Below are 144,179 nucleotides of genomic sequence, written 5' to 3'. Positions count from 1 at the left end.
AGGGGTGTCCCCCACATAGGGGAACCCCATGCTCAAGGAGTGCACTCCATAAGGAGAGCCGCCCAGCATGAAAGAAAATGCAGTCTGCCCAGGAATGTCACTGTACACACGGAGAGCTGACACAGCAAGAAGACGCAACAAAAAGAAACACAAATTCCTGTGCTGCTGACAACAACAGAAGCAGACAAAGAACACACAGCAAATAGACAAAGAGAGCAGACAACTGGGGCTGAGGGGAGAAGGGGAGAGAAATAAATAAATAAATAAATCTTTTTTAAAAAATTGCTTGAGCCCATCCACTTCTCCTTTTCTTCCTTTTTTTTTTTTTAGGTAAAGTATTTTTTTTCTCTTTATTTTTTTAATGTTACATTAAAAAAATATGAAGTCCTCATATACCCCCCACCCCCCTCACCCCACTCCTCCCCCCATAACAACAACCTCCTCCATCATCATGAGACATTCATTGCATTTGGTGAATACATCTCTGAGCTCCGCTGCACCTCATGGTCAATGGTCCACACCATAGCCCACACTCTCCCACATTCCACCCAGTGGGCCATGGGAGGACATACAATGTCTGGTGACTGTCCCTGCAGCACCACCCAGGACAACTCTAACCCCCAAAAATGCCCCCACATCACATTTCTTCCTCCCATTCCCTACCCCCAGCAGCCACCATGGCCACTTTCTCCACACCAATGCCACATTTTCTTCAATTACTAATCACAATAGTTCATGAATAGAATATCAGTAAGTCCACTCTAATCCATACTCTATTCCTCCATCCTTTGGACCTTAGAATGGTTGTGTCCACTCCACATCTATATCAAGAGGGGGCTTAGATTCCGCATGGATGCTGGATGCAATTCTCCTACTTTCAGTTGTAGGCACTCTTGGCTCCCTGATGTGGTGGTTGACCTTCTTTACCTCCATGTTGGCTGAAACCTTTTATTTCTTGATAAGACCAGCTTAAAAGTTTGTCTGTTTTGTTGGTTTTTTTTAAACAAAAAGTTCTTAGACTTTAAACACTGTTTTCTAAAACATGGATATCTACCTTTACTCTTATAACCCTTTTCACCCTTATTTCATTAAGGTGCAATTTGTTCAGCACTTTCTAACTTCTTCACCTAAATTTCATAATTTTTAAATTTAAGTACACATTTATTTTTAAATTAAGGTAAAACAAATTGGACAATAGCATGATAATAGATTGAGAATATACACTACAGACTGGATAAATCTGAACATTTTACTCACCTCATTTCTGCTTTCCCTTGCTGAACAATTTCCATTTGGCATGTGACACAATACCAGTGAACATAGATTTCACCAAACTCAAATTGAAGGATGTTTCCAGTGAAAAATTCATAGAAAAGTGACATCTTAGGGGAGTAATTTTTGAACCACTTTAAAGTTACTATTTACAATCATGAACATAGTGCCCTTTTGGCCCAACATGAGGTAAGTTAAAAAGTGAAACTAATGGATATAACAAACAGACATAGAATTTCTTCATTGAAAACAGGACCCACCACAGTGAGTCTAATACAAATTATTTATGTAGACACACATTAAGCTATTTAATGTTCAATTTATGAACTTGAGTTCCATACCACTACATCTGCCCTGATGTTTATGATGACCCTTATTTAATGCTTATGTGTTAAAAGCTCCCTAGCTGCTCCTTAGAAAATAATAAATTGATTAATATTAGAAGCAGCCACCTATGGCACAATGGAGTGAAGCATTTCATAATTCTTTTAAGGCATTTGATTTATCTAATAACTGTAATGCCCTTTATGTCCAAGACAACTTTTTTTTTTTCATGGAAATAGCACAAAAAGCTTTATTGGCATATGCTCTGAATAACCCTGACATATTTCTCACTGAATATTTTTAAGAATTTTCTTTCAATTATGCTACCAAACATCACCAGAGCCCATTTTATTTTTGTACCCCAAAAGTCTGGATAGCTACATCCAATTGTCTAATTAAAATGAATGTAATCTTATAGAAATGCTTGTTAGACTATAGTCAAGAAGTATGAAAAAAAAAAAAAAAAGAAGTATGCCATCGGGGGCACAGGTGGCATTGCCGGGAGTAAATGAGAACAGCCCAAGATGGAAACCTTTTTCATTTCCCAATACAGATCTGACTAAAAGCCCAACTAAGGATAATTTACAAAACAGCATGAAAGTTGACCCTGATGATACTTTAACACATGAATCTTGTGTTTAAGTGACAGACTGTGGAAGACTTGCCTCACTCACCTTATGAAGACACTGCATAAACAAACATGGGGTGAAATTCATAAATTACATTCAAGTACAGTGAGTAATTCATCTCTAATGACCACTCCCTCTGTGGCACAGTGGTTAAGACCACAGCTGATAGGCCCATTTTTCCTGTGTCCAAGTCCTGCTTATTCTGTAAGTCACTCTGTGACCCTGAGGGGTTATTGAACCTCTCTATGGTTCAGTTTCCACATTTGTAAAATCAGGCTAATAATGGGGCCAACTTCATAAGCTTGTTAAGAAGACTAAATGAATTCACTTATCTAAAGCCCTTGCAACAGTGACTGCCTCAGAATAAGGACACTGTTTTGTGTTTTGCTTTTTAGTGAGGCTACCCATACCTCCTCTACCTTTGTTCAATGTTCTAACATATATAATACCTGGATACTTAAAGCACTGAGCTCTGTAAATCTGAAAAGATATTCATATGCTAAATAAATTTAAAAAAACAGGTTTAGGGTTTCTGCTCTTCAGACTTCAGAGGAAAGTGGCAGAGATGAGAGAAGCAGGGATTTGGTGTCTGACTCTCTGGTATTCAGGTCTTCTCAGACTTCTCTAGTTACAAAAAGGGATTCCAAAACAACAATAAACAGAAAAATTAGAATCCAGTCATTCCTGTCTGGCTGATCAGATAAGGCAGGGTAGAACAGGAAACTATAATTTCCTGTTCCAAGTCAGAAGGCTGCACAAACTCTGAGGGGTTATCGGCACAGTACTGTGAAGTACTGCCTTCTGGCCTCAGGACTTCAGATCTGAGGACTCAGATGCCTTATCCCCTCATTTCAATCCCTGATCCTGCTTTCTGTGTTCTAGGGGCAAAACCAATCAGCCTTCTGTGCTATAATCTTACCCATAATGTTGACAATGCTGAGACTGTGTCACCCTGATGAGGGCTGCCAACACAACAAGGGACATGAAACTCTTCAGGCAAACCCTGAGGGCAGGGCATACAATACCCTTCTCAAAAACCTACAGAAATTGATGAATGCACAACTATGTGACTATACCAAATACCATTGATTGTACACCTTGGATGGATAATATGCTTTATTAATAAGTATAAATAAAATTGGTTTATTTTAAAAAGCATACAAAAAGAATGCATTGCAATTTCTGTAACTCACTCTCCCTAGATGTTAGTTTCTCTGTCAAAATCAAATGGCTATAAAGAGTCTTACTAAAGTCATAGTTCAGGGAGAGCACTAGGCCTTCAGATCAGGAAGAGAGAGCAAGAGCAAAGGTTTAAGGTATAAGCACAGTGCCAGACAGATAGCAAGTCTTCTATAAATGTAAGCTGTTGTTATTATTATTATGAGCAAAGAGATAAAGAAGCCATTTATAAGGACAGAAGAAATGAACTCCAGGGGATTTTTCTAGAGCACTGGGAGAATCAAACCACCTTAAGAATAGTGTAAAAATAGTTGGTACTTAAAGTGAATGGAACAACTGCAGAAATTGGACCACTTTGGCATTTCCATAGGCAGTCGGACACATCTGCACCTTCAGTTTATATTCTGCTTGATCCTTGACTTCGGGATTCTTCCAGATGGCAGTCACTCATGGTACCAGACCAGCTTGACTTAGAATCTTGGCTCACACTTCCTGTCTTATTCCATTTAGACTTGGTAACAATGATCCAGATTGTCTACTTCATGAATAGCTTATAAATTCCAAAGTTAACACTAGTTAGGAATTGTCCCATTATTCCCCCTGTCTGCCAAGGTGGGGTCCTTAGAATTCCTATCACTAGAGACCAGAAAAAGAAGGCCCCAGGAAAAGACAGTGGTGTCTCAGCACTGCCAGTCTGGTCAAACAATCAAGGATTAGCAACATCTGAAATCCATGTTAGCTCAAACAGAAACTGTGCTCCAGGAACAATGGACCTAGTTTTCACCAATCTTAGGTGAGGAAGAATTACATATTTGTATTGGAACTCCATTGTACAGTACTGAAAATTATTTATTTTGGGTTCAGTCATCCTAAGCCAATCTTTTTGAAGCTTTCAGACTCCAAAAGAGTGAATTCTGTGTGAACATTTCATCAAAACTCTGATGTATAAAGTGGGAAAAACAAGTAGAGTCCTTTACTTAATGCTTCCTGAACAAGAATTTCCAATCTGTGAGATGGTACATATTCAATATGAACACCCTCTGGAATCTATTATTACCTTCTATTGATATAGTGTACCTTTTTATTTTACAAAATTGACTCCAGGATCACCTAAAAAATGAAAATTACAATGTTTCTGACCAGTCTCTTCACTATAGTGCCTGTCCCCACTTAGAGTTCTTTCTCATATTATCAATTATTTCCTTCATAGATTTTTATGGTGTTTTGCAATTTTTTGTATATCTGTTAACTTATTCATTGTCTTTTATGCTGTGTAAAGTTGATTAGAGCAGAGATTTTATTTATCTTGTTCAATACTAAATTTTCAGCTTTAAATACAGATCCTAGCACTAGGTAAATGCTCTACAAATGTAAATTAACCTGTCCCAATTCCTTCATGCTACATTTACAAATGGGCAAATGAGACTTAGAGGAAGTATTTGATGTGCTGGAGACCACACTTCTGTTCAGTGGTACAGCCTGGGATTGAGCATTAGGATCCTGACTCTTAGGAGTTATTTTCCTTTCTACAGGAGCCTGCCTCTTTCTGTAAGTTATAGAAGTTCTTGTTGGCAGTGGATGTGGCTCAAGGGGTTGAGGGCCCATCTCCCACATGGGAGGTTCTGGATTTGGTTACAAAAACAAATAAGCAAAACAAATGAAAAACCAAGACAGTGAAGCTGATGTGGCTCAGTGGTTGAGTGTCGGTGTCCCGCATATGAGGTCCCTGGTTCAATCCTTGGCCCCAATACCTTAAAAAAAAAAAAGATGCTTATCAACCCTGAATGCACATTAAAATCAATTGGGGAGCTTTTAGAAATGCCAATGCCCAGGCCGCACTTCTGATCAATTTCTCAGAGTCAGTATGTTTAAAGTTCTCTGGAGGTTTCCAAGGTGCACTAATATGGAGAAACATTGGTGTGTGTGCACGTGTGATTGTGTGTGTGTGTGCATATGCAGGAATGTGCATGGAGGTCAAAAGTTTGAATTTAAGTTAGGAGACAATGAAGAAGCAAAGCTATATTTAGGGAAGGCTTATCTAGTAGCTTTGGGCAGATAGAGGCTGAATCTCAGCAGAGACCAGTTCTCTTAGTAAGTTCTCTTACTAAGGGGTTGCACAGTTCTCTTAGTAAGGGGTAAAAAGACATGAACTCAGGGTAGCAGTGACAATATAATGGAGGAAATCGGGAATAAATGTGAGACACATTGTGGAAGTATCTGCCAAGATGTGGCAACTGATTGGATGTGAATGCTATATGGAAAAAAACTTGAGTGAGCTCTGAGAACTGTGCCTAGCCTGATTCTAGGAGTAATTTGTTACCCACATGTGGTAAATTAACACTTTGAGTGACAGTGTACCAATTTGCAAATTACTTCTTTCAGATCATTAATGACTGAAGAGCATAATCACCATGGCATTATTTTTATTGGCATTAGCATTAATAAATATTTCATGAGCAACCAAAAATTACAGTGCCTATATTTTGAAGAATAGATATTGCTCCAAAATATGAAATCCAAATCTCAGGCTATCACCAGTGCCCAAAATTCTCTAAATATTTATAAATAAAATAACAATTCATTTGAATGGACGATTAATTGAGATGAGTTGCAATTATGCTTAATGTTAAGTAGTTTTGTTTGTGTAATTAGAAATTGGAGGGACTGAAGAATTGAGCAGCATGAAATCTATCAACAATTTAACTGTGTAACATTGGGGGAGTTTCATAAACTGCCTAGGTCTTAGTTGCCTTATCTGTAAAGTGTAGAAAATAATATTTTGCCCATCTGACAGCAACATTCTGAACCAGATTTTCCCCCTTATTGGAAGTCTTCAAGCTAGCAAAATATGAAGGTGATATAGTATGGAGAGAGCACTGGATGGGAAGTCCAATGTCTTGTGATCAGTGACTTTATTGAAGAGGATGAGAAAATAAGACTAGATAATCTCTCATTTGCATTATAGCTCTAAAATTAAAAATGCAATGTACATGAATTATGATACCTTCAGGATATTGGGTGTAATAAAGTATCCAGAAAAGCTAGCATATTGGATGTCTAGAAAAAATAGAAGACAGTGGCATAGATCTAAGAAAGAAAGCAGAGGAGTGATAGAATTATTCTCTAGTCTTTCTTCTACCACAGATTGTATGAACACACCTGAGGTAAGTGGTGGCAATGCAAAACTTTCTATAATGTTTTTGATTTTTTTTTATAAGAAAGATTTTGTTTCCATCTTTAAATTTAGGAGGCCAGGCCTTTGTTTTATAGGAAATTTTAAGAGAATTTACAAGAGAAGTCTTTTGTTCTGTACAAATGCCAGGGAAGCAATAAAGAAGGCACTTTATTTTGTGGCATTTTTGCAGATCCCTTTTCACCATGCTTGGGTAGACATGTAAGTAAAATAAATTAATGATTTAGTAGGATTGAACTGATGAAGTGCAGCTATAAAGACTGCCAGGTATAGGAATAATTCAGTCTTTTATTTTAAGCCTCAGGAAAGCTATAACACCAGAGGGAATAGTCATGCCATCAGCAAGACCATAGCAAAATGCCTTCACACCATGGAAGGTGCTCAGCCAAATTTCTCAAGGAAATATGAAGTGAGCCAGACAAAATATACTAAGTCATCAAACATCAGCAGAACAGGTATGAGTGGCTGGTAGAGCACCACTTCCCTGATACGTATCATTTCAACAAGCAAGTCAGGGAATTATATGCAATGATATGCAAATAACTTAAACAATAATAATAATAAAAAACACTAGCATCAAGACTGCTCCTCCAATAAGGTCACTTTGAGAATGAAAAAAAATTAAATAAAATTCTTAAAAGCATGATGCTGGCAAAAAGGACAAAGTTATTTTATAGGAAAACAGAAAAAAACTGAAGTTTGGAGAAAATAAATAAATTCAACAGGCTTTTATTGCGCCTCAACAATGTGCCAGAACCAGGCACTTCAGGAGTTTTTGTGGTTCTATGTTCTGGAGAAAGAAAAACAGGCCATGAACACAGTGAATTAGATAGCATTTTAGAAATGAAAAGTGGACCAGGGTCAAAGCTCCCAGAATTTGGTTTCACTCAGGGAAGAACAGAGATAGTCAGGATAAGCCTCATTGAAAAAGTGAAACATGGGCAAGACTGAAAAAATCTGAGGGCATTAGCCAAGTAGATGTGGGGGCAGAGCCTTTCCAGGAAAGAACACAGCAAGAGCCAAAGTCCAAAGATGAAAGTGTTTATGACAAATTGAGGAATGGCCAGGAGTCTAGTGTGGCTAGAAATGCAGGAATGAAAGGGGCAGGGGGCGGTGTAAGCAAAGAGGGCAGAGAGCAGATCAGATTATATAATCAGTTGAGCCTGGAGGCCATCTTGGAAAGGATGATGACTTTCACACTGAATTTTAGGCAGAGGAGTGACATGATTGACGTACAGGTATTTGAACTGGTGCCTTCAGGATAGACTGGGGATGGGTAAAAAGTAACTTATTAGGAGGCTGTGGCAGAATAGAAAAGGAGCAGCATAACTCTCATAGTGATATACTCTAAGCTGGATCTATATAAGGAAAGCACTGTGTGGTATGTTATTTGTACTGGCTTCCCCAGATTGCCTCATACCAAATGGATATAAAACATAATCCAGTTTTGAAAGGGAGGAAGAGAATTGTCCAAATGAGAAGATTCTGCTCCCTTCTCTTAAACATTGCCTTCAGAAGGCCCATCATATTCTTAATTTGAGTACTTTCTTTTTCCTCTGAATCCAAAATTACATTGCTGGTGCATTCCTCTAACCCGAGCTCTGATTCTACACCTCTATTCCATTGGTAGTTTCCATTTAGTAGTGTGTTCATTTTCCCAAAACAATTTTTCCAAAACTTATCTTCTTGCCCCCCACCCCAATTTAATTATCTTAATCATGAGTCACAAGTCTGCCAGTTTCTGACTTAAAACCAGAGCTCTAGCTGATTCACATCTCTTTATCCCATATATCTAAGCAATCATTGAAAGGTATTAATGACTTCTTCATAATAGCACTTACAGAAATTGTTGATGTTCTTTCAACTATGTCCATCACCTAAAACAAGGTGCAGCTCATCCTTGTGTTACTGGAATAGTTTCCCAAGAGTTACACCTCCATCCTTTAACACTGTTATTGTTGACATCCAACCCCCCTCAAAAGTCTACAATGTATAAACAAGAATTGAAATAAGGTGCAACTAAGTGTACAAATAATGTTAGAAATAACAAAATTTAAAAGTCAATAGTTTTGACAGCATGAAAATTTAAATTATGGTCTATAAAAATGTATTGATTTAAAAGACAAGCAGGAAAAGTAAATGCTTTCAACAAAGAGATTCCATGTTGCCATAATCTGGTTGAAAAACTCGTTTTAGTGATGACATTCATTGTCAGCGGGGTATTGATAAGAGGTCAAATGGGTACAGCCTTTTTGAAAAGCAATCTGGTAATATTTATTAAGAGCCTTTAAAAACACCCAATGGCAATATATTTAAATTTATATTCATTTTATTAAGGAAGGAGAAAATAAAGGGAAAATGTCCTTATAAATACGTTTTCAAATAATTATTTATAGAAACAAAGAATTGCTCAACACATCATTTTTAAAAATTATGACAGATTGCCATAATTATTACACAACCTTTAAAATACATAGTTCTTAAAAGTATTTAAATCTTAAGAAAATATTCATAATTTAATGTAAAATTATTTATGTGTAAAATTATAAATATAGTATGTATTAAATTCCTACTGTTGCTACAACAAATTACCACAGACTTAGTGGCTTACAACAACACTAAATCTTTTCTCTTACGTTCTAGAGGTCAGACATCTAAAGTGGGTCTCCCTGCGCTAAAACCCTGGTGTCAGTAGGGCTATATATTCTGTTCTGTAAGCTCTATAGGAGAATTCCTTTTCTTGCCTTTTCCAGCTTCTTGGGACTGCCCACATTATTTGGCTAAGTCCTGCTTTTTTCTTCAAAACCAGCAATGGCAGGTTGAATCTTTCTCATATCTTTTTATTCTAGCATGGACTCTTCTTCTACCTTCTTTCATTTTAAAAGAATTTTTGTAATTACATTTGGCCCACCTAGATAATCCACATCTTTAGGAGATTCTGAGGAAGGGAGATGGAAGAATAGGTGTTACATGGGATATTCTGAGGACATCAGAATTGTCCTGCATGACAGCAATGAAGGATATTCATCATTTTACATTTTGTCAAAACCTATAAAATTGTTTTGTGCAGAATGTAAACTACAATGTAAACTAGAGACAATGGTTAGTAGTAATGCTTCAATATGTGTTCAGCAATTGTAACATGTACCAAAGTAATGAAAGATGTTGTTAATGGGGGAAAATGTAGGAGGGAGAGGAGGTAGGATATGGGGAAATTCCCTATATTTTTGATGTAACATTTACGTAATCTAAAGCTTCTTTAAAAATAAAAAATAATTTTAAAAAATCCCACAGCACTGCATTCCTTTCCTTTATCCTCTCTCCTCCTGTTAACAGGCTCTTCATGGTCTATTTTCCCTGTTTCAGCTTCCTTGTTTTTTTCTCATTTCTGCCTTTAACCTCTACTACTCCACCAGTACCTACCACCAGACAGTTTCCATTGATCTCCTGATGTCAGATCAAATGGACTACTCTTAATCCTCATTATACTCAACAGTGTTGACTGTATTCACCTTCTAGACACTCTATGTCCCTTGACTTACATGACTCTTCTTACTGGTATCCCTTATGCCTCTGTATCTTTATGGTTTCCCATTTAAGCTTTGATGACTAGCTCTTAAGTGTCCACATACTTTCAAGGTGTGAGTCTGACCCTCTTCTCTCTTTACTTCCTATCCTCATCTTTTATGATCTGTATGATTAAAATTTTTATTAATGAAACTCTCCAGTTCATCTTCCTTGCCATATATTGCCAAGCCATAGTGAAGTACTAGAGACATATAAAGTGTTCTGATTCATTCAGCTTGCCATGTATTTGGTCATTTAATATTTACTCAATTTAATGATGTAGATGTATCATTCTCCATTTTATAAATGGAGAAATTGAGGTTTAGTTTAAACAATGTACCCATGAGTATTTAACTAGTAAGTAGAAGGTTATCATGAATCATATTCAGGAAAAATGGGTTAGATATGCACAAAGCAACATTTATAAAGCCTGAAATCTTGAGATGAATGGAAAAAAACATAAATAAGGCAATATTATTTACTAAAATTAGAAACTGTCTGCAGAAAAAAAAAGCCAAGAAGACACATTTAACAGTATATATGCAAACTATACATACACACAATATAAAATATTAGAATGGTTGAGTGGGAGAACGAGAGTGGGGTATATGGATAAAAGAAAGTGAAGGAAAGAAGGAAGGAAGGAAGGAAGGAAGGAAGGAAGGAAGGAAGGAAGGAAGGAAGGAAGGAAGGAAGGAAGGAAGGAAGGAAGGAAGGAAGGAAGGAAGGAAGGAAGGAAGGAAGGAAGGAAGGAAATGAGATGGAAGGAAGGAAGGAAATGGAAGGAAGGAAGGAAGGAAATGGAAGGAAGGAAGGAAGGAAATGAGAAGGAAGGAAGGAAGGAAGGAAATGGAAGGAAGGAAGGAAGGAAGGAAGGAAGGAAGGAAGGAAAGAAACAAGAGGGGCCTACAGTGAAGCAATTATGATAATGTGCCATGACATGGAAAGAGAGAGAGAGAGAGAGAGGCAGAAAGTACAAGAATGTGTTTGTCAGAGCCAAAAGTTTTCTATCTATGGGGATTTTCAACATTGGAATAAGTTATTAAGAGCAATTATGACTTCCTCTCTGAAGTTTTAAAACGTAAACCTGTGATACTTTGTGCACCTTACTGAATGAAAGCAGTAGGTGCTGAAACAACATTTTAGCAAACCTTTCCTTTATGAATCGTTAATGCTCTTATGGTTCACTAGAGAGCTGAGAGGCAGTTAATATTGTCAGTTTATTCAGTGTTTATTTTCCAATTGTATTATTTGTCCATGACAAGTTTATTTCTAAGCATTAGTTCTCTAACAGTGTAAGTCTCAGAAACATAGTTGTTGGGTATTGAATTGGCTTAATACAGTTCCTCATTTTCTTTCAATAAAATATCTCTATCTCCTTATCTCTATCTCTTTATCTATCTCCTACTTTCCCAAGTTCTTTAATGATTGTAAAAGTCTTATGATGAACATGAACTATTAAGTAGATGGTCTTCCAAAGCCTACATTTTTTTTAACTGTATAGGCTTATTCTGGTTATCATTAAATTTATTCCTAACTTCTAGAGTAATCAAAGTTATGCTAGCTTAGGCAGATTGTTTTCATTATATAACCTCAGCCTATCATTCCAGGAAATACTATGAAAGAAAGGACAAAATGTAGCCCTGAATAACAAAGTCACAGTAGAAAAATCCTATATGCAAGAAATTTGATCCATATTAAATTATTCTTCATTATGTTTGTCAACATTTTACTTCCCTTTGTGTTCATTTGTGTATGTGTTTCTTACCAACGTGACTGACATAAGGAAAATATTGAAAAGGCTATATCTAGTCCAAAAAAAAAAAAAAAATTCAACATTCTCTTTCTTTGTTGTTATTGACTGACTAAATCTGGTTCTAATACTGAGTGGAATTCACAAACATGACCCAGGGGCACAACGGAAACCAAGTCAACATATTTCCCAAGGTATTAAAACTATCAGAAGGAAGTTCTAGTATTTCTATATACACATTCAATGCAAAATGAATCAAGATATGATGTCATGCTTTATTGAAGTATTTATTTTCATTAGAATTTGCACAGCTCTTCAAGGTCAAAATGACATGAGTCTTTCTAGAAAGTAAGAGATTAAAGTTGCATAGATCATTCTCTACTGTTTAGAAAACAAACGATGAATTATCATGAAATTGGGACATAACTCCAGGAACTGGATAGTCAAAATTCAAAGAACAGTGACAATATTTCTCTTATAAAAGCTTCATTGGGAGAAAGTTAACTTATGTGATTATGTTGGGGGAAAAAATGCAAAGACCAGCACAGCCTCTCCTTTTTTCTTTCAGAAGTTACGGAGGCCTTTTTTTCTGCAGCGTGATTTCCTGACATCCCCCTACTCTGCCATTCTACTAAATTTCCTCTCAAATCTTCTATACAGCCCCCTCCCACATACACAGGACAGAAGTGGAACAAGTGCAGAAGAAAATGATGAGAGTAATGCCGAGGGAAGACAGCAGTGTGTTTAACATCATAAGATCAGAGGGAGCCCAGAAGCAGAACCTAGAAAAATCCTTTCACAGCATGCAATATAGAACAAAAATCCCCAGAAAACTCAAATACTACTATTATCATGTTTGAAAACAAGAAAGCTAAGAAAGGTGACAAAAGGACCCAAGAAAGGATAGTTCATACTTTCAGCCACCTGAGCATGGGGTGGAAAGTTTTCATCAGAACCCTTTAATTCTTTCCTTTGAAGTATAAGCCCAATCAAGACAATAATGTGTCCTTGAACCAAAATGAATCCTGTATGATAGACTCTCACTCTGGGTGATAAACAAAGCTTTTAAAGGCATAAACTAGCTCCATAGGTGCCTTCACTCTCTCCAAGAAAGCTTTTGATTAAAATAAAAATGTATATAGGAGCAAAGTTGAATAAAGGCATACAAAAAGTTTCATTCTGTTGTGAAAAATAAACATGAAAATGAGACCTCTTTGATACTTCTACAAGGGTACATAAACTGATCAAACCAGACAGTAAGAAAAGAGGAGAAAGAACAACTTCCCTTCAACCACCATAAGATTTTTACTTTTAGGAGAATAGCGAAAGATTGAACTATCTAAAAAACTCCTTTCTACTCTGTTACTTAACTTGCTCAACAACAAATAAGAACATCTGTTCTATAGGCTCAGCTAATAAAGCTGAAAAGAAAACTAAAGCTAAAGGCAGCTTATGGCTTTCTGAGCCACAATATATTTCGAAGCTACTTTCCCAGATGAAGAGATGAGTACTGGTGCAAACTGAATGAAAAAGCAGGTGAGAAATGGAAGAAAATGGGAAACAAAGGGAAGGAAAAGAAGCGGAATTTCAGCATAGAGAGGAAGTTCTTGAACTTTCTCCTGGCTCATAGCTATAGAATGCTTTAGAGAAGGAGAAGAAGAAGAAGGAGAAGGAGAAGGAGAAGGAAAAGGAGAAGGAGAAGGAGAAGGAGGAGGAGAATCATCTTTGGTTGACTAGCAAAAATGGGAATATGGAAAAATGAGATGTTGTTTAAACAATGAGGAAAAGCAATTATGATATTATAAATTTAATCTCCTAGGAGAATGTTCTGTTGGAGAGTAACATAAGCAAAATTTTCTAAAGATAGCTGTCATAAGATGATTTCATAGGCACAGCCACTAGAAGTGCAACTGTTTTTTTCAAGATTTCTAAATAGGTAAGAGAAGATTCAGACTTGAGGATATTGTTAATACACATACCATTTAATTTCTCAAAGTGTACTGAAATATGTAAAGATAGCAGAGAATAGTGCCACATCATTTACTCAGATTTTTCAAAAGCAAATTTTTTTTAATACAGTCAATGAACTATTTGAGGCAGAGAGAAATTGAATTTGGATGAATTTAGTTTGTTTATATTTTCCTAGGAGAAAAAAAAAAGGACAAAAACTACACAAACCAACATTTTTAAGCTACTACTCAAGAGTTCTGCTGATGAATACATGGTTAGAAATAAAGTAGGTTGTTTTATCTTTTTCATTTTTAAGTTATATTTTAAAATTTTAATTGTCAAAATTATGGAAATGCTGAAACACTAAAATGTAAATAAGGTAAAATCATAAAATTGATTTGCAAAATTGCTTTTCTGCTTATCATTGTGCACTGAAAATAAAGTGAACATAATAAAATGCAACAAATTGAACTGAAATTCTTCTACAGTTCAAATAATTGAGCCAATCCCTTAAATCATGGGCGATCAGATATTAACAATTCTTGATTTTTCTTAATAGGAGACTAGTAAGGCAAGAATAATTTAAAATAATATTCATTATCCAAACTTATATAAACTAATATTTTCATATTTTCCCTATCAAATAGTTCTTATTTTTCAAATTAGAATGGCTAAAAATTAAAGACATCTGTAAATACCTTAACAACAGAGACTGTGCTTTTAAAAGTTATTTACAATATACTTTGTTGTTGAAAAATTTTAAATGCTTGGAGGAAATATAAAAACCATCTTTGATTATTAATGTCCATAAGGAAATCATGCTCAGTACATTTAAATGATATTAATTGCTTTATTCAAATAACTTTAAAGGTTCAGAATGAATGATTTTTGGTCATATTTAATAATATGAATATAAATGCATCATTAGTTTTAAAATAATTTTTAAAATCCCTGACCTATACACAATCATTTTTTCCTGACACTAAAAGTAGAAATTTGGAAAATACAGATTATTAAAAGAAGTCTGTAAAATCATTTAAAGTATTTAAATGTCAACAATTAGAGACAACCATTGCTAAATATTAGTACTGAGTGAGAGAGAGAGTGGAAAGTAGACAGAGAAAGGGGACATTTTACAAGATTGGGGATCTACTGTAAATACAGTAAAGTATTCTTATATAAAGTATATTCATATCTTGTCCTTAATACACATTACAACAATTTTCCTAGTTAGCCATTTTGACAAATAACTCTGTTTTGGGTCTTTAATACATAGTCATTTCCATTTTCACATATTCATTTCACATATTCATTGCTCTTTCTTATTGATTTCTTCCATTGCATTTAAAACTAAAATATCACTGAAGATTTGCACAGAAGAAAGCAACCTAATCAGAGTTTAGGAACAGCAATTTTCAAACAACTGCACTCTCCTGAATCCCTTCATACACTTTTGAGAAATCTTAAGAATTTTTGTTTTCATGTACTATGTCTATTGACATTTTCTAAATTAGAAATTAAAACCAAGAAAATTTTTAAAAATCTATATTTATTAATTTATTTTAAAATAAAAATAAACCCATTTTATATCAATTCAAATTGCACATTTTTGAGAAGAAAAAACAAAAAAAAATATTTAGGAGGAAAAGTTTCATTGTTCTACATTTTTGCAAATCTTGTTCTTGTCTGGCTTCAAAGAAGAGAACTAGAATGGTATTCCAATATCTGCTTTGCCATTCAATCTGTTGCAATATGGTGTTTTGGGTTAAGTATAGAAAGAATAGCCACACAAGGATATTTAGATGGAAAAGAAAAGAGGATTATAGTAGCCTTTTCAAATAATTGTGGATATTCTTCTTTGATTTCCACCAAAAAACATACAAATGTAAGCTTCTTAAAGGTTAGTTGCAATGTGGAATCTGAAACCATATCAATAAACTTTTTGTACTGTTAAATTAAAATCCATTGACATATCTTGTACTTTAATTTTTTTTCCCTGAGTTACTGGGGCTGGGGGTCAGGGATTGAACCTGGGACCTCATATGTGAGAGGCTGGCACTCAACCAAACCACTGAGCTACATTGGCTCCCCCAAGTTGCTTTTGGTTGTTTGTTTGTTGTTGTTTGTTTTTTGGTTTTTTTTTTTAGGAGGTAACTGGGATTGAACCTGGGACCTCATATGTGGGAAACAGGAGCTCAGCTGCTTGAGCTACATGTACTCCTCCATACATGATTTTTGTTTTTAAACTGCCTTTTTTTTTTTTAAGATTTATTTTATTTATTTACCTCTCTCCACCCCCTTGTTGTTTGCACTTGCCGTGTCTGTTCATCTTCTTTGTTTCTTTAGGAGGCACTGGGAATTTAGCCTAGGAACCCCGATGTGGGATGGAGGCACCTAATTGCTTAAACCACCTCTGTTCTCTGCTTTGTCGTGTCTCTCATTATGTTTTTTTCTTCTTGTGTCTCTTGTTGCATCATCTTGTTGTGTCAGCTTACCATACCTGCCCATTGTGCCAGCTTGCTGTCTTCTTTAGGAGGACTGGGAACTGATCACAGAGCCTAATCACTTGAGCCACATCCACTTTCCTGTACATGATTTTTTAACATCATTTGTCTTCTGGAAAACTTGGTTCCCTGAATTATGCAGATCTTCTAAATGTTGACACATTTTATTATACAATATTTTAAAATCATATTTATTATTATCATGAGTGATTTAATCAGAAAAACTTTTAAGTCTTGCATACAAGTTTTCAAAAATTCTAATTTTCACTGGAAAGTTCAAATTTCATTATTGGCAACAAATAGTAACAGTTGTTTTCCTTTAAGTCACAAGATTACTTCATGCTTTTTCAAGAAAATGTCTCCCAAATGCTCAATTTTGAATAACTAGGTTTGTCTATTTGTAGTTCTTTCTAATAACAATAGTGAACCATGAACAAAGTGGCTTGTTCAACTCACAATTCAATCACATAAATACTTTTCCTCATGACAACCATTCTATTGTGGCAAGCAACAGAAATGTTTTTCCAATCTTGTTAAGTAGAATATTAAAAAAGATTTGTGCCTAAGGGTCAAGAATTTAATAAAACTAATAATTTTTACAGCTCCGTCAAAGATATTCTTCAGTGAAAATGGCACCTCCTTTTAATACCTGCGTTTTACTCATGGTTGCTTGTGCACCATGTATATATCAACAAGGCAAAAATGTCAAATAATGTCTTAATATCTGTGATCCCCAGGAGTCTGTGGACTCTACTTTGAGAATCGTTGTCTTAGAGAATCTTGCCTGCAGAATACATATAATTTTTGCAGTCCTAGTCCTCATTGTTAAAATAATAGTTTGGTTTATTTAACATGTAACATTAATCCAAAGGATTTTTTAAAAATCAAATTGGCAAACATCCTCCTTCTTGCCTGGATCATGATTGCTGTTTATGTGAAGGGTCCTTCCAGACAGGCTGCTTTTGCTGGAGGCAATTCTCTCGTCTCTGTTAACAGCATTGTCTTCCCAACCAGTCTCCCTGCATCTAGTCTTTTCTCAAGATAGTCATCACAGTGATCCTGGTATTGGTTTCCTAGCGCTACTGTAACAAATAACTACAACCTGGGTGGCTTAAGACAGCAGCACTCTATTCTCACGCAGTTCTGTAGGCTAGAAGTCTGAAATCAAGGCGTCCCCAGGGATCCTTCCCTGCCTTTTCCTACCTTTTGGTGATTGTTGGAAATCCATGCCTTCTTTGGCTTTAGACTCATGGCTCTGATCTCTACCTCTGTTATTACATTCTCCCTGTGTGTCTGCCTCTGTGTTTTCTCTTATAAGGACACCAGTCATTGGATTAGGAGCCACTCTAATCCAGTATGATCTCATTTTACTAACTGCTTCTGCAGAGACAGCATTTCCAAATAAGATACCACTCAGAGTCATGTGGTCATGACATTTTGGAGGACATAATCCAACTGAGTAAAATCCTTTCAGAACATCAGTCATACTTCCGAAGAATAGAGTATGAAAAGGGAAAAAAACAGTAACTTTTCACGGGAGAACCTTCCAAACATTACCTTAATCAAGTGATCAAGGTTAACATCATCAGTGATGTCATTGGACAATCACAAACTCAATATGGTATGATAGGAGGAACACTTCGCCTCCATGGTACTCTTTCCCCAAACCCATAATTCCAGTCATGAGCAAAACATCAGAAAAACCCAGATTGGGGAACATTCTACAGAATAATCTGGACAGGAGTCATCAAGGTTCAAGATCATGGAAAATAAGCAAAGATCATGGAAAATAAGCAAAGAGTCTCAAAGACCAGAGGAGACAGAGGAAACATGATAATTCAAAGCAATATACACTGTGGATTGGACATGGAAATGAAAAACAATACTAATGGATAAATTAAAAATATAGTTAAGAATAATATATGAATGTATTTTTTAAGTTTTGACAAATATACTATGAAAATGTAAGATGTTAATAATGGGGGCAAATTGGTTGAGATAGAAAATCTTTTAAAAGATCTTATCTTATTTGTATAGAACATAAAATCATGTTGGGAAGAAATTTTATGTCTTTTTTCCTAAGATAAGCATCTAGGTAAAGATGTACTTTTGATGTTTATTTTTTCCCCATATGAATATGTGGGTTTGCTGTTTTTAAAGATATATTACTAGAGAAATGGCAATCTAAGTAAAAAGTACACAATATTAGAAGAGAAAGTCCTTCAAGGTCTGATTGCATTGTCCTTCACTAATTGTGCCTAACAATTTATTCACACTTTGAAACCTTTTTAAGAATTATGTTTTACATCATTTATAAATAACAATAGAAAATTAAAGGCTATGCTATTGTGTTTTGAATTACTGTATTTCTTAAAAGACACATGATTTTCTCCGTACATTTTCTAGAATTCTAAATGGTAAGAAGATTTCATTGTATTCTGAAACACATTCAAATGCCATTTCTTAATTTTTATTTATTATTTTGGATCCACATATTAATATGAAAAAAGCTGAAGTTCGATTTTTAATATTGACAGAACTGATACACTTAAAAACTGAGCATACTAATTCTCCATCACTCCTGCCTATACTACTCTTACCTCCCAGAAAGTTTGGTCTGGATTCTGGTTAATTGTTACTTTATAGACCTGACAGTGATATGTTATACATGACTAGTACATGAGTGGGTTTTTTTTTTTCATTTTATTTATTTATTTTTAATGTTACATTAAAAAAATATGAGGTCTCCATATACTCCCCACCCCCCTCACCCCACTCCTCCCATATCAACAATCATGGGACATTCATTGTATTTGGTGAATACATTTTTGGGCACTGCTGCACCACATGGATAATGGTTTACATTATAGTTTATACTTTCCCAGAGTCCACCCAGTGAGCCTGGCAGGACATACAATGTCTAGCAACTGTCCCTGCAGTACCACCCAGGACAACCCCAAGTCCTGAAAATGCCCCCACGTCATATCTTTTCTTCCCTCTCCCTGCCCTCGGCAGCTACTGTGGCCACTTTCTCCACATCAATTCTACATTTTCTTCCATTACTATTCACAACAGTTCCAGAATAGAAGAAGTAACTAGAAAACGACCTTGAATAAAAGGGTCTACTCAGACCAGCAGAATATCTCAGCCTACATGCAATAGCAGGTGTTAAAAATGGTTTTTCACTTTGAATAAAAGGGGGAAATGGAAAGGACAAATAAGTTTATAAGGCTATGAGCCTCTAAAAAAGAGTTGGGAGGTCATCAGAGGGGTTGCTCTTACTCATCCTTCAGCAGTATCCCAGAGACAGCCAAAGTAAATAAAACCCCAGGTATTGGTTCTTCTGAGGGCTACAGAGACCCACAGGTTCTATGGTCATGGCAGATGGAGTTCAGTGCCATGTCAGTTGGCCCTATTTTGGAGTTTGTGTCCCTGAGTGTGATGAAGTTGGACTCAGAGGTGATCTTTTCTAACAAGCCTTTCCTTTTACTTTTACTGGACCTGTGGTTGGCACTGGGGTTTGGTGTATATTCAAGGGACCTGAATCTCTGGACTGTCCATGTGATAGCCAGGTCCTGAGCCTCAACAGACTTGCAACTCCTACTCTCTGGTTTATTGGACTTTCCCCAGCCAGCTAACAGGGAGATGAAGAAGGTTAACCACCACACCAGGGAGCCAAGAGTGCCTACAACTGCAAGAAGGAGAATTGCATCCATCATCCATGTGGAATCTAAGCCCCTTCTCAATATAGAGGTGGAGTGGACAGAACCATCCCAGGGTCCACAGGATGGAAGAATAGAGTATGGATTAGAGTGGACTTACTGATATTCTATTCATAAGGTCATTGAAACATTAAGGCATGATAGAAAGTTCTGAGGCTAGAAATTCAATCAAGAGTTTCATAAAAAGCTATAAATTTGCTCAGAATAGAAGTTAAGAACTCCTTTAATTAAACCCAGCTCAAAACTAATTCTAAACTTCAATTGTCAGTTTATAAACTTGGGAAAGAATTTCTTTGTATGCATTTCCACAGCCCTGTTTAAATGAGCTTTTATTATATTATATTTGCTTCCAGTCAAGAAAGCATTTCATCCTTTGAGGTCCTCTTCTGCCCCAGACACATAGCAAATGTGGAAAACAAAAGATTAAAAATATGAAACTCAAAATACATGTATCTGAGCTCAAAATAAGCTAAACAGCTCTGTGGAAGAGTGAAACTGACATACAAAGTGGTAAGTGGACCTGAGCCTTCAGATTTGCTGGGCTTCAGACACAGACACAAGTCCAGAGAGCAGAACATCCACTTGCCATGATATGATGAAGATTCCGTACAAAATGGGTAAACTGAATCAGCCTCAGTTCTTAAAAAATGGCCAGGGTATTATTTCTTATTCCTTTGAAAGGAGGGTGAAAATAATTGTTGCAGAATACTAGGGACTATGGTTTATTTGATGACACCCATCCTCAGAGGCAGAGAAAGTAGACCCAGACTTGAACCAAGCCTGAGTCCACACCAGATGTTGGCTCAGTGCATTGATTTGACAGATGGGCAATTAGGAGCCACTGATCATCAACCTAAGACCTGATTCTGGAAAGGGGGTCCAATGGGGGCCAGATGGAAACAAATGGAAAATTTCTAGCAGTAGAAAAGGAAACCTGGAACTGAGAGAGAAAATAAACACTTCTTTTAAGATGATAATACAGAATAATCAAAACACCTGGAAAAAACTACCATTAAGAAAGATAACCAACAAAATCAAAACTCAGAATAGGAAGTCACATCAAATGAAGTGAAAATAATTGAACAATTTGGCTGTGACTTTAAAAGTTTGTTCATTCAATAAATAGCTCTGGGAAAACTTTTGAAAAAGAAGAATCTGTTCTCTTAGCCATTAAAGACCAGAATAGGGGAATGGATAAGTAAATAGAAATAGTATCTCCCTCCATAGCATAGGACAGGCTTGTTTACGCTGCTATATAATTAACATAAATTGTCTCTCCAGGGCAAAGGCAAAGTAGGCTTGCTTACTGTCATTATAAAATATGTGCGTTCCCTAAACTTGAGTAACCCAACATATAGCATGTATAAGCACTGCCTGCATCACTCTGTGGGAAGTGAACTCAGGAAACTGGTGGAGTTGCTGACACTCTGATTATTGTTATTGCTGTAATAAAGTCCTTTGTCTCTGACCTAGGAGTCTCATGCATTCTGCCACCATCCATTAAACACTTTCAGGTAACATTTAGCTTGTTAATAGGGGAAAATTTCAGACCCTTCACAGTTTTTGACACTGTTAAAAGATTGAGGTAAATCTCTACGATATATGCAGAAAAATCTCTAAGACATACGTTAAGGAAAAAAGCTCCCCCTAATATGTATGCATATATGAATATATACATATGATTATATACATATTCATATATAAAATATATATGTAGTATAAACCTATCTGTAAATGCAAAACTACACAAATAATATGTAAATATTAAAGACAGTTTGGGAAGGATATATACCAAATAATCTAAAATGATCCCTTATGTCCTGAAAGAGAAGCATAATTTAGGATTGGGATTGGAGGTGGGTGGGACAGTGAAGAGAATCCTGAGGAGTAAAGAGTTCAAGCAGCTGGCCTATGGTTCATTCAGTTTCCTTGTACATAGGGAGCACCCCTGAGTGAAAAAAATAAGGAAAGTGACTTGATCTCATTTCCATGTGTGAACTGAGTTGCTACATGGTACGCTATGGCAACATAAACTCAAGCACAACAGAAATTTTGAGCAAATCACCATTTTATTACTTATACAGCACAAAGGGCCCAAAAGAGCAGGGAAAAAGATATCCTCACAGCAGGGCCCCAGGGGAGGCCAACTGCTCAGGTCAGGGTCAGGTCAGGGTCAGGTCAGGGTCAGGTCACGTTTGGGTTGGGTCAGAGTCCGTGAATAGTGGCTCCCAAACCCCACTTTGTGTTGGAGAGAAGAGAAAAATCTGTGCTGCCGGAGGGCAGGGTATTTAAACACTCCAGGGGGAAGGGGCATGCCACTGAGAGCTCCCCTGGTAAGCAGCTAGGCTGTTTGTTCCCAGTTTCCAGGTGGTCGATAAGACCTCACATCTCCCCCTGGGCTTTGGAATGGAAACAGAATGAAATATCTGTACACAATAGCAAGGGGGTAGGGGGTAGAGGAGGGCTGGGAAATTGTCACTAAGGATGTCCATGACATCCTCAGCACCTTGTCAACTGGACCTCCATGTAAATAGACTAATGATATTTGTTAGAAGAAAAAGAACTTATCTACAGAATTCCTTTAGTAGGGTTTCCCTGACTAAAGGATTAGTCATTGAAAATAAATCTAGGGTCAGTGGATTTATGAGGCATTACTCCATGGAGAACATCACACAAATTACAGAGCTCTTTAGGATATAAAATGGAAATGTTTCATAACAAAAATTTTCCTGACCATGTAAAGTAACACAGCAAATCCTCATTAGAAGGCTTTTTATATTATTCTGGACCTGAGTTAACATGTCGACTACAAGCAGGAACTGCAGGGGCACATGATATTCCAGACCTTTCTCTGCCTTATCTTGCTACTCAATTGCTTGTAAAATTATTAGTAAAGTTTCTAAAAATTTATTTTTTATTTATTTCTCCCCCCTCCCCACCCCCCAGTTGTCTGCTCTCTGTGTCCATTTGCTGTGTGTTCTTCTGGGTCTGCTTGTATTCTTTTCAGTGGCACCAGGAATCTGTGTCTCTTTTTGTTGCATCATCTTGCTGCGTCAGCTCTCTGTGTGTGCGGGCAGGATACACTTTTTTTGTGCTGGGTGACTCTCCTTACAGGATGCACCCCTTGCGCGTGGGGTTCTCCTATGAGGGGGACACCCCTGTATGGCATGGCACTCCTTGCACACATTAGCACTGCATGTGGGCCAGCTTCACCACACAGGTTAGGAGGCCTTGGGTTTGAACCTTGGACCTCCCATGTGGTAGGCAGATGCTCTATCCATTGAGCCAAATCTGCTTCCCAGTAAAGTTTTACACTGGGTAAAATATTTGATTTACAGTTCAATAGTTTATTCCTTAACCAACTACCTTCCTGAACTTCTCTGCCCAACTATTGTGTTCTGATTGTTCTTGACAAAGTCATTGAAAATTTAATAAATTTTTTTCATTATCATCATATATTTGCATAATTAAAGTTATGGTTTGCTTCTTTTTGTAATTTTTTCTTGGTTTCTGTTATATCATTTCTGTTATTTTTCTACCTTTCTGACAACTTTTATCATTTAATGATAATTTAATTTATCATTTACTTTATTCTAGGTACTTTTCACATAATTCCCACTTACTCTTCACAAAACCCGTGTGTTATAGTTTCTTTGGTTGCTTAAGTATACTATGCAAAGGGATGGCTTAAACAATGGGAATTTAATGACTCACAGTTTTGAGGTTGGGAAAAATTTCAAATCAAGACATCATCTAGGTCATGCTTTTTCACTGTACTACAAAACACTGTGGTATTTTGAGGATGGCTGCCAGTCATCTTGGTTCTTGGCTTGTCACATGGCAAGGTACATGGCTGTCTCTTCTGGCCTCTCCCTTTACTTCTGGGTTCCACTGATTTTCAACTTTTGCTTGTTCTCTCTGTGACTTTCTCTCTCTCTGTCTACATTTCATTATGCTTATGAAGTAATCCAGTAATAGGATTAAGACCATCTTGGGCCACACCTTTACTGAAGTAAACTTATTACAAGGTCCAACTTGTAATTGGTTCACACCCACAGGAGTGGACTAAATTTAAGAGCACATTTTTCTAAAGTACATACAGCTAGCTAGCTCCAAACCACACCCCCATACCCAATCTAATTGTTATCATCTCTTTTTATCTATTTTATAGAGGAGCAAAATGAGACTCACAGATTGCAATAATTCATGTAGTCAGTGAGGAGTAGAGTTTTGATTAATCTCCAGGATTTCTGATTCTGAAATCTGGGCACTTAATACTTCTTTTCCTGCCTTCTTCTCTTTCTCTTAAATGTTGTTTTCCCAAATTTCTATTCGTACCCTTCTATCCCCAGTGTTTCAAGCTCACACTACGGTAGGGGCTCTGTTGGCCAGAGCAGGTGCAGCTTGGAAGTGCAGGTTGTTATCACCCATGTGGGCAAAGTTGACCAATAGCAGTAGGAGTTTGTGGATTAATGTCCCTGCCTCCTGTCCTCCTGGTACACTTTTCTGGGAAGCAGTCTATGCTTTTCTCAACAGGCAGATGGAATTGAGCCCAGGGCCAAAAGTGGCAACCTCAGTAACACTCTTAAATTGACTTTTCTTCCTTGCCTGTCTTTCCCTGCTCCCTCTCTCTAGACCCTCTTCCAAATAAAATAAATACAAATTCTTGCTTCAGACTTTGATATCAGGATAACCCTACCCAAGCTAAAATAAGTGTCAAATTTACTTTTCTACCCCTGATCCCTTTTCCGAGCTCACATCCCACATGTCAAGCTACCTGAATGGCATTAGAAAAAAGAAAAACAAAAAACAAAAAAAACCCCACACTTGACCATGGCTCATATTTTGTGTTTCATGTTCCATCCTGTGACTCTCATATAAATTGTTTTTTCAGTCATATAAAGCATTCTCTGGCCTTAGAACATGATATGTTCTTCACAGCTCCATACATTTGTATTTTTTATTCCTTCTTCCTGACCTGTCCCCCTTCCTTTCCATTGTTTGCCTGGGAAAGTCAAAATTATCCTTCAAAATTCGCTTAAATGACATGTCTATCATACTTCCTGTTCATTGCAAGCATAAATCTTCTGTAATACTATATAACTTTTAGACTTCTCTAAGTCTTCTCAAAATGTATTTTAATGCTTTGCTCATGTCTTTATTTTCTCCAGTCTACTGTGTATTCCATAAACACACAGACTTTGATTTACCTTGTCCTCCCAGTGTCTAGAAGAAAGTGGCTATTTAATAAATATGTGCTAAACTTAAAGAATGGTACTGGGAATGTCAAGGGGGGAGTAGATGTTGAAGAAAAGCAAAGAGAAAATAGGATGATGCAATGAGGAAATATTTATAAGCAGGCAGTTTGGGAGAAAGAAAGGGTGATGGATGAAAATGGAGCTCAAGTAAAATGAAAGCCAGAAGACATAAGAACAAATAAAGTCACAGACAAAATACCAAGAGAAGAGAGAGACAAATAATGTAGACACGATTTTCAGGTTCAGGGATATGGCTGTGGCTAAAAATACATATATATACACATATATATCTGTATATATATGTGTGTGTGTGTGTGTGTATAAATATATATATATCACAGATCATTAGTGCTGAATTTCCTAAGTACTGATGCTATTTAAATAAGCTGCTGCATTCTTGGGATTAATTTAGTTTAGCACATCAAGTTGTTATTTAAAAATTATCATGAACATAAATGCAATATGTACACAATAATGTTAAGTGATTTAAATGTTTTCTATTTTGAAAATGCTCATAAACTACAATTTCTATTTTAAGAATCTTGATGCTCTAGGCTTAAATCTCAGAAACAATGAACATCAATGTATATTTCATATTTTATCTGATCTAAAAGCTAGAGCTAGAGCTCGACAAGTAGTGCTATTTGGCTGCCAAAAGTCTCTGATACTTTCACAAATAAAAAACCCAATGTGCTCCATCATACAAATAACTTCAGAGGCAATAGATTTGATTTATAGTGTTAATTCCCCATGCCAGACTATAGTAGGCAAGTAGAAAAGATTTGAGACTTTTTTGATTTTAATATAGAAGATATGTTGGAGAGCTACCAGATCTGCTATGATAGCCCAACTTTCTGAATTCATCTGAAGAAAGATTTCTCATAGTTCTAATAAAAATACCTTCTTTTTAGGCTGTCCTGCAATGATGTGGAAGTCTGTTGTGCCACAATTTGATGTTCTATGAATCCTTTTTTTTTAATACACTGCCAATGTTCTCTATTAATATTTTTTTAGTATAGTATAATTGTATTTATCTGTTTCTCTCCTGTCCATGTCTTATTATTTGCCATGGGTTCCCTCTTGGAAGAAGACAACCAGAATTTTCATGCTAATATTATAGCCAGATTTTGCTAGAAAAAGGTCATCAAACTGTCTTCATATCAGTTAATCTGGATGCTCTTCCAAAAAATTGTCCTCAAATACTGACCATTTAGATTCTGATAATGGAATGTGGATATGAGTGATTATGTTAAACAAGGAGATATGTGTGCATATATACATACACACATATAAAAAATGTTCTCTTTGTATCAATATACAGAAGAAGCTCGTTGTTTTCTGGGATCTTTTTTTTTTTTCTTCATGTTAAACTTGTAATTTTATTCAGGCTTGATTTGATTTTAACAAATGTGTCGGGAAGAGAGCCTGTAGGAAAGGGTGAAGCTGGTGGAGACAGGGCCCTCCCAGATGCCTGAGGAGGGGGCAGATCCTCTCCCCTCTCCCCTTCTTCCCTCCCCATCTAAAGGGGTTTGGGGAGAGATATAGGCAGGGGAAAGGGCTGGTCCCCAGACTGTGGGGATGGTGCTAGGGGTAAAGGGCTACAGAGACAGGGATAAGTAGGGGAAGGCACAAGGACAATTGGCCAGAATCCATAGCTTTCTGACTCCAGATTAAATTTAAAACAAAAATAAAAACACAACAAAACAAACCCTAAACCACAAACAGCACCACCCCGCTCTCCCCCACCAGGCTGTAGTGTGAGGGAAGAAGAGGAGGGCAGTTTCATCACAGCTCGCTCCTGGCCAGGGGAGCTGGCTGAAGGGCAGGGCATCCCCGACTATTTGAGGGGATAGGGGAAGAAACCAAAATAAAACATCAAATAAATCGTGTACGAGGAATCCAGCCAGACTCAGGTCAGAGCTGGGCCAGGCTGTGGAGGGAACCTCTGCAGGCTCCAGGATCACTCCTCCATCACCACCACCCTGGGAGCCAGTTATTTTGCCATGGCCTGTATTGCAGCAGCTGCCTCCTCTGTCACGGCCACCGCACCGTGCTCAGCATCACTTCGCAGTTCAGTCTCCTGGCCAAGGTCTCCCTCAGGCAGACGAAGGTCCTCCCTCACCTCCCCGCTGCCCTGGAGCAGCGATAGATACCCATTCTGGATGTCAGTCCGCTGGAAGTCCTTCCTTTTGATGTTGGGGACATCCATATTATAAGTTGAGGGGCAGATAGCTCCATATTTCTTCCCAGTAAAGATCTCGATACCAACCAGGTGAACCCTGGCGTGGCTATGCTGGCCAGTCTTGGCAGTAGGCATCTCAACAATCCTACGTGGCTGCTCTTTGAGCACCACAAAGCCTTTCTTACGTAACGCCAAGCACTGCTTTGGGAGGTGGCTGAAGCACCTTATCTCCTCTCTCAAAGTCCAAATCATCTGCCATTTTAAGAGGCTTCAATTCCTCGGGAACACACCAACTCGACCCCATCCTCTCTCAACAAACCTCTGAGATCGAGGCCGCCACCACCTCTACCCTTCATCTTTTTATAATTAGCTTATCTGTGTATGATAGAAACTTATACTTCTACCTGAGTTGGAACCAACTGAAAGATAGAAAAAGCAAAATGGAAAGTATAAATGCAATTTCTAGACCAAGAAAATACTATTGACAAGTTGCAAATATAAAGTTAGAAAGTGATTGTCTGATTTTTATTGTGCTCTTTTGACACAGTTCAATATACTTTATTAATATTCCTCCTATCATAATTTTTTATATACATACCAGTTTCTCCCATTACCTGGTAAGAGTTCCTAGACCATAAACTATCCTAGCGAATTGATTCCACACTCCCTCAAATACGACTTTTCATAAGTCAAGTCCTTTAAAACTACAACATTTCATATATTTCTCAGACTACATGTCAAATCATTATCACGCAAACATAATACTTTTACTACTTTCTTAGAGCATAGTGTCGAAAGGAAAAAAATTAATATATCTGTGCTCCATCTACATTAATGCAATAGTGCAATATTGAACCACTTTTATCTGTCACATTCCGCAAATGAAAGTGGTGGCTAAATTTTATGGTAGTTAAACTGTGAACCTTGCACAAAATCTCACCAATGTGGATGTGGCCCTTTGGTATTATTAGGATAGGAGTCTTTATTCTGCATCTTAGACTTTAAAAGTTGCTATGGTTATAAGAAACCTATCATGTGGTCATGTCTACACTGTAAAATCTTTCTAAAGTGCACAGCAAATTCTTGATAGAACGCATGAGGTTTTCGAAAAATAGGAAATTTCACCACACATTTCTCAGGCAGACTATAGAGGAGTCTACTCTAAGCTTCCCAAAATGCTGTGAGTAAACTTGTCAACAGTTCTTAAGTTTGGAACAATGTGCCTATTGTTTGCATCTCCTACTGTCTACTTCATAGTGATCTTGTACTTTATACACAAGGGACATGAAAATTCTACTCTTTGAACAAAGGTTACAGTTGGGCATTTTGAGGCAAATATGACCTATGTTAGAGTTCAGTTAAACCTTTTGGGGAAATATACCATTAGTTGATAAAAAGAGCTGTAGATAAATAACTTCTCATGCTATTGTGTTTAAATGGCTTAGGAAGAGATTATGTTTTAAATATCCTTAAACTTTTATTGAGTGTGCAAGAATCCTTGCTGTGATGCTGATAAACTCCTTGTATCACCCATAGTCAACAACAGCTTTTCTTTAGCTGTCTTGATTAAATGAGTGACATTCACTATTTGCAAAATCCCCCATGGAGTAACTTGAGCTTGCTTGTGCCTAGCCACAATACCAGTAATGACATGATTCTGAGGGGATTTGAAATCCTATCTCAACAAATTCATTTCTGTTTTTCAACATATATTCAAAGCCATACTTTGGCATTGTAATGTGAATCTTGACAGGGCTAAGGTAAATTCATCTTGCTAAACTGAAATGTTTCTGGCAGATGTCTACTCTGTAACAATCAAATTGTGTGTACTATAATATATGACAACCACAGTGTTACTTCTGCTTGTAAAACTTACAAATATAATACTTTATTAATGCAAACTCAGAATGTAATTTTGCAGTGTATTATTTAGCCATAGTTTTTCATTGAGAAAACTTTTGAAGAAAAGCTACCAACTTAAAAGTAGTGGGAACTTTTTAATGACTATAGAAAAGATACAACTTTTTCATCACAAAGTAATTCCGGCATTTTGATACTTTTCAAAATCATCTACTTGTTGAAATTTAAGAAAGCATAAGTTAAATGTTTCTTCTCTTTAAATATTAACTTTGTTCCCCATGCAAATTTAGTCATTGTCCCAGGCTGATGCTCTAATTTAAGAAGAAATTATTAAAATACAAATGCTAACAAAGTATTTTAAAAGCAAATAGGTTTTTGGCTAGCCCCTGCCTAATTACCTGTACCACCTATAAACTTCAGTACAATTTATCATATTTTAGATCTAAGCATCTATATTTAAAAATTTTGAATTTGCTTTGTGAATTCAAATATATACATTGATCTTTTAATTATTAAAAAATAACAATTTAATTCCATGATCCTTTTATAATTTATTGGAATTAAATTAGAAAACAATTACTGTATAATACAATACAAAATAAAATAAGGCCTATTTGGATGATTATACAAGAATTTGGAAAACATAATATGTGATGCACAAAACTTAAGATAAATCAGGCAACCTCTTGGGGCCAGTAAATGCCATCCCAGACTAACATAAAAATCGGGACATGCCCAAATTAAAATTTGACTCATGTTGTGTCAAAAGACAAAGCTTAGCAAGAACACAACTTTGGAAGATTTACTAACTAATTTTAGAACTGCTGGAGGCTGAGCAAAGAGATTTGGGTTATACCTGTATCTAAGACTACAATTGGACCTGGACATATTTAGTAAGCCAGTTAAGGAATGACTCATTAAACCAATCAGTTAAAAACCAGTAATTTATTAGTGACCTGTCAATTTAGTTCGAAATAGTCAAACTATTGTGTGTGTGTATAACCTAGTAAAAATAATTTTTCCTCTTTCTCAGGTATGCTCGGTAATCATCATCAAGTGTTTCTTAGTATAACACCAAATTTTGCACATTATGTTATTCATATTTTATATATATTCATTCATTCACTTACACATTCAATAAATATATAGTTGAACACCTATTATATGCCAGCCATTCTGGATATCCTTTGTCCATGTCTCTTTGCTCTTTGTCTCCCTCTCCCTTTCTCCCTACTACCCCCTTACTGACACACAACATTAGCATATTAGCGAACTAGAGATTTTACTTTGGCATATATCTCATTAATTCATACTACCAGTCCCGCCATGTAAATCGTGATAGGAATTATGATGAAATTCCTAATATCCATCTATATTAGTCAAAGGGGTGTCAATGCAAAGTATCAGAAATCTGTTGTCTTTTATAAAGGGTATTTATCTGGGGCAGAAGCTTATAGTTACAAGGTCATAAAGAGTAAGTCATTTCCCTCACAAGTCACGTCCCTCACAAGTCTGTCACCACGCACTGGAGCAAGATGGCTGCCAGTCTCTGTGAGGGTTCAGCCTTCCTCTTCCTCTCAAGGCTCCATGGTCCCAGCTTCTTCCAACTTGAGCTGTAGACTGGAATAACGCTAATATCTCTTCCTAAGGCTTGTCTCTTTCCAGGCTCAGCTACACTGCTATCTCCACAAGGCCAGCTATAAACTATCAGGGGAACTGCTTGGCTCCCTTCCCAGGCTCGTGTCAAAACTCAGCTTTCTCTTCTGTCTTGTCATTTTCTGTTTGAGTGTCCACCCACCAAGGGGGCAGGGACTCAACATCCTATTGATATTGCCGAATCAAAGCCCTAATCTTAATTTAATCGAGTAAAAGTGAAACCACTGAATTTAATGCAATCAAAGGAACAGACTGATTTATTTCTTTTTCGAATTCATCAATAATATCATGACATACCATGCAACTGCAGACAAAGCACTTTCAAATTGACTCACTTAATGATGTTTGTGGCCTGAAACATGAAAACACTTCAATACTCCTTTGGACCTGATTTTTATTTAACATTTATAAAATTGGTTTTGTATGCAAACACTGGGTTAACATGTCCATTCACCTGGAATAGTCTTTCCAGAAATGTGTTTAATTCAGTTTCTCACCCCCAGCTGTCCCTACAGCCAATTCCCTAGTTCAGACCCTCCTTATCTTTTGTGTAAATGAATGCAAAATCTTTTAACTGCCTATCCAGTACATTCTTAACCCCTTCTAGTCCATCATCCTTACTACTGCCCCAGTATAAATATGATCAAAGAATATATTTAGTCTTGCAACTTCTTTGATTAAAAACCCTCTGAAGTCTTCAAATTGTCTACAGGACAGAATTCTGAAGCCTTTGGTGGTGAGGCGTTTAAGATGCTGCCCTGTCAGACTTGGTTCAGTCTCTTTTGGCTACCCCTTACTCTCCAGTCTGTCCAAATTACTGCAACCTCAGAACTTTGTTCCTCTGGCTTCTAAAGCTCTTTCCTCTTTTCCACACTTGATGAATATTTACTCCTTCACTAAATCCCAGTTTGAATATTTCCTCTTCTGAAAACCTTTCCTGACACTTCCAGATAGCCTTAGTCACTCCTACCACTCTAGTCCCATAACAATCATGCCCATCTCTATTATAACTTTAATTCTATCAAATGAACATGGGCTCTTTCTCTTTAAACTGAGAACTCTTAGTGAAGAACACCTTACTATTACTATTCCTAGAAGAGGGCCTGTCATAAACAGGTGACCAGCTCCTTGAATAACTGGGTGGATATTCAGGCATCAGTTAAAGTGTTGCAGGTTTACTAACTTGTGATTGAGGTAGATGTCTAAGGCTTGATACTGGACCCATCTTAGGTTGAAACTATTTAGTCAGAGAGCTAAGGAAATCATATTAAGTGGTTTATTGCCAGTGGTTTCATTAATATAGAGTCCTCAAATAAGACACTTCTGGGGTGGGGGTTATTTTCCATGCTAGAATTTCTACTGTGGGTCTGCTTAGGTTAATAGTGAGTCATTTCAAGTCCTGGGGAACAAAGAAAGTCTTGTCACCTCTAGAGGTCCTAAAGCTTTAGATTACTCAACACTAAATTTTGAATCATTCATGATGATATCCTCCTTCTTTTCTTACCCACTTCTAACTTGTTATAGTGCCAAATGGAGAGATGTGCCATGGGAGTTGTGTGATCATTGAACCAAAATTGTTAAGGAAATTCCTAGGGCCTCTATTGCAGTTCTTAGAATACCAGGTTTGATTAACTGTCCATGTTAGAGAGACAAAAATATGCAAATGATCTCCAGGATTTACATTATTATGATAAATCTTAGAAATGATGGTAAGATTGGATTCAGACAACATGTACAGAGCTCTGGTAGGAAAAAGATGTCTCACTCAAAGGGCTTAATTGAAGAGAGGTTAATAAAACTGTCTGTTTACTGAAGATCAGGTAGTTGTAAGGGAACCCACAAGGCAGACTGAAGTGCCAGGGACTTGCAACAATGGCAGGCCCTTCCTGCCCCATGCCTGAAGGGGCAAGGGGCAGGGAGCTGTAGCTGTCGAAGAGGACATACTACACAGCATCCCTCATTTGGGAAAACACTGCCTGGAAGGAAAGGGGCCAGAAAAGGAGTGAGAAATTAATATCCTGACTTCTCTTTCCTTTACAATCTGATTCCTTGCCACTGATTACCATTAGCCAAAGTCAACTGGAAGCCAGAAGGCAAAGGAGCCCAGCACAAAGCAGACAGAAAAAGAGAACAGATCTGGACGGGCAAATGGAGAGTGAACAGCACACTATCTTGGGAAAAACATCAACCCTTGACTCCTTGTCAATTTAGAAAAAAAAAAGGACATTGTTGATACATAGACATGGTACTAATGAGATATTGAGGGGTGATTGTCTTTTGTGTCAATGTGTATCATGAGAGATTTGTAGCACCAATAGATATGACTTTCAGTCTCCTTTAGAACCCAAGCCAAGATTGGAAAAATGAAAGATGAGAGACAAGGCAGGCAAGACTTCACATCAACCCACCCAGCTTCACCAGAGCAGTTGTGATTTAATGTATTTATTGTATTAAGTTATATGTCAGATTTCATATGAAAAATATCAGTCTAATGAAAAGATCCAGGATTCTGTTCCTGGAAATGTGTTACCAGCTTTTTCATGTGTAAAATGGAAGTAAAAACATAAATCCTAGATGAATCAGAGGGTTCTAAAGATCAAATGAGAAAATGGGTATCATCTCCTTTAAAAGAAAAAAAAAAAGCTAAACAGGCTCTAAAACTGTCAGGCCCTATCACTTCTGGATGCTATCTTAGAAAGCTGGTCCCTGGGTGTATGCTTGCCAATCATCACATCCTCTCTTTTTGGCTATCTTTCCTCTACACGTGGAGCACTTCACTCAACTCCAACTTAAACATCACATACAAAGGAAAGATAAGCAGTAAGAAAATCCAAATGAGTTGGCAATTCCACTGCAAGTTAAAAAGAAAGAATGAGATTCACATTGAACTCCGTTTTCTTGGTGCATAACTCCCCTCTACATAGGTCCTATTAACTTCAAAGGGAGCTCCGTGCATGTAAATGATTATATTTATTGACTGCGCCAACTCCTTCTTATCCTCCAGGCACAATTAGAAATATCATAGAAAAATGTATGCCAGAGACTTGGTTCCATATTTGATATTCTGTGGGAAATTTCCCATGGTTACAGATGTTAAAATTTCTGCCCAATGGTCCAGTTATGAATTCGTAGTCTCTCCTCCTCTATTACCCTTAGATTTATTTTTTCTATTATTTTTGGTATTGTTTCTTTTTAAATTAAAGGAATAAATATTCTCCTTGGGTCCAGGTAAACTGGCAGTAAAGTCTTGGCTTGTTGTACAACTTGGTATAGTAATAAAACTTACTGCATATTCCCACTCTCGCAAGGAGCTGTTAGTGCTTCCCTGAGGTTAACTTGTTAACACTTTGAGCAACCTTTTCCTACTTGAAGCTCTCTCTGAAAATTGCTGGTAGAGAGCTTCTAGGAACTAAATTACTGGATGTTCAGTTTAATATTATATTCACTAAACCATTGTATAATAACTTTAATGTTTACTGTAAATTCAGGCCATTATCAATGTTCTTATTAGGTGGCTATAAACTCAGGCTTCTCCAGCTGAAGTCACCACAAGCAATGAAAACAGATCCCAGCTATATGGAGAGCTGCACTTTTCACACCAACTTGTAGTTTGTTTACTTTAAATTCAGTAGTTTCTTGGTTCAAGCATCATGGAAGTTTCTTTAGAACTGACCCTCTGGCAAACTTAACATTCCCACTCTTACTTCTCAGTGAATTTAAGGCCCTGTAAGTGTTATAGTGTAAGTACAAGTGTAAAATGACTGCCCAGCAATTTTACAAATATCATATATCCAAAAGGGCAGATTAACTAACCTCATGTTTTTTAAAGTGATAAAATGGGAGAAAAGGTAGAAGTCTTATAAATGAAATATCTAGAATTATTAGGAAAGATAAAGTACATAAAACAAAATGATAAAAACCATTACCGGAAATGTTCCCACTTGTGATGATGTGTGGCTTGACATACACAAGGATTTTTTTTAAACTGCTTTGATAAGCAATACAACTTACAAAGGATTCATTCTGACTAGCATTATAGAAATTCAAATAAAATCATATCAAAGTAATTTGGATCTATTTTGAATTATTCGTAAGAAATAAGGATAGTCTAATTTTAGTAAATATTTATAGAGTAAAACAATCCAAAGTATATATAACAATCAAATTTCTAGTGAAAATGTGTGTAAGTAGGTTTATTTTGAAAGGAGAAGTCCTACTCCCAGTGTCATAACCAATTAAATTCTCCAGGTAATGACCCCATTTGCATAGTGAGCAGAACCCACAAGTGGGAATTTTAATGGGCACACTACCTGAGTACAGTAATTGAGAGTGACACAACTTGAACTAGTTTTGTGCTTACCCCACTGAAAATTCTACTCATATTATTTTTAATGTCAAGCTACAAGTCAAATTTCAAGATGATGGATTTGTTCTTTTTTAAGCACTGAGTTTGAATAAAAGAAATGCTTTAATTCTGTTATGCATTGCATATCTTTGCTTTAACTAATCTGTAGTTCTGATTCTCACCAATGCTTCATTTTCTTTAGTGATTGGAATTTAATTTTATTCATTAATTTGTGAATAATTAGATAAAAAATAATGTCCTCAGTAGCGAAATTGCTTTTGGATTGTGATTTAATGTACTTTTACCAGAATATGTATTAAAGCTGGCATAATAGTTTACTAAAATGTAATTGTGTAAATATGCCCAATTATTCTTTTTGATGATCTAAGAAAATTGAATATTCTATGCATTTATGGGTATTTCCCTCCTCCTTCACCCCAAGACCAATAAAACACAGTTCCTGCCAAGCTGATCACAGTTGTCATCTAAAGGTGTTACTTTTAAAAGATATTCTCCTTATCTCAGACACTATTCATGTCCTTGAAAGTATTGTGCATTCTAATTTAGGGATCATATGATGTCCACATTAAATTATACAATAAAGGTGATTTCAAGATTCTAAGGCAGACACACATGATGAACTATGCTTTCTAGGTTTTGAGATGACATTTTAAAACTTCTTTTGTTTCACTCTAAGATTGCTTGTGATACTGTTTGCAGGTGTTTGACACTACTCTGCCACATCTGTAATTGGCATAGCATCCAGCAGACAGGCTCTGTACATCTTTACACTGCAACCTACCAAGTTAAGAAATGTATTGGTTCAATATAAAACAGCAGGCTGTTTTTAGACATAGTTACTAGTGCACAAGCTTTAATATGGCTTGGCTTCATCCTATAATGAGATCTTTTGGTTCCCTGCTCAACAGGCTTTTATTCCTCTGCAAAAGGCTATGAACTATGTCAAGTGGATCAGCTGCTTTTGTACACCCTCTTTCTTGGCTTTGGAACGTAATTCCTTTGCTTCTAGCCCTTTATGCATCAGACAGAATTTAAGAACCTTTTCAATTTTTCAAGCTAAACTTAGGAAGAATTTGTTTGAATTTGCTTTTCATCATTTTCCTAATAATTACATTCTCAACTAAACCTCACACAAAGGCTTTCCTGGATGTTAACACCTAATTGCAGAACTCTACTTTGTCTTTGACACATATTTTCATACCTGGGGTTGGTAATGTGTTAAAGGGTGGCTTTCTAAAATGATTTCTTCACCATCACCTTGCAAGTAAATTGATGATTCCCTTTTAGACAGCACTGAGGTGAGGAATGGAAGGGATGAATAATAGACAAATAAACAATGGAACTAAAAACTACTAGCCCCAGTTAAGTTGACAGGCAGGAAACTATCCCTGTTAACATTCAGCTGCTTAGGAGCAATAGTTGTAGCCACAATGGAAAACGTCAAGTGATTGTCTCAGCTTGATGAAGAACAGGGTGGTGCAGATTTCCAGTTGTTGAGAGATCCTGCATTCCAGGTGAGTCTCTGCCATGACTGTATTCTCATGGTTATAATACTTTTCATCTCCAGATTGTTTACTGAATTCATTAAAATTTGATAATACATACAATATTTTGATCCACAGTCCTTTAATGTAGAGGTAGGGGTTATCATTCATTGGGAATTTTGCAGTGAGAAAATATAGGGTGGATTTAGTCACAATGATAGTTTTTGTAAAACACACTCTCCACATCGGGGCTGAATCACAATGTTATTCCCTCTCCACAACCCCTTCCATTTTAACCAGAATCTCTAAAACATTAATAACCTCACTATTGGAACTGTTTTCTCATGGATGGTGCCAAACTGCTTCCTTGGGTTGAAAGCTCCTTAGGGTTCTGTGACTGCCTTGAGGTGCCCAGCAACAATCCACACACAGAGAAAACACTCACTATAAAGGTACTGGTTACAGGGGAGCACAGAGATGAAGAGTTTAAAGGACTCCTCTGGGATTTCCAATCTTTGATTAAAAGATATAAATGCTAAGTGTGGAATAAACCTTGACAATATATTAACCACTGTTTAAAACAAAAATATCATGCTCTACTACATTAGTGCTAAAGGAAGAGAAAAATGGGTAATATACTGTTTGGTGAAATTTTATCTTGCCTGTCAGATTAGATGTAGCAATCCAACAGGCCAACAAATCACAAGTAATTGGGAGGGGCATAAAGGTCTTGAATAATTTGAGAAATAATCTTATTAATAAATAAACTTATTCATTAGCAGTTGGGTAAATCTAAGATTTAAACTAGAATTCAAGAAGGTAAGCCACAGAGTCTCTTTTCTGGAGTCTTATTTATGTTAGGCAGTGATGTTTGACATTTATAACATTAGAATCTAGGGCACAGATAGAGTATGGATAAAGAATGGAAAGTTATTACATAAGGTTGCCTTGGTTACTCTTTCAACTGTGCAGATAGTACTACTTCAGATGAAGAAAATGGATACTGTTGACAGACTGTGAGAATACAAAAATTAAAGTATTATTTTCCTAGAAAAAGAGGTTTCTCCTTAATGAAATCATACTACATTGTCTTCTTAGTTAAATACTAATGATAAAACATTTCCTACTAAAAATTGTGGTACTCAAGATCATAGAAGTAAATTGGATGATTTACTCTTGTGTGATTTTCATTAAATCATTAAAACCAATCTCATAATTTTAAAAAGATTTTTAACCTGGTGTTTAGTATCAGAATATATGAAAATTGCAATTATTTTTATAAGTTGAGAGATAATTTCAAAGTAAATAAAATCATAAATTTAAAAATGCCCCAAAATTATATTTTCATTATTGTGAATTTTTAAAAGGAGTGCTATGTTTTGAGGTCATACATCAACTATTATTTGTTGTATAAATTGATCTGAATTTTTCATTGTTCATTTATAGGCATGAGTCCCATGATTTTCATAAAGATACTAGGAAATCTTCAGAAAGCAATATAACAATATAAAGAAAAGGCTCAAGTTTTAAATTATAGTTGAATTCATTCAAATATAAATCAATTAATATATCAATTAGATATAAAAGTATTTAAAACACACAATAAGAAGTCATTTTTTAAGTTTCAAAATAGTGTATTCAGGATAATACCAGTCCTATTTAAAAATGTTTAATATTAAGTTTCCACATTTTAAAAGACGCCAAATCTGTAACTCAAACTACAGCACTGTTTCATGAAAGACATATAATTCAATGAAATATTTCACATACAGAAATTCTTAACTATATTGAAACTATTTCACATTTGCCTACTTTTATTTTTGCAGTTTTAAAAAAATTATAAAAGGAGCTTTAAGAAATGACTGGAGTAGACAATAGAGGAAAAGTATTGGAATGTAAATATGAAAATAAAATTCCACTATTCACTAATGTTCTCTGTTACAGAGAAACATTATTTCAAAAGTGCTAATATTTTCATCACAAATAGTAACAGAATATATTTAAATAGTAGACAAACCACTTGGTTGAACAATTTTGCAGGAAAAAAACAAAATATTCCAACAATTTCAGGTCATTAGAAGGTTTTACATGTCTATACACAGGTGACACTCTTATATACTAATACGGAAGCATAAGTTAAATTTGGTATATGTAGATTTTCAGATTCTGGTTACTATGAAACAATAAAAAGCTTTGCTTCTGTTTAATGTAACAAATGAAAGACTCTTTAGAAGAGGAAGAAAAAGGCAGCCATTTAGTAGAATTCTATTTAAACCCAACAATTTAAAGTTATTTTGTATGTATAAGCAGCACTTAAAAGGGGATTCAAGAGTTTTGCCAACCTTTTCATTTTTAAGCCCTTTAAGTAATGATATAAGTAGAAACTAGGCTTCATCTCAAAGGAAAAACCATAGGTGGTCTTCCTATGCTTTAGGTATAAAACCTCTCTTAAAAGGCTAGGTTTACTAAAGGCTTCCTAAAAATATGCCTTTTTTTTTTTCTGTTATCAACTTGAAAGTTCAGAAAAAATGAAAATAAATAACTATTAATTAAAAAGTATACCTTCAAACCTTCTGCAAAGAGTTATATTACAGCAAACCAAACTACAGTTTTAGAGAGACCAAACTTAATAGGAGTGCAGATAGCAGGGAAATTTACTCCTTCCATCTGTACTACACAAAATTCTATACTACATCTCTGCCTCAAGAATTATACAATGAGTCTTGTAACTGGCTTCTTTACACTCAAGGATTTTTATTATCTGCATACTGGTTTCATTTAATATAACACAGTGATATTGAAAGCTGGTCCCAGTAGCGGGTATCTAGATTTCCACTGCACTGGAAGGAATGGTTTGCATTTAAGGTTAGCTGTGTTTACAAAGTATAAAATAAATCTGGTTAAAAAAAAAACAAACCAAAGAAGACAATCAGACGACACTCTCCCACCCCCCCAAAATGAAGACTTAAAGTTCTCAAAAAAAAGAAAGTATGAATAACTCAAAATCAGAAAACCAGAATACAGGGATTTCAATTTATAAAAAACCTCATTTCAAAGCAACTTATCAAAAGTATTCCACATTCTTTATGAAATATAGCTATTGTAATAAGGCATTTTGTTTTCGTCAAAAGCTTTATCATAACATGTTATTTCTTAGAAAAGGCACATTTTTAGTTAATTTAAATTTTATAGTTTAAAAAAGTGTTATATTCCTCCAACTAAAAAAAAGTAGTTAAGGCATGTTTTATTGAACTGGCTAAGAGCACACATGGTCCATGTTGTCCAGCTAAAACACTGCCCTGAATCTAAACAACCCATCCAAGCAGCAGATGAATTCTTCATCAGAGAAAGCCACCTCAAAGGCCACATCCACCCTAAAAGTCTTCCTGACTGTTCTGGCAACAATTAGCTACTCTTTTCTGTGTATTTCCATTGTCTTTTGGGTTCATCTCCCTTATAACCCTTACTTCATTACACATTGTGTATGTTTCATCTTTTACATGTCCCTTTGTTCTGCTAAACTGCACACTTTTGTGAATGGGACGCATCTCCTTAATGGATCATACCCAGTAGAAACTCAATTTTTCTGCTGAACAAGTAGGGGAAGTGGAAAAGGGAGCATGGAGATCAACACTGGCTTTCCAACTATTGCGCGAGCTTGCTTCCCAACATTTTCTTTAAAGTAAAGAATGCTTAATTTAACCATTAACAGATAAACATAAAAAATAAACTGTCTAGCTTAAATACCTACTGAGAAATAATGTATTTGGAGTAAGCACTCCTGAAAATGGTTAGAAGAAGTAAAAATATTGAATAAAAAGGAAGACATGTAACATTTTTTTGGTCAAAATGTAACTTATCAAGAACTTAAAAAGTAGTAAAAATTTCACATATTAAACCATATAGATTTAGTTAGACAATAAAGTTTTCAGAGATTACTTAAAATAATGAGTTAGTGCAAATACTGGGTTGCTTCATGAGAATCTTACTATGTGCTTTTTCTCCCTTAAAAGAAAAAGTTTAAAGTACTCTCCAGTTATAACACAAAACAAAAGATAAATATTTATGAAGGAAAACAAATTCCACAGCATTCCATACAGATTTCCAAACAGTCTGATGATTCACAACAGGCATCCATGATGCCACAGTCCATGTCACAAGGGCAGTTACAGTCATCCCCCATTTCATCTCCACAGCAACAGCAGCAGGCCTCCGAGGTGCAGATGCCGCAGGAAGCTTGTCCCAGCACAATATTGCAGAGGGTCAGGAATTCACAGAACAAGCATGCCAGGATACAGTGGACGCAACAATCTTCATTTTCCAATTGTGAGGAGACCACAGAGTGAGAAAAAGAAGAAAACAAAATATACATATACATATTAATCATCCAATGACTAAATAATAATTGGTTAAAGTATTTAAATAATCCATGACCCAAATAACATGCAGCCCTAGAGGTCTTTTGTGAGCTGGAGGCTCAAAAGGAAGTTAATTTCTAAATAAGCTATCTTTAGAAACAGATATGCATTTGAAAAATGTTGCAGATCTGTGTGCAAATGTGTGGTGTTGGATCATGACTTTCACCCATTTCTCGGTGCTTTTTACCCATCTTCCCTATTTCCTACTGAACTCTATAACTCTAGACTAAAATAATCTCATGACATTTATTAAAGACTGTCAGACACAGAAATTTCCTTCAACTGTTCCACCTACTTATTCCAAAACTGGAAAAAAAGAAATTAAATATGATATAGTCAAAGCATTCTTGAATAATTAATTCAATAATTAAATTTGTTTACATTAAATGGGAATCACTACATTTTACTTTCCAATAAATCTGACTCATATTCATGGTTTCAAACGTTTTTGATTTCACAAGAATTAAACGAAAACAGACTCTGGATGGGTCCCATCATCAGTTCAGAAATAGTTTTTCCACCTAAATTCTAAGAAAAAGGATTTTGTGCCTTAGTAAATGTGAATAATGACATAGTAATACTGTTTTACCACTTCCTGTGGTGCCAACGTGCTTTACAATTGTACTCCATGAGACATCTCTAATGATGCCGCTCTAAACAACTATTTTTATACCAAACTTCATGAACTGACACAAAAGGTAGAAAATCAACCAGATTATAAACTAATAAATTTAAAATGCCATCTTCTAAAGTTCTGTCCTTTAAATTTTGAGGCAAATGGGAGGAGTAATTGACTAAAATGTCTATTTCTGGAGACTTTAGTAAATATAATAAAATCATTAAAGATCAATGTTGTAAGACATTTGTCTAATTTTGGAAATATTTTTGATTTTCTGCTGAGATTATTTCTGGATTATCATTATTATTTTGTACTTTGTACAATGCAAGTTTTATGATGGGATTGCATTTCCTAGAAGACACAACAAACTCCTCCACCATCCCACTGTCACATGACCTTTGTGTTTCTGTATCTGGCTTTAAAACTGAGTGCCTTTGATGCAGTTTCAGCAAACTGAAAACCAAAGATGGAGGGGAAAAAAAATCATGTTGCTTGGCAGCCCTCCTATTTAAAAGAAGGTTTCTTTATATATAATTCATGTAACTGCATGTAGATGTGATCTGATGAAATTCTTTTAGCATCAATGTTAACAAACCCTTAAGGTGAAGAAAAACAAATATTCCCAAGTACCTGAAACAGTCTCTCAAACTCTACAGTAATTACTCCAGGACTATTTCTAAACAACTTTTCATAAACATCCCAACACTTTAAACATCCTCTTGGTTTTTCTGCAGTCTTTACAGATCTTAGGGGGTAAAAAGAGGAAATGTAGAAACGTCTAAATGCCAAATGTGCAAAAAGAGGGGAGGATCAGAAAAGAGCTCAAAAGGGGAACTCCAGAGTTATTTGTAGAATTAAAGGTTAGAAGAACAGATCAACCCTCAACCCTTTCTTTCATCCTTTCCAATGCCAAAGTCACTCTCACATGTATCAATTAGAAAAACACCACAGAGTTATAAGAATTTCCAGATATCTTCATCTTTTCCTAATGTTGCTTTTTAGTAACATCCAATACTTTTGGAAGAACTATGAAATCAACTGAAATGTATCCAAGTCCATGACTTTGGAAAGTTCTGGGCTTCTGGAAGGTGTCAATGGTTTCCTTCTTTGTACATTCTTTATACAAACTTTTATACCAATATCTGTCTTACAGGTCTCTGTTCATTTGAGCTTACCCAAGACTATATTATCCTCATGATTTATTAAATCATTTAAATGTTATAAAGAACTATGTTTATTACCATTATTTTTATTAAGAAAATAACATTTAACTGAAATCAAGCCAAGTCTTTTCAATGTGTCTTCAAAGATCTATATTAACTAATTACACCACCACCTCACTGAGACGTTAGCATTCAGTTCCATTTAAATTTTAGAATAAAGAGAGGGACACTATAAAAACTCACTTGACATTGAAGAACCTTTCACTGAGTGTTCTTTAAACCACAGGGACAGTTATTGAGCATTTACATTCTTTATATAATTATCCTAAAATACACTGTATATAGAAATCTACATAATAATTCTGTACAGCTTAAAAAGGAAAGAATGTTTGTCTCACCCAGCCATAGAACTAGAGGGCTATAATAACTTTGAAGCCTCCTTGGATTCTTTCCTGAGGTGTCTGTTTCTTCCTCTCCAGAGAAATAATCATGACCTTGAATGTTGGGTGAATCTTTTCCTTGCTTTTCTTTGTAGTTTTACATCAGTGCAAGTGTAAACATCCTTGGTAGACTTATCAGAAAGGAAATCTTACCATATGAATTCCTGTGGTTTGTTTTTTGTTTTTTTTTTTTGTATCTGAGATTTACTCATGTTGATGCAGGTAACTGGAGTTCACTCATTTTCCAGGTGTATAGTATTCTATTGATTTAATATGCCACAATTTATTCATCCATTCTACTATTTACACGTATTTTGGTTACTACCAGTGTTCTTGCTGTTCTAAACACAGTTATTTTAAACATTTCTGTGCCAGTCTCCTAGAGTACACATTAAATAACTAGCTAGCAGTGGAACTGTTAGATTACAGGGCTTGCATATGTTTGATCTTATTAATACCAAACTCATTCCCAAAGTAGTTGCTCCAAAATTTACTCCCACTAGCCAAGTATAAGAGTGCTCACTGCTCTATACACTCACCAATCCTTGAAATTGTCACACTTTAATTAATACAAGGCAATTTGTTGAAAATGAAATGGTATTTCATGGTGATCTTACTTTGTACTTCCTAATTTGCTAATAAGTTTGAACATCTTTTAATGTTTTTTGGCCACTCATGTTCCTTCTTCTTTAAAATGGGTATTTACACCCCTCACTTTTCTACTGAGTTGCTGCTGGTTTTACTGATTTGTAGAATTTCCTCATATATTTAAGATACCAGTCCTATGAAAAATATGACTGTAGTCTCTCCATATGCAGCTTTTAATCAGTTAAAATAAAATACAATAAAATAGGAGGGAGAAGGTTTAGTTTTTAGACCTTGAGTGTTTCAGGTGATGAGGAAAAATCCAAACCAAATCATGCAGTTAGCTGGAGACATGGACTTACATGACTAAGGAACTGAAGTAGCAGATAGTCAAATTTGGCAAATAGGTAAAAAAGGAAAAGGGGACACTAACAAGATTTGGGAAAAGTGTAATCACAGGTGTTAACATGTGATTCAAAACAAGGAATAGGAAAGCTATCAGTAGTCAGGAGGGAAAGTCTGGTCTGAAAGCAGCAGCCCTCAGGAGGAAGACAGTCATCCTATGAAGCAGGATTAGTACTAACCCCTAAAATGGCTGAAGTGGACTGACAGAAAGTGAGGAAATTTGCCCAAGATCATACAGGCAGTCAGTGGCAGAATGAGGATCAAAACACAGCAATTTCCCTGCAGAGTCCCTGCTCTCATCCAACATGTTATGTTGCTGTCCCAGGGGTGGGTTGCTTCTACCGTTTGGTTGACCTTCCTGAGAGGTTGATCAGTTATAAACCTATAACTTTCTGCTGACTGCCTTTTCTTGTCTATGTTTTCAGCCTTCATTCACGTTCCTTCTCCTTTCTAGAGATTATTCTGCATTTCCATTTTAATGAAGAATTGACAGTAAAACCCTTCAACAAGGAAGATCAAAGCCACGCTGACTCACAGACCTGATTGTTAAAATAGACATAAGGATAGAGAGCCTACAGAGAGATGATGCCTCAATCAAAAGAAACAAACCTGTAAATCTAAAACACAAAAATTAAAGTCTATGGTTATATGAACAAGAGCAATGTAGATATTACATAATAACCATGGTGGTAAAATATTTGGTGATAACAGAAGCCTCAAAAAATCAAACTTTTATGTAATATATTAAAACTTTAAAAAATAATTATCTTCTCAAACATGGGTCTTACATATAATTTACTAGAAAAGCACTTTGGACTACTCTGAAAAACCAAGTTGATTCAAAGGCATCTACAGAAACCACAAACCAAACTGCCTATTAGAGATTATAGTAATACTAAACAAGGTACACCTATAGAATCACTTACCAGAAATGCATTCATTTTCTGTACTTTAGAAGTAGGAAATAATATTAACCTAAAAAAACAAAACAGAAAAATGGAGCCCTAAATTCTATCCAATCAATTTAATAATGTGATTTTTTTTCCTTGCTAAAAAAAAAAAAGTTTCTTTCCAGTTGTGTTGGTATGAAGAAAAGTTTGATTGTAACCTGAGGTAATGAGAAGGTTAAAATAAACTGAGAAGAAATAGCTGCACAGTTTCCAGCATCCAGCCCTTACCTTCCAAGGGAAATGAGAGTCATAAAAGGTGTTAAGATGACAATTTTATTTAAAGCAAAAATATATATAATATTATAAGAATTAGCAAGCCCAAGGAGAGAGACCTGAATAGAGAAACAGACTTTAAAGAAGATGGATCCTCTGCATGTATATGGTTCATTGTCAGAAATAATTCTTTTTTGCCCTCTCTTCTTAAGGTTTTCTGTTCTTAAGGTTTTTAGTTTTTATGGTTTTATTCAGTCATGTTTAAGTTTTTGCCAAACCCATTTAACCTTTGAGACACCAACTAGTTTCTGGGAAGGATGACTGTCCCACCCTGGGCCAGGCAGGAATTGCACAATTCAGTGCACAATTGAGCACAAGACTGACAGCTACTGTGAATTTAGGAAACCAAAGGAACATAACAGTAGTCAAGTAGCCAGAAAGAAAGAATCAAAGGAAGTCTTTAACGTAACATTTGAAATAAAAACTATTATGAATTGCTGCAGACACAGCCCTCCAACAAAATCCTTCTGGGCCTATGGAAGGTCATCAGTGTTAAGCCCATAGAGCTGGCATATCTGAAGAACTTGTAGCTTCTACACTCCAGTAAGGTCACCACTAAAACCTACTTAATTAGCACCTTAGATGAATGGTAAAGTATCTGTGACTGATCCAGAGCTCTTTTGGTTATTAAAATGTGACTGAAGATCAATTTTCATAAAATTCAGTTAGTTTAATAATGAAAGTATCCCAAATTGATTTACCCCATCAGTATGTGGCTAATAGATCTTACATTAGGGACACAAGAGGAAAGCAGTTTGCTATAGTGAAAGGGAGGGTAGCACAACATTGTGAACATAATTAACAGCACTGAATGAAATATTTGAGTGTGCTTAAAGGGGAAATTTTTAGGTTTTATGTATGTCACTGCAATAAAAATTAAAAAAACAAACACATAGGATGTACAACACAGTGAACCCTAGTGTAAACCATGGACTATAGCAAATAGTACAGATATAAAAATGCTTTCAATTGTAACAAATACATCACACTAATGTAAGGTGTTAACAGAGGAGCCTATGGAACTCTCATTTTATGCATGATTTTTCTGTAAACCTACCACTTCTCTAATTAAAAAAAAAACCAAAACATATTTGTATAACAAACTCAGCTCTACCATAAACAAGTCTCTTATCTTTCTTCAGTTTCCTTCTTTTAAGATGTGGTATGACAGGTGCTCTGAGTTTCTTGGAACAAAGACAACAAACAGCTGTATATGGAGTACAGGGAAGGGGAGAAAGCAGTGAATTCTGAGAATAACCCTCAACCCATTTTTGAACAAATGCCAATATAATGAGTTTTATCATGAGTAATCTCTAATAAAAAAGTTTCCTATGACTTAAAATGTACTGACATTAATCTGGTTCCCATATCATACGAAATATACACTAAGAAACAAAGGTTCATTAGCACTTAACAGGCCAACAATATGCCAAAATGCAACTGCATATTAGAATAAAGAAGTCAGACTTATGTGCAATTACTAATACAGGAAATTACCTTGAGACCAAACCTAACTTTGTAGCTTTAGAATCAGAACTACAAAATTCCCCCAGTGCTCCCAATTCTTTAGCTGCTCAGGCTCACACTTGACCAGTCGGATAATCAGTGGTGATGCCAAGTGGCGACTCACTGCACAAGTGTAACCCGATGTGGTCCAGGCATTCCTTTTCTCTGCCTAGGGACTTGTATTTACTTCACCGCGACTGTTATTTCTCAGTACAAAATCAAAATGCAGGCTGAAAGTGGGTTTGGGTTATCCTGAATCAAAGCCAAGATGACTAAATTATTATCTAGCCTCTTTAAAAATCCAGCTGTGAGGGACGAGACACAGACATCCCTGGGGAGTTCTGCTCCTCAAGTGTGTGTGGAGGTGGAAAATATTTACTAATACAGCACGGTAGCTCAGCTTCAAGTAGCTCAGTGTCTCCAAGCCAGAGGATGCAAAGCGTTTCTGGCCTATAGCCCTAGACTGACCTGCTGCCTGAATAAATTGGTCTGATGTGTGCCTCCTACACAGAACCTTCTGGCACACTGGTGTCTCAGGAGGCGTGCATCTTAGCCAGAATATAGTCAACATTTTCCTAGTGGGGAAGAAAGTAAGATAGGTCAAAGGTAAAAAGAAAGTTAGAGAAGAGCTACATTTTCCACTGCAAAACAAAGAAGACCACACTTAGGGAATTGAACAATGTCTTTAATATTATCTTTCCTCTCAACAAACTCAAAAGACCCTTGGCAAAAATCAGTACTTCTCTCCACCCTCTCCCTGGGAAGAAAAAATTCAGTAATTCATTCCACATGTCTAAATTTTGGAATCCATCCTCCTCCTAGGAGAAGTGCATTCATATTGTGAATTACAGTCAACTCTGGATTAGCCACAGCAAATGTAGAACACGGATTTTTCACTTCTCTTATTCATTTATCCTACCACCTGACCTGTGAGTGGATTCATTAAATATTCCAAACTCTTAGAGAGATTTGTTCCAGCAATTTTTGATAATGACTTAACCATAGCACTGGTTAAAGTAGCCCTTTCCAAAGAGTTGCATTTCACAAATCCAGGAAGATAAATATACCAGGAGACCTTTTGTTTTCCAGGAATTTTACATAGGCTCACAAGAGGAGTAAAAAGCTCACTTGATAGCAGTGTTTGTTTAAAATGTTTTGCACCTAAAGTTAGTATCTGGGCAGAAAGGAGGAAAAGAAAACTTAAAAGCTAAAAAATATCAATGGAGTAAATAATATTTACATTAGCTTACTGACTCATTACATTTTAAGACCACAAATTTTATAACTAGATAATAAACATACTGTCTTCATGGTACTATTGAGAGGATTAAAAGTGCTCAATAAAGGATTTAACATATAAGTGCTTACAAAATAGTATTAATGCAATGATGGCAATGATAAAATATTTATTTTAGGAAGGCCAAATCTCTCTACCTACCTATGTTCCATTCACCCTGGCTACTACACCAAAACTGGGCCAATCTATTTTTATTGAACCTAAGGAAGTGCTTTTAAAGACCTTGCTCACAGCTCAAATGCTTGAAAAGTGAGAACAAAGAAGGCAACTCTAGAAACAAAATTTGCAGAAAACTGAAGCAGAAATCTGCCTAGGAAAGGTTAGTAAAGCTTGTGTTTGGCTGCAGCAAGATTTTAAAACAGTAACCTATTTTTTCCATAGTTCAATGATAATTCATTTGTTTTCTCAGGCAGATAAACGGCAGAAACAGAGTAAGACCACAAAACTATGCAATGCTGACTTTACTGAGTTGGCCAGTGGAAATAACTAATACAAAAAGTTTAGTTGTTGTCAAAATTGAATATAATTTCTGGAACACAAAATCAATTGAGATTTTAAACACATTTTTCCTAGAAAGAGATAACTTTAGCAACAATTGCTAAAGTTTGTAACAACCATTTATAATTAGGGTAGAATATATGAAAGTACTGCCCCAGTTTTAATGAAAACATGTTTGTATAAAAATGATCCAAAAATCTCTCCCAAGTGTTTAACTTACTTTTTTTCCCAATTTTATTTTCCCAACTGTTTCTATTTCACAACTCACATTTGGCTTCCCTCTTTATTTGCCCTTGGTTTAAACATTGTGCAAGTTATATTCCCAAAATAAATCAACTTTTTTTTTTTAAGCCACACTGTACCCACTGGGGTGATCCTGCAAAGGTTACAACAATGGTGATAGTGATAGCAAAATAACACCCTGGCTATGCCAGATGCTTTTTAGTTACTGATACTGTCCTATTACAAACAGACCCACGGGGCTGGCCAGGTCACCTATGACAGGTGGTCTCCATGGCAGCGTCAGAGTAAACAAATGCACTGAGAAGGCTGACAATATCCACAGGCCTCAGAACATGCACAACAATTCTCCAGGCACTTATGACTGAGGAACAGCGAGTCCAAAGGGCACCTTTGCCATCCAAGGGGCTGAGAGGTCCCCAGCAGGGACTGCTTCTACCGACAGCAACCCAGCAGGAGGTACAGGCCTCCCACAGGCATGAGGAGCCGCGCCTTGAGGAGGCCTGCATTGCGCTCCCAGCCCTGACAGAACAAACAGGCCCCAACCAAAGCAGCACAGCAGTCTCACAGAAATGCCAGGCAAGATGAAGAGGAACTAGCAGAGACCAACGTTATGGAGAAAAGAGACGCCAAAGCACGCTTCAAAGCAGTGCACAGGAGGTAAATCCTGTTATTTATGGAATTAATTTGTGAACCAATGATGGCATTGTTACAATTTCCACATTTCTCCCTCTCCACCCATGTTATCTATTAATACCATTTGATGTTTTTTAAGGCAGTATCACAAAGCTCAGATGAACAGGACAGCACGACCTTGCAATTATAAGGTATAAATATCTCCACCTTAGTTTAGTATACAAACAATTCTGGAGCCAAGAAAATCTATGAATGTTTTGTTTACCAGTACTCTAAAATTGACAGAAGCAGATAAACCTGGTTTTCTCATGTGATGAAAATTTTGTAGCCTTGCATATTACTTTAAATTGTGGAAAGGATAAAAATAAAAACGCTCTTACTGAGCTGCCCCCAATCCTCTTCACTCCAACTGCCCCCACCCCCCGTCATTACTGTATACCCAGCTAAGTTTTTCTTAAGACACAGCTCAATGTACTTTTACCATTTGGGCAGGCAAATGCCACAACTACCAAAGTAATGCCTTAAGTTTTTGTGGTGGTTATTGCCATTTGCAGGCTTGATTTAAGTCAGGCTTCTAGCAACAGGGAAATAACACACTTGTGACACAAAATAAAGGTGTTTCAATTTATGATCAGATTGATAGCTTCAATGGTGTCCCAGATGGCCAGATAGTACCTGATCTATGCAGATCTTGATACCAGAAAATTAAGAACTGCTTTCTAGTCCTGGCTCTGTCACTAATTGGCTGAGTGACCTTGAACAAATTATTTCACTCAGTAGCTACATACATACATACAATGAAGGGGAAAATTATTTTCAAATTCTTTTCAATAATTGAGTCTATGATGATATAATCTAAAATTACCCATAACCAGTAGATTTTTAAGTCCTGCTCAGGATGTTTTCTTGGCCTTGCAAAAGGGCATTAATGGGCTTAACACAATATTCAAAATATAGCAGAAAGTTAATGCCAAACTACTAGCTGAATAAAAGTTGGCTAAGACCCAGGAGCAGATGTGGGACCCACAGAGGTGAAGGGTCTGATCACCTTATTGCAGAGACTGAACATGAACCTATTATTTAGGCTTCAAAGGGAAATGGTCAAAGTATAAACTGTATACCCTGGTCCAAGGAAGATGTTAGAGTTGTGTGGCATTAGCCACAGAAGACTTTCTGGAAGCAGTGAGCTCATAGGAATTGGGACATAAATACAGCCCTCATACCTGACCCAGAGGCAAGACCTTGGTAAAATGTTCATTCAATAAATACACGTTGAGCACTGGATACGTGCCAAATGCTGCCCAAATTGCAGAGCAAAATCTCCAGGAACACAATGGCTAGTTATATATATTTTTAAAATATTGTAGGAACTGTTGCAAGGGAGATGGACCCATAGTGCTAGGGGAGAAAGTAATGGTTAGAATAGCTAACATGGTAAGTGCCTCATAGGCATTATCTTTTCATCACAGAGAATCCAATGAGGCTTATTTTATAGATTAGGAAACTGAGGTTCAAAAAGTTCAAATAACTTTTCCGAGATACAAAGCTGCTAAGCAGAAGGTCCAGGATTAAACTAGATCTGTGTTATTCCAAACCTGTTCTCATCACTAAGATATACTGCCTACCTATTTTCTTACTCTTTTTTTTGATTTCAAAACCTTTTAGGGAAGTGGATGTGGCTCAAGTGATAGAGCTTCCGACTACCATATGGGAGGACCCTGGGGTCTTCTGGTGAAAAAAAGAAAGCGTGCCCGCATGGTGAGCCAGTGCCCATGTGAGTGCCCACATGGTGAGCCAGTGCCCACGCAAGCGATCATGCAGCAAGATGATGTCACATCAAAGAGAGAGACAAGCGGAAATTCAAGGTGAAGTGCAGCAGAAACCAGGAACTGAGGTGGCGCAATTGATAGGGAACCTCTTTCCACAACAGGGGTCTCCAGGATCATATTCTGGTAAATCCTAGAGGAGAGAAAATGAGAAGGGAAGACAGCACAGACAGCAAAAACAGCAGCAGAGCAGGAGGAGGGGAAGCGAGAAAAATAAATAAATCTTTAAAGAAACAAAACAAAACAAAAAAACTTTTATATAGTATTTGCTATGTTCCAGGCACTGTTCTGAGAAGTTTACAAATATTTATTCAATTAAATTCTTATAATGATTGTATAAGGTAGATGCTACTATTAGCCCTATTTTACAGATGAGGAACTGAGACACAAATGGAAGGAACATCCAATATCTAATTCAGACTTGTAAGATGGAGCTCTCAGGGGTGGGAGGAAGGTGATGAGGGTGGAGAGAGGACATGAGGGCAATTCCTGAGCTATGGCTTTGTATTAGTCAGCCAAAGCGGGTATTGACACAAAGTACAAGAAATCTGTTGGCTTTTATAAAGTGTATTTATTTGGGGTAAAAGCTTATAGTTACAAAGCCCTAGAGTCCTGCTCAAAGTTGCTTTCTCACCAAAGCCAGTTGCTACATGTTGAAGCAAAATGGTTGCCAACCTCTACAACGGTTGTTTTCCTCTCTTTTATGAGAGGCTGGCACAGGGCTTGTTTCTTTCCAGGCCTTCTCAGCTGCTCAGCTGCTCTGGTCTCTTCACAAGGTTAGATGCAAACTATCAAGTGAATGGTTCATCTCTCTCTGGGCTGCAGGATAAAAGTTCTCTCCTCTTCTGTGTCTTTGGAGCTTTCTCTCTTTTCTTGTATCTTCTTCTGTAAGTGTCCATTAACATCAGCCCACCAAGGGAGTGGTGGCTCAATCTGAGTTAGGACCTACTGATATAGTCAAATCAAAGCCCTAATCTTAACAGGTAATTTAATCAAGACATGTCAGCTGAATCTACAGCATTCAAAGGGTATCACACCCAGAGGAATACATTAGTTTACAAACATAATCACTCTTTTCTTGGGATTTGCAAATAATATCAAACTGCCACAGTCTTAAAGAAGAAGCATAAGTTAAGTGAGAAAGCAAAGTTGTTATCAGGCAGTGGGAAGGCTATGTCTCCATACCTATGCAAAGGTATGGAGACAAGAGTATAAGTAGCTTCAGAGATGCAAGTGGCTCAGTATTGTGGGGGTAGGGGAAATCCAGTAAATAGTCTTCAATTTTCCATCTAAGAAATGAGGCGGCAAAGACATTGTGCAGTGACAATATAGTGGCAGTGGGGTCAGGCAGGGTAACTTAAAGGGGACAGAATTAGCAAGAACTGATAAGACACAGCATAAGGAGGTGATAGGAAGAGTTGAATGTAACTGTGGTTTCTCTAGCCATTTACCAAAGGAAGAAATAAAGGAAATTAGTTTGACCTAAAACATTTAGAGTATGAGACATGATATGTCTGTGCATATTCAAGTGGAGATGGCCAAGAGGTAGTTGGATACACTGGGCTGGAGCTTGGGAAGGAGTCAGATTTAGATTAGATAGTTAAGGTGTATCTGAAGCTCTCATAATGAATAAAATTACCTACTATTCCAGGGAAAGTGTACAGGATGAAAAGGGAAGAGATGCAAGTGAACAATAACATTTAATGAAAGGACTGTGGAAGAGGTACAGGAGATTACAAGATTTCCCAAGGGAGTAGAAGCTCTAGGAGAGAGGTGTGTCACAGAAGCAAGAAAGAAAAAAGTTTCAAGAGTAACAAATGCTTAGTTTAACCAGAGAAATTTCAGTGATGCGATAGGGATAAAAGTGAATTGCAATGGGGTAGAGAGTGATTGCAAAGTGAGGAAGAAGAGGCTACAAATGCAGATATCTTTTCAAACAAACTCTCTATGAAGGGAAGAAACCCGAGGGATGCAGAGTGAAGGAGAAGATAGATACCCACCCTTACACATACCAGTCACACATTTTAGATCAAGAGACATTGGGTGTTTCTTCTTCTCAGGGAAGGGATTAAAACACAAGATAGAAAGGGATATTCAATGGAATGAAAGGAAGGATAGGATTTGTAGTAATGGCATGCATGCCAGAAAAACTTCTTCTCTTCCTTTGAAATGGGAGGTAAAAACAGGTTCAAGTTCAGGTAAATTTGTAGGTTGGACCAGGGTTATAGAAACCCTGAGGAAATGGTGGGCTCTCTTCTCCCTGTGGACAGTGAGGGAGGTTGTAGAATGTGTCATTTTAAAAGAGTAATAAAGTGAAATAGCTGTTGAGGAAAATGGGAGAGATAGGCCTGCTTCTCAGTGTTGTTCACTGTTGTGTCTCAATACCCTAGGAGAGCGCCTGCCATGGAGTGAGTGCTCACAAATTATCTGTTGAATAAATTAGAGACTGTGTTAGTCAGCCAAAAGGAGTGCTGATGCAAAATAGCAGAAATTGGTTAGTTTTTATAAAGGTTATTTATTTGGGGCAGGAGCTTACAGATATCAGGCCATAAAGCATAAATTACTTTCCTCACACAAAGTCTATTTCCACGTGTTGGAGCAAGATGGCTGCTGACATCTGTGAGGGTTCAGGCTTCCTAGGTTCCTCCCTTCCTTAGGTTTTTTTTTCCTGGGCACACGTTTCCCTTTTCCTGGGGTTTGCTTCTGTTTCCTCCGTGAGCTTACTTTCCGGGGCTCCAGCTTAAGGCTTCAGCATCAAACTCCAACATCAAAAACCCCAACATCAGAAAACCCCCAACTCTGTTCTTTGCCATGCCTTTTGTCTAACCATAACTCAATCATGCCCAGGTACAGATCAGATTACAAACATAATCCAATATTTCTTTTTGGAATTCATCAATAATATCAAACTGCTATAGACATATAGGACGTTTGTTAAGGAATTCTGAGAATCCAGTTGAGGCCAGAGACCACACATTTACAGTGATAAAAAAAATTTTGTCACCAAGTTTTCTTCAGTAGCACTCAGCTCCCTGGTATAGAGAGAAGTTCAAATGACAATCTAGCTTTTTGGTTCTGAAATGTAAGTATGCCAGAATGGCATAGTTGCAAGAGAGTTAGGGGTTTTGTCAAGAGATCCAAATCTGGATAAGGAAGAAAAAATGGGGTAGGGGGATAGAGGGAGGGAATATACACACACAGACACCATCACACACTATCACACACATATATTTTGGCATGTTCAATCAGGATTCAGGAGTCAGTAGAGGTTTCTATTTATTTCTAAATGTGCAAATTAAAAAGAAACAGAAAAAATAAAATCAATGGCACAATTTAAAAAAAGAATCTAGTGCACAGGGCTGGGCACACGGCAGACTCTTAATAAATACCAGTTGACTTGGTATAATTCATTAGTATGGCCTGGAGTAAAGATTACTTTTGGTTTTACTTTAACTTCTCCTGTCACTCCACAGAAAACATTCTCTAGGAGATAGCTTCTATAGATGTTGAAATGTTCTTTCTAAAATAACTACCCTTCTGTCATTCCAAAATGCAATTTTTGCATCCCTCACTGAGCATAATTATTAGGAAAAAAAATAAACTTCAACTTTCAGTGTCAACTTTAAATTATGTTATGTTATAGGAATATTATTCCCCAAGAGTTCCAGTTCCTCAGTTTGATTTCCCAAGAGAAGTAACAGGAGAAATTTAGGCAGATTTAATATGTCTTTGGAAAACTAGTATATTAATCCATTTTGCTCTTTTCTTCCAATTACCTTCACATTTCCCCCGTAACCCTGGATTTCTCAGTCTTCTAGAGAGACAACTACTATTTATTGGTATGAATATTTTCTCCTTCAAAATGGGGAGCATGATTAATTTCCCTGAGCAAACTGTTTTATAATCATTCAATTCTATTCTTCTAATTGCCTCTTAGATTCACTTGAGAGGATTCTATCACCTTGCATTTTCCCTTCTCCAGTCAAGTTTATAAGGGATAGGGGAACCAGTACAAATTATCAGGGTCCTGTCATCAAAGAGGGGGCCTGAGGCCACACTATGTAGCTCATCAATTCAAATCCCATTGGAAGATTTGCATAGGAGCCCTAAAAAGTATTTTCAACCAGTTTGTTGACTTGGAAACATTTCCTTTGTTGCTTTTTTTTTTTCTTAGTACTTATTTATGGAGAGTTAAATTATTACCCAAATTCTGACATGTAAAAACCATGAAGCGAATTTTCTCCATTCCTCAGCATCCTGGAATTGCTAAATATGCATTGATGAATATATGTCATTAAAATGTAAACGTGAAAACAACAGGCACTTTGGAATTTACTATTTTAATAAAGCTTTTTAGGGTAGAAATTTGGATAACACCTTTATTCTTACCATTTCAATTTAATGTGTACAAAAAAAAAAGCTATTTAAAAAAAATCTTAAGTCTCTGCATTAAGAAAACTGCATACAGAAATGTAAATCTAGAAAACAAGCATGCTATAAAATAAATTATTTTTACAACAAGAATAGTCAGGATACAGGAGCGCTACAGCAGAGATTCTTAGTCTTTTTGTGTGCCATGACACAAGGTAATGTTTTTAATCCATAAAATGAAATTAATAGGATTTCAAAGGAATTATGAAGAAATAATTATGCTGAAATAGTTGTTATATTATTAAATGGTATGTTAAAATAGTTACTAAGTATTTCAGTAAATATATGTGTTTCTGTATTTATACATTAGTAACAAGCTCTAGGATTGATCTGATAACTATTATATTTTAAAAGCAGTGATTAGTAAAACAATATTTCATGATCTCTGCAACTATAAAATATGAAGACACCAGTGACAAAGTCACAGGTACTACTAGTGCTGCTGAACTTTGTTGTCTATATTTATAAATGAAGGACATGCTAAATTTCATTTAGTTTAGATTAGAGAAAGTTTTGATTATTTTTTCTCACCCAACTCATGAACCACAAAGTTAAAAACCCCTGAGCTTGAGAATCATGGGTGACTATTTCAGATAGTGTCCTAGAGTAATCAACTTAAATCATCTATATAAAAATAATTCACTTTGCAAGTTTTTCAGAAATATAAGGACTTTATGCCAAGAGGTCCCATCTATCCTATTTCACATTTTACTAGTTAAGAGTAACATATATTAATTATAAAAAATCCTCAAACCTATAATAGTTTAACATTATATAGAGATACTAAAATTACTAAAGCCATTTCTAAGAGAAATTTAGTATTTCTATGTTATTTCAATTAGGTTTAGGAGCCAGGAGGGGTCATTTGGAAATGTAATCTAAAAAACAACAAATAGCTGAGTGAGTATCTATTCTGAAAGAAAAGAAATCAATTCAAATATCACGAAAATCTAATTTAATCTAAAAAAATATCTAGAAAAAGTCTTGGGTCTTGGATGGAGACTTTTGAAGATATTTCTTTAAAGCCATGAACCCACCCTCAGAAACATACAAACTAAGAATAAAGTTATCTGAAAGAGTATTAAGACATTATTGATTCACAGGAAGTTCCAAAGACAGTATATTGTGCTATGTTTTTTAAACACTAGAAGATAGCCATTTTCTTTCCCTCATTTCTGTACCTAACTATAACATTATTGATCATGCCTCTTTGAAAGGAATGTTGCAAGAAATGGTTTTGTCATTCCAAAATACAATACTTCAAAATTTAAAAATATATAATATTGAAAATGCCATGAATCATTACCTCTTTAGTTCCTATAAATCATAAGTTATAGTTAAATGAAATCAGGCAAAATTTTTAACTGAAGGGAATAAGGATGGGGGAAGGAGAGAAAGTAAGAAAGAAATAGAGAAAAGAAGGGGAGGGAAGAAGGAAAACTGAGGAAGAGAGGGAAAGAGAGAAATAAGACAGACAAACTGAGAGGCACAGCAGGGTGTACTTTGGAGTAACAACCAAATCCTGGATATGACAAGCCAGATCTTCAAAGATGGAAGTTCCTCTGACAAGCGCAAAACAGACATACACGTAGACATGAATGATGCCCTTTTGTTCCTGTTCCTTCAGAATCTTCTTTTTTTAAAATCTCCATGTTCAAAGTTAATTTTCCCTAATATTATAATTCTTCATTCTTAAGCTTTTTAGTGTCTAGTCGGTAAAACTGTAGACTTTCTGAGTATATGAAGATAAAGGTGGTGACACTTAAAGCAACAAATTGAAAGAAGGTAGTAATAAAACACTGGGGATGAAAAACAACATGTCCAGATATTTAAGATGTAGACATCAAAGACAAAAACAAAGAGTATGATATCATAAAAACAGTTTCAATTAAAGACAAAGGAAAAGGAATATAAAATCCACCTTACCTAGGCTTAAAGTTTATGTATTTCTCTTTTTACCAGACTGACAATGGGCAGACCACATGACATTTGGACATGAATTGAGGTTTGAATTATGCATCAATATATTTCTCTTCAGCTCAATGGCTGATTTAAATATGCTTGTTCCTCTACCCTCTAAAATGGAACTTTATTTTTAAAAAGGTAAATACTTTAGGGAATGTGGCAAAATTTAGGCTAAAGTGAAATACAAATATAAAATGTTTTTATTTTGAGTATCCAAGCTAAAGTTTTACTGTATATAGTCACCTCAAATATAGGAATATAAGAATGAAATTCAATGAACAATACTCTGATACTATTTTTCCCTGTGTATACTCTTTAAAAACTGCAAGAGACTCATGAGTCATCAGCCCATTTTTGTGAGAAGATTCAAAACATCCTGCACATTCTGTAGCTTTCCCCCAAAACTTCCTTCTTTGAATTGTAGTAATATGCAGTGTCTACTACTATTGCAATGATGAAATAATTGTTTAAAATACTTCTAAAATAAATGGAAACTTCAAGCACATTTAACATCATTCCACACGATCAAATATTTTCTAAGACAGAAGGTCTCCAAAACTATAAACCTACTGTGCCAAATCCTACTGGTCATTTAAACCATTTCCAGTTAAATAAATATAAAATGCCTTCAATGTGGAAGGCTCTTATTAAAGCAGGCACTGGCAAAGACAAGGTTCTCAAAGCATGGTCCCTTTCTTCTAATGATCTAAAGCCCAGGAGGATGGTAAAACATGCATATAAATAATTACAATAAAAAGTGCTTTGTAATGAATTCCTTTCCCTCTCACCTACTTCTGCATCACCAATGGCCCCTCCACTAGGTCATTACCAACAGTACTCAACCAGTATAACCCCATTTCTAAAAACATTTTAGCTACCAGCTCTTTTTCTATTCCTGTTTAGAAAACCTTCTTGAACATAACAGCCTACACTCAGCCTTCGCTTTCTCTCTTCTCTTTCTCTCTCTAATTCACTTCAATCAGACTTTTGTTCCAATCACACCACCAAAAGTATGAGGGTCACAGTGACCTCCACAATTTCAATAGTCATTGTTCAACTGTGTTAACTGGACTTCTCAGTTGTATTTGACACATAATCATTCCCTCCACCTTGAAACACTTCTTTTGCTTGGATTTCAAGCTGTCCCTCTTCATTAGATCCTCCTTCATTCACCAGGTACTCATCCTCACTTCAGAATCATGTGGGGGGCTTCTAAAGAATGCTGATGCCTTGATACCACCCATTTCAAAGGAATCAGAATCTTCAGGTGAGGTCTGGAGTTGCATTCCACTTCCTATTCTCTTGTCCAGGTCTTACTCCAAATACCCAGAGATCAGGGCTAAGAATCCCTGCCGTAGGTGATCACATCCACTATGAAGACTCATGAAATGTAAATAGGGTGCAGCCCTTTTTCATGAGTTCCAGACCCTCCTATTCTACCACTTATTTCACATCATCACTTGGTTATGTAATGGGGAGCTCAAACTCAACATGTTCAAATCAAAACCAAATTCCTGATCTTCCTCTACGACCCTGTTCATTCCACAGTCTTCCCACCTCAGTTCATGGCCACTCTATATTTTCAAATGCTCAGTCTTGGAGTTTTCCTTACCCCTGGCTTCTTCTCATATTGTAATCCTATCCTTCATCAAATCCTGATGCTCTACTTTGAAAGTGAATCCATATACAACACCTCATCACCGACAGGACTGCTACTCTGATCCAACTCATCACCTCTCATCTGAATTATTACAATAGTTTCATAACAGGCCTCCAGTCTTTGACCCTGGTGAGTCTGCCCTCAACAAATACAGGGTTACACTTAAAAATGGTAAGTTAGATTATGTCAATCATCTGCTCAAAATCTGTCAAAGGCTTCCCAGCTAGCCTAGAACAAAAGCAAAACCCTTACAATGGCTCTGGCTCATTAGGCCCTATATTACCCCAATTACCCCATTCATAGAGACAGTGGATTTCAGAACAAAGGGGCTGAAGTAACCCAATCTTTTCTGCTATCTCCAGGAATAACACAATAACACAAGTGTTAACGGGATTCGGGAGGGAATCTACAACTACCAGATTCTCAAAGAAGCCCATGCAGCCAAAAATGGTCAGAATCATGTGTAAAGGACTATCACAATTAAAGCCCCAATTTATTATGGGTTAAGTCTTAACCTTTTCAAGACTTTTGCTTGTAATAGTAATTCAGAGAAGAGTAACGACATTCAAACATAAATTTATATTGAATTTAACCTTTCATTTTTCTGCATTTTGCAGCAATTTCCTTACTCCTCTTTGCTATATATTCTTGTAACTCCTTAGTCACTTGCTTACTTGTTCATGATTTGCTTTCCTTTCTTATGCTACAGTACACCTGAAAGTTATTATGCAGTTATAGGTCTTATCAATCTAAAGTATAAGAACTCTTAATTTCCATCGATTTGTCCTCCAAAGACAAAAGGAAATTTGGAACTCACAGGCATAAATACCTGCCCTCTCAATGCCTTCCATTCAAAGTAAATGCAATTAATGTCCATGGAATGAGGTAGGAGTGGGTATCTGAGATAGGCTTTTTAATCACTAAAGGTTACATTTCCTCATACCAAGTAGTTCCATGGAAATTACTCAAAGTTTCTAACCACAGAACCCATACAGAGAAGAGCCATCTACATTAACAATTCACTTAGGGTCTCTCAGATTGCTCAATTCTTTTGTTTTGAGAATGGCTGTGTGTGCATTCAACATGGTTCAAGGTTACTGAACTCTAGCTCTAAACTCTAAAGAAATTATATACTGGATTGTCCAGAAAGTATCATTATTACGCACTTTTATCTTCAAGGTCTCCCTTTCTTCTAGATCCTCTCAGTCTAAATGTAAACATACTCAAGACTTCCTCAACTTAAAAATTAAGAAAAAAAAATAGATAATGTGAGACAAACAGACAAAACAACCTCCCAGGACCCTCACATCTACCCTGGACTTTGGCCTTTCTAGAGCTGTTATCATCAATTGTGTTTCCTCATATTTTACAACCCACATCATTCTGGAGTTTCCATGAAAATATCTCTTATGAGGTCATTAAATGATATCCATATTGTTAAATCCAACATGTTTATTTCAGTATTCATCCTACTGAGCCTGTCAATAATATATGACATCCTTTAGTATAACCATCTTCGTCTTCTCAAACCATTTTTTCCCTGGCCTTTGTGATACCACTTTCGAATTTATTTCTTCTTTCACCTTTCTTACTGTGTTCTCTCAGCCAGATTATCTTCCTCTTCTTTTTACACTCCAACCTCTCTCTAAGGCTATCTTATCAGTGCCAGATAGAGTGAATCTGACCATCAGTCTATCTGACATCACCACTGGAGGAAAGTCTGACCTTTTTCCATGGGATTGTCTCCCAAGTACCCAAGCTGAACTCACACTACCACCCACCAAAATGGCAGTCCTCCAATGATCCCTGAGTCACTCAGTTCTCAGTCATCTGAACTTTTCCCTTAAATCTCTACTTATGAAAACTCATCAAGATTTCTAGTTCTAAATATTCTTCAGTGGGAACAAAAATAAACTAATATATTTGCTTCGAACTCCTACTCTTAAGCACTAGCTTTATAACTCCAATTACACTTTGGAATCTCATCTTGGTTTGTATATTTTAAATTGAACAGGTCTCAGACTAAACTCATTATCAGTCTCAAACTACATTTTGCTATTTCTCCTGATTTCCTCATTTCTCTTCATTTTCCCAAATAATTAAACCTGAAATTAATGACAGTCCTGCTTGAGATGCATGTCAGGCTGCTGTTCTAGTTCTATCTGGCTTTAGCATTGGGCCAGTACCCCTCACTCAATCCTAAACTCTTAAAGAAAACCTTTATATCCTCCAATGCTCACACTTGGCAGTACTATTGGAAATGATAACAAACTTCCATCCTAGCTAAGCCTGGTTGCTCTCCAACCTACTGGTGTTCAACCTAATACAAATATCACTTAAAATTTTCATCACTCTATAAAAGACTTAAAACTTGATGTATTAATATTTAATAGGGCCATAAGATCTTCTTTCCATTTAGTTTATTATTCTGGAGACAGGTTTCTAAATAGTCTTCTCATTCCACTACCCTACACCCCAAAGCTTCCTGACTAATTTATCTATACCACCATTGTTTTATTTCCTCCCCATCTACCTCCAGACTGAATGTTAAGCTAATTTAAATTGTTAGACAAGTGGCAAAGGATAGTTTTTCCACAAAACCAAAGGAGGGAGGGGGTTCAACAAACATACCTGTTAATTTCTTTCTCTTCTTTAAAATGGCCGGCAAAGCCATCAGCTAGCATTAAAGGAAAGCTCTGAGATCTGAGGTACATTTTTGAAGCCGGCAAGTAAGATAGGGAATCAATAGATGGATCTGGAACCTAGCGGAGAGTCCACATGGACATCAATAACCCCCAAGGTGGCTGCTGGAAGACCCTCCCCAAGATTCTGCCACTCAGAAAAAGACTTCCTGTGAAAGCCAGGAGAAGCCCTGGATATTCCCCAAGGACTTTATCATTGGGCCCTCATGGAAGATTGATGGGAGAGATAATCAAGCAAAATGGTAAACAGCTGGAGCTCCTCCCCTGACATTAGCAAAGGGGTGGAATAATTAACAGTTGAAAAAGGCAGGCACAAGGCCTGAGCTCGCTCTCCCTCTCCTGCGCTCCCTTGCCTGTAGACCCCTGTCCTGCCTTCTGTGTACCGCTCCTGCTGTTGTTCCTCTGCCATATGGCCATACAAGTAAAACTTGGGCATTTATAACCTATAATGGGGAACTGTAGTCTGTAAATCAGCCCTCTTTATCACTTTTCAGCCCCTTCCTCTCTACCTGGGACCCCTGATCTGTTATTTTCTCCCATTTCTTGTCCCTCCCTACCTGAATAAATTCCTGGCTTAACTCACCCAATGTGTTCTTGAATTCATTTCTGCAGCACAGTCAAGAACCTAAACAAAATCCAGTAACATATGGAGTGTCTCTGTTTTAAATATTAATGTATATGAATTTCAGAACCTTGTGAAATCTTTTCTTTGCTCTGTCAAATGGATGTGTATGGGAATAAATTATTGTTGATCACAAATTATAGTTAGCCTAGTTTTGTAAACTCCAAAGGAAGTTCACACTTTCAACCATAGAGTAGAGAAACATTTGCCCCTTATAAATATTTCTGGTAGATAACTGTTTCAATTTCTTGACAACAGCTACCTAAATATTTCAAGTAAACCAAAACAACAACAACAACAACGATTTATAGATAGAAAATGATTAATACTTTGACACAGTCAACTTTGATCATGCTGCTCTCCTCCCACTCTCTCTCTCTCTCACACACACACACACACACACTCAGAGCACTGTATTACTATTGTTCCACTTAGTGTGTTGGCTGAGCAAAGAAATTTATTAAAATCCCATTTTTTTCCTATGGATTAGCAAATATTTCTTTGGAAAGCAGAATTCTACACTGCTCTCTCAGACATGTTTTTCTGACATGGAATAAAAGGCATTGAGCCCATGAAAACAGAACAAAACAAAGCATCATTCAATCAAATTAAGTATTTTCAGGAATGCAATGACATATCTTGCCAAAGTCACAGAGCATATGTTTCTGGAAGCTTAGATAATAATGAATTTGAGACTAGTACTTCTACAAGTAGAGGCAAAATTTACAAGCTTTTATGGGAAAAAGTAAAAACAAGATTTTATAATACTATTAAAACTATTAATGACAACCCAATTTCAGTTTTACCTTTCTAATTTTTTTTTCTGGTTTGATGATTTAGAAATGGTTAGTTGCCTGAAAATCATACTGAATAATGGGAAAATTGATGAAGTTGAGTGGCAGGAACTCTATGTTCTACTCCTACCTCTACTGAGTCTCTTTTCAAACTTCTTTTAGTCCAAACATGAGCATTTCCCAAATTTTAACCATTTCCATTTCCTTTTATCTCTTTGCATTCTCTCCCTTGAGGAGTTCAGCCATTCCTAAGGTGTCAACCACAACGTCTAAGGAAGTTATGGAACAAGTACCTATTTCCTTCAGTTTATAATCATTTACCCCAACATTTATTCAACCCTTATTACAAACTAGGTACTAGGCTGCTAGAAAATAAAAGACAAGGAAGACATTGAATCTTACCTCATTGAATCTTTGCCTTCAATGAGATTATAATTAAGTGTAGAAATAATGACAATAAAACATACTGAAACAGATAAATTTCAGTATGATTTTGAATGTATGGGGGTGCTATGGGGACTTGAAAGAGAAGAAATTAGCCCGAAATGGGGCATAAGGAGATGATGCCTAAGATGAGTGCTGATCAAATGTATCAAGCCAGGACAAAAAAAGTTAGTCTCCAGGATGACTGGAGAGAAGCAAAAGCATTCCAGCTATGCCCACTTAACAATGGATGTAGGGACCACTAAGCAATGCAGTGAAGTCACAATTTCAAATATGAGGAGCTGGGCTGAGAGGTTAAGGAAAGATCCATTTTTACCATTTACCAGTAGTAGCAGTTTGATATTACTGATGAATTCCAGATAGAAATATTGGATTATGTTTATAAACTGGTCTTTTCCTCTGGGCATATGAGATTATATTGTGTCAGTAGGGCATTGAGTACCCGCTCCTTGGTGGATGGGGACTCACAGATAAAAAACATGGCAAAGGACAGAGTTTAGGGTTTTTGATGTTGGAGTCTGATGCTGAAGCTGGGACCCTGGGAAGAGAGGAACCCTAAGCCCAGAGAGAAGACCTGGGAAGAGAAGAACCCAGGAAGCCTGAACCCTGTCAGACATTGGCAGCCATCTTTCTCCAATATGTGGAAACAGACTTTGGTAAGGGAAGTAACTTATGCTTATGGCCCGGTATCTGTAAGTTCCTACCCCAAATAAATAGCCTTTATAAAAACCAACCAATTTCTGGTATTTTGCATCAGCACCCTTTTGGCTGACTAATACACCAGGGATTCTAAGAGAAAGGCAGGGCATAGCTAAGCCTAGTGGGCTTTTCAAACTGTCCTGCTCAATTCTGCTACAGCCCCCTTAAAGACTCTGTGCCTCTACCCAGACCACCTCCCAGAGAATCATGGCCGTACTTTTCCTACTCCCAGAGGGCAGATGTCCTAGCCCTCTGGTACGCTGTTGGGAAAAACTGGCAGACAACAAAAGCAAGAAAAAAAGTATATCAAAAAGAGGAGGAAGAAGAGCCTAAAAGGGAGAGAAAAGCCACAGAAGCTAAGAAAACAGTTTAAAGAAAGGGAAGCAGAGAACACAATAAAATATGAAAAGGGCATAAGTCCACCCATGGGTCCAAAAGCTTGGAGAGTTTTTTAGCACGCCATGTTGAACAAATCTGAAACCATTATTTTATTTATGATAATAGTTCATTACTAAAGTGCAAAAAGATCAGAATGCAGGTGCTTAACACACACCAGTATTCACTACAGATGAGAAGGCAGCCTGGTTCCATGTACTGTAACCATGGAAATATTGCATTATAAAGATATAACTTTTCAATGGCGTATATATTCGATGTAAAATAATGTCCTTCAGAGAAGTCATATAATCTAGGTCACAGCCTCAGAAGAAAAAGACATGCCAGTCCACCTATGAACTGGTCCTTTCCTACCCTTCCTGTCTTCTCTCTTCTAATTGAGCTTCTCAGAAACAGCAAACTGTTAATGGTTCTCTGAACAAAACACATCAATTCATGTGGCCCATATAGCCTAGACTATCTCCTACCCTGCACTCATAACCTAATTCCTCCCTATCTTTGAGATCTCCATCTGGCACTGGCAAATGAGCTAACATGCATCACAAAGATACTTCGTCCAAGGACTCATCACTGGTCAGTGGTAGAGTCAGAATTCTAGCTCCATAGTCTATCTCTAATCACTTGGCTATTCTACTTCTGTTATTACAATGAGACTGGTCCTTATTTATCTATGTATACAACATTCTTAACTGTCTTGTTAAGCATTTATGTTCAATGAAATGTGAAGGTTCACCATGTGTTTATAATTATGAAATCTATAATATCAAGTATGAATTTTAAAATAAATATCAAATATTACTGAAAATTACAAAATCTCTTCTAAATATAACTGTTGCTACTTAATTTTTACAGAATACATAAATGTAACTGGCAAACCTAAAGTACAGTAGGATTTATCTATGATGAGAAAAGCATCTTGGAATCTAATGAAACCCTTGGCAATCTGAATATTATATGATACTAAATTACACTAAATTATACTATGATTATTTTAAAGGTTGAGAATCTTAAACATTTAATGTTAAAACTCTACACTTGGACGAACAATCAGAAAATTAAAGTATATATGAAAATATTTAATTATGAAAAACAAGTGGAAATCTAATAATTTAATAACCTTTAAATAAAAAGAATATTTTCCCACATAGCTTTTTTTTCCCTATATTGCATAAAAAGTTCTCTTTTAAAGAGCGCTTTTTAATGAACATGAGCATACATGTTACTTCCCAGTGCTAGTTTCAAGGAAGAGTTGGATAAAGTGGTTTGGAATAAAACATTGTATCATTTATTAACTCATGGGAAATTCCATGAAGCTATTGTGTTGGGCACTACTGTAAATTAAAAAAATAATAATAAAAAAAATAAAAAATAAACAAAACAAATAAGACCTGCTCTAGACTTTTCAGAAATTTAGTCTAATAAGATAGGAAAATGAACATAGAGCACAGGTATGAAAGTTAGTTTTTAAATTTTTGTAGGAAGGGCTCCAAGAAGACAAACAGATGGCAAGAAAACGATCCTGTCTGACCCACCGCTGTAACACCATCAACATCCAACAGGGCAATGAAATGGCCAGTGAATTACCTTTCTCTCAGAGAACTTTCATAAGGCAAAACAGCATACAGCATAGTAGTGATAGTCATCAGTTCTTGGAGCCAGGTTGACTGGATTTGAATTTCAAATTTATCAGGTACCACTTGATTTCATGATTTCAATTAACCACTCTGTGCCTCAATTTCTTCTTCCATAATGATATAATGGCATAATTAATAGAAATACAGTATTGCTGGGAGGATTAAATGGGTTGATGTGAATGAAACATGTAATATCTGCTGCATAGAAGGCACTCTCGCTACTACATGAATCAAAGTAACTTATAAAAAAGAATTTGATGATGGGCATGACTATTTGTGCACAGACCTATGTGTAAATACATATTAAAACATTTGCCAACTCACAGACTCAATTATGTGGTTGACTCAAGTCTTACCTCTCTGTATTAGCAATGGGCCTACATGTTCACAGTGTTTCTCAAGCTTGGTCAGCAAAGAGGCCCTTAGTGCTCTTAATGAAAGATTACAGAACTACTAAATATTTAATTCCATCACCTGAGCCAGAAAAATGCCCCTTTAGCTGTCAATTCTATTCACATACAGTACAAAAAATGACAACCCCAAGCAGCAGGTACTCAGAAAAACCACATGTCATCAAACGGGGTATGCTTAGCTGTTTTTGAGATTTTCTCAGTTAACATTATTTTGATACTTGTTTGCTCATTTTGCTGTCAAGAGAAGGAGATGAGGCCTTAAGAAAAATATGAAACAAAAGGAAACCATAAAGATGAGAAAGGTCTAGTCCTTAAATCTTCCTATTGCTGCTGCTTTTAAGAAAATAATTTCTATCCATTTGTATTTGTGCAATAAACCAATCTTGTCTAAAACCTACTATTCTGACATATAGGCTTCTGCAATCCAGATGCTGTCCCTGTTCACCAAACCATTTTTACTGTTGCCCTGTTCTGCTCAGCAGGTTTTAGATTTACACCTCAACCATAGATCACATATTCTATAGAGTGAAAAACTCGTCCTGAGTTTGCAACATGGGAACCAAACCTACCTTTGAATATCACATAATCCCAATCCTTTATTTTATTGAAAGAGCAGTCCAGGGAAACCCAAGTCCCCCCATCTAGCTGTTGGCAGGATTGAGAATATTTTTCCATTTAATTCACTACTAGCAGTTCAGTGCTTCTTTTTTTCTCTTTACTACAGCACACTGCCAGACAAGAAACTTAACTTCGAAACTGAAAGTCAGAAAAAACAATAGATTTTTAAGGCACAATATTAAATAGCAACAAAAAGCATGAGAAATCTAATTCTGAGAAAATTCTGAGAAAAATACAAAATAGAGCAACAAATTTTCATCTAGATTGAAGAAATGGGCAAAGAATCAATAACTTGTAAATTCTATAGCTTATCATAACAGCAAAGTTACAGACAGGACTTTGTCCAATATATTTAGACACTTTCAATTCTGTTTTCCACTCATGCTCCCAGCCCAATCTGGAATTGATTTTTCTGTTAAGAACTGGATTGCAAGGAACTTCCCTTATCTGGATTCTTATGGTCTGTCTTAAGCATGAGTGTGTATTTGGGAAAGAAAGAAAGGAGAGGGGAGGAGAGAAAAGAGGAAAGGATAACTATATTTCATTCATATATTGGTGATTTTCTTCCTCATTCATGTTAGTTATGAAGCTGCATTCTTATGTCAGAAATAAATTCAGACATGAAATTAGAAGCAAGCAAATAATGAAAAATTTTATAAAGATTTCACAATTTATTTCAAGATGGACTGATATGCAAATGTTATCTTTCTCATCCTAAAATAAGTAAATACCGAACGGAAAATAAGAGGTTAGAGACACAATAAGTAAATTCAAATGTATAAAACAAGTAGATTTCAATTGCATTATTTCTCCCAATCACCTAGAAGTCAAGATCCTCTAAAGAAAATTGCATTGCCTTCCCAACTCCTTGGAGAGCCAGTTTAGTTAACAGCCTACCTATGCTTCAGAGATGACCATACAGCTCACATGTCAAACTCATTTTAAAATGTCAATCATGTCCCTTTCAATCTAATTAGTTTGGAAAGTAGTGTCACTGACCTGGAACTATGCAGACCATTTATTATCATATCATTTGATCAATCTAACACTTTACCTCAGTTGAATTTGAGACACCTGTAGCCAAAATGTAATATTCTTTCTCCCATTCATTACTGGTACTGCTCAACATAATTTCCTATTTACAACTCAATTTATCTCTATGAATAAGCATGGCCACCTTCACTGAGGAATCACACAGAATATCTCTTATTTAAGTTTTCAATAAATTTCATGTTAATTATAATGGAAAGGTAAAAGGAATAATGAATATATGTAAATACATATACACACACATATATATATACATACAGAAATATGCAAGTATACATATATATAACAAATTTGAGTTTTTAAATGTCCAAAAATTGCTAAAGGGAAAAAGGAGGAAGAGCAGAAGAATAGGGTTAGAAGAAGGATAGGCTGGTGGAAATCTGGGACTTATGGGGGAGACTTTAAAAATGTATATATACAAACAGCAAACCATATTTAACCTGACTTAACCAGGCCAAGGATAGGAAGAGGTAGAAATGGAAGGGGCAATTGCTGGCTCTCCAGATTTCAGAGAGCACAGTCAAGTGCTTCCAGTGGAGGAGCTAACAGACCACAGCGCAGGTAGGTGGGGTAGTGGCATGCGCTGGAGGATGCCTTGCCCGCTCTGGTAGGAGCAGGAAAATCACCAAATAGTTTTCTAGTTTCAGTGTTAGCATAACGACAGAATAGCACCTGGGAAAGTAAAATCTACATTCATTTATATATGCCACCCAAATGTCATTTTTATATTGTTAAAATGGCATTAAAGGATGTAGATAGCAGCTTTTTTAATGTAATGAGTATTCACTCTAGAAGATATCTAAAAGCAGGATGTCAGTTGTCAATGCTTCCTTGTCTATCCTGAGCCTTCCTTAGGGAAGTTAAGCGCATTGTACCAAAATTCGTTTGTCTAAAGATAAGCAAGCATCTTCATTTATATTTGCTTGATCAGATAATTACTAGTGAATATGATTTTACATCTGGTCAAATAAAATATGCACATATGTTAAACTTACCTTCTGGAGAAGAACCTGTCTTTTGGGAAAAGACAGCATTTACTTTACTCTTCTTACTGATATCACTGTTTACAGACAAGCTGGACTGTATTTTTCTATGCATTTTTTGGGATACAGGTGCTGACAATTTTCGATTATCTGCAGGTACTTGTTTGACCCCATGGTGAATTCCATTCCCATTGCTCAGACTTGTGTGGCCATTCTTTATCTTGGCTATTTCCTCCTCACTGGGTTCCTGTTGTGAAGTTTGAAGCTGAGGCAAGCGCTGAGGTTGGGCTGAATTAAAAACAAAAACAAAACCAAAAACTAGTATTTTTAAATAATCAAAATACATTCAGTAACAGAGTTTTTTGATTTTAACTGTGATCCTTAACATGAAGAAGAAAAGAAAAATAAATGAAATTACTAGCAAATATGACCAGAGAGAAAACGTAATTATAAAAAGGCACAAATGGGAGCAGAGTTATGAAAGGTAACTTAAGTTGCAAATCTTAAATTAATTCAACACTTATTCAGCACATATTTATTGTTTTCTATGTCTTGTGTTCTCTTCTGAGTGCTACAGACACAGTAGTATTTTCTCAATAACTCTGGTAACCATAAACTACTCAATTTTCAAAATCTTTCAAGAGAAAAAAGAAGCAACAAATTCAGGTACTCAAAGTTGGAAATATAGTTTAAAAAATAATTCCATTTTAAATCCTGGAAAAGAAAGTCTTTTCTATATTGATTATTTAATTTGATTTAAAAATAAATGGTCTATAAAAAGTCAGCAATAGATGAGAACTTCCTTAATCTATAAAAGCTATCTACCAAATTAAGTAACCCCATTTAGGTAAGGTCCAAGAAGAGAATGCCCACCTTCACCCCTCCTATGCAACATTACACTGGAGACCCTGGTCAAAGGAGTAAATAAGAAAAAGAAATAAAAGGGCTGAGTCCTAGAAAGGAGGAAATAAAACTGTTGAGATGTATATATGATTTGAATGCTGTGGAGAAAAATCTAAGAGACTATATATTCTGATATAAGGGTTCAACAAGATCAATGCAGGATCAACAATGTTGACTTTCTGAATTTGGCAGCAGTAACTACCCTTGGCAATAGCAAAAAAGAAAGGAGAGGAAAAAGGGCAATAAAACCCTACGTATCTAAGAATTAAGCTAGGTAAAATAGGCACACTTTTATGGAAAAACTACAAAACATTACTGAAGGACATAAAAGAAAACTCAAATAAATGAACTATATAAATTTGTTACCAATTTTATACTTAACTATATTCCCATAAAATTTTCAACTGGTTTCTTTATGAAATATGGCAAACAGTTTCAAAAATTTGAAGAAAAGAAAGGATGTTTATGAGACTGGAGTCATTAAACACGAAGTCTTATTTTACAGTACCTTATTATACAATATTATACACAAAAATACACAAACATACAGTAGTATACATATGTACATATTATTTTACAGTAACCATAGTAACTCACAAAGTATGGTATTGGACCAGGCATAGACCTATAAACCAATGGAAGAGAAGAGTCCCAAATATGTGTACGTGTGCACATGTATATACCTCATACAAATAAATTACTGATGTATTAAATGCAATATAAACAAAACTCTTTAATTTAAAAGGAAAACATAGAAGACCATCTTAATAGCATTATGCCAAGGAAGGACAAATGAATTTGATTCTTTGGACAATGGATCATAAAATAAGCAGGGTAAATATTCATAAGTTTTACTGCCCAGCATTTCTGAACACCATCTCTGGACTCTTCTGCAGGGGGTAGAATGGTAACCTAGGCTCTTCCTAGGGGGTAGGTGGCAACCTAGGCTCAGCCAATCAGAAGCATGCACACATCCATGCATTAGAAACGACCAATGCAAGGTGGCAGCTAAACAGGCGAAATGGATACTTTGCAACAGGCAGTGGAGAAGGCATTTGTTGGTCTTGGAAATGGGCGCTTCCCAGCAGACCTGTGAACCAGTGGTACAGCAGTGGTTTTTCATTAGATCAGCTCTACTAACCGGACGGGAAAGTCTGTGCTGCTAATAAACGTAATTTGTATTTAAATTAGCCAGGATAGATTCTGGTTTTTTTGCCTGTTTACATTGGCTGTGATGGGATTATTATTAAAATCATTATTTACCTTGATAGTGTCAATAAACAAAGCTAGCAATCAAAGTATTTCAGCAAAAACAATACCAGCAACAATATAAAAACATTTATAAAGAACATTTTACTATTCTATAATTGCCTGGGATTTTTTAATCAAAAATTGCTGTTTTAATGAGTCTTCTTGTCTGCTTATGGTTATGAACATGTTGTGAAATGTAAATTGAATCTGTTCACTAAGAATTCTTTTACTTAGAAAAAGTATTGTATGCAAAGCCATAACAGTCATACATGATGATGATATATGTCGAAAAGGGACTGATTCCCTCTGCTCAGGGAACTAGCTAAGACTTGGCACATATTTTTACAAAGATGTTTTAGTAAGTCTTTTGCAGAACATTGTTTACTTCAGTTCTTCACATACCCTCTCTGTATTTCAAAGAAAAACATTTTAACATACAAAACTGTTCTACTCGGGGAAGCAGCTGTGGCTCAATCAGTTGGACTCTCATCTACCATATGGGAGGCCCTGGGTTCACATCCTAGGAGAGCCCCTTGTGAAGGCAGGTTCGCCCACACTATGTGGAGAACCGCTGGCCTGCAAGCGCCACAGAGTGCCGTCCAGCCCGCAAGCATCACAGAGAGCCGACTCAGCAAGGTGATGCAATGAAAAGGGAGACAAGTAAAAACACAGAAGAACACGCACAGAATGGACACAGAGAGCAGACAGCAAGCAAGCCGCAAAGGGGAGGGGGATAAATAAATAAAAATAAAATACAGACACAGAAGAATGCACAGCAAATGGACAAAGAAAGCAGACAGCAAGCAAAAAGCCGCAAAGGGGGGTGGGGATAACAAAAAAAAAACACGAAAAACTATTCTACTCATGAATAATGTGTATTTTAAAAAAAAAAGGGATTCACTTTGTTACTTAACAAAAGCATGTATTTATATTAGGTAATTAACATTAATACCTGATTTCTAAAATCACAGTTTTCAGTGACAAAAAATGGGGAATGATTATCTAAAAAGAAAATATTTGGGAATATCACAAAATTATATTTATCAAAATATTTTATTTTTCTTCTAACTTCTCAAGAAAAGAAAAAGAGAAGAAAATGTTACCTGTCTGTTTAGCTACAATACATGCCCTTCTCATAACTAAAATATACAATCAAATTGTCTGTAAAAAGAGACCTAATTCTTATGGTTATGCACATCATTTGACTTAGAGATTAATTTGCTGCTACTGTAACCTCTTGCATTCACTGGAATGACATCATAATGACTACTACTGAACATAAAACTGGATCTTCATATGTATTTAAATGGATGCCAAGAAGAAGACAGTTGAAACTAATTTGGTGTTCTTTTCAGCATGCTTTCCAATAATACTGACCAAATAAATGGACAATTTGGGGCTGCTTTTCCTCTGAAAAAATATAATTCAAGTAACCTGAGAGCCTGATTAAGTCAAAATGTCACTGGGGAGTAGATACAGCTCAAGTGGTTTAGCACCTGCTTCCCATGTACCAGACCCTGGGTACCTCACCAGTACCTCCTTAAAAAAAAAAAGTCATTGCCCGATGCTGGAAAGACTAAAAAATGTCCTGTCACATTCCATAATTCAAGATAAATAAAGAATTACTGTCTCATAGCTAAACACTGTCAATAAAAAGTGTGTCAAAGACAACTGTGGCTTGCCACCAAATTCTAAAATTGGCAAATCTGACCTTTTTCTACTAACAAAATTGACTATTTGTAAATTACTGTCTATGGCTGGAGTGATATTCTAACATATCCTTAACAATTATCTACATTTCAATCTTCAAAATGATATCAATTTCTGTTGGCAGATAAATGATAGTCCATTCATTTTTGTTTCACTGTCACTAATTATTGTTACTATAGATTGTATTATGGATCAGATAACCAAATATTATCCCTTCATTCCAGTTATTTTTAACATTAAACCACAATTTCTTACTTGAATGATTTTGCCAGATTGATGCCATATATAAGTAAAACCAAAACCAGTATATAAATATGTAAGTTATCTCCACAGACATTTATTTTCATTTTATTGGACGACTTAAATTTTATGGTAAAATTACAACTGAAACCAAGTGGTAGGAAATAAATAATTTAATTTTGAATAAAAATGCCTGACTAATCAAACCGTAACTACTTGGTTTAAAACAGATATTTTCCCCTTATTGTGTATAAGTTGTGTACACCTTTAAAAAAAAAAAAGCATGCTAATATGGGAATGACAAAATACTTCTTAAAATACAAGTGATGCCTAGGGACCCTAATTCTCCTTTTAATGATCCACTGCTCTCATTCAGCTGTCTTTTTTTCAAATCTTTACATATGTGACAGCTCTCAAAAGTAGACCATAGATCATCTGGCATTTTCAGAGGTGTAACTTGTGCAAATTCAGCTCTATTGGGAGCACACTGCTATCTTCTGCCTGCGTTATAAAGGGACAATAGAATGTAGAACTTACGAGTTGTTTTGAATTATTCATTTTTTGCCTGTATATTCAAGAAATTTTACAAACTCTGCATTTTGTACTACATAATCACATGCGTTAAAGGTACAAAGAAACTTTTTGACACCTCTTTTCTACAGAAAGCTGGAATTTTGTTTGATATGTGAACATTCAGCATCTGTTATATCATTCTAAACAGGATGGGTGCTTCTACAAAAGACCCCATTTTAAACTTACTCTATAGAGCAAAAATTGTATTCTTGATATTCAGTAACAAATGCAATACACATCAAAATTTCAAATACGTTATATGAGCATATCTTGAAACCTGGATAGCACTGGTCACCTGCTTACTATATGTGTAAAGATTTTTTTTTTTAAATCATTGCTTACACAATGTAGCATGATTGTAATTTTAGTATCTGTGAATAGTTACAAATGTCTTAAGAAACACTGTGCTTTCTAGGATCAAATGTTTTCAATCAGGAAAAAAACCCAATAGAATTAGGTGTAGTGATTTTCAATAAGAATAATAAATATGGGAGTAATGAGTCAATAGCATGATAATTAAAAAAAAAAACTGGGTGATATTGTACAGTAGCTAGTAAAAACTACACTTGAAACTGCAGCTGCTGGAGTAGCAATATAGGGGAACATTTTACTATAGTATATAACCTATTAGCATGTGCAAGTCACTGGTCTCTTTACACAAGTAAGATTTAATAAAATTACAAAAAAATTCTCATCCCATTTAGTCAGTTTAAATGATGGCTGTACACATACACAGAATCAAAATTAAATATTTGCAATTTTAAATTGCCAGTAACAAAATGACCCAAATAGATTACAGCGGTGGAAAAAGATTTGCTGCAAATCTAAATTCCTCCTCAAGTTACTGAGCTTTAACTGGCTGTTCAGTACAATGGTACCCCACGGTCACTATGGGAAAAGCGAATATACAAGTGTGTGCATGCACACACACACACACACACACACAGATAGTAGAGATCATATATACATAAAACAAAAGTATATTATTGTATATAATATGCATCTATAAACAGTAACAGCTTAAAGGAGATGAAAAGTTGCTTCAATATACACTAATATGATAAAACTATATTACCTTATTTATTCCTATATAATTTGAATTTAGGCTAAAATCAACTATAACAAACCTACTAATGCCCAGTTTTTTATTAGCGTGATCCATGCCTTTCTCATTGTGCAGAATTTAGGTAGAACTTGCATCCTAATACTTACAGTCAGGAAGCATCTGGCATTTTCTACATTTGTTTCCTTCCCCTTCAGTTGCTTTTTGACATTTTTATATACCTCTTGAGCTTCTGAGCTGTTTCATTTATCTTTAATGTATATATTTAACATATTGAAACATATTTTGGGGTTCCAACTTTTTTTAGAACATTGATCAATTTGAGAATCCTAAACAAATTGAATGACTATATGCCTGGGAAATCCTAGGGTGGAGAGTATTGTCCTATGGTTATATAACATCTTATAGCATTTTCTTTTTTTTTTTTAAAGAACATTCCTGTATTTATTTTTATTTTTTAAGATTTTATTTTTTATTTATTTCTCTCCCCTTCCTCCCCCATTCAGTTGTCTGTTCTCTATGTCTATTCATTGTGTTCTTCTGTGTCCACTTGTATTCTTGTCAGCAGCACCAGGAATCTGTGTCTCTTTTTGTTGTGTCATCTCACTGCATCAGCTCTCTATGTGTGTGGTACCACTCCTGGGCAGGCTGCACTTTCTTTCACGCTGGGCGGCTCACCTTACGGGGTACACTCCTTGTGCGTGGGGCTCCCCTACACGGGGGACACCCCTGCATGGCACGGCACTCCTTGCGTGCATCACCACTGCACATGGGCCAGCTCCACACGGGTCAAGAGGCCCAGGGTTTGAACCGTGGACCTTCCATGTGGTAGACGGATGCTCTATCAGTTGAGCCAAATCCACTTCCCATCTTACAGCATTTTTAAAGCATTTTAAACAATAACTCAGTTCTAATTATTGCCAAAAAAAAAAAAAAAAAATCACAAGCATGGCAGGTGTGGGAGATACTTCTACCCAAAAGAAAAGGATAAAATTTTTGAAATTGTTTGGAGATTCAATCATTTTCCTACTTTCATATGGAAAATTTGGAAAGTAATTAAACACATTTAAGTAAAGACTTGAAGTGGAAAATGCTAGATTTTCCCCAAATCCCTTTTCCCCATTGTCCTGGCACAGGACTAGGCCCCATTCCCCAGCCTTCCCTTGCAAGAGACTGAGAAACTGCCCTCTCTACACTCTCCTGTCCCCTCCCACCAACGTGGATGACTTGGACATGGCAGCAACCCGGCTTTGACCATGGGTGAGGGAAATATCTTAAGGAATGTTGGAGAAACCAAGAGGAATTAACTTTTATCCTATTTAAGCCACTGAATTAATGTGTGGAGCTTAGAAAACAGCTAAAGTTTAAGATGTATCATCTGGTGATTATTGAAACATAATAATGGCATCATGTTATTTTGTAGGAAAGCATCCCAGCCTCACACTGCCAACTGAAGAGAATTATATGGCTTGTCAAATTTCCAGGTAGGTGGACGAACCTTCCCAGTTTGCTCGGATTGAGGAGGTTCACAGGATGCAGAACTTTTAGTTTTAAAACCAGAGCAGTTCCAGGCAAACTGGGAAAGGCTGTCACCTTTATATCAGGAACAATTTATACTCAACTGCTATAGTTTTCCTTAAACAGAATGCTGGCAACAACAGATCACAAGAAGCAAATAGGCTTTAGAACGAGACAAACTAGGGTTAGAATTCTAGAGTCAGTATTCCTAGTTCTGTGATCTTGAGAAAGTTAGTTCACTTCACTGAGTGTTAGTGACCTTCATTTGCAAAATGAGGGAAAATGAGAGATCCTCAGTACTGGGGGCTTAACGTCCTAGCCCATATCCTTTGTTTCTCTCTCCTTACTCTCCTCTACCTAATTCCCTACTCTATTTCTTTCTGACTTCTATTTGGGCTTTTACTTTTTATTCTTTTACTGGTGTTTTTTGGTTTTTTTTCCCCCCTATAAACTAAAACCCTTTTCTAAGGAGACAGGCTTCAAGTAAATATACAAACATTAACTTTCATTTTTTGAGAAATTTATGACCTGATAGAAACAAACTCAAAATAAGAATTTTTAAGGAAAGCAATTGGCATTTTCTTTTAAGATTTGCTTGTATTACTGAACAGTTCTCAAACAATAAACCCATAACAAAAACCTCTATAATATTCCCTTCAAGTATAGCTTTTCTCAAATGCTAGTTTAATCTTCAAATAAGTGACAAATTTGGTCTTTATGCAAGTTTTGTATGCAATACTTTCAAGTTAACTTATCTGGATAACATGAGCCCACAACCTATACATTTATGAAAGTAAATTTTAAGTTTGTTAGGTTTTATTATGAATTACTACTGTCTCTTACATATTTTATATATTAAAAGATCATAGTGTTTCCCCATTTAATCACACAGGGAAGGTGGTATTTATGCTTGCTGTGGTATCCCTTTGTTTCAATAGCTTTTTCTATCATTTGAGTCAACTACTGAAGTGACCTCTGCTTATAATTATTTAATAGTATAATACTTATAACTAAAATTTATGTTTATTATTTTATTTTAGAAAATAAACAGCCTGAACAGTGTTTTCTGTCTAACAGAAAACATGTCCATTCAATAAAATTGATAGCATGAAAGCATAATCTTTTAAAACTCTATTTTACATACTGAAATTCTGATAATATGGTAACTTTGCAAAGAATAATGACTTCAAGTTTTTTTTTAAGATTCACTCACTCCTGAATATTCTAATAGCTAATAATAGGCATAGTCAGGACAAACAGATCTGTTATTTTTTTTTCCAAGGCATAAAAAGCATTCCTTTTGTTTTTAAAAGAACCAATTAATGGGTAAGCAGAAATCTGAAATTCCTGCTGTTATCCCTATGTTTCAACTAATTAGCTTTCCTCAGATTTCTCAAAACAAGAGCAAGTAAAAAAGTATCAGCTGGACTCATGCTTAAATCTCCAGACTATTAAACATTTCTCCTACCTTGCTGATAGTATCTATTTTTATAAATAATCAATTAAAAAGCACCTGATAATCTATCACAATGGGACAGGATTGTTCAAGTGTTATCTTTTTAGTATTATTTCATAATACTTCACTTATCCAATTTCAGCATCTACAAACATTGAGCAATGTACACTGCATTAAAATTAAGGTGTATAATAACTAAGAAAAGCATAAAGGGAAAACCTAGATTTGAAACTCCAGAAGTCAACTGGAAACTTTACACATTGATTAGAGCATTCTAGGACCACAAAGCATGTTAGAGGAAGATCTCCTGTTAAAAGCACACAGTATTCTTAGGTTTCAACTTAACATTCATGCTGACACACTTGAACAGATGCAGAGCTGCTTTTTGACACAGGTTCTAGTCCCAGCCCTGGCCTTTGTGTCTCTTTAACCCTCCCCCCTGTATAATATGGGCTCTCTGGTAAGGCAAGGATACAATTCAAAAGCTTGAAACTAAGAAATCTGATATATATAAAGGATGGTATCAGAAGTAGGTTAAGTGAAGCCACGAATGAGGGTCACTCTATCTTAAAATAGAAAAATATCCATATTAATCAGTAATTAGTTAAACTGTCATCAGTTCTTGGCACTCAGATCATGCTTGAACTAAACTGGAACTTTAGGTACTATGAAGAAAATTATTCATATACTGCTCTACTGGAGTCCTTGTATCTGTAGTAGTTGTCACAATAAAAAGACAAACTCCATTCTGATTAGATGAGGCAAAAGCCAATTAGAAAAAGCAGGCAGCTTTAGTACAGAAAGCTCTTTTTAATCAGCAGGCAATACAGTCACTGCCACCAACAAGCAAATTTGCTTTTGTGTAAATCCAAAAAGGCATTTCCCTCTGTAAAGACAGATTTCAAAAAGGCTTCCTTGCTAGAGTCCAAAACTTGGTGAGTAGAACAGATGGAGATGGTGGTGGTGGTGGTGATTTCCGCTCCCACTTGCCTTTTGGGCAGTTCTCAGGTATATAACTATAAGCAGTATGCATGAGAGCCAGTGATTTGGGAGCACTGAAGTTCAGAAAATTATACATGTTAGCTGAATTTCAGCAGCCAAATTATTTATTACAATCTAAAGTTAGTGTGCTGATTAGGAAAATGTGAAGTGCTGGAAAATGTAATAGGAGATATTAGGGAGGAGGTGGAAGAACTGTGGAAGCCTGAAGTCCCAGGCTCCCCCGTCCATCAGTAGTTCACGTACCTCATTCACAAGGGATATATAGTGAGGAAGGAGCAGCAATGTGGGTCAAGCCTCCCACTCACAGAAACAGTGCAAGTGACAGGAAACCATTAAGCTGAGGCTAAAAGAGATGGGGAGAGCCCAGGGTGCAAAAGTAAACATGGCGAGACAAGGAGCAAGAGACAAAGATCACAATGTAACACAACATTTGGTGTCAGTTACCAGAAAAATAAGGCCCTCGACCACATCCCAAAAAAAAAAAGGATATTGATAAAAAATCAATGAAGATGTTAAAGAAACTGCATTGCTAGCAAAATCCCTAGCCGAGCAAACAAAGGCCTTTGAATCTTCCACTCTCAGGCAATCCCTGAATCCAAGTCCTTTTTACCAACAAAAAAATAACTTCTAAGGCCCCTGCAAGTGAATCCTCTCCAAAGCCCTTCTCAAAAATGTCTATGAAGGGCACCCAACAAGGGAAATCTTAGTAGATAAGCTTGGGGTAAGCATATCTTGTGGCGACAGAACCCAGGCCAAGGTCAAGAAAGAAACTCAACAGAGATTAAGCATTATGAGAGTCCCTGACCACATTATCTCATCTTTTATACCATCACTAACCAGGGGAACATGATATATTCCCTATTCCCTCAGACATTATGTTGTAGCTATCCTATATTCCCTTCATTATAATACAGTCAGGTATACTATAAATCATATGTTGCAGGATCAAGTGGAGCTACATCCAAATTTGATTTAGATCAGATTTCTGATTCAGATCAGTGGAGGAATAACTCTCACCCAGGGACCTATTGAACAAGACCATGTACTGACACTAGCTCTAGATGCATCAACTGGGTGTGACTTGGATTTGTCTCTCATGGCAGAGGGGTAGAATGCATATAAATTTGGGTGAGGGATAAGTGGATCTCATTAGGTAGACTCATTTTGAAATTATATGGACAGAAACAAAAGTATCTGTGTTTATACACACACATAAACATGTGCTTGTCAGCCAAGGACATAGTGGACACCTACTCTTGGTCTATCTAACATCAGCCTCTTTCTTCTGTTAGCAGTATAGCTATAAATGAAAGCAGGACCTCAACTTACAGGGACAAACCCGTTATAAAAATTAAGTATTTCTAATTGCATTCATTTTGCACACAGAACTTAACAACATTGGGCATATACTGCCTTGCCTTGATTATATATCGTGAGTTCATTAAGGACAAGATCTCCTTCATCTGAGAGTTCCATCAACCTTATCAGGCACATACCTGCTGACAAAGAATCTTGTACAATGTTCAGCACCTGGTGGACACCCAGTGAAAATTAACTGATGATGATGAATTATACTAGCTTTTAAGCTGTCACTTGATCCCAGTATATAACAACCTTCCTGAATAAATCAAGCAACGGTTTGGTCTTCAATACCATTATAAACTTCATCTTTCACCTTCATGAGTCTAGGGAATTGCTGTAAAGGCATAATATGTGGATGGTGGAGCTGTATCAAGAGTTGAAAAATTCAGTTATAACAAGGGAATTAAAGATTCAGTTACAGGTACTGTGCTATGTGTAGGGAAATACTAGTTAAGTGAACTTTTTGAAAATAGCATAAAAAAAGGCAGAGCCAAATTATATATCTAAAAGTGTTTTCCCCCCCTCCCGGTAATAAAAGTAAACTGAAAAACTCTATGTACATGTAAAACTGGTGTCTTCTTGAGGTTAAAACAAGGGAAATACAGATGAAGTTCCAGTTAGGAGATAGGGAATAAAGAAACCTATGGATTGCGAACTCAACACTTAACTAGTAAATTTATTTCCAGTAGCTTATACAATGTAAATCAGAAGAAAAGCAAATTACATTTTATTAATTCCTCAGAACTTTAATAGAAGTCATATCCCTCGGAGATCATTGATGAGGCTTTATTAGGATGGCTTTTCACTCTTCAATAAATTCCCTTGTGATGTGCCCCCAGACAAGGAGACCTCTGTGCTTTAGTTCCAGTAACAATACCCTCTGACATAATTTGAAACTTTAGGACTACAAGCAAAATTCTAAGAATTGACCCAAAACTGGGATGGTCCTAATTATCATGCCCAACCTTTACAGGAGGTTCTGCTGGATTTTCTCCAATTAAGAAGTAATGAGAGGGAAGTGGACTTGGCCCAGGGGTTAGGGCATCCGTCTACCACATGGGAGGTCCACAGTTCAAACCCTGGGCCTCTTTGATCCGTGTGGAGCTGGCCCATGCACAGTGCTGATGCACGCAAGGAGTGCCATGCCACGCAGGGTTGTCCCCGCATAGGGGAGCCCAACGCGCAAGGAGTGCACTCTGTAAGGAGAGTAGCCCAGCGTGAAAGAAAGTACAGCCTGCCCAGGAATGGTGCCACACACACAGAGAGCTGATGCAGCAAGATGACGCAACAAAAACATAGATTCCCATGCCGCTGACAACAACAGAAGTGGACAAAGAAGAACACACAGCAAATAGACACAGAGAACAGACAACTGGGGCAGGAAGGGGGGAAGGGGAGAGAAATAAATAAAATAAATAAATCTTTAAAAAAAAAAAAAGAAGTAATGAGAAAACTTCTTATCCCACATAAGACAGCAACCATATTTAGAAACATGATGCAGTAAAATTTCCCAAACCTACAGAGGTTATGTTCACATATATGGATTCTGAATTCCTCTTTTATATATATAACAACTGATTATAGTTTAAAATAATAGAAAACTTTCAATATGTAAATGAATAAGTAAAAGTAATATTATTTTCTCATTATTCAAATCATGTCTTCTCCTGAGACTCAAATCTTTTCCCCTTACAAGGCTGCTTTAAATTTTTACAGCATGATTTGGGGAAAAGGAATCCAGAGTATCAAGATCTTTAACCTCTGTGGGTTTAAATGTTATCCAAAAATAAGCACCAGCAAATAGGTAAAGAGAGGAAAACTCATTAACTACACTTAAAAGATTTACACGATAAGACCATATTGCATATTATAAAAAACATTTTTTATCTTTTAAAACTTCTACAACTTCCACAACAGCATAGCTTCTGACACCAACTGCCAATACTGCAATAACTCATTTAATCCAATTCGGACTCTGACTAACCAGAATTAAGCCAGACTCCACAGGTTAAGAGGCAGTCCTTTGCCATTTGGGTACTAGTCACAAGTTCAGGGGCCCAGGCTATTCACGTTTCTGACCAATTGGCTGCAAATTCAGGGGTTGTACCCAACCAACCCCTTAGGTTCAGTAATTTGCTGGAATGACTTGTACAACCCACTGAGAACACTATACTTAGGATTATTGCTTTATTATGGTAAAAGGACTCAAATAAGCCAAAAGATGAGGTGCATAGTGTGAGGTCTGGGAGGGTCTGAAATGCAAGCTTCGGTGTCCGCTCCATGTAAACTCAAAATATATTACCCTCCGGGCAAAGGGATATATTTTCTCAAACATGGAAGCTGTTCCAGGCTTCAACTTTACATGGAGTCTCATTATGTAGGCAAAATTCATAGAATCAATGTGTTTGAACTCAATCTTCCACCCCTCTTAATTTCTGGGCCCACCCTGTAACTATCAGGTGTGGTCCTGGGCCCACCATGAAGAACAAAAGATACTCCTATCACAGGAAATTCCAGAGAGTCAGAGGTTGCTTCCTCAGGAACTGAGGACAAAGAGCAGACAAGTTTTTCATTATGTCACAGATTCTTGTTCTAATTTTTCCATTAAAATCTACAGAATCTATCCGGTTATCTTTGGCTACAAATTGACTCAAACGATTCATTATAAAATATTTGTCAAGCATCTACTGTGGTGCCAAGCACTGTTCTAGGCATGAGGGATATATTACAGTGAATGAAATTTACAAAGACCTGCCCTCTTAGAGCTTACAGATAGTTATCACCTCATAAAACAAGAAACCCCAAAATAGGGTAGCTCTAGTACTGTTGATTTTACAACTTAATATCACTAGAGACAAAGATTCCATCTTTTCAGTGACATTCTTAACATGTCAACTTTCCTATCTGATTATTCCCCTCATAGTCATTCAGAGACGACAAAAACCTTTGACAAAAGTGAGGGCATTTTAATACCATCTCTTTTAAATTTAAGAGTATTTTTAAAAAACCTTTCCCAGAAATCCTCCAACAGGTCTCCCCTCAGCTCTCATTGGCCAGTACTGGGTCACATGCTCACCCCAAAGCCAATCACTGGCTTGGCTTGTCTCAATGAGGATTTTCCCCCTAATGTTTCTCTTAAGAAAGAAGGGGAGGGGGGGTGTTAATGGACAACAAACAGTTTAAACTGCACTCACATGGGATTTGGTGTGGGGAGGGGAATTAAATATAGAAAAGTACTGAGAAAACTATATAACACTCAGATATTCACCAGAATAAATATAAAAATGTTAAAACTTTTACCAATTTGTTTCAAGAAGTTGTTTTAATAACAACAACAAGAGCCGGGCTTACAGACTTCCTTAAATTGCTGAGTATTAGCACCTTATACCCACAATGTTATTAAGAGGCTAATTCATTTCCCTAACAATCTCCTAGAGTAGTCTGTGTTCCAAACTGTCATAACTATTGTTACTAACTATAAGCCTCGCAGATATAACTTTCATATCTACTCCCATGGCATCGCTGCTGTCCTACTGAATCAAAACCTCCCAGGAGGTGGATCCCAAAACAATAGCTTAACAAAGCTTTACAGGTGATTCTGATAATCAAGCAGATTTAAAAACAATTGCTTTAAAGCAAATTGTTAAATTCTAAATATCCTCTTTTATTATTTTATTACAGTGTTTGTGACATAAACTAGATTAAAAAAAATTTTTTTTTTTTGATGAGAAGCTATAATCATATGAATTTGAATTTTAAAATTCTGTTAGGACACCTTCATTTAGGGCACATCAGCCTAAAATGCAGGTGAATGCTTCAAAAATATTATCTCGGTGGTTTAGTCCCAGAAATATGGAAAATAACCATATTAAAATAACATCACCCAGTATTTTTTTCCCCACTAAGAAATGAGAATGAGCATAATGAGAGATGGCCCTCCGAATCACTAAGCCAGAAGTCAATACACTCTCATAATTTCAACACAACAAAGCCCAGTAACACTCACAAATCATTCCTTACCTTTGGGAATTTCCTTCAATAACAAAGAAGAATAACCTTTGTCTTTGACATTCTGGAGAGCTAATTTTGTTACACCAAATAAATAAAAAAGCCTACTAAAATTTAGTTTATTTTCCAAATTTGCTCAAAGGGTTGCTTTCACTTATGAAATTCTGCAATTTATTCAGCCCGTATTCTCAATTACTTAATAACATGACTAAACTGTAAAATACTAAAATATCCAAAAAAGTTTAAAGATGTCAGTTTTTTAAAAACAATATCTTTAGAAAGAGAATTTAGAAGCAGCTTTTCTGACTTAATATATGGAAAATTATAACCTGAGGTATCATTTTAAGGAGATGTTTTATTCTTTCTTTTCATGTGATAGATTATAATCACAGTACCCTTCCGAGAAAAATATAAAATAGGAAAAATTGTCAGAAAACAAAGAGTGGAAGAAATCAATAAAACAACAAAGAAAAGAAAGATATAACAGAGTGAAAGAAAAAAATGACTCATTTTCATGAAATAAGCTTCTATAAAGCAGATACTGTGCTAGGTGCTAGAGATCCTGAGAGATGGAATACATCTCAAGATGGTGTAAGATTGTAAGACTGACACATCTCTTCTCATTCACCATCATCTATCACCTATTAAATCATTAAGCCTTTCAGCTTGTGTGCCTTGCACATAAATACCTCGGCAATACCAGCTGTGTCTTCAATCCACTAGCTCCTTTCCATATTCCATGCCTCCATCAGTTTACATCCTGTCTTCTCTTACCTATATTATCTTTGCCTCCTAACCAGAGATCTCTGCCTCAAGATTTTCCTCTTCCAACCCATATTTCATGCCAGTATCAGAAATACCTTTTTAAAAAACAAACACAAAAATCTGCATATGTTGATAAACCTAGATGAACGGTCCTTATTTTCTTTAGGATATAATCTTAACTATGATTTACCAAGCCCTTCACAATACTGTCCCAATCTCTTATCCCATCAGTTTCTTATTTTCCCATGCTCTAGCTACACTGAATTTCTCATAACTCTCAAACATGCCATATTATTTTCATGCCTCCATGCCTTGAACTTACTACTCCTTTACTTGGAATGTCCTCCAGTACCTACTACTTGATATTCCTACAAAAATTCTCCTTCCTTAAATTGCTCCCCTGGAAAATTTGCAGCACTCTCATCTCAGAGCAAAATTATTTATTTAAAGGTCTGTCCTCCATTAAGCTGTTAAGCTTCTCCATAGCAAGAAACATGCCATATCATACCAGTTATTCATACAGTCATTCAACAAGCATTTATTAGGTGCCACATTCAAATGTCACAAACTATGTGCTATTCTTCTGGATATATTCCCGAGCATCCAGATGATTGTCACTTAGAACAACGACGTAAAGGAAGGACACAAGGAAACAACAATGTTCATTCTATAGCTCTCAATTTCAGTTGTTTAAATAAAACATTAACAAGTACATACTGCTTATCTAGAAAAGTAAGCAAGGAAAATACAGGCACAAATGCTTTCTCCCACACGTCTTTGATATAATTTAACTTATAATTTGATATAATTCTATTTAACCCAGATGGTTTTTAGAACATATGACAAGTATCTTCACTCTGAAAATCCCATACCCACCCCTCACACATAATCTGTAATTTATAATTCAAATGAATTGGAAAAATGAAACTATGAAAAATATTCATCACCATATTTCTAATTAATTTTATCAACATATGGAAGAATGTTGTGCTGTCTTCCAACAGTGGACAAAAACCCATATATAATAATTGGAGTTAATAACAATATTGAAGCTATAAAAATATCTTTGCATTTGAAGATGAAGAGTAAGTGAAGTACTTTCATGCTGGATGAAATTGTGATTCATTTATGTATCATGCATTCTTTTATCTACTCTTTATTGACTATTTACTTTTACTGAACCATACACAGTGCTAAGACTAGTTAAAGAGAGGTGAACAAAACAGACATGGTGCGTGCCCTCATGGACTTATACCTAGTTGGGAGAGGGGTACTTATGTAAACTTATGTAAACAAGCAAATAATAACAGAACATATCATTTAAAATGAAGATAAATGCTATGTAGGAAAAGCACTATTGTGATGCACTGAATTGGGTACCCCAGTTTGGACAGGTTCTTGGTCTTGGTCTACATTCTGTTGGGTGTGGACCCTCGTCAATAGAATTTCTTGAAGATGTTACTTCAGTTAAGGCCTGGCCCTACTAAATCAGGTTGGTCTTGAATCTGGATTACTGGAGTCCTTTTAAGAAGAACGAAATTCAGACATAGAGAGAAAGTCACAGAGAGAAGACAGAAGTCAACAGAACACAGAGGAGAAACGAGGAGGCATGACCAAAACTATGAGCCAATGAATTCCCATCATTTAAGCCAACCCACACAGTATTTGTTTCAGCAGCCAAGAAACTAAGATAACCACTATCAGAAAATAACACAGGAAATGATTTTAGTTTGGGTAGCTAGGAATGGCATTTCAATAGAGACCTGAAGGGGAAAAATATTTGGGGGCCAGGGTAACAGCACGCAGAAAGCCCGGAAGCAGAACTGGGCTGGGGACATTTGTTGAACTTGCACGAAGCCTGTGAGGCTAGACAATTCAGTAACAGTCTTAACACTAACAAATATATTAGATAAAAAATGGCAGAAATCCTTCCTGCCAGTATTCTCCCAACTATTGTGCTTCTTTACTATATAAGCCATTACCATAATAAATTATTCACTTCCAAGTCCACTTTCAGTGTAACTGACCAGAAGCTTGCTTAAATACTTAATGTGAATCAAGAATTCCCAATAAAAAGATTCTGAGAAAGCAACATAAAGGGACCATCAACAGTATATAAACGTAAAATGCAACCACAATTTAGAATATTAGAAACAGCTATAGCAATCTTATCCTTTAATTACTTTCCAAGAAAGAAACAGATATATCCATTTCTCTGAAATGTACAAACCAATTTATACGAAATTGAATGGAAATTGTTCTTATGCTAGAGAGACTAGCATGAATGGATTGATGGTCGCTAACAGTAAAATGACAGATTTTGAGGAAATAGTGCTAATGTTCTTATGAATCTGCTCAGATTTTAGAACTGAGACTAATAATTTGATTTCATATCTTTATAGTTTATTCCAACTTCGTAAACAGATTCCTTTACTCAATTAAAACACAAATTCTCTGACAGCAGTTCTCAACCTTTACCCATCTGCATAGGGTTTATTTAAGTCATTTATATACTTTAGTAATATCTTGTGTAGTTTGAAAAAAAAACACTCCTTTACAAGGGATTGAATAAAATATACTCTTACTCAAGGGATTCTTCTCAAATGCCCGGAGAATCATAATTCTAATATTGGATTCATGGATGGGTAGAATGCTCACCAACAGTGATTTTTATCATGAAAGCAAACTCTGAGAGGAGAATAAAATAGCAACTGGACAGTGAATGGAATACACTTATCTATCTGGGGTCTTGAAAAAATTCTATTAATTTATAATAATTGTTTTCTATTAATATAGATTTTCAAATTCCACATTGTGGTTTACAAATTACAAGTGATTACAACATATTCTCATTGATAATCAAGGACTGTTTTCAAAAATTAAAGCTCTGGCTCTGCCACTAACTACTAGGTATCCTTGGACAAATTGTTTACCTTTGCCAGCCTCAGTCTGTCAACTGAAAAACTCAGAGGTTGAACTCCCTGATTTCTCCAGCACCTTCCCTAATTCTACTACAAGATTAGAGATCATAAATCATTACAAACATGTAGAAAAACAATGTATGTATGACATAATATCTAGAAAACCATCTGAAAAGAATGACTAAGAATCTACTTGATGCCCTGCAACTTAGAATCTCAGCCATCTCAGTGATATCTATTACTATAATTACTTAGCTAAAATTTTCTTCTTTTTCAAGAGAGAGAAGTACAAAAAGGTGGAAGGTGTGACACCTTAGTAGAAACATTCACCGGGAGCAAGAGTAACCTGAAGGAGTGATAGTACTGGTTGAGCACATTTCTGTCCACCTACAGCCAACAAGGATTAATTTACCAGGTCTCATACCCACTCTGCTTTTACCCAGGTATTAGGGGCTCTGGGCTGCTACTGGTCACAGTGGCAACTAGCAGGAGGTAAGATTAAAACTCGTCCTCTTTTTTTTTTCAAAATTGGAAAAGTAGAAAATGAAAATAAACATTTTTTTAATCTTGTTCAGAACCATCAATAACTGAAGTTTACAAACTGCCAATATATAATCACATATCTGATAAGGGTTTACTATCCATGATATATAAGGAGATCATACAACTCAAAAATTAAAAAAAGACAAAGTATCCAATTAAAAAATGGGCAAAAGACTTGAAAAGACAACTGTTCAAAGAATAGAAATGGCAAAGAAATACATGAAAAAATGTTCAACATTATTAGTGATTAGGGAAATGCAAATTAAAACTACAATGAGATATCATTTCACACCTATTAGATTGGCCGCTATTAAAAAGTCAGAAAACTGTAAATGTTGGAGAGGATTTGGGGAGATAGGAAGGCTTATTCACTGTTGGTGGGAATGTAGAATGGTACAGCCACTGTGAGGACTGTTTGGCAGTTCCTAAGGGAGCTGAATATAGACTTGCCATGGAACCCAGCAATACCATAGCATAGCTAGGTATATACCCAGGAGAGCTGAAGCAGTGACATGAATAGACATCTGCACACGATATTCATGGCAGCGTTATTTACGATAGCCAAATGCTGGAAACAACCCAGGTGTCCATCAACTTATGAATGGGTTAAAAAATTGTGTAGTAAACATACGATGGAATACTTTGCAGCAGTAAGAAGAAATGAAGTTGTGAAACGTATGACAACATGGATCAAACTGGAGGAAATAATGTTGAGTGAAGCAAACCAGACACAAAAGGACAAATACTGTATGACTGCCCTATTATGAACTAAATATATTATGTGAAACATAAATATGTGATATTTGAATGTATAGAACTGCATATGTAAGATCATTTTTCTTTGAAGCTGAACAAGTTTGTTAATAGCACAAAATGTTAATATCAGACAAAAAAAATTATACTAAGGAGACCAGACATAGAGTACCACATACTGTATGATTCCATTCACAGAAAATATAAATATAAATCAATTTATAAAGATGAAAGGAGATTAGTGGTTACATAGTTTGAGGAAGTAATGCTAAGGGGTGTGGAGTCTTTCTTTTTGGAGTAATAAATTGTTCTAAAATTTTAGAGGTGATGAATGTACAACATTGTGATTATACTGAAAGACATTGATTATACACTTTGGATAGAATAGTCAGAAACAGCAGCTATGTACAGTCGGCAAAGCACAGAGAGATTAAGAGGTGAGGAATTTTGTCTGTTTTTTATTTTTATTATTGAAATAACGAAAATGCTCTGATAATGAAGTGATGACAGCACAACTATGTGATTATAGCAAACAGCATTGATTGTACACTTTGGATGAACTTTATGTTTGTTAATTTGTACCAATAAAATTGATTTGTTAAAAAAAAGACTGCCCATATAATAAACTGAGAAGGTCAGACATATGTGGATTTGAACCACAGCCCTGGCATTTTCTACAAATATCTAAGTTCTCACTCTGTGTAGCATTCTCCACTTAGGTACTCTGCCCTGCAAACTCTGGCTATGTTGGTCTCACCAGACCCTCAGTTCCACTTCAACACAGAGTGACCACCGAGCTCTTTTTTGGTTCCCTTTCCCTGTGTTGCAACTTGGAAATTCTTTCTAAGCACAAGCTGGAGCAATCACCTGTTTCCCCTCTCATGGATTACTATCCTGTGCTGTTTGATGTCCAATGCCCTGAAAAACACTTTCATTTATTTCATCTGGTTTTTGAGTTGCAGAAGGATAAATCCAGTTCCTATTACCCATCTTGGTGGGAAAAACGGAAGGGTTGGTATTACTCTTGACATATATTAGCTACTCAAGCTTGGTGAATGAAAGAATGAATGATTAAAATGACTTTACAGGTTACCAGTTTCTTAAGATTATCCTGACATTTTACAGGCACAATTCCAATGATTAGAGAAATTAGTTACTATTTAAAAGAATGAGGATTCAGTGAAGAATTATTTCCAGCACTATGGCAGACTAAACCAATATGGATCACCCCCTACAGATTCACTCATTCCATAAACACATTTAGAAATGTGGGATAAATGTTGCATGCTCTTCTTGATCCTTTTTTCTTTTATATCTTCATGTTCTTGTTTCAATAATAAAATAGCTTCTATTATTTTTTACCCTAAAGATATTATACTTTTTTGCATTTACCCTGTGCTTTGCATTGAATTGCCAATGTGTTCTCCAAATCCCTTTTCCCTGTTTGTTTGGATTTAGTCACTGTTTTTCATGTTGAAGGCTTTCCTCAGTTATTTGTGATCCTTGGCTTTCTATTCATATCTATAACTGAGGTGCTAAATAATGATAGAAGAACTAGTTGAATGGGTGAAGCTTTTCAACTGCTGCGCCTAGCTGTAAAATAACTTAGTGAACAGAAAGCTTTTTAAATTGTTAAATATTTTGTGTGAGTCATTTTTCTGGGATCATTCAGTTTCTTCAGAGTAGAAAACTAGAAATTGTTGCTGGAATGCATATGCCTGATTAATGGTATTCTGGGATCCCAATAAAGGGAAAGAAGTTGGGACTGTTTGTGTTTGTATCTGTTAGGCGGAAGTGTCTCATCATTCAGGTGACTGATTTTCACTGTGTACCTTGCGTTCAGTATGATCCACACTCCCATAGTCTGCTATGCCTGGTGCCCAATTCTGGAACTTCCCTGGTTTAAATTCTCCAGAGCATCACCCTTCCATGTCCTGCAAGGGTCAAGGGCAGATTTAACATGGCTACGCAGACTGGGGTGCTGGGGGAGATTCAGTGGTCTAAGTCCTCTGTACTTAGATTTTCAAACAGCACTTCTTTTCTCCAGTTCAAATTTTTCCCAGCTTTCAAAAGCCCTGGTTCCCCTAAATTCTAAACCTTTTTCAGTAGTACAATAAGGTAAATCCACTTGTTTTGTAGTGCCACTTGTAGGGTCTAGATTCTCACCTCTACAGAGAGTTACTACGTCTCCATCTTCTTTCCATCGCCCCCAAAATTCTATACATCTCTGATACACTGTTGTTTCCTTGCCTGTTCTCCCTTAACTTAAAAGTTTTTGCTATTTTTAAGACAATTATTAACTCAGTATCATTTCAGTGGGGTTTCCAGAAAGAATATGGAATATATATGTTCAATCTATATTGAACAAAATACCTATTTTTTCTTAAGAAACAAGCAAACAAACAAAAAACTCAAGAAATTTTGGTACAATGTCAACAGTTTTTAAGTCTGGGTGATTGGAACATTGGTATTTGCAATATTCCTCTTTAATTTTCTGTATGATTGAGATGTTTCATTACTTTTTTAATTAAAAATGAATTTTAAAATTTTTTAAGATTTTGTAAAAAACTGTCAACACAGGGTTATGTCTTTCCAGGATCATAAAAAAAGGGACCACAGTATGCCTATTTAACCCTTCCCCTTAACTCCTGGATATCTGACAAGAACGCAAATATTACACTCCACTTTTCTCTCAGAGTTCTCTCTTAGCATCTCTGAATTGGCCTGAAAATAGAGTAAAAAAGAGGTTCCATTCTTTCTAAGGCATGACTCAAAATGGTCTCGGTATCTCTTTTCTTAACTCATGTACTATTTACTCTCATTGTAAGAAATTTAAACTTGATAAAATGTGTCCAGTTAGATTTTCAGGTTTGACCATTTCCTACTCTCATAATGTTGTTAGAGGAAAATTTACCTAAATCTAAGTTTTAAAGAGGCAGAATTCGAAGGTGAAAGACAAAGTGACTTGCTCAGTGTCCAACAGCTAATGAATTTTAGACCAAATGAGAATCTAATTCATAACACTTCACATTTCAGCTTCTTTATGTACACCTAAGCTTCCTCTAAGTCCCAGTGTTGCGTGCTGCCCCTTCACTTTGCCTGACCAGGACCCTTACTCTCCTAAAATGGGGCTGGATGACAAGTTAAGCTTCTGGACGTTACTTCATTTTTACCTTTCCTCCAGATGCTTTGTGCATATGTATGTGTTTGTTTACAATTTGGGAGTCAAGCTAATCGGCTTGCCATTTGTGTACCTTCTCTTACCCTTATTTTTAAAAAGCACCGTGAATTGTTTGTATCTGTAGTGTTTGACACCTTCAGTTCTTCCACCATTTTTGTACATAATCATTAATGGTATGTGAGATTTCAGCATTGAGTTCCCAAGGCACACTAAGGTGGATTTCATCAAGTCTGGCTAACTGGAAACTCTCTAACTTGAAGTAGCCCTTAGGAGGACTTACACAAATAATTTCTTTGAATAATGCAACTTCTTTATGACATGTCCAAAGGAACTAAGTTTCAATGGGTGCCTAAAAAAAAATTATAGGAGTAAGTTGAGGGTAGAGATATGAACCTTTGTTCAAAAGTGACCATCAATAAATATTTTCACATTTGTATTAATATGTAAAAAAGTAAAGATGATACTGTATCTACAATTTATAGAAAAAAAGAATAAGCCTACCTCAAAATGAGTTAATACTTTTCCCCTCTGAGAAAGGCCATTCCAGAACTATAAACTATTTTTAAAATTTGTTGTAATTTAGTGTTTCACACAGTAAAATGGATACTAAAATCTGACATTATTACTGACAAGGCTGAATTCACATGCAAGAGCTGTAAATTCTGACTCTCTGAGCTTAGTTATCCAATTTTGTGTTTTAGGTCCAAGAAGGTGTGGTTGGACTTGTTTTTGGTTAAAAAAAAAAAAAAAGTAAATGCAGAACATGGACACTCCTACACATGGCACTTTTTGTTCACTAAGTATGTACTCTCTGAACTACACCAATTAAATATTTTTACTTTAACACTGTAGATGGCATCAGAAAAACTAAACTGAAGACATCTTCCCAGTAAACAGCAGTGAATACTATATTTTAACAAACCCCTCATTTTCTTAAGCTTAAATGGGACAATCATTAAAACAATGTTTATCAAAATAAACTGAGAAAGATGATGTCTTAGGAGTGATGAATCTTCGGCTAAGTAATAGGCTCCATTTCTGAAGAAGCTGGAATATATTTGAGATAACAATTATAACTTGCTGCAGTTCCACAGTACAGTCTTGAAATAGTTTGCAGAAGAAGGAACAGTATTTTGTTTGCATATCTCCAAAAATGAGTAGTAGATGGTAAACTACACTTACATATAGTCTTTTACCTCATATACTGTATATACTGCAGCCTAATTAGTTTCCATGATAAAACTGAAATCTTAGAAGGTACTTCCTCAAGGTGAAAATGAATAGATATTCTACTATGCAAGAACAGTTTAGTTTAGAATATTTATTCCTAGTAGCAAAATAGTTCCTTCTATAGAGTGAGTTTCTTCACTTTTACTTAATAAAATCAATTTATTCCAAATTATTCTTCCCTCACTTGCTCTGAACACATTTATTGCAAATTTGTAATCTTCTTATCTGAACACTGATTTTCCTTAAAGAGATCCATTATTCAGTGCTTTCCAAAAAAGTAACTCGAACTCATATGTTACATTATATAATGTAAGAATATCTCTAGCCCTTTCAAATGTTTAAATATTGTGATGCAAATTATTCTTATCCAAGCAAATTATTATTATTGGTTTATTGCTACAAACAATGGTGTCAGAAGTTATATATTAATAGAACTAATATTTTCCCAGCAAGCCTATAAATATTTGCTATAATCCTTGTATTAGTAACTGCTCCTAAATGAACAGCCAATGAACTTTTATACAGTAAGAATGGTTTAAAATTGCTCCTAATAAGTCTTTGAGTCTTATACTACATTTCCATACCATTGAAAGAAATAGCTGATATTGCACAAAGTTTTTAAATACACTGTTCTCCAAAGTATATGCTTCATCAGCAATTTATTTTAACATTCACATCTACCTCTCAAAAGGAATTGAAACTAATTATGTATTGTCCCAAATGCCTAGATACCACTGATACCATATGAATTCATATATTATTCAAAAAGCTGATCTTTTTTTCTTTCTTATTAATATGACTCTTAGGTAAACTATCTCTGTTATAAGGGACTTTACTTCAAGAACAAACTCCAACTATAACAGTTAGGCAGATATTCTTTCTGCTATATCTACAAACACTTGATTGGAAGGCTGCTTATTCCATATATTTTTAACTGAAGGAGGTAGCTTATCCCAATTCAGGACAGAGGGTCAAAAGAAAATTAAGGAAACAAACATTTGTAGTTCTCAGAAAAATAGACAAAGGATTTTTCATCCTTAAAATATTTCACTCTTATACAATATAAACCTTCATTTTGATTTAATAGATCAAGAATCCTGAGATAATCAAATAATTCCTTATGGCTACGTCAGGTTTTAGATTTTAAAGTCCTTTTCTTGTGCCATTCAACCTCACTGTGCCATTTGACCAAGACACATATGCAAATTATAATAGTTCCTTTTAAATATTATAAAAATTTGATGAAAGTGCCACTTAGCGAAACTAAAAGTAAGAAACATTATGAGTAACGTTAACATTTCTCTAAGAAAAGAACTTCCCAAGAGGGCTAAGGGCTAAAACCGGAAGCCAAGATCTGGACAGTCCCAAAGATGCAGCTCTACCTATCAGTTCCTATATGTCAGAGAATGTAAACCATAAGAAACCACTTTCCAAACAAAATGCCTCTAAAAGTCCATAGAAATAATAATTTTTAGCTTATTTTACAAGCATATTTGTTCCTGGATAATATATTCAAATTAAATTCATAGATTCTCAATCTGAGAGGCATCTCAGAATTACCTGGAGAGCTTGAAATAATTACAGATGCCTAGGTCCTACCCCAAAAAGATTCTGATTTAACTGGTCTGGGGTAAGGCCTGGATGTCATAATTTTTTTTCTTATGTTAATGTGAAGAGTGGAGAAACTTTCACACAAAGGGGTATAACCATAGCATCATAATCCTGTTCTCCATATCTTCAGCTTCAACTAACTGGACTCCTGCTATAGCCAAAAAAATGCATATGTTCGCACTTCAAAAAAAAGAGCAGGTGCCATGATTCTTTGCCTCTCCCTTGGAATGCCACCAATTTCTCATGGAGGAAATGAGTAAACAGCTCTAAAAATTAAATAAGCATTTTTTTTCTAGTTGTCAAGTATATATCAAGTCCAGGTATTGTCTTGAGTTTATGACAACAGTGTTGATATATGGAAGTAGTATAATATACTGCAATATTTCAAACTTTTTTTTGACACAACACAAAGGTGATCAGTTATAAAAGTATAAAACAACAATAATTTTCAACTAGGAAAGTGGATCAGGATTTTGGGCTTGATGTTGTTTACTGCTACAACAATGATAATGTGGAAAAACTATATCCTCTGTGATTTTAATGCAATCTCTAGGAGGCCATAAACACTACAAAGCACCAATTTTTCTCTCTACCTCAAACTCCATTTGAGAATCACTGCTAGTGTTAAGATCTGTATATTGGAAATCAGGATTTTAGTGGTGCAGCCCTAAGCAAACTGCTAAACTTTTCTAAGATTCTTATACAGGATAATAATATGCATCCCACCTACTTAATAAAGTTGCTGACAGACCTATATACATAATGAACGTGAATATTTTCATTAACTATAAAAAATTATAATAACTTGCTAATAATATTACTAATAGAAGGCATTCTTTGATATACATGAATTGTGTAGACTAAAAAAATTAGGTCCTTAAGAGAAGCAAAGGCAGTCAACCCATATTTTAAGAAAATTTACTATAGCTTAACAAATTTAAAGCTGTCAGTCTCCTAGAGAGAAGCTAAATGGGGGGGGGGGGTGTTGCAGATTTTCATCTATTCAACAATTAATACATAAGTATAATACAAGCACTTGGCTAAATGCCATGAGGGCTACAAAGCTGAATTAGATACCAATCCTGCCCTTAAGGAAACTTCAGTTCAGTAATGGAGAGGTGGGCCACAAACACATGTACAGCAATTGAGAAATTAATGAGTCCTTTAGAAGAGATTATGATAAATGCTCTATGAATCCAGACAAGGGGGAAATCAAAGAAGGCCTTGATGTTGGGCTGATTATGATGGGAGACAGGTAACATGAGTGATGGGCTAGGAGAAGGAAAATATTGGGCATGAACAAGGAAGTACAAGTAATGTTTTTTGGCTATGGCAAAAGTTCATGAAAGGAAGCAGTGGAGAAAAAAGATGAAATTTATTTTATTCCTGGATTCAATCATACAAAACAATGTACTGAAAACTTCTGTGGTCCTGGAACTATGGTAATTGTTTACATATAAATAAATTACAAAACGTCAATAAGGGCTAGCAAGGAAAGGTGCTACTAGAAATAAGGAAATGGGATTTTAGGCTGGAAGGTCTAGGAAGGCCTCCCTTTGAAGTAACAACTACACTTAAGACTTGGAATGCAAAAGCCCAGAGATGGGGGGTGGGGTGGGGCAGATGTGGCTCAAGCAACTGGGCATCCATCTCCCACATGGGAGGTCTGGGTTTGGTTCCCGGTTCCTCCTAAGGAAAATGAGCAGATGCCACAACCAGCAGCTGCCAAAACCAGCAGGGGTAGAAGTGGCTCAAGTGGCTGGGCACTCACCCCACATAAGAGGACTGGGGTTCAGTTCCCAGGAACCTCCTAAGGAAGATGAGCAGTCAGAGGAGGGAGCCATGGGAAGAGGAGGAGACACTTAAAAATATATATATATAAAACCACAATTACCAAAAAAAGCCAAGAGACAGAGAGGAGCTCAGAGCATCTGAAGGACTGAAAACAAAAAAGTCAATGTTATGAAAAAGGCAGAAACTGGGGGGAGAGTAGAAGGAGAAAAGGGAGAAGAGAAGAAGAGGTTGGTTCATGTAAGGTCTTACAGACCAAGAAAAGGATTTTGCAAATATCTCTAACTGCACAGGAAAGCCACTGAAGGGTTTAGAGTTTGGAAATGTATGACCAGACAAACACATGAACACACTGGCTAATGTGCAAAGAATGGATAGAGAAAGCAAGTTTGGAAATGGACAAAATTGCATTAGCTAAGACCATGAATAATCATGGAGTGGACTACAGTGGTAACAGTGAACTTGGAGAAAAGATGGATGGATTCAGGAGATATCTTAGAAGTAGAAACAAAAAGGACTCAATGGGAAATTAGTGTAGGTGATGAAAAGGGAGAGATAAGGCTTATTGCTAAGTTTCTGCAGTAGCTTACTTGCTAGATAGATTGTTCTGAGATCAACATTCTGAGAGAAGAGATTCCCATGGATAAGGACAGGTTAGGGTCAGATTTTGGAATTATATGAATGAAATACTAAGGGATTTGAGTTCTCTTTTATAGACTTGTAGTTTCTATCTAGAAGTTGACCAAAGTACAGATTACTTGAGGCCATTCTAACATTACAGCTAGGTTTTGAGAACCATTGTGAGGAGATGAGAAGATATCTACTTTTGAAAGGAATGGTCTTTTAGTGGTAAATTATTAAGAACTGAACTGTGAGAATAAAATTCCAGAAGCCTGACAGGAAACCACAGATGAGGAAGAGAACACCACCCTAGATGATGATATGAGAGGAAAGATTATTCAGATTTTCATCAGAAGGACTTAGCAAATGATTGAAAAATAGGGAAAAACGGAGGGAGGAATTCAATGTAATTGAGGCTTTGAATCAGGATGATTAGGAAATGAGGTTTTAATAAAAATGTTAGGGAAGATATAAGACAAAGCAGGTTTGAAGGGAGATAATGACTTCTATTAATATTTAGGGCATACTGAGTTTGAGGACCATTTACAAATCCTAGAAAAGATTTCTATTAGGCTCCTTGAAAACTAATATGGGCTGTCAGCAATAAAGATCTGAGAATCATCCCCATAAACATTATAGATAACATCACAAAACTGCCAATATTGGTAACATAAAATGTATAAAAAGAAAACAGCAACTTGGAGTAGTCAGACAAGAAATAGAGAAATATTAGTAAGAGAAAAACAAATCTGAAGACTAGTCTATCAAATAATATGAAAAGAGAATTCAAAGAGGAAACTTTCTGAAAAAGGCTACAGAAGTAATGAGGACCAAGAAAAGGCCACTGGATTAAATAAGAAAAGTGATCTATCAGTGTCAGATGACCATTTTAGTAGTATTTAACCCTTCCAGGACATAGTCAAGAAGCCATGTAGACAAGAATTGAATTTGAACACCAGGAGTCAGTGCTCATATATAACCTAAAGTGTCCAAATGACAAAAAAACTAGAATATAATCTTAGTCCAAATAGAATAGTAAGTGGCATAAAAATTTTTTAAGAAAAAGGAAATAATGTACCAACAACTGGAAATCCATCTATGACTGAGTAGCAGAGATGTCTCAAATGACATTAGAGAACATATACTACAACTAATCTCTCTACTATAGAACATTCTTCCTCTGTGATCCAGTCCTTGGAACCTGAAATGAGAAGATTGATGGTGTGGTCTATTACTGCAAGTTCAGGCAAGCATGGCAGGAATAACATAAAGTTATGGAACTCAAGGGAATAGTGAAAGATAATTTGTAGGTTCCAGCTGGCCATGATAAAAAGGAAGATGAAATCCAGAAGTAGATGCGATACTACAGGGAAAAGGACACAGTTCACAGATTAGGGTAAAGACCAGGGTGATATGAGAAAGTAAACTTTTTAATTCAAAATCTTAGAATGGAATACAATTCAATGATAACAATGTCCAAGGTTTGTCCATATATGTAAGGCAATTAAAGTAAAATAGATACAAGGTCACAATAATTGGTATGATTTCAAACAAGTCAGAAGAAGCTCTACAGTAAGAAAAGGCTAGAAAGCCCTGTCTTAGAGGGCAAATAAGATACTGGTCAGAGATAAAATAGGTTATAATAGAAGGCGAAACAGAAGAAAAAATAAATAGTCACAGCCATATCACACTCAATACTGCTTCATACAATGACCAACTGACTAATTTATGATTGTGCTACTTGATTTTCAGTGTCACCTGGGGAATTATTAATTATATACTATCAAGATCCCTTCACATCAACTCTTCAGGTACCAGATTGGCAACTGGCCTCAAATTTAATGTTGACATAATGAAAAGATCTTGTAGCATAAAGTGGTTCACCTTGCCTTGAAATTAGTCCAAAGAAATTCTGGCCTATGGCACAAGACAGTACAATTCAAATCCTCTAATGATACCATAATAGAGAGTTTTAAAATTCATTGGAGTATAATCTTTATAATTTAATAAATTAAACAGCAATCCTTTTATTAAAAATTAAAAGGCAAGTTATGTAAATTTGAATAAAAATACTGAAAGACCTTTATTTAGTTTATTGAAAAATGGAAAGCCAGATCAAAAATCAACCACCTGAAATTGGCTATAGTGAAAAATATTTGAAAGTTAAATATGTAAGAATAAAACTTTAATTTTATAATTTCAGTAGCAAATATTTATACACAAAACTATTTGACACAATTTTTAAAAATCGACTGGATTTGGAATAAGAACAGTAATAAGAACCTAACTCACAAAGAATAGTAGGAAAATGATAATTACATATGTTAACACCATTCCTCGGGTGTGTTGTTGCTGCTGCTCCATTATCATTCAGCTTTGTAATGCTGAAAGGATAGGAAAAAGATGATCCACAAAGACAAGCCTCCACACAGATGATACATTAACATCTTTTCATAAGGACAAGAAGTTGTGGGCAGCATGGAAAGATGAGATGTGTGTGGCCTTACTATGATCTCACAGGCATGAATCAATTATTTATGACAATTTGATACTGTGGGAAGTTTTCTTTTCTTAAATTTCCCAACCTAAGTTCTCAAGCACCATGGAAAATGTATTTAGTTAAATAACGTTCCCCAAAGCAGAACAAATTTCTCCACCCACTCTCTTCTCTGGTTCACTTAATGCAATTTTCACCCCTCTAATACCAGCATGGGAGTGTTTTAAAAGATATTTCCCCTGACTTTTGCATACCTTGCTGCAGAACCCAGTTAGGAAGAATCCAGCTCCTGGTGGAGAACTGGTGAAGCATGGGTTCACCACCAACTCTTAAAAGACTTATTAAGAGAAATACGGGGCATGTTACAGTTTTGACTCTCCACTGTGCCAAGAGGAAGGGGAAACAGAGCTCCTGGAAAGGATGGTGAGGGCTTTCCACCAACCCCCTCATTCTGATATATCCGTCACCCTATCCTGAACCACGGATAAACCTAGAAGTGAGTCTTACCTCTTATGTGCATTGTGGCTGGATAAAGCTGGGAACCACTGCCTTACAGAGTTTTGCCACAAGGCAGTTTTCCCATATAGCTATACAAACTACTCATGTGTGTGACTTACCTATCAACTGACTTTCCCAAGTCCAAAAAGCTCTCATTCCTGAATTGCTGAAAAGAATTTTAAATGTGTGTAGGACATTCTTTTATGCTTACCAGAGCGGAATCCACAATGTCCCTTATGCCTTCTGCCAGGCCTGGCTTCACAGGGGCATGACTCTTACAGTTGCACAGAACTTCTTGCTTGCTTTTATTGCCCTGCTATCACCATTTTTAAATTCTTGACTTTAAATGAGGAGACATGAATTTTCATTTTGCACTGGCCCCCAGACAATATGTAGCTGATCCTGTCTGCTTCAGAATCTGAAGGAAGCTGAATCTCCTGGTCCACCTGTAACCTGAATCACTTAAGGTAACTGCACTCTAATGTGGCTTTGGAAAACTGAGCCCTCACCCTGAGGACTATACAGGAGAACTTTCTTTCCAAAATAGTATTGTTTTTAATAATACAAAATAATTAACCTCTAGGAGAAAAATTAGCAATACAGAAGAACGTATACATAATAGTAAGTGGAAGTCCTCTTCACTCATATTTTTCCACCCAATTTCATATAACTCCTTCCACCCAATTTCATATAACTCCCCAGAGGTAACTATTGTTAAGAGATGGATGTGTATTTTGCATTAAGAATAAATAAACACCACATACATAAGCTGATATGAATCCTTGCATTTAAGCTATATATAAAAGACATACTAATGTGTATCTTTTCAAAAATTCCAAATTTTGTATGTCTACTGGACAAGATGGAGATGACCCTTTAGAGACTTAGAATAAAGAAAATCAGCAGCTCCAAACAACCTGTATTATTTTTCATTCATTTCAAGGTCCTCAACTTAGAGAAAATTAAACTTTTTCCATTCACCCGTAACAGGTGAATGACCTCAAGGAAAAGCAGCAAATAACTAAAGATAACCAATCAAGGATCAATGGGGAATTCAAGACACTGAGACTACAGGAACATTGACACAGCTCCAGCTTTGCCTGTTATTGGCCATGCTAATTAGAGCAAACCCAGACAAAAAAACTGTTAAATGCAGCAGTTTTATGAAACCTCCTAAGCATCTTCCAAATCTAGCACTCTGAGTAGGAGAGAATCTGTCTCAGTCATTCATTCTCAGGGTGACACCTTAGGCCTTGTCCTCAGGTGGAATTGTTCTACCTCTGAAATCTTAAATTCTTATCGCCCAAACTCATAATCCTTCTTCTATTCAATCATATCATCTACACCTGTTGTTTGTTTTCATTTTTAAACAACAGAAACATTTAGAGATCTTAAGCACTCTGCTTTTTTCTTATTTGTAAGATCCTTTCTTTCTTACTACTTTCCTTATCCAGCTGATATACATAGTCTAGTACCTCAAACTCTCTTTGCCCTATTGTCCTTCCAGGACAACTATTATTTGTCCAAACTAAAAACCTTGGCCCTATTTCCAGCAGCTTCCATTCCTTTAGCCTAAATGTAGTAAGTCCTAACGATGCCAACCCTTCAAAAGCTGACTCCTTCTTCTTATTTCAATTCCACCTCCCATTACCCAGTTCAGGACACCTTCCTTTCTGAGCTACATTAATGCAACATTCTCCCAGTAGATCTCTTAACACCTTCCGTCCCTCACATTTATATTTAGTTTCTAACTATTGTCAGAGTAATCACCCTAAAATATAAACCAGATTAAATCACTTCCCCCTTCAACAGCTTCCATCTTTCCCTAACTCTGTTAAAAGATTCTTTCCCTCAAGGTCTAAGGTCACATATATTACTAAAGGGAAAGCTAAAAACATGTATATGGAACTGTAATAGTAAAACCACATGTGAAATATGAATATGGGTAAAATTGCATATATAAGAGCATTTTTCTTTGAAATTGAACTTATATATATTAATATTATAAGATATTATGATCAGACCAAAAAAAACCCATTATGCTAAGTTTAAGAAACCAGAGACAAAGTACTACATATTGCATGATTCCATTTATATTAAATGTAAATGTAAATCAATATTTAAAGATGAAATTAGATTAGTGATTACGTAAGGCTGGGAAGGATAGAGGGATTGAAAAGTGACTGCTAAAGGGCATGGAGTTTTTCTTTTTGGAGTTATGAAATTGTTCTAAAATTTTTTGTGGTGATGAATGTACAACATTGTGATTATACTAAAAGCCACTGATTATACACTTTGGATAGATCATATGGTAAGAATATAACTCAACAAAACTATTTAAAAATAAATAAATGTGCAAGAATAGCCAGAAACAGTAGCTACATATGGCAGGAGATGCATAAAGAGATGAGAAGTGAAGAATTTTTTGTTTGTCTGTTTATTATCATTATTAAAATAATGAAAATGCTCTAATGATTAAAGTGATGAATACACAACTATTTGATTATACCAAATACCATTTATTGTACACTTTGGATTAACTGTATGCTTTATTAATATGTATCAATAAAATTGATGTGTTTATAAAAAATGTTTTAGGAAAGGATGGTGGTAATGGTAGCAGAAAATTATAAATGGCAATTAATGCCACTGACTTGCACACTTAAAAACATTGAAATAGTAAATATCACAACATATATCATGAATATTAAAACATTTATTAAATTTATGATACATATGAAAAATTTAGTATATATATAACCACAATTACAAAGTTTTTTTAAAGGAAAACAAAATAAAATTTAAAAAGTAGATTCTTTCCCCTTCATCTTTCACCACCTTTCATCTAATATCTTCATCCCAGCTCACACAAAGTTTCTCTAACTCTCCTCAAACTGGTCATGTTCTCTCTTAGCTACGGACCTGCATCCTGCTCTGCTTTGGGCTTGGAACACTCAAATCTCACTTCATCCTACTCCGTTTCAATTGGCTGACTCTTCAGGCATGAACTTTGACATCACTCTTACAGCAAGTCCTCCCTGACTCCTCCCCCAAAAGAAGATTTGTGCTTCTCCTCAGTGAAATACAGCAGTCTGCATGTCCCCACCATAGCCTTCATCACACTGCATTATCATTTCAAGTGGAATCATCTGTCTCTTCTACCAGATGGGAAACTTCGAAGGCAGAGACCCCACCTGTATTTTTCATCATCGTATCGCCAACATAGCAAACTACAAGCAATCCTAATGTAATACATTTTAATTCAGTTTTCCAAGTGATAATTTGAATTCTAATTCTGAAAGTTCAACGTAACATGTTCTACTAAAAAAAAAAAAATTATGTGTAAGTTCACTGAGTATTCAGACCCAGGAAGTTTGAGGTTTCAGAACTAAAATTATCTAGACCACAGTGCTTCAAGTCTTGATCATTAAGTGTTATTTCTTCAGTGGTTAGCCTTTTCATGGAGATCTCAAAAGTAGTTCCCAGACCTCAGTGTCTCCCTGAGGCTGAAAGAACTCGGAAAGGCGAGTAGAATTAATCCGGTTTTCCTCACTGAGCCCTCATCTACTACCTTCATTTCAGTATCATTTTATCTCTCCCAAAAATGATCAAAAGAGTTTAGGAAAGTTTCAAAAGAGATTGAAAACCTTTGACCAAAAAGAAGTAGGATGTAGATTAGAAACTGAATGAGTCATGGTGTATAGGGTAAGGATGAAGGATAAAGTAATAAATTAGAACAACGTGATCAGTAACGATAAGAACAAAAATAAAAACCAATATTCTTTGTGTTTTACATTATGCAAAGCACTTGAAAATATTCTCATTATATCTACACACAAACAAAAATGATAGCTTACTCCCCAGGCATTACTGGAAGGATCTAGACAAGAGAAGAACAAAAAAAAAACCTGTATGTTTTTGAGATGAAGAGGGAGAAACAGAAAAATCTACTTCTGTTGATCAGAAAGCAGTCTCTTTCTTTTTCACATTCTGCAGTTTCGCTTGTATAACAATTTGTCATTTCACAATCTATTAAATTCCATAAACAAATTCAAGCTTACAAATCCAGACAAGCAGAAGTATTTGAAGACTCTCATTACCAAAAACAGTCTCTAAACAGTGGGCTTCAATTATTCATGTATCTGTACAGATGAATGGCTTATGCATGCAGTAGGATTTTATGCATTTATTGGATAGGCAGAGAAAGATGAGAAGGAAGAAGAAAAGAAGTGAAAGTAGGGAGAAGGAGGAAGGAAGGAAAGGAGGGAGGGATGGGTGAAAGGAGGAGGCAGGTAAGGAGAGAGGGAACTAAAATAGTCTCAAAAGTTTTTTTGTATAAGTAGGCAAGAAAACTAATGAATTAGAGATCAAAAAAGACACAAAATAAGTTATCATTCTCACCCACTTCCATGACAATGAATGCTACCCAAATTACTCTCACAAGAACTTCACTGAGAACTCTTACTAGTGAACAATAGATAAACTTATCTCTTGACTGTGTTCATCAACTTAGTCATCTATAAATACTTAGAACTTAACAGGAATGAACTATTTGCGGCTTGAAAAACAGGAAGGGAGTTAGAAAAAAATAAAGGAGAAACTTAATGATTTAGAATCTTCATTATCATACCTTTAAGTCTGAAATAATGGATATAAAATAGGTAAAGTATCTCTTAAGCTCCCTCATTAATACAATACACTTAAGTCACCAAACATTTACTAAGCATAAACCACGTAGCATCAAATGGGCTAGCTAATCTTATAGACATAAATAAGAGTCTCAGAAGGATCTGATCTATTTACCAGTATGTCTGGATATGTTAACCCAATGGGACAAAAGAGAACAAGAAAAACAAAGCCTTAAAACTGATACTTGGGCCCAAGGATGATAACAACGAAAAAAGATAAATTCATTGAGTGTTTACTCAGTTCCATGCTAATCAAGGAAACAAAATGCATTTTCTTCTGCAATTCTCAAAAATCAGTTCATTAGGGATTGAATCACATGCCCCCAAAAAATATGTTGAAGCCCTAACCCCCAGTTAACTCCGTGACCTGACTTGGAAATAGGTGTTCACAGATGTAATCAAGTAAAGAGTCCATCCTCTGGATTAAGATGGCCCTAAACCAATATGGATGTTGTCCTTATAAGAAGAGAAGAGACACAGACTAAGAAAGGAGAATGCCATGTGAAAATGGAGACAGCCACAAAGAGAAGATGGCAATGTGAAGATGGAGGCAAATATTGGGGTTATGGGACCACAAGCCAAGGAACACCAAAGATTGTCAGTACTGGCCAAAAGCTAGGAAGAGGAAAGGAAGCAACCTCTCTTGGAGCCTTAAGAGAGAGCATGGCCCTACTGGTACCTTGATTTCAAATGCCTAGCCTCTAGAACTGTGGAAGAATACATTTCATTATTTTAAGTCATCTACTTTTGGTACTATGTTATGACAATATGACAGCCCCAGGAAACTAACATAGGAGTAAATACTATTAGTACCTCCATTTTATGCATAAAATATTAGAACTGAGAGGATTAAGTAACTTGCCCAATGCCAACAGTAAATGATGCAGGCAGGTTTAAACCCTGGCATCATCTTCCATTGGCCTCCAGGATCCTGGACTTAAGATGCCTAAAATAAAAGATGGGTAAAGTTTTCTCCTAATCTCTTGGACAGAACCCAGATGAGCATAGATTAATGCACCCTAAGGAACAAGGGTGTCAGGGAACTTGGGCTCCATTCCACAACAATGCCTAACGGCTGTTATTGACCAATAAGATAAATACAGGTAGGCCATCAAAAATGACTACTATTATCTACCCAATTCTGATACCAAACATTAGGTTGATATGGGAATAACTGCTTAAAGCTTCCTCTTTAGAACAATAATCAAGATTTGAACTGCACCCATATAACCATTTGGTCAGCATGTTGAAGAACAGCTAATTTGTTTGAGAGCCAAATGCAAGAAGAAAAGGCACCAAGCGAGACAAAAATCACAATGGCTTGAGCCCAATATGTGCTTTCCAAAATGAATGACCATGAAATATTAGATAAAGAATCCTAGATTACCTAAGAAATATCACTTAAAATCTACTTCCACCAGTCATCTTGGGTGGTACTTATCTGGGGGCTTGTTTATGGCCACTTTTACATAAGGTGAATTCTGAAAAACACCAAATAACCAAATAATAGTTACAACAGTGCACATTCAAGTAAGAAAGGCATGGAAAAAATTTAAATCCAAACCTCTCAGTGCTCTGTTCTTACTACTAAAATGAAAAATGATCTAAGTATTTATAAATAGTATGCCTGGCAATATGCCTTTTTTAGTATTTTATAGAAAGGTACCTTGACCTAAAAGTGATGAAATGATATATTCACTAAAGTTTGATCAGTGGTAGGCTGGCAAAGCCCAGAGAAAAAAATAACAGAGTTCTTAATACCAGAGCCTGTTGCTGTTGAGGGAAACCTCAGAGGAAGCCAAGAGGAATGTTTCAAGTAGTTGAGTGAAAAAGCATGATGTATCAGCTCCATAAAAGAGCCAGTGTGAAATGAAGAAAGAGGGTTTGCCTTCTACTGGCAATTAAGTGCTTACTACTCTGAGAGTTAAAAACTCTTCAAAATGAATAAATGGGTTAAACAGAATGGGGATTACCATGTAAGTGGAGCATTCTAACTTTGCTTCAGATCATGGGAATTCTATAAAATCACAAAGGAGAGAATTAGCAGAACAAAATACTTTAATGGAAAATTTATTTCAGAAGCTCAGGAAAATGTCTGGAGTTAAGTAGTGACATTTAGAATTAGGAGCTGTGTATGTAAAAGCAATGTCCAAGAATAAAGTTAAGCAATAAGAATTTTCAGAAAGACCTAGAAAAAATATAAAATAGAGACCTGAGGCACTTTATAAAGAATGAAGAAAAATGGAAGCTCTCTATAGGAAATATTAGAATAGTAGAATCTGACCCAATTTAAAGGGAAAATACTACATATGCCTAGAAGTACAAATGCAGGAATATATACATATACACACTCTCTCTCTCCTTCCTACCTTAGAAATTCCCCTACAGACTGAGATCAAAATGTTGCTTCTGTTCATTTTCTAGTCTAATTAAAACATGAAATATGTTGCCTATTGCCTGTTATCAGATTATGCATATTATGGGTTAAATAGAAAATTTAATATTAATGGAGGGTGTCACTTCACTGCAACATTTATTTTACTAAGACAGAGGACTACTGATTATTAAAAAGAGGCATAGCTCCAAATTACATACTGTACCATATATGCTAATCTGGGGTGGGTGGAGGAGTCAAAGGCTTGACCAGTGTTCTCATAAAAGGATATTCTTATAAAGTCCAAAACTGAAGCCCCATTCCAGAAATTAAATTTAAAAGAAACTTTCCAGTTATAAAATTTCCTCACAAAACATCTATTATGTTTTGAATTATTTTACTGATTTGATTTAGATTTTTAAAAATTAACTTGAGTGGCTGGGATTATCTTTTCAATTTAAATTTCCTAAGAAAGAGAATCACAACACACATTCCCTGACCAGATTGCATGTGGCCTATTTATTCGAAATGTTTGATTCCATGTGGATTTCTTCTCTTTTATTTATAACTTCTGGAACGAATTCTCTCTAATAAGTTAGCAACTCAAGGGCAACCAATTTGAAATCCAAACCCTGGAAGCACTGAACCAGCCTGGGTAACAGCACCCCAGGCAGGTCTGCCAATCTGAAATGTTTCTAGAAGGACCAGAGACCAGGGAAGGCACACAAAGCACATACTTCTGAGTGGAGAATGAACCAGTGTGAGCCACAAGTGGGTGGTCCACTGAGGTAAGGGTTAAAGTTGACAGAATAATTTGGAAAATGCTCCACTTGGATCTTACTTACGAGGCCTGAGAATACCCTTTAATTAGAATACAATTTCCAAAGCAGCCACTCCCTTGACTTTCCAGAGTTCAGTTATTCTCTGAAAAGGAAAGTAAAAACAGCCTCATCACACTGGCAGCTAAAAGTTCCCTATAAATTACGCGTTAAATGTCCAACAAAGAAGGCAACAGATATCCAGGGAAACGGTGATGTTTGCTGCCAGTCCTCACTAACCACTGTCAAGAACAGACAGAAGAAAAGAAGTCATATTAAACAGACACTCTCCTTCAGTTCGTGCTTATGCAGCTGAGCTGTCCCATGGAAGCTTGGAAAAAAGGGAGAAGGTTGTGCATTTGAATAAATTCCCATACCCCGGCCAGCCTCATTTTTCTGATGATCCTTCCATGCAGCCAACCAAACGCTACAGTGGGAACACTAAGATCAATTCTGTGACAGCCAGCTGTCCGCCTCTTCCACTGTGCTCAGGGAGCCACACAGAGCCAGGGAGTCAGCCCCATCCTGACCATCTGCAGATGTTCCTCTCCTCCCCAGGCAGCTATGTGCCAGAGCCATCTTTCCAGAAAATCTTTTGTAATTGTTATTACAAAAGATTTACTGAGCCCAGAAAAATGTGCTAGATGCTGAAGCAAGAGGAAAACACACATCTCCCTAACTTTAGGGTAGAGGGAAGCAGACACTGAATTATGCAGAAATGGTCAACCACTCTGTCAGGAAGGCTGAAGAAGGAAAGTCAGGCAGCTATGGAGAGTTTGGTAAGAGGGAGTTCGAAGAGCAAAAACCATCACAATACTGAACTTTCAAATGCTATGCGGAATTGAGTCAAGTTCAAAAATGATACAAAATGTTCCGTTTCTAAAACCCAAGCTATCAAATATTTCTGTAGCCCCAACTAAGTAGTCTTTGTCTAGAAAAATGAGCCCAGGAAAACAACCAAATTACAGTTTCTGAATTTGTAATCAGAATTTAGAATCAGAAGTCACCCACAAATATTTGGAAATTTTTGCCAGTTTATGTTTCAGGAAGGACGAGCATTATTTTATTTTGCCATAATCTTTTCTATCACCATTCATCTGTCAGCATTTCCAGCAGCCCTCTCAGAGAGGGTCATAAACCACTCTTTCTCTGCATTCCTTCAGAGCATATTAATAGGAAACTAGACAGTTGTTCCCCAAAACATCAGTATCCCATGGCACAGGCTGCATCATTCTCTCAATAAAGAAACTTTCATGCAATTTGCAGTATGTTTTAATACTGCCCACTCTCAACCAGTATAGACAATAAAGAGAGTAGTTCATTGTAAATCCATTCCCTTTAATCATATCAATTCTGTGACTAAAATGTGATTCTCCAAAGAACACAAAATTTTTAACACATTAAGACGATTGTCCATATCCTTATGCAACAGTGCTTGCATTTGGTTTTTTTGTCTTAAGTGTTTTTATTCATGTTTTCCTAGTGTGGACCTTGACAAGGGAAATTAAGAAAATAATTTAACAAATGTACATATACACATACACACACACACACTTAAAATTCTATGACTACAAAAAGAATTCGGAAAAAATCACACCCCCTAAAAGGTGAAGTAAAGTTATATCTAAGACCTCTACTAGCTCTTGCTAACTCTCTGGCTGTTAGGATATCACAAAAGGAAAACAAAAACAAAACAAAGGCCAGTATCTCACAAAACCATAAGTTTAACCACAGCAGAACCAATCTGTATATAGAAGACATCCAATGTATGTTTTTGGAATAAATGTTTATTTGAAATAATGTTAATATTTGATTCTTTAGAAAAACTGTAAAATGTTAAATATTTTACCAATGCTCTTCCCTGATTTCTGAGTATCATTTACTTTCTTCCTATTCCCCTATGTGAGACAAAAGTGTGGAAGACCAAAATAGTTCTAAAATTAACCTAAAAAGCACTACTTTTTAGAGCATTTGTTTGAAAACTGGAAATTTCCTTCAATAGTGTTTTTGTTTTCTGCGAAGTTTGGTTCTAATTAAACTAAACTTTTAATTTTTCCACTTTATTTCCCTCTTTTTATTTTTCTACTTTATTCTATTTGGCTTACAGCTAGGGACAGTTGTTGGACATTCTAGAGCGGAAAGGAAGGTTGAAAGCTTTAAAGTAAGTGGAATATATATACTTTATGTATCATGAGTTAACACAAAAAAGGTCTTTATTACGAAGTTATCTAAAATGATTTAAACAAAAACAAAAAACAAAACACTCGATTCCCACAAAGGAATTCTGCTCCTCTGTCCACCCTACAATCCTGAGAATGAGAATGAGAAATGGGAGAGAACACTGTTAAATGAGACTGACCAATGTTCTAGGCAAGGTTTGTCTTAAGTTTTATGGGACAGCACAGTAACTGCGTTTTACAGAATCACAGGGTCTTCCAAGCGCAGAGAATCTAAAGGTAAACCAGTCCAACTTCCTGCTCAAGAGTCCAACTTCCACTGGTCACAATTTCAATTTTCAAAGAGCAACTGACTGTGACAGGAGTCGGAAGTCCTGTGTTAGAGTCCAGTGCCACACGAAGTGAAGTTTGCAGCCCAGTGCCAGTCAGCTAACTTTTGATCTTGGTTTATGAGGAGATGAGGAGCTTGTTCCAGAATATAAATCAATTACATCACCTTTTGAGTTCCACCAACCTTTGTTTTTTTCCCAAAGTTTGATTTTCTCAGTGATGGAAGCAATGATCTGATTTACTTTCTGGCACAAGATCTTATCTCATTGAGAAAGAGCATCAGGAACTTAGGGCCCAGCTCCTTTGGGGTCACTGCCCCAGTCCCTATTCTGGCAGTAATTATGTTGCCTTCTGCAATATCAGGTGATTTTACCGCTCTAGGACTCATTTCCTCATACGTAAGATGAAAGCTTTATAATTCTATTATAATTCTATTATAGTTTATAATTCTATTATACTTAAAATCAAATGTTAAGGATTTAGCCTAATCCTTCCAAAACATATATAACTCACCACCAAAGGGTGATAAACAGAGAATTTTGAAGATTGGGGAAAAAAGTTTGTGAGGTATATAGAAGAAACAAGGATGAAAGAAAAGTCAAGTCTAACATTTCAGATAAATAAACTAAATTCTCATTCCCAATACCTTTCTTCAAAAGTTCTCTAACACCTCTTCCAGCAGGCCACAAGTAATAGGTAAAACAGATACGGTTTCCTATCTTTCTTAAAAGGATACTGTCATGGAGTAATTAATTCTCTCCACTAGCTAAAAGTTACCTATCATTTCAACTGGGGATCCCTAAATTACATTGAAGTAGTATTGATAGCATACTTGATTTAAATGTTCTTAACATATACATCAAAAAATGTTTAGCCATCTATAAATCTTACCTTGCTCAAAACCTTCTCACCTAAAAATAATCCACAGGCAACACATCAAAATTACTACTTTTCAATAAAGCCAGATTCATAGCTTAGTCATTAAACTATGTAAATAGGGTCAATAAAATTAGTGGAAATTCAAAGAGTATTCTGGAACTTTCCTCTCCATAAGCTGTAAACTATCTAACATCAAAAAGGATTTAATAATAATACATTTTGGATCCTAGAAGAAACAAAATAAGGATAACTTACTAAAAAAAAGTTGAAAGTACAACTTGGTCTTACACAATTTAATCTTAATTTGCAAAATCTTAGGAAAACTTACAAGCAATATAATGTACAAAAATAATATAAGAAGAAACTGTAGGCTCATACTCACTTAGATAATGCATTCTGAACAAGAGCAAAATCTCCCACAAGGAAGAGAAATATCAGTTCTTGAGGGTGAAAAGAAACCTAAAATATTACAAGAGTTTGTGGTTTTACAGAGGACCACAGTATATAAACATATATGCCAGGATATCTGTGACATTAAAATGTCATGGAGAGGGCAGGAACTAAGGAAAAAAAAAACAGTCTAAAGTTTCCTTGGAAAGCTGAGCAATACTGATTAAGATAATTAAATCACAAAATACATTGAGTCTAATTTCCACTTCTGAGTATGGAAAGATTTATTCCTATGTTCTTCCAGGTATGGCATAGCAGTTGATCTATATCTATACATCTGCTACTGAAAATAACTCATTCTATGGCAAATTCATCTAACCCACCTGGGAGGACTTAGCAATCAGAATGTAAGCTCCAGGAGGCCTAGAGGAGAACCTGACACAGAATCGGCATTCTCGACCGCACGGGAAAGATACTGGTATTACAGGGCTTTCCCAGAATATTACAAAAATATACCATAGCTCTTACATATATCTACAGACATTTTAGAAAGAGGGAGGCAATCAAAAAGCCAAATGGCAATAAAATGCTAACAGCAAAATAAGTTTGGAATCAGGTACTTAGAAAAACAGGAACCCCAATAATATTATCAAAATACTACTTTACTGTCCTTTAGCTCTTTCTCTTTTTATTTTTGTAGTCCATGTATGGAGTTGTCTGACTACCACGCAGATGCTACTCAAAAAGAAGAAACTAAGTTTTGACTAAATATCTCTGAGTATCCAGTCCAATATTTACAGGTTAATTCTTCCTTCCTAAAGAATGGATAGAAACTGACAGAAAACCTTATTTACATCCTAATTTTAGCTCCTTATTTAAAAACATTAATGGAAGTTTTTTCAGATAAATTCTGTTATTAAAATTGCAGCAGAATTATATGTGACAATTAACTAAGCAGATATTGTCATAGCCATTGGCCCAAATCACTCCAATTTTCTGTAAAAATACTTACTTCTGATGAGTTCACCATCTGAACGATTCCCCCAAATCGAGTGGTCTTGTATCTCTCCATGTGTGAAGTGACTATTGGTAGCTTGAGTTCTCTCTCTCTCAATGTTTTCTTTATCACATTTTTCTGAATAAAACATACATATATTTACTTATTGTCAATAAATGCTATATACTTTTCTTGAATTTTTTTCAGCGTATAGATTTTTCTAAATGCTTCTAAGTCCTCCACAACTTAAAGCAATGAGTAAGATAACTATATTGTATATTTAATATTCTATTCAGTTAATAATTTATGTTTACTGAGCATTTAGTATGCTCACCAAGGAAACAGAGGCATTCACAGTAAAAACAATGTGTTAAAATTATTGTCACAAATAAATGTAATACAGCAAGTTAGGTGCCATGGCAGAAATATGTGTGAAAGCTTCACTGAGGATGAAAATGAATCAGTCCATACATGTAGGAAGTTGGGAAGCAGAAAAGACATCAAAAGAGCAGAAAGTCCAATGAGTGGTGGAGATGAAAGGTGGACTGCAGTTTAATAGGCATGCCTGGGTAAGTGAGGAGTCTTATAGGCAATAAAAGTCAAACAAACAAAGCACTATAACACAAGGTAAAAATGCATAGTATGAGAGATCCAGAGCACTAAGGAGGTCCAAAACGCAAAAAACTTGTCAGGATTCAGAAATCAAGAAAAGCACTGTTGAATGGTCTTTGAAAGACTAGAAGAATTCCAAAAAGTAGAGATGGGGGAAAGGCCATTCTAAGGGAAGAACAGCATAGGCAAACCCCAAAAGCAGACATTTGTACAGAGATTCCAACTCTCTGGACTATGAACTACTTTAAGAAAGGTATTGGGAGGGAAGATTATAAAAAATTGATGAGGAACACAGTGTGGATATTTGAATGCCAACGTGATAAATCTAGACAATTCAAAAGCAAGATAAATAAGTCAAAGCAGCCACTAAAGCTTGGTGAAACACATAATCAGAGTCATGCATTCAGAAGATGAATCAAGAAAGGGTGATTCTAGAAAGAGAACTGTACCAGTAGTTCTCAATCCAGGCCACACTTTAGGACCTCTGGGCCCCATCACCCTACCACCAGAGATTCTATTTGATTTCAATTGGGTGAGAAGTGGCTCAGGTGATTATACTACACTTACATTGTCAAAAATACTACCCTGGAGTATGGATCTGAGAGAGAATGGAGCAAGGGAAACTAAAAGGGAGACTTGCCAGAGTCCAAGTAGAAGTTGATGAGAGTTCAAACAGTCAGATAACCAAATAACAAGATGGAAAGGGGAGCAAATGTGAGAAACAAGCTAGAGGTTTGCACAGATAATAGGGAAGATGGGATTGAAGATAACTGAGTTCTCTTAGTCTGGATTTGACCGGGAAAACCTGGAGGTGAGGAAAAAAATTTATTCATTTTAAATATATATATTTGTACATAGCAGATGTTGAGGCATTATGCTTATTATGCTATGTGATGAGGATTCAATGAATTCTGAAACTTGTGTCAAGCCTTCATGGAGCTTACAGTCTAGTGGATGAGTTTAGCGTTGGACACTTAAATTTGCAAGTCAGAAAAAAAAGTCACAGCTAGAAACAATCATCTACCTAACTTGATGGCTGAAGCTGTTCAAATTAATGAGCTCACCAAGATTGTGAATATATTAAAAGAAGGGCGCCAGTGAAAATCCATACAATCAGAAAGGAGTCAGAGAAGAGGAGCTCGATGATGTCAAACCATGGAAGCAAGGAAAGGACAGAGATTCAAACCTAGGTTGTTAGTCAATTGTGTTAACATTTCAGTGGAAGGAAAACAATTTCTGGGCATGCAAAAACTTCTCACGTACCATGGGGATTTCACAAAAATTGAAAAGTTCTGCCATTAAATATTTTATCACATGAAAATAAGTGCACACCACTTAGGACTAGGTCCAGCAGCTAAGATCTCTGAAAAAAAAAATAGGACCTTCAACTCTAGGTATTTTTTAGAGAGCAAAAACATAAAGTATTTTCAGATAGCAGTAAAATAAAAATTAGAACCACAGTAAACTAATATGTTCTAGATTTATGCAACATTTACTCAGCATTATCCTAGAAAAAATGTTGAAATGTATTTGTTTCAACTAACTTCCTTTCTTTTTTAAACTCCAGAAATCTTTTCCACTGCTCCAGTCAACCCCCAGCCTTTCTGAGCTTATCAAAAAAAGATTTTTGTACAAACTCACCAGTCATCTGAACTAGCTCGTCATCACAGCCCTACATACTTGTAGCTACTGCTATGTAGCTGACTGCCGCCAGGTGTCACGCTAGTAGGCTTGATTCAATTAGTAGCTTTAATTGAAGCTGAATGAAATTAATTATATAATTTTGAGCTGTTCAAGTTTAATTCCATTAAAATTAATTCATGAAACCAGGGCATTATGAAGCATTGCTAACTAAAAAAAATAGGTATGAATAAAGCCTCTAGACACACTTGACTCACATTTGAATCATGTCCAATACTCAAGTGCTAAATACAGACCCTCTCATCTCTCCACTGAATAAATGAAAATGCCATGTGGTCCATACACGCAAGCTTTATAATCATGTGAGCCACTACTGGGGTGGGAGGAATAAAGATTTTCCTCTTCTAAATTTTGATTAAGGGGCAGTTATCACATGTATTTTTAAAAAGTTTCCTTATCTTTGAAATTCTAGAATTAGACAATCCCTAATATTCTTCCAAGTTAAAATGAAAAGAAAAATTATCATGCTCTGTCTCGCTATCTCACTATATTCAAGATATAATAAATAATATGATTACTCTTCAATCACAATCACCAGTCTATCCAACTTTGCCTCGTTTAAAAATTAAATGCTTTGGCTAAAAAGCTGGTCTCAGGTTTTGCTATGATGCATAGTGCGCAGCCTAAAGCAAGGCTCAGAAAAGGTTCCAATTAAAACACTTAAATTGACTTTTGCCAGTTCTCCGTATCTATAAACTAAATTTCTGGGACCAACTGATTGTTCTATGACTTTCCAGTGTATATATTTTACCTTATTAACATTTCCTTAACGTTTACTTAGTTTAATGGAATATTTATATGGCAGCCTCATAAATGATGTTATATATCACACTGAAGCAACACACGGAGAAGATGGGATTTAATTGACAATTGCAAGATGAGCACCATGATGTCCAGCCATAGAACCAACTTTACTACAACTTTTAATTTCATCTCACTATAGATTAAGATGACAAAACAGCAGTTTCTAATTGCAGATTTCTATTATTATATAGGTTTGTCACATCACTTCTGAATTGCAGAGAGTAGAGGCTCAAGTCCTAGCATAACCAATTCTATCCTGGATTAATAGAGGTTTGTGGTTGCAATTCAACTACTATATGAGCCTGAAAGACCTATCCCATAAGACAATAAAGTTACCAGAATCAAATATTTCAGTGATGTATGAAAGCAGTCTGTACCTTCTACAAAATTTCTATATCCAAATCCGAAAGCACTCCTCCCCAACTTAGCACTTTTCTCCTAAAAATGGGGCCTTCATCATCTCAACAAGGCTGTTCTTCTAAGCCAATGGTTCTCTACTCTTGGCTCTGGGTCAGAACCACCTGTAGAGTGCTGAAAACATAAGATACACAGAGATCCCAGTTCAGGTGCTATATCTGGGAGCCATGCTACCATGATATGTGGCCAGGTTTGAGAATTACCGTTCTAAGGAAACTCTTCTCCTGTACTACACGACTGTTTAAAGAAACTTTAGAAGAGCATATCAAATATTGACATACAGACCTTGCTACTTATCACCTTGTCACAGTAAAATTTAGGGAAAAAGTTTATCTAATTAATTAATAGAGGTACTTTAGTTCTATTTCCATGTCAAGACAACAATGAAAATATAAAACCTAGATTATAAATAATACTAATTAGTTCTACTAATAGATGGGATAAAAGAAATATATTTTAGATGATAAAATACAACTGAATTTGCTTTACAAAGAGCATAGCTATTTACTAGACCAAGGCATAGCTATTTACCACTGACATTTGCTTACAAAAGGCTAGTTCTCAAGCATTCTAGTATGTCTTCTCTGGACAGAGAAGTGCACAAGAATCTTTGGATAAGGAAAAAAGGCTCAGTCCCTGATGACAAATCCTCTGTTGGGGAAACCAAACACATACAAAACAATCAAGCAACTACAAAGTAACAGAAGACAATGAAAACTGCCTTAGGTCAGGATTCTGGCTCTAAGGCTGACCAGCTGTGTGACCTGGCTGGGCCGCACTAGCACTCTCTTCATCAGTCAACAAGGGCAGTTGAGCTGGCTAGTTGCAAAGGTCTTTTCAACTCTAAAAGGCGTAAATCTGACTCTGCACAAGGGCTAAACAATAGAGTCAAAACCTCATGTACATGTTGAGAGGCATTTAGAATAGTGGAGAAAAAAATCATAGAAAAATCTTTGTAAGGAACTGGATTTAATTCTCATAGAAAGTGATGACCATGAGTTAAACCAAGTGAAGAGTCAAAGGAAACAAATAAGGGCTCTAAACGAGCTCCACTGAATTTAAATATAATATGCCCTACTCAGAAATAACTAGCTATCTTACAGGATCACAATCGTTTACTTTTACTATTTTTCTAAAGGATATGAATGGTAAGAAATAATCTCTGTTCAATCTTGATTATTCCTGCTGACTAGAATGGGAAAGAACGGGTAACAATTTCCACTTAACTTAAAATTCTAGATTTAATATTTTACTTAGTTTGCATTCTCCAAGATAAAACTTTGAGTGTTATTTAGCCCAGACAATTGATGAATAAAATACTTGAATAGTGATTGACAAGAAAGAAAATTCTAGGAGCAATAAAAATAAAGAAATTGAAAAACTATATAAAATAACATATATGCTAGGGAGATAACCAACAAGATGGCAGCAGAGAAAGGGAGCTCCTAGAGCCAGCCCATGTAACAGGGCAGTTAGTAATCACCCAGAGTTTTATAAAACACCTGTTTGGGGGCTACAGGAGACCAGAAGAGCATCCTGCAACATCCTTGAAAGAATGGAAGGAAGAGACTGCCCATCTGCAGAGAACATTAGTACTCCACATCTTGGCCTTGGAGGCCAGTGCCCATCCTCCACTGGCTGAACAAGCCACTATTCCATGGCTGGAACTGGAAGTTCCACTTACCAAAAACAGGAGAGAAAGAGACGATTGGACACTAACTTCAGGTACTGATTAGTAAATTCTGTGGGCTAAAATATAATCCTAAGAACGGCTAAAGTTTGAACCTGTCCAGGTCAGAAAGAGTCTGGTAGCCCCCATTTTGACTCCACCCCCAGCATGAGGGGAAGTAGGGCTGACCGAAAAATCATAGTGCTGGTAGGGACCAGCTTCTTTCCATCCAAATCACACTGCAGATTTAGCCTAAGCCCTAGCCCCAACTCCAGCAGAGAGGAAGCTAGGACTTGAGCCAGCCTCCTCAGGAAAATGCAGGCCATACTACAGAGGCTGGTGATCATCCTAATCTGGAGGTCCGAGCCACCTCAGGAGCTATTCTGTGGCTGGAGTTGGAAGCTCCATTTCCCAAAAACAGGAGAGGAACAGACAGCTGGTCACCAACTTCAGTTACTGATTGGTAAATTTGGCTGGCTAAAGTATAACCCTAAGAACAGCTAAAGTTTGAACCTGTCCAAGCTGGAAAGAGCCAGGAGCTGCCATTTTGACTCTGTTCCTGGCATGAGGGGAAGTGGGACAGATTGAAAATCACAGTGATGGTAGGGAAGGCTTCTTTCCACCCAGATGGGACAGGCCTAGCCTAAGCTTCAGCCCTACCTCCGGCAAGGAAGAAGCTGGCAGGACCTACAGCACCCTCTCCAGGTAACTGCAGGCACATTCAGCTGGCACAGACTAAAAAGCCAAAAGTCAGTTGGGGCAACTGCAGTCATTTTGGACCCGCACAGCACAGACTTCTGCCCACAACTGCAGCTCCATCCCTACCCAAGGCGGGGGAGGAATGGGTATGAAGACTCATCAATCTCTCTGGGCAACTACAGTCTAGGCCTGTAAAACTTGGATTATTATACAGAGTTTGGCTCTGTCCCTATCCCTGGCAAAGGAGAAAGGTGGGAGCAGCTTTATCGGTCCCTGGGTCAATGTGGGCAGCTTCAGCCTGCATAGCTTACAGCACCAACTACATCCCTGGCTCCTACTATACAACCAGCAAGGGAGAAAGGGAAGGAGGTCCTAAACTAAAGAGAAAAACTGCACCCAGAAAAATACTTCTAGTAGCCAGATGCCAAGACCCCAATAAAAAATTATAATCCATACCAAGAAAAGGTAGATATGGCCCAGTTAAAAGAACAAGATAAGCCTTCAGATAACATAAAGGAGTTTAGACAACTAATCTTAGATATTCAAACAAATCTCTTTAATAAATTCAGTGAGATAGCTAAAGAGATTAAGGATATTAAGAAGACATTGAATGAGCACAAAGAATTTGAAAGCATACATAGAAAAATAGCAGATCTTATGGGAATGAAAGGCACAATAAATAAAAATATATTAAGGAAGTGGCAGTGGCTCAATTGACTGGGCTCCCGTCTACCATATGGGAAGCCCTGGGTTTGCATGCCAGGGCCTCCTTGTGAAGGCAAGCTGGCCTGCACCCGCAGATAGCCGGTACTGCGAGATGACACAACAAAGGGAGACAAGTAGACACAAACGAATGTGCAGTGAGTGAACAGAGAGAGCAAACAGCAAGCAAGCCACAAAGGGGGGGGGGGGGGCATAAATAAATAATTAAAAATTTTAAAAAGATAATGGAGTAAAAATATATTGGAATCATGTAATAGCAGATTTGAGGAGGCAGAAGAAAGGACTGGTGAGTTTCAAGAAATGGCCTCTGAAGCAAACACACAAAAGAACAGATGAAGAAAAGAATGGAAAAAATTGAACAAGGTCTCAGGGAACTAAATGACATCAACAGATGACCAAATATAAGTATTATGAGTGTCCCAGAAGGAGAAGAGAATAGAAAAGGGGCAGAAGGAATATTTGAGGAAATGATGGTAGAAAATGTTCCAACCCTAATGAAGAACACAGATATCCGTGTCCACAAAGTACAATGTATGCCCATCCAAACAAATCCAAATAGACCAACTTTGAGCACATACTAATCAAAATGTCACATGCCAAAGACAAAGAGAGAATTCTGAGAGAAGCAAGAGGAAAGCAATGCATAACATATAAGGACTACCCAATAAGATTAAGTACTGATTTCTCATCAGAAACCATGGAGGCAAGAAGATAGTGGTATGATATATTTAAAATACTGCAAGAGAAAAACTTCCAGCCAAGAATCTTATATCCAGCAGGGCTGTCTTGCAAAAATGAGGGTGAGTTTAGAATATTTACAGATAAACAGAAATTGAGAGAGTTTGTAACCAAGAGACTGGCTTTGCAGGAAATACTAACGGATGTGCTACAGTCTGAAAAGAAAAGACAGGAGAGAGAAGCTTGAAAGAGAGTCTACAAATGAAGATTATATCAGTAAAAGTAACTAAAAGTGTCAAAAGAGTGGTGAAAAATAAAATATGACAGATAAAACCCAGAGGCCAAAATGGTTGAAATAAGAACTGCCTTTACAGTAACAACATTGAATATTAATGGATTAAACTCCCCAAACAAAAATCAAAGACTGGCAAAAATATGAGCCACCTACATGCTATCTGTAAAAGACTCACCTTAAACGCAAGGATATCAATAGATTGAAAGTGAAAGGCTGAAAAAGATATTCCACATTCAGTAACCAAAAAAAAAAAGCCAGAGTAGTTATACTTAGATGAAAGAGACTTTAAAAGATACTAGTAATGCACAATCTGAGGAAGAAGTCAGGAAAATAATTCAATTTACAATAACAACTAAAAGAATAAAATATGTAGGAATAAACTTAACCAATGATGTAAGGCACTTGTATTCAGAAAACTATAATACACTTAAAATTTTTTTAAAGACTGAAATAATTGTAAGAACATTCCACACTCACAAATTGGAAGACTAAGTATCATTAAGATGTCAATTCCACCCAAATTGATATATAGATTCAATGCAATCCTGATAAAAACTCCACCAGCATTTTTTAAATAAATGGAAAACATGATTATCAAATTTATTTGGAAGGATAAGGGTCCCAAATAGCCAGAAATACCTTAAAAAGAAAAGTAAAGTTGGAAGACTCTCACTTCCCAACTTTAAATCATATTACATAGCTAAAGTTGTAAAAACAGCATAGTACTATCATAAAGACAGACACAAAGACCAATGGAATTGAACTGATGGTTCAGAAACAGACCCTCACATCTATGGTCAAGTGATTTTTGACAAACCCACCCAGCTCAGATGGAACAGTACATTCAACAAATGGCGCTGGGAGAACTGGATATCCATAGCCGAAAGAAAGAGAAAAGACCCCTATCTATCTCATACCTATACAAAAATTAATTCAAACTGGATTAAAAAAAAAACTATAAAAGCAAAAACCATAAAGTTGCTAAAAGCAAATGTTGGAAATCATCTTCAAAACCTGGTAGTAGATGGTGGATTCTTAAAGCAAGTAAGAGGAGGACTGAGATGGACTACATAGAAGTTTTCATTAACTTTAATGCAAAAGTGTGGAAATGTATAGAGTTGATGGTAACACATTATAGTGAGTAACTGCTGATTTATAAATGGAAATGTGGCTAGTCTAGGGATGTAAATGTCAACTGAAAGAGAGCTAGAGAATAATCTAGGGAGTGAATAATACAATAAACCTAGAGGTGTATGAGGATTGCGGTTGATGGTATAGATGCAAGAGTGAGCTAGAGCACATATACTCCACAGTAATGTGGAGAAGCATGGGAAAACTATAAACGGAGTGACCTATGGGCTGTAGTTAATAGCAATACGATAATATTCATGCATCTATGCCAAGATGTTAATGGCAGAGCACAGAAAAAGTATGCCAAATGTATGCTATGGGCCATGGTTAGTGGTAATAGCCTGATGATATTATCTCATAGTCTCTAACAAATATTCTATCACAGAGTGGTGTGCTGATAAAAGAGCTGTTGTATACGAACTCCACACGTGTGCATGACTGTTTTGTAAGTTCATGACTTCTGTAATAAAAATATATTTTTAGAAAATAATAGGGTGGGTCGTGAGAATACACCAAATGTAAGATATGGACTATAGTTAGTAGTAAGATTTTGATGATACGCTTTCATAATTTGTAATAAATGTCTCACAACAATGCAAGTTGTTGGTGGTGGGTTGATGTATGGGTCCCCTGTATGATGTTACCCATGTTTCCTTTGTAAGTTCACAACTTTTATCATACACTAATTGTTTAGGAATGTTCACGTATAAATCATAATATTAGGGTGGGTTAGGGGGGAAATACACCAAATGTAAGATATTTTTATTAGCAGTAATATTTTGAGGATGTTCTTAAATCATTAGTTAAAAATGTTTCACAGCAATGCAAGGTTTTGGTGGTAGAGTGAGGTATGATGTTAAGTATGTTTGTTTTGTAAGTTCACAACTATATACCTATTGTTTATGTATGTTTACATATGAGTAACACTTCAATAAATTACAAATGTAAATATTAGGTTCATACATATATGCTAAATAAGTACATAAGTACAGACATGAAAATATTTCCCTTTGTTGAATGAACAAATATGGATATTAGCAATTAGGGCATTAGCAATTTTCAAGGCACTTTAATATACAATATTTATTTGATCTTTGGAACTATCAATAATAAGGATGTTAGCTTAATTTCAGGAATAAGAAAACAGTCTCAGAGATATTCAGTTGGAAAGAGGATGATATAATACAGAGTTGGAAAGGATCTTGCAACTCAGCTAATTCCATATCCCACCCATTGTAGAAATTCCAACTGCAATATTCAGTCCTCCAAAATCTCAAGGAATGGTACCTCATGAGGGAACACATTCTATTCTTGGCCAGTTTAATTCATTAGTAAGTTATTCTTTATTTTTAACATAAATCTGCCATCAAATAATTTAAACAACTATGCCTAGTTCTTGCTCTTTATAGGAAGAAATAGGAAACAAACTTTTCTACAAGGTAACAGTTCAAACAATTGAAGAGGAATAACTTTTACCATCATTTTATAGTCAAGTAAATGTATATACCTCAATAGCTGAATGCTTTTAACAAATAATAGTAAGAAAGGAGCATAGAAATGTTGCTTCTGGATGAAATGAGCTTGCCAAAGTTAGTAAAGATATGGGGATGTTTGATTGAACTTTTAGACACATAAAGTTCCATTCATGCCATGGTTTTCTAAGATATAGGAACAAAACTGCCTCCTTTACCCATCTAAAAGTCCAGATAGTTGAATCCTTTCTGATGAAAAAAAGGTTTCGATAGAGTCTTCCTGAAAAAAAAAGGCTATTCTTAAATTGACTTTACACTAGAAAAGTTGTTAAGGGCGCAGGATCTGAAATCAGGGTGCTTGGGGCCACCACTTACTAACGAGGTGGATACTTGGCAAGTTAATCAATCTCTGACAGATTCTTTATCTCTAAAATGAGAATAACACCCGACCACCTACCCTCGTAAGGCTGAAATGGGAATAAATCATGTCTGGAAAGTAAGCATAGTATCTGGTCTATAATTAGGGTTAATTCACACTGGCTATCATTATTATATTAAGTGATATTACAAAAAGTGCCTTTTAAAAAACTTTTCATAGTAACATTATTGCAGGCACTGTCCATTCAGTAATGCCTATGTGAAAAACCATGCAAGAAAACTCTTTCCAGACTGAGTACAAGGAAAAGTATTGCTTCCTCTGAGAAGCTGTATGTTACATTTGTTACATTTTTCCTCATAAAGGCAATGAAAGTCATATCACAGAAAACATTTTTTTGTGTTTTTTTTGTTGTTATTGTTGTTGTGTCATCTTGCTGCATCAGCTCTCTGTGTGTGCGGTGCCACTCCTGGGCGGGCTGTGCTTTTTTCACGCGGGGCAGCTCTCCTTGTGAGGCATACTCCTTGCCCGTGGGACACCCCTACGCGGGGGACACCCCTGCGTGGCATGGCACTCCTTGAGCATGGCAGCACTGCACATGGGCCAGCTCACCACATGGGTCAGGAGGCCCTGGGTATCAAACTCTGGACCCTCCATATGGTAGCCGGACACTCTTATCAGTTGAGCCACAACCGCTTCCCAAAACATGTTCTTTTTGACTTGATTTACAGACAAAATCGAATAACTGGACTTGGCCCTACTATGTGTTGGTGTATTTTTATTTTCCCCCAGATTTGTATATCCTAGGCTACCTATATTTTCTATTATTCTGTTTTAATCTCTTTAATGTATTCTTATAAGCCACCTCAAATAATCTTTGGAACTATATAGAAATGTGTAAATGTACACACAAAAAAAATTAAATACATTTTCTAATTGTTATCCATACTTTATTTGCTTAGTTCATGGAAGGTTAATATAGATGATGGCACCTGGCAGAATCTTTATACAAATTCATAAAACTTAATCAGTATAAAATACATTTATATTCTTACAGAAAGGACTGGGTAGTTCTATCTGTGCTTATATTTTGGGACTTTTCCAAGTGTGGTTCAATATACTTCAATTCCTTATTTGATGGTAACCTATGACAGAACATTCATAATCTGCTTAATGTATATATTCTTATTGCTAAGGAATGTATGTTTATACCTCCATCATCTATAAATTAAATCATCTTACACAATTTCATTTTTACTCTCCTACTCAACCAGCAGTATTATCAATGATCATGTATATTCAGGTTTATAAACTGACAAAATCTCAAGTAATTTGAGATGAAAATCTTCATAAAAAGTAAAATAACTGGGTCTGTATTTTCCCAGAGGCTCAGAAGAATATGGACATTCTATAAATATTTCCCAAATGTAACCTTTCCAAAAACTAAGATAAGTCAGCTTTTAGGAAGACCTAAGGCTCTGGAATTTTATTTCTTCACTGATCCAAAACAAAAGAAAACAAAATGAAAAATTTAAACCCAATGACTTTTAAGGAATACTGCAAAACCTACCTGTTTGCCTGGCATTCTAAGATGGATTAAAATCTCATTGTCCAAAAAACATGTGATGATAACCCTCATTTATACATAAAGTTTCTTTTGTTGTTATTGTTGTTGTTTTTTATTAAGAACATGTTCTTGACCAAGCTCTCTGGTTAAGGGATGAATCTGTAGTGTGTTTTGCCTGTTACAAGCAATGACAGCAAATGGAAATCAAAGGAAAAGCATTTCAAAGCTTTGGTTTGAGTATGATCTTGAAGCAAATAACAGAGACATAATGGAGCAAATAAAAGAGACATATTTTAAATCAAATAATTGTGGTGCCATGAATAATACAAAGATAAGAGAATTAGAAATATTCTGAAATGAATTTCTTGGGTATCAGAATGATGGAAATGGATGGTCAGGAGGGGCATCCTCTCTGTTAATTATCCTAAAGACAAAACCTGGAACCTCTTGTAGTATACTAAGTAAACCTCTGGCCTTCTGACTCACTCCTCCTTCAGCTGTGAAATGCCTTCTTTAGTTTCTCCTTTAAGTCCCCTAACATCATCCCTCCCTTCTGGCTCCACCCTTTATGCAATATCATCAACTTTAAGTTTCAGTCACCTTCATGAGAATAACACGTAGCTCTGTTATCCTATGCCCTGATCCAAGCTCTGACTATAGATTTGAAGTTTCAACTCTATATAAATAAATATCATTAGCAACTGAAACTCAGTATTTTCCAAAATTCATCACCACTTCTCCTCTATCCTATTCTCCAACCAAGTTCAGCATCTTGGTCAGTGGCATCCACAGAATCAACTTCAACTCTTTGTTCTCTCCCTACTTCTCCTGCCCCAACTTATTTACTCAATTACCAGGTCCTACTAGTTACAACTCCCCAGTTTCTCTCAAATCTCTACTTTCTTTGCCATGCCTACTACCATGGCCTCCAATCTCTCTCCCTCCAACCACAAATATGTTCCTAGAATATGGTACCCCCATGCTCAAATAAGAACAGAATGAAATTCATTTCACATATTGATAAAAAAAAACTAATATATTTTATCATTGTACATATTTTAATGTCACAAACTCTTACATCTTCCCCATGCTTGATAATTTCCTCTCATATCCCAAGGAGAAATAAATAGCAAAACCCCTCAGAAAATCTTACTAAAGATCCTGTATGTGTCACTTAAGTAACAGGAGACAGAGACGTAAAAGCAGAATAGACCTGCATTCCTAGAGACCCATTAAGATGAGGAGCTGATTCACTGTGAAGAGGAATAGGACCATGCCTTGGAAAAAAGTAAAGAGAGGAAGTTGGTGCCTTTCGGAAGTTGGTGCCTTTGTATCCTGCTACCTTGCTTCAGAGGGCCTACCAACTGCTCAACCACAAATTGCCTTATTTTCATTGCATGGGAAAAAAAAACAAAACCTACAAACAGTATTCTTCAACTGGGGTCACTATCAGCGTAGCCCAGCCCAAGCTGACTCCCTTTTGACATCCTAAAATTCTCTTTCAATCTACTCTTACATATGCCAGGACTAACCATTTAGTTGGCAACTGGCCATACAATAATCTGCCACATGGTTTTAAAGAATTATAATTAACCTACTACATATTTATATCTCATTCTCCCTCTAGTTCAAACATTTTAAATCTTTGCAGGACTTTGTATACAGTGGGTACACAAAAATATTTATTGGCAGGGTTTTTCCACTTCAGATATTTCAATAGTATAATATATGTGCTAGTATAAAAATTAAATTGACTTTACTCCTGCAACAACTAAAAAAGCAGGCATAAAGGCACATGCATATGAATCATCTTTCTTCAGACCATGTGGGTGTGAATCTGAAAACAGAAGTGGACTGCCAGTAGAAACCACAAACAAAATTAAATTCATGTTAAAATCACTCTCTTTATAGTTCCTATTTAGTGAACTCTACGTGATTAGAGTTAGAATCTATAAAAATATAACACAATTTCTAAAACATGAGGTTAAAAACTTTTCTCCTTGAGGATACATGCTAACGTAAAAAGGAGATAGTAAAAATGTATGTAACTTCAATAAAGTGTTAGTGCCAAGAGAGGAAGAGAAATGGGGAGGGGGAGGGGAGAAATCTGAATTACTGCTGAATACATAGGACTGTTTAAGGTGACAGAGGACTATAGTATCTTTGATCTACTCCCTTGAAACAACAAAGTTAAGCTATCTAAAATCTAGAATCCAGTCAGTTCAGAAGCAGCCTTCTCTTAATAAAAACTCAAAGACTTTTAGAAATAGAAACATAGGAATCACTTAATTAATCCCATTTTATACAGTAAACTATTTTATCTCAGAAAGATAATTTGGTAGAACTTTATTCCTCTTTTGTTTGTTGTACTTGTTCCCAAAAATTTACCATTTGCACATGGCACAATTTACAAATCATGCCAATTATTTTTTCCTTATTTTCCCCAAAGTTTTATTATTATAAAAATGTAAATACACACTGTTATTAGGCCTTCTTTCCATGAAATTACTTCAACAAGATCCAGAAAATAAGGGTCAAAGAAACAGGAAAAAACTTACACACCCCAAAATTCCAAAACCTCCTCAGTAGCCCTGTAAAGGACACTCAGTTATATGTATTAAATTTCTGTACGTGAACTGACCAACGATATGGGCAAGATCCTTGCTCACCAAAAGTCTTCACCTGTCAAGTGCAGTTCTAGTTTCTGACTTCCCTACCCAGCCTGGAACCCAAACTCAGTTAATACAAACACACTTACTCACAAATGTGCCATGTATTTTTCCCTGTTCTCCCACAATCATGCCCTATCAACTGCCAACCTGACACTAATTCAGAAATCCATTCTATCTGCTTTTATTTCTAAGCCCCTACATGCTCCTTGCTGTGAGAAGCAGTCAACCATGCTTACTGGGTCCATTAAAAATGTATGCTGTCCATTCTTAGTCAAGACCGCAGTGCTACTGAGCAGAACTTTTATTTGTCCACATGGATTTGAATTCTTCATTCCTCCAAATCTTTTCCACACATCTAAAACTCCTTGACTCATCTACCCACCCACTCCCCCCCCAATCTTAACAAATGCTATCATCTATTTTAATGAGAAGCTCTAGGCTTTCAATATTCTCCTTTTCATATCAAATTTTCTCTAGATTCTCACCCATCCTTTTCTCCCACCTCATCTCAAAGGGAATCAACTTTTCCTTCTAAGATTGTTCTCTACATCCCATTCCTTCACTGAATTTTTCTTTTTCAGTTGTAAACACCAACCAATCCACCATTCCACCACATGCCTTTTCATCTTCAATCTCTCTTTATCCCTTGGCTTTCTTCCCTTTAGTACGTGTACATGTTGAAAACCCACCCAATCAAAGAAAGCCCTTCATTTACCTTGTTTCACCCTAACTCATTATGTCTCCTTTCATCTTCATTGACCACCATACATCTAATATTTCTATGACCAATGCCTACGGCCTCTTTTTCTGTCTTTTTTTTTTTCATCCTCCTCCCCTGAAGTTTAACTTTTCCCCAAAATTTGGTCCTCACTGTGCTTTTCTCCCTAAATAACTCCTCATGCCCATCCATCAGCTCACTGATGATGAATTCTTGCTTTGTGACACCGATCCTCACCAATCTCCAGGGTTACAAATTCTCTTTTCCACCTGCCTATTGGCACTTTTCCACCTGCCTATTGGCCACTTCTAGACAGAAGTTAACTAAAATCAACATGACCAAGAATGCACTCAACAGTAACTCATATGTTTCCACTCAGGCTATAAAGTAAATCTTTAATTTCTCCCTTTTCATCATCTCCCATATTAAATATTTTGCTCAACTGTGTCAAATCAAGTCAATAAAATACCTAACAGTCTGCTTGGTCTCAGAAGTTGAATTCAAAGAAAATTAAGTAAAAATCTATGCCCTCAAGTGGCTCTGGCAGCTAGGTAGAGCTCTATCCTACTACTAAGTCAGCTGTGCTACCTGCCTATCTCAACATCTTTACCCTCCTCTACCATCCTGAGCATGTCCCAGCTATCCACTCTCCCTTATAACTTTTTTTCACAATTCTCAGCTCAAGCCAGTTCATCCTCTCCAACTGCTTTCTTAAATGTATAGACATCTTTTCTTCAACCACTTTCTTTCTTCCTCCATCATTCCTTCCTCAGTTTTTTCTGTTACATCCTTCTCTTACTCATTTGGTTATTTCTCTTAGTAAAGGGAAAATGAATATAACCAGTGAGGAGAATCAGGTCTAAGGTGCTTGAAAATGCCCCCAAATCTTCTTTCAAATCTGGGCAAGTTTACCTACTTGTTCATAATATATTTGTATTGTATAAATAAATAATTCTAAAGGAAATAAACTATTTTGGGAATAAACTTTATCCCTCTTATTAAATAGAGTATGAGACAAAAATTTGGTTAGCACAAGTGGAGAGGACACACAGAGTGATATGGTTTGAAATACTAAAAAGTGATATTTTAAAAGCATTTTCCCTTCATTCAAGATTGCATTTTAAAAATCTAGCAATATAACATGTCTTTCTACAGATTAAATGTCTCTAAAATATGATTCACCACTAGAGTTAAGGAGAACCTGGGTATCGTTTAAAATGTAGAATTGCAGGGCTTATAGCCAGAATTCTGATTCCAGAGGTCTAGGGTGGAACAAAAAATATCAGTCACTTCAAAAGATTAGGCTAGGTGGGTTCCTCAGTCTCAACACTACTGATATTTTGGACCAGATAATTCTTTGTTGCAATGGGCTGTCCTGTCCTGTCTTGTGCATTCCAGGAGGTTTACAGCTTTCCTGGCCTCTACCGACGAGATGCCAGGGGCACCACCCCACCTCCAGGGATGACCACCAAACATGTCTCCAGACATTACCAAGTGTCTTCTGAAGGGCAACATCATACCCCCTACCCCCACTGAGAAACAGGGAGAGGGGCTACCCAAGGAAAACACACTTTGAGAAACACTATCTATAATCAAAAGGAGAAAACAATATGATAAAAGTACAAGAATAGAGATATGAGCAAACATGTGTTATAAAATTAAATAAACAGGCTTCCCCAAAAGGAAATGTGATTAGCCACTAAAAACTCCTGACAACTTAGCTAAGCTTTTAAGTCAAAGCTCTTCTTAGGTAATTTCAACTTAAAGATTCTCTCCCCAGCTTCTATTTTAGATTATTTTTAATTAACTTCACTGGCATTTTGCATCCTGCTATGAGAAGTCTGCCTAATAATCTCACAGGACTCTCTCATGAGAAACGACTGCATTAAATCTCACATTGTCACATTAAAGTATATTCCAGCACTCAGAGTCGAATAGTCTAGGTCTTGCCAAATACAATGGGGTTTGGAGTAGTAGAGGGACAGGATTAGGTTCAAGTGATTCATATCCAAAGCCTTTTATCTTCGATGTATTCACCCACACAAAAAGTTGTATTGATTCTCTACATCAACTACATTCATCACAATAACATATGATATCTTTTACAATTTGTATTTCCACCTTTATTTCTTGCCACTGACTATATGTGATAATACAGTGGGCAAGTCACTTAAATTTTTGGAACTTTTTTCCCTCATCTAAAAAAGTGAGCCATTGCACTAACTTATTTCTAAAGATCCCTCCAGTTGCAAGTCACAAAGTTATGAATGAAGAACTTACATAGAAGTACATTTTTAGTATATGGATTCTAGTAACTGATGTACCGAAAAAGCAAATCCCTAAATTTTCGATGTTGCTTGATAACGAAATAGATTTTAAGATACTTAATCCAATAGAGAAAAGATGACAATAAGAGGAATCACATATACAAGATCTATTTTCTCCATAAAACAAAAATAAGTTTGGCTCAAATTGTCCTTTATGTATCAAGATGCTTATACCCATTTTCTTTTTATGTTCTATTACAGAGATCACAAATCAGCTACTCAGAAACCACATCTGGCCTGTAGGGGTGGTTGTTATGTTTGGCCTGGATGATCACTGTATTTAATTACTGACCAACCTTTCAAAATGAGAAGTTTTCTAATTTCTCTTGAAATACTGCACGATATTAGCCCACATGGCAATAATTACCTGAAGCTGAGGAGCAATGCCTATGGACCCATCAGTTCTCCAGTTTCCTGTAGTCTCTGCTGCTCCCTAGTAAGATACCCATCCCAGCTTCCTCTAACAACCTAGCCCTCTGTAGCCTGTGAGCTTGTGGCCCCATTTTATAACAATTTTTGAAATACATAAACTGAATTTTAATGCTTTCAAAGCAATAACAAAGATTGCAGAATCATGGCAAATGAGTAGAAATTTTAAATGCTGGTAAGTAAAATAAGCTACACTGCTGGTTTCTTATCTACCACCTGAAAGGATATTGAAAGAATTCTAGATTTGATGGGGAGTGTGAACTAGAGAATCCTTAAAATTACTTCCAACTTTAATGTTCTATGCCTTTGTAGTTAATGCATGGATAACTCATCACAACAAAGTAATGGATGAATAGGTCATACAATAGATCTTTATGTAAATGCATATACAGGTCTATGTTTCTTTGCAGGAGAAGACTTGACCTTATCCTTCCTCTTCATAAACAGATATTTTCTATTAACTTTTATAAAATACTCAGTTTTTTTTCTTACTGATCTGAATATACAAAATTATAAAATTAAGTTTCAATTAACTAAGGAGCACACCATAATGGATGTCAGAGAATAAAGGACAGAAGGAAAATAATAAAAGAAATTCGGGAAAAGCTAAAGAGTAGAGTGGCCTGCAAGCAAGGCTTCTTTACCAATGTCATTTTTTCCCCTACTGCTGAATAAAACAAATCTAACCATGGGTAGCTGCACCCTGAAGCTTTGTCCTTACCCATCCACTCCATTTTCTTTCCTTTACATATACTTTATGAAATATGTTGTTAGAGATAAAATATTTTAGCAAGATTCTAAGGATTTTCTATTTTAAAAAATCAGCTCTATATTACACTTGCAATTAAACAGACACTATTTAAGGAATGTTTTGAGTCAAAGTTAAACTAATAAAATGAGGTAGCTGAAGCTAAGCCAATTTTCTGGTAAAATGTAAGCCCAGAGTTTCCACACTGATAATGCCCTGTTTCCTACTGCAAACACTACTTGAGGCCATTCTTGATGCCTTTCTTCTTAAGGTCAGCCCATGTGACACCATACAGTATTGCAATACACAGGTGCATTAAGTGCCACTACAATTTCTTCCTGCTAATAAAAAAAAGAGATACTATTAAAATAAAGATGGACATTGCAGGCATTAATTATTTCCAAATCAAATCATTTTTCTAGAGTTTGAGGCTGATTTTTGACATAAGGATTGTTTAACAATGGTGATTAACTGCTCAAGTGTGAACATAAACAGCACATCAACAAGTCGATATGACTACTGAGGGGATGCCTAACGACAGGAAAATGATTGTGTTGACAATACAATGTGGAGAACATGGGCTGCTTCTGGGAAAACATATGTTTATCATTCTAGTTCTCTGATTTTCTGTAGCTAATCGTTTTTATTTTCTGTTTAGAAAGCATGAGTCACTCTTTAGAAGGAAAAAAAACCCAATGATAAACATAATTAAATTTAACACTCCTGAATGCCAGAACATTTTAGTTTAACCATGGATATTTTCTGCTGTTATCTAATGTAAGTTCAACATTAAGTTCATTTCTTCCCTACCACTTTTTTTCTGCCTAAAGAAATAATCTCAAGAAGCTCATTATTAGTAAAGAAAAAAAAAGCTATCAGACATGTTTAAAATCAAGAGTATAAAGTAGATTTTTGAGCCCTGGAAAATCATTTATTTTATATCAATGTCAAGACTCTTTAAATCAGAACTGTCAGCGGAAAATGCATCAGAAAAATAAGGCCCTTGCTCTCTGTCACTAATGAAAACCTAAAGTAGGTTGTTACCTTCAACAGAAAAAGAAGGATATTGTCTAACTTGTTTATAAACTTGCTACAGAAGATTTTCAGTAATAAAGGTGTTTTTTTTTCCTTCTATAGGCTGGGTGTTTGCACTTCTAGAACACAAACTAATTCATTCTTGGAACGTTTCTTCTAAAACCTGTTTATTTCAAAGCAAAAGAGTTATCGAAAACGTATGCATAAACCTTTCCAAAGAAATTGGTCACAGAAGCCTGGATTATCAACCGATTTACTGAGTAGCCCACAAGAAACAGAGAGGTGAAAGGGAGATGGAGAGCTTGCTCAGTGAGCAGCTGCAATTCTGGATCTGCTCGGGCCCCTAGAACTGAAAAGACCTAAGGGAGACGTGCTACAGAGTCCACACACTGTGAGCCTTAGGCCCAGAAATGCATATGCTTAAGAAAGAAGCAATTCTGTCATCCAGTTTCGGGACAGCCGAAAAGGGGGAGTGAAGGCACCAGCGGTCCCGCCCTCTTATCCGGTTGTTGATCGAGGCAGGAATCTAGACAACTTGGCTTGAATAACGCCAACTATGCAAAAGTTCAGAACTATCTTATACGATTTTGTCCTCACCACCTGCCCTTATCAGTAAAAGTGTGGACACATTTAAAACGCAACAATGACAAAGAAGCTTGCAGGAAGCAAGCGCGCACTCACCCTGGGCCGGGGAGCCCAGCCCGCCGCCCGCCTCGGCCGCGCGCGGCGGCCCCGCAGGCCCGGGAACGAGGGGTTCGCCCGCGTCGGACATGGGCCGCCCGCCGAGCCCGCCGGCCGCCGCCGCCTCGCAGAGCCCCCGGGCGGGCGGAGCACGCGCTGTTAGGTGTTGGGTGCAGGGAACGAACTGCTTCTGGCGGAAAAAAAAAAATGTTTTTAGAGAGGAGCACACCACCCATGCGGGATATTCCCTCCCCCTCGCTTCCCTCCCCAAACCCCACCCCGGGGAAGTTTTGATTTGAAACCAGGGAGGAAAACTGTTACACAGCAAGTTGACAGTGGAGGAGTTCGGGGGACGGCAAGGGCGGGGTGGGGGGAGGAAGAGAGATCGGAGTTAGGAGAAGCGCGGGGAGGGGGCCCCAACCCCTCCCCCTCCAGGCCCAGGGCACCACCACCTACCTCGGTGTGCCCCCCACCGCCAGCTCACTCAAAGCCCCTTCCTCATCGTCCTCTTCCGCCCCGAAAGTTCGCGAGGCTCCCCGAGCGGCCAGGCGCGGCCGGGCCTGACGGCGCGGCGGCCCTGCGCGCTCACTGCCCGCCTCCCTCGGCTCGGCCCCGACGCCGCAGAGGCGGCAACTCCCGCGGCTCCTCCGACTCCGCGCACCCCGCCCCCTCTTTCCAGCCAGCTCACTCCGGCCCGTTCCCCTCCAAGGAGAACTTTTTTCCCTTCTGCCTCTAGTTACCCCGTCCACCACTCCCACACTCCCGAGACGCTTTTCTCTCGGTGGCTACTTCACCTCAAATCGGATCCAAGAGCCTGGACCTCGGCGGCGGCGGCTGAGGCGAGGGGCGGCGCGCAGGCTCTTCCGCGCCCTCCCCGGCTCCCGGCGCTTTCTGGGTCAGGAGGCCAGAGCCCGAGAGCGCTGGCGCCGACTCCCCGCCCAGGCGCTGAGCTCCGGGGCCGGGAGAGCCCTCTCGGGGCCGGCGAAACGGAGGGAGGTGGCTGGTCTCCTGTCCTGAGAGCCAACCCATCCCCTCTCTTCCTGGTCAGAGCTCTGTCCCCCCGCCGGCTAAAACTCTGGAAACCTTTGAGGTAGAATAACGCAAAACTAAAAACGACTAAATTCTCAAACTTTCCATGGGACAGAGAAAGTGCATTTGAAACCTTGACCGCCAGCCAGGCATCTAACCTCTAAACTCTGGTTCGGAACCTAACTTGTATTCCATTTTTTAGTATTCCATTTTTTAGTTATTTGTTTTTCGTTTTGGTCAAACAAGATCCCTGATCAGGTAAAACCAGTTGCCTAAACCCACTCGTGGCACGCCAGGAGGGAAGGTGGATCCCTTGAGGATGCCCTGGCCCAGCTCCAGAGCCTGGCCTGTTGCAGGCTGCCTGACTGGCCCAACGGCTTCTGCCAGGAGATAAACTTGTGGTCGGAAGCAAAGAAGTGATCAACTCTCTGTGAATGAGACGTACTGATTGTAGTTTAATCTGATGAATGAAAAATAGCATACAAAGTAACTTGCATTATATTTTAATATATCCAATAACTTGTTCCTTATTTCCTTGAGTAATGCAGGACTCATTTGTAGCAAGCTAGAATGAATTTATTTTTAAGTCTCTAGGACGAGAGAACAATCATAAAAATGTTATCAAAACTGAAGAAAATGTAGATTAGATGCACTGTCTCTCCACGTGTATGACAAAGGGAAGCCCAGCTATGTCATGTCAACAGAAAGCCAACTGGAATTGATTTCAATGGATTGAGAGGATCCTTTCTCATCTTTTTTTTAAAAGATTTATTTATTTATTCCTCCCCCCTGCCCCGCCCAAGTTGTCTGTTCTCTGTGTCTATTTGCTGCGTGTTCTTCTTTGTCAGCTTCTGTTGTAGTCAGTGCCACACGGGAATCTGTGTTTCTTTTTGTTGTGTCATCTTGTGTCAGCTCTCTGTGTATGCAGCACCATTCCTGGGCAGGCTGAACTTTCTTTTGCCCTGGGCGGCTCTCCTTAAAGGGCGTACTCGGGTATCCCCTACGCCGACAGCACCCCTTGCATGCATCAGCACTGTGCATGGGCCAGCTCCACAAGGGCCAAGGAGGCCTCCTATGTGGTAGACTGACTCCTGAACCACTGGGCCAAGTCGCTTCCCCCTTTCTCACCTTTAAAGAGCCAGTGAATCCAAAATTGCTTTTAATAAACCTAAAAAACACACTTTTAGAAGTTTTTAATCACAGTCATTCAAACCATATTCCCCCAAAAGACAAATGACATTCTGCCCAATGACTTTTAACTAACAAATGTTTTTTTTTGTTGTTGTTGTTGTTTTAATTTAGAGATTTTGGAAATGGTGTGTATTAAAGTGCATTGACTCTCCTGAAAACTTGTCTAGGGACCTGGCCTCTTTCCAAGCTGCTAGATGGATGCAGGTCAATTCTGAGGGTGACTGTATTACCATTAGAGAACAAACATTTAGGAAACATCACTGTCTACCCTAGCATAATCTGCACTCAAAGGAGTATGATAGAAAGCAGCTTCTGGAAGATTCTGGGTTATCCCATTTTATTTATTTCTTTGCCTTAAGTTTTATTCCCTCACGAAGATATCCATGAATGTCAAGAAGTTGTGTTGCTCTTCTAGAAAGTCATAGTGATAAGAATTTGTTAACTTAATTTCACACAGTACTTATCATTCCTCACATGGTATGTAGTTCAATAAACCATCCTCGAATTAATTGTAAATGCCTTACTCTTTAATGGTGAAGAAATAAAATTCAAATGAAAATAGTGGAAACAAATGAGAGGCTGTGTCATGTAATCACCAAAACAGCCAAACTCTGTGACCTGCTCTGCCACATATTAGTACTTTGACTTCGGGTGTTAGTAAACCTCTCTATGCCTGGTTTCCTCACAGAGTGATAATGATAATAGAAACTCTCATAGGTTCTTACATGGATGAAATAAGGTAATTCTTCTATAGCACTTGAAAGAACGTTGCATATAGGGAAAGGACTCAAATGATTAAATATTGTTATACAGCAGAAGCAAGTTGATGAGTTAAATGACTACGTTATGCTGACTATGTCACAAGGGCCACATCAAGATATCCAGTGTCCATGCCACGCACTTTACACATATTATCTCACTGAGTTCTTACTTCAGCCCTATAAGTACCTTATCAAGTTTGTACTGCTAAGAAGGATAACAGCTCAAGTCTACCTGCAAGGCTCTGACTGCAAGCCTACACTGCTTCCTTAGGTAAACTCAGGTTATCCCACTGGGAGGTCCACTGGTCATAACAGCATAAGTGGTCTTAATTATATAAGCCCTGGTGTTAGTGTGGGACCCTGAGTGTTACCCAAGCTGCCCATTTTCCCCACTATTTGCTGTCTTTGCTCAGACTATATGATTGTTCACTTAGCTTGGCTCCTGATGAACACCCTAGTGCCCTCATCCTTTCATTCTTTCATTTTTCATATATATGTATGGATGTGAATGGGCACTGTGGCAGATGTTTGTAGATATAGCAGTGAAGAAAACAGATGGCCATTGTTCTCATGGAGCTCATAGTGCTAGGAGGAAATAGGGACACGCAACTATTTATAATGGCAATTTCTGAGTGGAACGGAAGGGGTGCTATGACAATGCCTAGCAGAGGGATCTAGTCAGGTCTAGAAATAGGTGAAAGTTCCTAAAAATTTAATTTAATTTAAAAAAAAGAGAGAGAGAAGAAAAAGAAGCAGCAGCTATGTCTCAGCTGAGCCAAAAAGATTTGATGGGACCTTGGTAAGTGAAAAGAGGAGAAAAAAACTGTTCCAGGTAGAAACAGCAGCAGTATAGGTGAAGTTCCAGAAGTTTGAGGCTATCCTAGCATCTTTGATGAACAGAAAGAAGTTCAGTTAAGAGGATGACCAAATACAAGATATTGATGAGAAAGGAAGCTGAAGAGACAAGTATGAGCCTTATTTCGATGAACCTAGAAAGTTAGAAATCTTCACTTCAAATAGGGAGTTACATTATCCAACTGCTATTTATAAAAGCCTCTTGGTATAATGTGTAAAATGATTTGGAGGGCACAGATATTGGAGCTAGAGAGTCCAATTAAGAGGAAAGGGATGATTCTGGCAGTGGGAAAGGAGTAAAATAAAGAGATATAAAAAATGGGAAAGCCAGAGGAATCAAGGTTGACTTCAGATTTCTCTGCTTAGGTGGAAACCTATAGCGATGAAAACCTTCAGGAGAAGCAAACTTGGGAGAAAGCTCCTGAGTTAACTAGGTAAATGACATAATGCCTGATGTACCTGCGAGGTGGCTAAGTGGAACCATCCAGCAGGTTGCTGGATATGTGTCTGGAATCCAGGCACATAAAAGGTAATTATTTAGCTTGGAGGTTATAAGAATGCCCAAAGTAAACACGTAGAATAGGAGCAGAGGGCCCAAGACACAGCTGTGCCCTTGAACTGAATCCGAACAGGTCCTTACTAGCCCCTCTCCCTTTTGGCACACCTTTCCCCATATCTTATTACTGTTATCTGCCTGGCTTTGAGAATAATCATTATTTAGGTACCATGTGGGTGCCCCACCCACTAACCAAGAAGCCATTAGAGAGTACATGATGGTCTTCATGAAATCAGATTTTGCCGTGTCTCATATGACAATAATAAGGATAGGTGGAAACTGTCCACAAGGACCAGCCTTCCAGTGAAGTTAAATGCCCTAGCCCTGGATCTGTTCCCTTCCCATCACCCTGCCTTTGAAATCCCAGGGTGCCTCTACAACCATTCATGCCTAGAGAAGTAGATCAGGATAGCAATGATGGTATAATAATACATGAATACATTTTGAAAGACGCATGACATGAACCAAGCAAATAAAATAACTAATTAAAAGGGTTCATAAAGCATCCTTATGGAGTACACAACTTCACTCATTAAACATTCACCGAACATTTATTATGCACCAACGATATTCTAGCTCACATACTAGGCTCTGAAGATAAAGAAATGTGATGTCTTAAAAAGCAGCTAAATTAGTTTTCACTTGGGCAGAGGCTTATTAGCCTAACTAAAATCAAAGTTAATATCCTCACATAGACATCTAACCAGAGGTCTACAAGTGTGGTGGACAATTGTGTACATAGCCCAGGATGTGCACAAGACAATTCTCTGGAACATGGGAAGAAAATACTACAAAGAGTTATTCATATTTGTTTATATATTATTCTTTTTAATTTCCATTTAGGAGAATCGTTTATAAAGTATATAACATATTCATACAAAAGTACATGACATGTAGAGTTTATAAATAAACATGTATAAACTAGATTCATGCTTAAAAATATTTTAGAAAGTTTGTTTTATTAGAAAATGGTTTAAATGCTTCAAACCATTCCCTGATTATACCAAAGTAATTTTTCTAAAAAATATATGTGCCTCAATTATGTGGAAGCATGATGCCAGCAATCCCCAAACCAAAGGAAAAAAGAAACTATGAAATAATCCCAAACTTCTAAATACCAAAAATAATCTCTACAACCTTTACACAGTTCACACACAAAAGCCATGGACTTTCTCAAACCTTACTCATCCTTTTTTGAACATACAGCTCTAAACAAACTTTATTTTCTATTGTTTTAGCCCATAGTTTATTATAAGAAGAAAATTTAGGAGGCAGAGCTTTTGAGAAGAAGGGATTAGCTAAGGGAGCTATTAGGTCAGACAAAATGACAGCAGGAGAAACGATAACTGACAGACAAGGAAGATGCAGAAAAATAAACACGTCATAACAGTGCCGTTGTGAATTCAGCTCAGTGAAACAGTTACTTCCTAATGAGGGCCTGAGTCATTAAGGAAAGATTCAGTTTCAGTAGTGCTGTATTCTGTTTTTAAGGGAGACAGGTCAGCATATTTTTGCATTTTAGGATAAATTCCATCCAAACTGTTCAAATAATAATGCTACTATTTGAAAGGGTAAATTTCACAGAATTACAATTTTATAGCTGCAAGGAATATTAGCAATCATGATTCTAGGCCTTTTTTTTTTTTTTAATATATTTCCCTACCTCCTAGTACTCAGTTGGAAGAGGATAGGTCAAGGGGACAGGTTTCTGGAATCCCTTTCCAACCTCAAATAGAGTATTTCTTTCTTTGTTCCCCTATTGTATTGGTCCTTCTCTTAGGTTTTTAACCAAGAAAACTGGTTTTTCTACTTCTCAAAATTTCGAAAACCACCCATCTTACCCATGACCTCCATTTAATATATAAAGTTCATTCATTTAGTTCAACAAACATACATTGAGTACTTTCTTTGTGTCAAACCATATGCTGAGCCCTAAGTTCCAAAAATAGATGGAACACAGTTTTAGTCTTCTGGGAGTTCATAGTGTTTATTGGGGAGGCGGCGAGAAAAGGAGAGCAGAGTGGGAGAAGGACATTCACATAGATAATTATAATACTACAGAAACACAAAGGAAGTAGCACCTAACTCTATAGGCGTAGGTGGGGAGAGTCAGGGGATGTTTCAGAAAGATGATAACCAAGCTTAGGATGAGTAAAATTTGCCTATCAAAGAGGTTAGGGAATTCCAGACAGAAGGGACTATACCTGTAAAGGCACAGAAGTGTGAAAGCCCCTGAGAAGTTAAATGACTTGGCAAAGGTCACTTAGTGGGTTAATTAGAGTCAGCACCAGAAGCCTAAGGTTCTTGACAGCAAGGCTTCTTGCTCCAGTTATCTGGATAATGTATGTAAATGAATCCATCACTTCTAAGTGATGGCAAGCAAGGGCAAACCTGATGTTATATTTAGGAGTTTGGGACCTTTTCTCTTGTAAATAAGTGACCAGAATTTTGGGCACAAAAATCTCCTCTTGTTGAATTAGCTTGACTAGCCCTTCTCCTCCAAGCTCTCAGTTAGTGTCTCTTTCTGTTGGCTGACTCCTCTGGCCTGGGGCATTGGCCTTTGGTATCTTTCCTTGCTGTCACTGTGTGTTTCTGCTTGTGTTTTGAATGAAAGTAGTGCTATGTTATGGCATACAGTGGCACATGTCAAATAAGAACAACATGAGTTAAGACAGAATGAAAACGGGCATAACTTATGCAAGAGAAAATAAACAGACTTTTTCTTGATAGATAAAGAACCTAGATGTGCTAGGAGAACAAGTGGTGTGGAACAGTAGTAAATACAAGAAGCTCTTGAAAATGATGACTGATCTGCTGACACTTTAATTGGAAATAACCTTACCATGATGAATATGAGAAAGACATGTTTAAAACAAAACAGAAGATAGGATTCTCTTATCACTGTGACCCCTAAACTCTTTTAGACCCTGAAGTAAAAATATAGGAATTCTTAACTTTGACATTTAAACTAAATTTTGTATTAAAAAACTGAAACTAAATTAAAAATGCAGGACTGTAGCTAATTTATAATGTTCATTCCATCTTGGGACCTTTATTCAACACTGGGAAAAGGACAAAGTATTCATGAATATCATCCCACCTCCCATTATCCTCACTCTCCTATTTTAAACAACCACTGTCCAATAGGCACCTGCTGCTTCATACTCTCTTACGCTACCCCAGGTAACCTACTTTAGACTCTACACAAATATGTGCCAAGCTTAAAAGGATAGAATTTAATTTAACACATTAAGCAAAAAGATATGTTCAACTCATAGTCTTCTAACCCTAGCAGCAGTGATTCTGTTCTGTGTTTATAGCCTAAAATATTTTACGCAGGCCCATAAGGGAACATTATGAAGTTGTTTATTTCCACATTGTCCATGTAGCAATTAAAGTCAATCCCAATCTGGCAGCCATCTCAGAAAGGACAGGGAAATAATTGTGGTAGACACAGAGCATGGGGTACTATTCACATTTAGAAGGAATAGATTTCATGCATATATAGCAACAAAAAGGCTAGTAAAAATATTGCATTTTATAAAAGAGTATGAAACAGAATTTTAGTGCAGCACCAATTGATTATTAAAAATATGTGCATGCCCTGGGGCAGGCTTCTAGGAAGTGTGTGAATGTTCCTTTTGACATAGTGTGTTAAATAAGTGGGTGGAGGAGACTCACATAATGAGTGGGAAGGTGTTGAACTCCCATCCTTGGGATGCCCTCAAATAAAGGGACAGGAGTCTCTTGAGAGAATGGGCGGTGCCCAATAGGGGAGGACAGACAAGTGTGTCAAGCCATCAGTGATGCTGTAAGTAACTATGAATCTGGTCCTTCAAGGAATGAAGCCTGGTGGTTGCCTTGGATCCTGAGTAGAGGGGAGGAAGGAAGAAAATAGATGGAACAGGCAGCATTTTGAGGGCGATGGAAATGTTCTACATGATCTTGCAATGATGGATACAGGCCATGTTAAATTTCATCAAAAGTTATAAAAGTGTATGGTCCAAAATGTAAACCATAATGTAAACAATTGACCATGGTTGGTAGCTATGTTTCAATATTTGTACATCAGTTGTAAAAAATGTACCATCTACAGATAAAATGTTATTAAAATGGGAAGGGTAAAAGGGGGGAGGATGTTAGGTATATAGGAGTCCCCTATATTCTGTATGTGACTTTGCTGTGACCTAAAACTTCTTTGAAGACAAAATAAAAAAAGTAAGACACTGTGGGAATAAATGGAAGAAAATGTCACTGTACATACAGGACAACAGGTCTTACAGTGATGAAAAGCAAAAATGTAAAAAAAAAAATTTATGCTTTTTCATTATTTTTTATTAGCACAAAATTTTTTAAAATTTATTTGTTTATTTGTATTTTATTTCCTATTTTTTAAAACTATCATTACTATTTCATTTTCTTATTAATTATATTTGGTTATTTTATTGGCTTCAATTTTGAAGAAGTTTTGGATCACAGAAGGCATACAACTGTGCCAGGGAAGAATCATTTATGTGGGGTGTCAGTGAAGGGGGATACAAAAGAAGAGATTCACCTGGGCATACATAAAAGGCATATAAATGTGTTCAAAAGTTCATGGGGCTTTGTCACTACGGGTGAAGAGTCATACAATAACTGAAAGAATATTGAATTCCTATCCTGGTGAGTTCTGCCACATTCTCTAATGGAATAGCAAGGATCCCCCAAGTACAGAGGC

The 144,179-nt window shown here is 36.5% G+C and overlaps 1 protein-coding gene and 1 pseudogene across 5 annotated transcripts; both read right to left on the bottom strand.

Annotated features, from left to right (window-relative positions):
- Positions 1-27,344: 27,344 nt before the first annotated feature.
- On the bottom strand, positions 27,345-27,828 carry LOC101430851 (eukaryotic translation initiation factor 5A-1-like; annotated as a pseudogene).
- Positions 27,829-37,024: 9,196 nt separating this feature from the next.
- MDFIC (MyoD family inhibitor domain containing) lies at positions 37,025-135,969 on the bottom strand. Of its 5 annotated transcripts, none has more exons than XM_058297244.2 (5): positions 135,865-135,969; positions 135,071-135,260; positions 114,332-114,454; positions 70,179-70,454; positions 37,025-41,210 (listed from the first exon to the last, which is right to left on the bottom strand). In XM_058297244.2, exons 2-5 carry the CDS (start codon positions 135,159-135,161, stop codon positions 40,963-40,965), a joined length of 738 nt encoding a protein of 245 aa, XP_058153227.1. In that variant the 5' UTR covers positions 135,162-135,260; positions 135,865-135,969; the 3' UTR covers positions 37,025-40,962. The 5 variants fall into 5 exon arrangements, with proteins under 5 accessions (XP_058153227.1, XP_058153229.1, XP_058153226.1 ...); XM_058297246.2 differs by having other exon boundaries at positions 135,071-135,257; positions 135,865-135,945; XM_058297243.2 differs by lacking the exon at positions 135,865-135,969 and adding an exon at positions 135,527-135,685.
- Positions 135,970-144,179: the final 8,210 nt, after the last annotated feature.

Source organism: Dasypus novemcinctus, chromosome 5 (genome assembly GCF_030445035.2).
Source record: "Dasypus novemcinctus isolate mDasNov1 chromosome 5, mDasNov1.1.hap2, whole genome shotgun sequence".
NCBI classification, from domain to species: Eukaryota; Metazoa; Chordata; class Mammalia; order Cingulata; family Dasypodidae; genus Dasypus; species Dasypus novemcinctus.
The sequence above is the reverse complement of the archived record's forward strand: the minus strand, read 5'-3'. Positions and strand labels throughout refer to the sequence as shown.

Excerpts from the sequence above, each read along its gene's own strand:
- MDFIC (XM_058297244.2), bottom strand. The coding sequence starts at position 135,161 with ATGTCCGACGCGGGCGAACCCCTCGTTCCCGGGCCTGCGGGGCCGCCG. Across the intron at positions 114,455-135,070 it reads GCTGGGCTCCCCGGCCCAGG|AAAAATGTGATAAAGAAAAC; the intron begins GTGAGTGCGCGC and ends TGTTTTATTCAG. Across the intron at positions 70,455-114,331 it reads AGATGGTGAACTCATCAGAA|CCCAACCTCAGCGCTTGCCT; the intron begins GTAAGTATTTTT and ends TTTTTAATTCAG.